At 44.8% G+C, this 144,179-nt stretch overlaps 2 protein-coding genes and 1 pseudogene across 5 annotated transcripts; 1 reads left to right on the top strand and 2 right to left on the bottom strand.

Annotated features, from left to right (window-relative positions):
- The first annotated feature begins 9,673 nt into the window (after nucleotides 1–9,673).
- LOC130355516 (extracellular superoxide dismutase [Cu-Zn]-like) lies at nucleotides 9,674–19,969 on the top strand. Its single transcript, XM_056555744.1, has 2 exons — nucleotides 9,674–9,829; nucleotides 17,760–19,969. Exon 2 carries the CDS (start codon nucleotides 17,766–17,768, stop codon nucleotides 18,504–18,506), a length of 741 nt encoding a protein of 246 aa, XP_056411719.1. The 5' UTR covers nucleotides 9,674–9,829; nucleotides 17,760–17,765; the 3' UTR covers nucleotides 18,507–19,969.
- A 2,870-nt stretch (nucleotides 19,970–22,839) lies between these two features.
- On the bottom strand, nucleotides 22,840–117,758 carry CCDC149 (coiled-coil domain containing 149). 4 transcript variants are annotated; one of them, XM_056555754.1, is made up of 13 exons: nucleotides 117,620–117,758; nucleotides 91,856–92,017; nucleotides 81,580–81,618; nucleotides 78,420–78,527; nucleotides 76,317–76,433; nucleotides 66,348–66,520; nucleotides 58,497–58,569; nucleotides 56,067–56,154; nucleotides 52,005–52,149; nucleotides 49,166–49,242; nucleotides 47,450–47,482; nucleotides 26,255–26,365; nucleotides 22,840–25,706 (listed from the first exon to the last, which is right to left on the bottom strand). In XM_056555754.1, exons 1-13 carry the CDS (start codon nucleotides 117,722–117,724, stop codon nucleotides 25,177–25,179), a joined length of 1,761 nt encoding a protein of 586 aa, XP_056411729.1. In that variant the 5' UTR covers nucleotides 117,725–117,758; the 3' UTR covers nucleotides 22,840–25,176. The 4 variants fall into 4 exon arrangements, with proteins under 4 accessions (XP_056411729.1, XP_056411748.1, XP_056411739.1 ...); XM_056555773.1 differs by lacking the exon at nucleotides 117,620–117,758 and adding an exon at nucleotides 96,670–96,826; XM_056555764.1 differs by lacking the exon at nucleotides 47,450–47,482.
- Nucleotides 66,954–67,052, bottom strand: LOC130345411 (U6 spliceosomal RNA; annotated as a pseudogene).
- Nucleotides 117,759–144,179: the final 26,421 nt, after the last annotated feature.

Genomic DNA, 144,179 nt, shown 5'->3' on the forward strand with positions numbered 1-144,179 from the left:
TTATATTTAGTGGGTACAGTGTATAGCAGTATTATATTTAGGGTACAGTGTGTGGCAGTATTATATTTAGTGGGTACAGTGTATAGAAGTATTATATTCAGGGTACAGTGTGGGGCAGGATTTTATTTAGGGTACAGTGTATAGCAGTATTATATTTAGTGGGTACAGTGTATAGCAGTATTATATTTAGGGTACAGTGTGTGGCAGTATTATATTTAGTGGGTACAGTGTATATAAGTATTATATTCAGGGTACAGTGTATGGCAGTATTATATTCAGGGTACAGTGTGTGGCAGTATTATATTCAGGGTACAGTGTGTGGCAGTATTATATTCAAGTTACAGTGTCTGGCAGTATTATATTCAGGGTACAGTGTGGGGCAGTATTATATTCAGGGTACAGTGTGGGGCAGTATTATATTCAGGGTACAGTGTGGGGGCAGTATTATATTCAGGGTACAGTGTGTGGCAGGATTATATTTAGTGGGTACAGTGTATGGCAGTATTATATTTAGGGTACAGTGTATGGTAGTATTATATTTTGTGGGTACTGTGTATAGCAGTATTATATTTAGGGTACAGTGTGGGGCAGTATTATATTCAGGCTACAGTGTGGGGCAGTATTATATTCAGGGTACAGTGTGGGGCAGTATTATATTCAGGGTACAGTGTGTGGCAGGATTATATTTAGTGGGTACAGTGTATGGCAGTATTATATTCAGGGTACAGTGTGGGGCAGTATTTTATTTAGGGTACACTTTCTGGCAAGGTTATAATGATTACTGTTAGAGATGAGCGAACTTACAGTAAATTCGATTCGTCACAAACTTCTCGGCTCGGCAGTTGATGTCTTTTCCTGCATAAATTAGTTCAGCTTTCAGGTGCTCCGGTGGGCTGGAAAAGGTGGATACAGTCCTAGGAGACTCTTTCCTAGGAATGTATTCACCTTTTCCAGCCCACCGGAGCACCTGAAGGCTGAACTAATTTACGCAGGATAAGTCATCAACTGCCGAGCCGAGAAGTTCGTGACAAATCGAATTTACTGTAAGTTCGCTCATCTTTAATTACTGTCTTCATGCAGAGGATGAGGATCTGCTGACAGTGAGGAGCCAATGATGTCTGGATGTCAGACTCTGCAGAGAAGTTGGAGCTGGAGGAAAACCTGGTCTCTGGACCAGATGAAGAAGAAAAGATAACAGAGAAGACGTCACTCAGGTCACTGATATCATTGTGTGTTCTCCTGACTGTCCCATCAGATCTGTAGTCACTTGTAAGTTCTGCAGTGATGATGGGTAAAACTGTGTCCAATCTGTGTCTCTCCAGCTGTTGCAAAACTACACCTCCCATTGCCAATAGGCTCTCCAGACATGATGGGAGTTTTAGCTTTGCAACAGCTGGAGAACCACTTCAACCAAGGTGATCGGTGGGGGGCTCAGCTGTCGAACCCCCACCAAAAAAATGGGCTGCTTATTATAAAATGCCCGGGCCCTGGGGGGGGGTCATTTTTTGCATCAGGGCCCTGTAGTTTCTAGCACGGCCGCTGCTCATTGATACAGCATTGGGGGCAACGGATAACAGCAGAAAGGAGCGTACAACATCTATATAGTGGCAAATTGTGCCCCGGCCCATATAATTGTTGTAGGCCCCTCTTTGCTAATAGTTCCCCCCCCCCCCCCCCATATAGTTGTAGACCTCTCTGAGAGGGGCCCAGGCCTACCACAACTATGTGGGCAACTATTAACAGAGGGGCCTATGCAAATTATATGGAGCCCCCTATATAGTTTGGGTAGGCCCCTCTGTTAATAGTTGCTTCCATATAGTTTGGGTAGGCCCCTCTGTTAATAGTTGCTTCCATATAGTTTGGGTAGGCCCCTCTGTTAATAGTTGCTTCCATATAGTTTGGGTAGGCCCCTCTATAGTTGCTTCCATATAGTTTGGGTAGGCCACTCTGTTAAAAGTTGCTTCCATATAGTTTGGGTAGGCCCCTCTGTTAAAGGAGTAGTCTGGTGAAAAATAACTTATCCCCTATCCAAGGATAAGTTATAGATCGCAGGGGGGTCCAAGCGCTGGGATACCCCCCCCCCCCCCGTGATCTCCTGCACAGGCCCCGGCGGTTTACTGGAAGCTGACGTCTGTACCCCGCAGTAGGCTGCGGCCGGCACACTCCCTCCATGTATCTCTACATGGAACGGGGGTGGGGGGGTTGGCGCAGCTGATGGCAGCCCTGATTTCAGGGGCTGTGGTGGGAAAATTGAGTACAAATGTTTCCCTACATTTTGCTTTTTTTTACACATGCTCTGATCTGTGGGGTTTTCCTCAGCTAAAATCCACCACATTTTCTGTGGAAACCTTATGCCCCTTTCTGTGATCACGCCCCCTTTACCCCGATGGCTACGCCCTTCTTCGGGTTTTCTCAGTAAAATGGAGAGCTGGTTGGGTTTTTTCATTTCTTGCACAATGACACAGAATCTGGCGCACAACCCGACAATCTGGCGCACAAGTTTACAATATTAAATCAGGGCCAATGACTCTAACCACAAAGTCAAGACAACACAGTAGTGTCTTAGGGACAACTCTGTGAATGTCCTTCAGTGGCCAAGCCACAGCCCTGACTTGAATTTAATTAAACTTGGAAATGGCTTACACTGACGGTCCCAATCCAACCTGAGGGAGCTCGAGAGGCTCTTCAGAGAAGAATGGCAAAAAAATCCCCAAATCCCGGTGTGCAATCCCTGTGGCATTGTCCTCAAGAAGATTGGAGGCTGTAATTGCTTCCATAGGTGCTTCAACTAAGTTCTAAGTATAAGGTCGGAATACTTATGTTACTGCAATATTTTAGTTTTTCTATTTTAATAAATTAGCAAATATTTCTTACAATTCTGTCTTTACACCCTGTTCCAAATTATTATGCAAATGATATTTAAGTGTTACAAAGATTAAATATTTTGTGGCATTGTGTTTCAGGGCTCTTTTGATCACTGAAAACAATCTCGGACACCTGTGATAATTAGATTGCCCGCTGAGCCCAATTTAAGGAAAAACTACTAAAGGTGGGTGTTCCACATTATTAAGCAGAGCACCATTTTCAAGCAATATGGGGAAGAAAAGGGATTTTCTCTGCTGCCGAAAAGAGTGAAATAGTTCAATGCCTTGGACGAGGTATGAAAACATTAGATATTTCACGAAAACGTAAGCGTGACATCACACTATTAAGAGATTTGTGGCTGATTAAGAACACAGATGGGTTGAGGAAGACACATTGAGGAAGATTTCTGCCAGATCCATGCATTGGATCAAGAGAGCAGCTGATGAAATACCATTACATAGCAGCAAACAGATATTTGAAGCTGCTGGTGCCTCTGGAGACCCACGGGCATCAAGGTGTAGAGTCCTCTAGAGTCTTGCAACTGTGCATAAACCATCAGCACTGTGCATAGACCTATTCAGCCACCACTAACCAATGCTCACAAGCAGAAATGGCTGCATTGGGCAGAAAAATACATGAAGACTAATATTCAAACAGTCCTGTTCACTGATGAGTGCCGTGCAACCCTGGATGGTCCAGATGGATGGAGTAGTGGATGGTTGGTGGATGGCCACCCTGTTCCAACAAGGCTGCGACGTCAGCAAGGCGGTGGTGGAGTCATGTTTTGGGATAGAATCATGGGAAGAGAGCCGGTCGGACCCTTTAGGGTCCCCGAAGGTGTTAAGATGACCTCTGCAAAGTATGTGGAGTTTCTAACTGACTACTTTCTTTCCTGGTACAGAAGGAAGAACTATGCTTTCCGCAAAAAAATCATCTTCATGCATGACAATGCCCCATCCAATGCTGCAAAGAATACCTCTGCATCAATGGCTGCTATGGGGTTAAAAGGAGAGAAAGTTGTGATGTGGCCTCCATCCCCCCCTGACTTCAAGCCAATTGAAAACCTTTGGAGCATCCTCAAGTAAAAGCATCCTCAAGGGTGGGAGGCAGTTTACATCCAAACAGCAGCTCTGGGAGGCTATTCTGACATCTTGCAAACAAATTCAAGCAGAAACTGTCCCAAAACTCACAAGTTCAGTGGATGCAAGACTTGCGAAGCTGCTATCAAATAAGGGGTTAATATGGAGTTAAAATTTTGTTAAAAGTTTGATTTAAATAGCTTTTGATTTCAGTAAATATGCTGCAAACACAACAAATGACAATTTTCAGTTCTTTAAAACCTATAAAGTGTTTTGAAACTTATTGTGAATAATAATTTAGAACAGTGTATTGTAAGTTTTTAATGTTTAAAGGAAAACTGGCACTAAACTCCCCCCGCACTAACCAGAGGTACTGGCTGGTAGTGTGGGGGACGCTGATCAATATGCTGCCTACCATTCCTGCATCCGTCCAGCCGTCCTCCCCTCATCTTCACTATTCCTGATATGCAAATGATCTTCTAACTGGCATGGGCGGGGTAACATGCCTCCATCTGGCACTGTGACATCAGTGCCGCTTGTCCGCAGCACTGCCTGGCTTATGAATATTCCTCGACCTTCCTCCGCCCCCTCTCCTCCCCGCTCTGTACAGGACTCCACTGCGCTGAGGCTGCTTCCGGGTGTACACAGGAAGCGGCATATGTGCAGTGGAGTCCTGTACAGAGCGGGGAGGAGAGGGAGAGGCGGAGGGAGGGGAGGAATATTCATATGCCGGGCGGTGCAGCAGATGGAGGCATGTAACCCCGCCTGTGCCAGTTAGAAGATCATTTGCAAGGAATAGTAAAGATAACGGGCGGACAGCTGGACAGATCCGGGCCTGGTAGGCAGCATATTGATCAGCGTTCCCTGCACTACCAGCCAGTACCTCTGGTTAGCGTAGGAGGAGTTTAGTGACAGTTTTCCTTTAAAAAAAATACTGTTATCATTAGGAGGTTTGTTCAATAAAATTTTAATTGTACTCTTCATAGTTGATAACATGAGAATTAGGCTGACTGTTATTGACATCAATTATTTAGGTAAATAAGAAAAATATAATTTGCATAATAATTTGGAATAGGGTGTACTTTCTCAAATTGGGGGGGGGGGGGGGTATTGAGTGGGGTGTTGAATAATGGGTGGGAAACATTTTATTTTTATTTTATCTAAGCACAAGGCCCCATTATAACAAAATGTAAAAAAAAAAAATGGTCTGAAAAATTTCCAAATGCACTGTGTATTAAAGGGGTTGTCCAGCAAAAAATGATCCCCCATCCACAGTACAGTACAGCACAGCACTCGGGCGTCCCATACAAATAAATAGATCCCATGTTGTCTACATCTAAAGCAGACACTCTCTCTGGGAGCTGGGCCCCCATTATGGAAATCACAGGGGGTCCCGGCAGTTGACCCCCCCCCCCCCCCCCCCCACACACACACACAATCAGATACTTATGCTCTATCCTGTGGATGGGAATAAGATAATTTTTTGAGGACAATCCCTTTAAAGCACAAAAACAGAATGTAGTCTAAACAGTGCACCAGGATTTGTGTGTACTTTAGCTAAAACTATCAACGGGACTCTAAACAGCCAGCACAGAGTCAATTGTGGCCGTGACACCAATGTTAAGGGTGAACTGAGGTCTCTTTTGAAGTTTCCAGGAATTAAGAGCTATTTCAAATGGTGTGATCAAAACACAGTTTTTGCTCTTAATAATCACAGCAAGAAACACAGCTGGAACACACTGTGTAAAAAAAGACCTAAGGCAACTGCACTATAATAGGATAGGGATCGACCGATATTGATTTTTTAGAACCGATACCGATAACCTGTGAACTTTCAGGCCGATAGCCGATAACTTATACCGATATTCGGTGCATTTTATTTCCCCCCAAATATCCTTGGTAAAAAAATGAGGGTGCGTGTGTGTGTGTATACCCTGATAAACTATTTCTGGCCCCGCAGAAGCCGGTGCAGATCAATGATTTAATGCGGACTCTTTAAATCAATGAACTGCAGCGGCTTTTGCGGGGCCAGAGGCCGCCGCCGCCCGATTCTCTCCCCCTGCCTGTCCTGGGGTCCTGATTCCAACTACCGCCGCTGCCAGAGACCGCCACCCACTTCTCTTCCCCTGCCTGTCCTGGGGTCCTGAGTACAACCACCACCGCTGCCAGAGACCGCCGCCGCCGGTGCATCATTGCCTCCCCCATCCCCGGTTTTATAATTACCTGTTCCCAGAGTCCATGCTACTTCTGGCTCCGGCGGCGTCCTGAGCTGTCACTGTGCGCCGGGCCACTGATGGGGACGTCACGTTGAGGACGTAACTCATCATTGCGCAGCGCACAGCAACAGCGCAGGATGCCGCAGGAGCCAGAAGTAGCGCGGACCCGGGGATCAGGTAATTATAAAACCGGGGATGGGGGAGGCAATGGGGAACCAGCGGCGGCTGTCTCTGGCAGCATCTGTGGTTGGACTCAGGACCCAGGACAGACAGGGGGAGAGAACCATGTGGCGGCGGCGGTCTCTGGCAGCGGCAGTGGTTGGACTCAGGACCCAAGACAGACAGGGGGAGAGAACCGGGTGGCGGCGGTGGTTGGACTCAGTACCCCAGGACAGGCAGGGGGAGATAAGCGGCGGCAGCGGTCTCTAGCCCCATAAAAGCCGCTGTAGTTCATTGATTTAAAGCACACATATTATCGGCATTATCGGCAAGGTAATTGCCGATACCGATAACTTAGAAAATTGTGAATATCGGCCGATAATAACGGCCAAACCGATAATCGGTCGATCCCGATTTGGAATGTACACTTAATAACAATTCCTCAATGCGTATTTACCTCACAGCCCAATATTTTTTTAACATATATGTAATTTTTGTAATAAAGAATTTTACTATTTACTATTTAAAGGGTATAGTAAAAAGCATTGATATGTAAAATCTATTTACACCCAAAACAACGATGTCCGACACCATGCAGCAGGTAAGTTGTGGGTGTGGTTGGATGACATTGAAGTTTTCTTGCTTTATTTTACCAAATTAAATGGGCATTCTCATTTAAACAAATTTTTGCTATTGTACTCCTTATACTCATTATGATAAAAAAAAATCTTTCTAATGGACTTTGTTTAAAAAATAAAGTTTTCTATGTTTTATTTGTGTTTAAAAAAGCTGCCAGTAGGTGTCTCTCTACTTGTTCAGAGCACATTTCTCCCCATCTTTTGCAGACTTTGGACTCCTGGTGGCCTGGCAGAAGTCCAAAATCAGGAAATGCTCAGGGGGGGGGGGTGTAACCTTCAGAGCAATCAGAGCTCACCTCACACTCTGAAAATACAGAGGTAGAGAACTAACAAATAATAAAAATAAAGGCAGGGGGTGGTTTATTATGGTGGGGCAGTGAAATTGGAGGATTATAAAATGTAACAAGATCGAGAGAGGTACTCTTTAACACTTATCAGAACCATTGAGACTTGCAAAAACATAGTATAAATAGATGTCAATGCAGAGGACTGCAGTGTTCTTCAGAGAAGCGAGCTCCTTCGCTCTTAGCATCTTGTATCTATCTTGCCCAAACACTTTCTCTCTTTCTCAAACGTAGTAAAAGGCAGGTTTGATGTGTAGTTTAGGAAACCTGTTTTCATATACTCTAATAGGGAGTTCTGAGTTAACAGAGGGGTCATCTTTTCTCTTGGACGCAGAAAATAACTACAAGAAGTATCCCTCTCTGGAGGACCTGCCCAGTTCTGCATTACAACAACCTACTGATTTAAGCCTTTTTCAGTCAACAGCTTGTTGTAATGCATAACTGGACTGGTCCTCCAGAGACAGAGATTGCACTGTAATTCTGCATGTCTCCTGTAGTGGTGCTGCAGAGAAATTGGACACAGGCTAGGTTCACACTACGGAATCTCTGGCTGGATTCCGAGTGCAGTCAACTGAATCAGTTGGCGCTAGGACATTGGAGTCCCTATAGACAAAGCATTCTAAGCGGATTCTGCCTAAAGATTGGCCAAGATCGTTCTTTTGCCGGCAAAATTTAAGCGGTGAAAACTGCCAAGCTGAAGTTCCGTTGTGTGTAATATGCAGCGGGATCCAACTGACAGCAACGAGAATCTGCTGCACCAGAATTTCGTAGTGTAAACCTAGCCTTACTCCTAGAAGCCTCTACTAAATATAGATTTAAGAGCTCCTTTAATATGGTTTATGGGTTCTTATTACTATTGCCTCTTTGATTGTAGTTCTCTCATTTCTACAAATGTGGTAACACATTTTGCCACCATATTAGCTGCTACTTTTACAATAACTTCTCAACAGCAGACAAGAAACTTGCAGAAGCTACTACAAAATCACAATCCATATGATCTGTAGAATGGCCACCACAATGGAAAAGAAAATAACAATGCGGGAGATTTATCAATACCTGTGCAGAGGAAACGTTGCCCAGTTGCCCATAGCAACCAATCAAGGTCTCTGCAAAATGAAAGAAGTAATCTACTTGGTTGCTATGGGCAACTGGGCAATTTTTCCTCTGCGCAGGTATTGATAAATCTCCCCCAATATCCTTGTAGGTGACACAAGGGTTTCCCAACATAATCTATCACATACAATATCTTGTATACTGTATTTTTCACCGTATAAGACAAACTTTTTCTTCCCCAAAACTGGGGGGGAAAAGTTTGTGCGTCTTATACAGCAAATACACATTAAAACCCTGTCCTATCGTGGCGGTCCCTGTGGCCATCAACGTCCGGGACCCGCGGCTAATACAGGACATCACCGATCGCAGTGATGCCCTGTATTAACCCTTCAGATGCGGCGATCAAAGCTGACCGCCGGGTCTGAAGCGAAAGTGACACTAACCCGGCTGCTCAGTCGGGCTGTTCGGGACCGCCGCGGTGAAATCGCGGCATCCCAAACAGCTTACAGGACACCAGGAGGGACCTTACCTGCCTCCTTGGTGTCTGCTCCGTGCCGGGATCCCCTGCATGGCCGGCGCTCTCCTTCATCGTCATCATGTCGTCGCGCATGCCGTCCCGTCATCCAATAGGAGCAGTGTGCGTAGCGACGTGATGGCGGCGACGGATAGCGAAGATACCCCGCAGCAGAGACGTTCCGAAGCGATGGGGACACCCCGGGGAAGCGGCGACAGTGATGGAGGGCGACATCCAGGGCAGCGGTCATGGGTCTGGAGAGGCGGGGACACGTGAGTATTACCTCCTATACCAGTGGTCTTCAACCTGCAGACCTCCAGATGTTGCTAAACTACATCTCCTGGCATGCCCGGACAGCCGTTGGCTGTCCGGGCATGCCAGGAGTTGTAGTTTTGCAACATCTGGAGGTCCGCAGGTTGAAGGTTCAGAATCTTTTTTTTTCTAGATTTTCATCCTTTAAAATTGGGTGCGTCTTATATGGCAAAAAATACGGTACATACGATGAAGTATGGTGAGAACCCCCCTTTATAAACTTTTAAATGTTGATCATACTTCTTTTATGTGTTCTTTGATGGTCGAGGCTTTTAAACCATTCCTTTACTAGGTATTAATCACTTGTATCCGGATTTCCTCCCTTTCCTAGTACAAGCCCCTGCTAGATTCACAACATCACGTGCCTGTTAGGTAAGCCCTGGACATCACCCAAGCCATTGCTGCAGCACAGATTTGTTGTTTACGACTTACATAACCCAATGATAATGACTCACTTCCAAAAATCATGCCCATTGGAACGTAAACCCTAATGGACTAATACAACAGTCACAGTGACCACTCCCACAGCAGAGACTTACAAAACTTCAGCCCTTCCAAGACTCTGCACACAAGAAGCCTCTTGTCATCTTCACGTCTTTCCACACCAGCTCCAACGTCGCAGTCGACTAGCACTGCTATTGCTTAAAGGGTAAGTAAAGTCAAGAATAGCAAAAAATAGTCCAAGAATCACATGTAATAATATAAAAGAATTACATGTAATAATATAAAAGAATTAGATGCTGATGTAAAGACTCTATGGGCTGCTACTTTGCATGTACTTCTATGTATGTCAATGGATGTGATGAACTGTATGCATACATCAGGGTCTCTGCTTTCTGATGTCTCAGTTGGGGTCCGAATCAGTGCAGAAAGTATATAGCAAAGTAAAGTGCAAGGAATACTCATTTCAATAAACTTTACGTACAATAAACTGACAAGACCTTTATTATAGACTTTTATGGAGTGGATTCTATGTCCCTATGACAGCACTTTTGCTTGAATTTGGAAGATAGAATACGCTGCCCTTGATGTGTAGCAAGGGGCTGTCATCTTGTTATATTATTATTATGCTGCCGCTACTAGGGTTTTAGAATTTATCTACCTTTGCAGGTATTTTGTGTCATCTAGTATTAATAAAAGCAGACTTGGTCATGCGGTTACAGATGCCTACATTTGACAGATAGTTTTGTCTATTTGGCCATCTTTTTGTTACAATATACCATTTACTTTGTGTTTATCGGGGATTGTCACATTGAAGGCAAAATCTTATGATAAAAGTAGAATAAACCTGTGAAGAGGCTTGTATCTGTATTGAATAAATGGGCCTTCAGGGCTGGTGCAAGGATTTTTGTCACCCTTGGACTCAACCCATTGGCCACCCTTTGACACGCTCCCACCTTACTATTGGGTTGACACACTGTAACAAGCCCCCTCCTCATGTAATTAGCTTACTACTGGGGTGTCACACTGTAACAAACCCCCTCAGGTTGCTGGCTGAGTGAGTGATTTGGATGCTGGTTGTCTAACTTTCTTGTGGCAGGCAGAGCGGCACCCCCCCCCCTGCCCCCCATCAAGAGGGCGCTCTAGGTGGCTGCCTATTTTGCCTATAGGCAGAGCCGGCCCTGTGTGCCTTAGCATTACTAAAATATCCTACTGTAAATCTGTGTTAGTATTGTTCATCAGGATCTTCCTGGTTCCCGAATAGGGGAAAATAAAACATTACACAGACAGGATAGCAGGACAGAGGTAGGAGATATTATTTCAAAACAAGTCCTAAAGGGTCTATTGGGGTACATGGGCTTTCCTTTGCCTGGGGCAAATGACAAGGTGGTTTCCCTAGCCATTGATGCTCTGGCCAGGGCAGACTGGCTATTTGGGTCCTTGCCTGGTCCATAACACATACGGCATATACCCCCTTAGATACCCCTATGTGATGGGCTTTCAAACAGGTGCCATTAGGGGTTTTGACCAAGCATATGTATTCTATGTGATTCACAATTTAGATGTTTAGTACGTTAGTTTGGCCTCCAGATATCACTGACACACAAACGAACAACAAAGGCGACATTGACACCTAGATAGATAGATAGATATGAGATAGATAGATAGTTTTAATTGTACATTTTAGAAGAAAAAAGAGACAACAATAGCCATACAGCATTTAAATGAAAGACCTCATTGTGGTAAATATTTTCCAGTTGATCCATGTTCGCACAGTGTATTCTGAGGCTTAAAATATACTTGTTTTATGAGCAAAATGGGTCTCAAAGTTTCAAGCTGTAGGTTTTCATAGGCGTTTTACGGGCCTCCAATAGTTCAAAGGGGAAAACGTGCATAAAAGGCCAAAAAAAGGAGCATTGAGTTTAAGGGAAAGTTCACACTTTACTGTGGATTTTATGCTGCACATTAAATCAATATAAATAAATAGGTGAAATCCACTTGTATGTGTATGTGTGAATGTACCCTAAGGCTAGGGTGCTGCTCATTGTTTTAAAGGGGGTACTCCGCTGCTCAGCAGCTGGAACAAACTTGTACCGAGAGGGCGGGGCTATGACGTCACGAGCTCCCGATACCAGCTCCAGCTTTCGTAACAGTTTGAAGCAGCAGAGTACCCCTTTAAACTATTTAGCTACAGATGCAGTGCGGAGCAATACCATACACTGAGCTCTATACAATCTTGTAGACTGCAAAAGCCCAGCACAGTTCAGCCTCTTCACTCCAAACTAACACACCAGTATATGCCCACAGACTTTTAGACGGAAAGGCAAAATGCCTGTACTTTCACCTTGGCTCTTCTCTGTAAACACTGGGCACATGCTAGTGATGTCCGCGGAGGTGCACTGACCTGCGCTTCTCTCAAACTGTGCTCTGCATTTGCCCGCTTTGCCCTGCGCAGATTGTCACTAGAGGCAGGAGGGAGAGCACACGCGCAGAGCTCTACAGGCTGCCTCTAGTGACAATCTGCACTGAACAATGCGTGCAAGCAAAGTTTGAGGACATCAGGAGAAGAGAAGATAAATGAGAAATTTACAGGAATGGGCCATATGCTGAAAGATCAGACTTCTGTTGCCAATCTAATGTCTGTTGGCGTATACAGTAGACGGGTCTAAGGGGGTTAGTTTGGAGTGAAGGGGTCGAACTCTTCTGGGCTTTTGCAGCAAAGGGAAATGTCCCATGGGTTTTCTAAATATTTCTAAAGCTGGTATCTTTGCACTGGAGCAGTGCATTAGAATAAAAGTGGCATCTATGGATTCAGGGTAAAAAGCACTATTGTACATGCACACAGTGTGAACAAGTCCTGAAGCTGCAACAAAGAGCAATTTAGGCATAAGAGAAGGGAACACGTCAGGCGGCATTGCATTGACATCTACATTCACACTTTCACATCAAGTTATGTTTTTGAATGATCTTCCCAGGATGAGAAGGAGAATGGAGGTGACAACTGCACTGAATATATTTTGGTAAACTAGTTGTCACTTTTATAACTATAATAGATTGGGTGCCCAGCAGCACTATTGTAATACTGCCCCCTACAGACAAGTAAATGGAGGTGACCAGGTATGAGAATGCTTATATCTGACCGGCTTTGCCCTTTTAAATATGCCAAACACAAATCATACCGCCATAGCAAACTAGTGCAGCGTGTTCCCATTTTGTTTGTAAATCCTGTTCAGCCCTGAATGAATCCTGTTGAACTGATTTATTCTTGATCAAGATTTATGTTCAATTGTCTAAAGTTAGCCACAGCCTTGAGATAGGACACAGTACCTCTATGTTCTCTGTAGTAGGACTCTAAGCTGTATTGACAGGTCTGTTTCATAAGCATTGCGCATCAGGCCGTTCCTCTGTTATTCCTCCTGGAATGTTAGAATCAATGGAAGCTTTGATGTTACTGTTTATCTGGTTAATATGGTGTTTATCTGGTTCACACTGATGAGACCTCACTTGGAGTATTGTGCGCAGTACTGGAGGCCGTATCTCCAGAAGGATATAGATACTCTAGAGAGAGAGTTCAGAGAAGATACTAAACTAGTACATGGATTGCAATATAAAACTTACCAGGAAAGGTTATAGGATCTTAACATATATAGAAGAAAGAAGAGACAGAGGGGATATGATAGAGACTTTTATATACATAAAGGGAATCAACACGGTAAAGGAGGAGAGGAGATTTAAAAGAAGAAAAACTACCACAAGAGGACATAGTTTTAGAGGGGCAAAGGTTTATACAGTGATATCAGAAGTATTACATTACTGAGAGAGTAGTGGATGCATGGAATAGCCTTCCTGCAGAAGTGGTAGCTACAAATACAGTGAAGGAGATTAAGCATGCAGGGGATAGGCATAAGGGTCTATTCACACGACAGAATTTCTGCACATTCGCACCAATTCAGTTTCCGCATTCATTTGGGTGGTTTCTGGCTTGTGCGGACTTTGTGCGGAATTTGTGCGGAAATTCAGAAGTGTGAATGGCAGTGTGGAATCCCATAGAAATCCATTGGGCTTTCATTTGAGGTGGAATCCGCATGCGGAATCTGTACAGAATTCCACATACGAAAATTCTACCATGTGAATAAACCCTAAGAGTCTATTCACATTGCAGATTTTCCGCACCAATTCCGCTTCTGCATTCATTTGGGTGGTTTCTGGCTTTTGCAGATTTTGTGCAGAATTGGTGCAGAGTCTGTGCAGAAATTCCGCATGTGGAAATTCAGAAGTGTGAATGGGAGTGCGGAATCCCATAGAAGTCTATTGGGCTTTCATTTGAGGCGGAATTCCACAAGCGGAAATTCTGCCGTGTTAATAGACCCTTAGGCTAGGTTCACACTGTGGAATTTCTGGGCAGAATTTCTGCTGGAGATCAAGCCGGCGGCACTAGGACTACATTGCAGTCGCCATAGATGGCAATGCATATCTGAGCAGATTTCCCAAAATATCCACCCAGAAATGCAATCCAGTCTATGGGAGCAGCAATGCAGTCTGCTTGGTCCTAGTGCCGCCGGCTCGATCTCCAGCAGAAATTCTGCCCAAAAATTCTGCAGTGTGAACCCAGCCTTAAGGCTATCCTTCATATAAGATAGGGCAATGGACTATTCATAGTATTCAGAATACTGGGCCAACTAGATGGGCTGAATGGTTCTTATCTGCCGACACATTGTATGTTTCTATCTTATGTTTTTTATTTGTTCCTACACACACTGGGAGAGATTTATCAAAACCTGTATAGAGGAAAAGTTGAGCATAGAAACCAATCAAATTGCTTCTTTTATTTTTTGGAGACCTTTTTAAAAATGAAAGAAGCAATCTATTTGGATACTATGGTCAACTGGTCAACTTTTCCTCTACACAGGTTTTGAAAAATATCCCTCACCCCTATCCAGTCAGTGCCAGATTGTACAAGAAATGGTAAAGCTCCTTGTCAGTACCGTACATTGCCTGGTCTTCCTACCTAAACTTTGTGGCAGAGGGAAAGCAACAATTATGCTCTTATCCTCATATCCCAACCTAATATCTCAACCACATAGCCCGACCTTTAATCCCATCCTCATATACCATCCTCCGCACTAACTATTCGCTCTGCCGGACAGTCAGCAGGATGTTTAAAAGTCCTGGGCAATCTCTGTAACCCAAGATTAACACAATCAGTAGATGTACCAAAGTCCTAAAGACTTGTAGGGAACTTCAGAGAAAAAATCCCAGCCTCACATAAGGGAGTGGGTTAGGGTTAAAATAACTATTTCTTTAGTTAAATGGACACTGTCATTAAACATAATTTTTAATATTTGATTCCTTATGTCAAATAAATAACTTTTGTAATTGGCTTCCATTAAAAGAAAAAAAAAGAAAATAAACTTTTTTGTTAGTTTTTCTGCTGTATACTTCTGGCCACCAGGGGTCTCCCTTCTTGACCAGAACAAATTCTGTCTGGTCAAAATCTCAGATTTTGGGCTCCTGCTTGTAATGGCAGAAGACCAAACTCAGGAAGTGTTTCTCTGCACTGAGCTTGATTGACAGCTGCAAAGAGCCTCACTGAAAGCTACACAGACTAAAAGCTGCACAGACTGAAAGCTGCTGCAGAGCCTCACTGAAAGACTGAAAGCTGCTGCAGAGCTTGAGGTCTTCACAGCACTGCAACAATGTGAGGGCAGAAGTGGTCCCCCAGCAGGCTTCAGTGAGGTTATGCCGGCTGGGAAATGCCCACTTTCTCCTGCTGGGAGATTGCAAGAATGACGGTAAGATACAGAGCTTTTTAACGCTCTGAAATTTTTTTGAAGGGTGGGAGAAATGTTAGGAGTAGTTAGGGAACATAGACTGAGTTAGTTTAGAAAAGTTTTTTTGGTGACAGGTACTCTTTAACATATAAGAAGCATGTGAACCAACTAGCGCTTTCCAAATTAGTGCATCATGTCTACCTTTTGTTTGGTAAATCCTGCATTTACTCATGGTCTAAAGCAGTGTTTCTCAAGTAGTGTGCCTCCAGCCTTTGGCTGTCGGGGTCTACTGGCAGTTGTAGTTTTGCAACAGCTGGTCGCACACTGCTTGGGAAACATTGGTCGAAAACCATGAAATATAAGCCAGGGCGGGAATAATGTAACATACAGCTCCCCCTCTGGGGGACCACCAACATCTATACATTACACAAACACTTATTGATTTTTCTGGCGCCACATAAGGTGCCACTTCTTTTGAACTTTGTCTAACCTTGATCTTGTGTAGCCTGCACTAGACAGATGGATCCCTCACATAAATGCAGCATGGCCAGGCCTTAGGGAAAGCTGTTACCGTCTCCGAGTGTAACCCCGGTTATTACTTCATTATTGAACATCTCGCTGCTGAATCTTCCATCTTACGCTCCACTGGGCCAGAAACTATGATTCTATTCTCCAACAGAATTTCTGCTTCTTTTGATAATATAACTAGAGGTTATTGATATCCCTGTAGTTGAAGGGAAAAAAAGTAAAGTTTTCCAATATATCAAAACATTTTTCCATTACGGATATTTACCGTTTTTCCTTCATTACTTTAATGGGAAACCCTGGAATATCTGTGACTTGTAAATGTTTAATATGTTTACTTAGAGGCCATTGTAATGGATTGTAGTGGTTGTTTCTTCAAACCAGGGGTATACAACCTATGACGCACAGTGACCCTATAACTGTGACACCAATATGTCTTGTTTGGGTTCACACTGGCCCTGATTTAGGCTGGGTTCCCATTACGTTTTCCCCCATACGGGAGCGCATGTGGCAGGGGAGAGCTAAAAACTTGCGCTCCCGTATGCCTTTCTATGCGCTCCCGTATGTAATTCATTTCAATGAGCCGACCGCAGTGAAACGTTCGGTCCGGTCGGCACATTTTTGCCCCGTATGCGCTTTTACAACCGGACCTAAAACCGTGGTCGACCACTATTTTAGGTGCGGAGAAAAAGCGCATACGGGGCAAAAATGAGCCGACCGGACCGAACGTTTCACTGCGGTCGGCTCATTGAAAGGAATTACACACGGGAGCGCATAGAAAGGCATACGGGAGCGCAAGTTTTTAGCTCTCCCCTGCCACATGCGCTCCCGTATGGGGGAAAACGTAATTGGAACCCAACCTTACTAAGAGTGGAGTGTAGGTTTCTTTGTGGGTTTTAATTCCCTACAATATTTTTCCCACAGTATTTACTAAGGTTTCCCTACATTTTCCCCTTTCCCTACATTTTTTTTTTCACATGTTCTGATATGTGGGGTTTTTCTCAGCTCAAATCCACCACATTTTCTGTGGAAACCTTAGCAAATATGTTGGGTTTTTGTGAAAATGTCTGCAACATGCCCCTTTTCTGTGGCCACGCCCCCTTTTGGGTTCTCTCAGTAAAATGGAGAGTTAGTTAGGTTGTTTCTCAATTCTGGCGCAAATTCTGGTGCAGACAGAATTTCTTGCGCAATGCTTCCATCATACATGCTAAGCATGTCCGTAGGCTTCCATTGGCAGGGGTACGCCAAAAAATTGTTCTTTTAGCCTCCGTGAGGCTGGTATACATCAGCATACCACAAAAAAATAAAGGGCTATACTGGGTAGTAGACTGCGCTATTTCATCCAATGGGATTCTGTTAAAAATGGCATCCATCACAGGCATTTCTTGAATGGATACAGATCTAGTGCCTGTCAATTTATTTGTGGTGGTGAAACATCTTTGATAGCACAGTCCGCTGCGGCCCCCGCACTGTCCAGTTATCCAGACACCTTTTAGCAGAAAGGCATACATTATACTGTATATTACTATTTATTTTTTTTTAGCTGTAAAATGCCTGTAAAACTGGTTAAAAATTGGCAGATATTTTTTTTTTCTAATAATGTGTTTCATTGTTGTCCATGGAAAATTGGCCTTTAGAGCACCCATGAGAGGACAAAAATCATCTGCTATTTAAACAGACAATAAATTAAATCACAACATGTCCTTTTCATTGGCCAATTTTTGGGTAAAAAAAATTTTACCAAAAAATTAACCAATTTGTCAAAAACTGTGTGTGAACATGGCCTTATACTGATTTACAGAACTACGTCTCACCAAATGTGTTTTTTTTTCCCTCATACAGAAAACCATGTGTTGTGCACTTTACCCACATGTCATATTCTTCATCACTATTTGCTTTGGGATCAGAGTAGAGACAGAAGAAGCCTGCAAAGATAAAACCTTAACAGAAATGTCCCAAAAGGTAAACGACATATGGGTCACATTTCTCACTGGAATTCCCCTTGGAAACAATCCAAATAGAACTGTCTATTCCACATGTAACCTACAACCAAATCCAAAACTGAATGCAGATGAGCTAAAAATCACTGGCATGATTTTGTTTAAGCAAACCTATCCAAATGGAAAACTAGAAGCCATCTTTACCATACAAGGGTTTCCTATTGATGTGAATCAAACCTCACGAGCAATTCATATCCATGACTATGGTGACCTCAGCAATGGCTGTGACTCTACCGGTGGACATTTCAATCCCTATTCTGTAAATCACCCTCAGCATCCAGGAGATTTTGGCAACTTCCGTGTCCGTAATGGGAAGATCCAACAACACTTAGAAAATCTCGAAGCTACACTATTTGGCCCAGTTTCTGCATTGGGAAGATCAATTGTTGTCCACAAGTTGGCTGATGATCTTGGTAAAGGTGGCAACAAGGCCAGCTTGGAAAATGGGAATGCCGGCACACGTCTTGCTTGTTGCGTGATTGGTTCTACTACGAGCAGCAGCTGGAATAAATACCTTCGAGATAATGCAAACCAAAAGATTCAAAGGTTGTCGAGGCGTATTAGCAACGTGCAAAAAGTCAAAAACTGAACTCATACTTAAAGGCTATGGATATTCTTGAAAGCTTTTTTACTATTTACATTGACAACAAGAAAGGGTTAACCAGGTGTATAGCACTAGCTGTCTTTTTATAGCCACTGCTAACCGAACGACTTCGACGTGCTCATATGTGAAGTAAATGTAGACTTCAATAACAAATCTCATGAAAGAGAATGAATTTGAGAGGGAGAAAATTTGTCAATTTTTTTTTGTGGATCATTCAAGATTACACAGCAAGCGAACTTGGCAAGGACGCCGGGAAGGGACGTGAAAATGCAGAGATGTGACAGAGGATACAGCTTGTTTCATGTATAGTAATCCTTCTACAGACCTCAAAAGGCACTTCTTTGGACCACAAAGGCCGGATGAAGTGTAACAGTACGTGAAACAGGCTGTAGCCTCTGTCACACCCTTGCATTTTCACCATCCCTCCCAGCATCATAGCCAAGTTCGCTTGCTGTATAATCTTGAATGATCTACAATAAATGTTGACGAAAAAAGAAGAGCATTTCGTGAATGCTTCATTTCATTCTCTTTTATGAGATTTAGTTTTTACTATTTACATAAACAAGGGTGTAGTCCAGCTTGCTTGGATAGCATTGTCAGCCAAGCAACGGACCAAAATTGCAGCCACATAAGAACACAAGAGGATCCAACATAGAGATAATGTTAAAATCAACAGCATTTTTTAGAAAATCATTCTAAAAGCTATTCTGGCATAGCAGGAACCAGATAACTGTCGCGTTTCAGGTTAAGGCAGCCCTTAGTTCTAGGATAAACCCATATTGCTGGATGTTGTCTTTGTATCAGTTGGTTTAGTTTACCAATAACAAATACGGCACCCATATTGTTATTGCTTATTATGGTGCAAACAAATATGCTCTCCATAGGTTTTATCAAAAATTCTGCTTAGTTTCTCTTTTACAGCCTCTTTGTTTTGATGTATAGTTCTTTATGCTGTGTCCTGTCCATCAGAGAAGCAGTTTACTAGCAGGGTTTCAAGCCCTTATCAGTTCTGTTATGAATGATCATCTACGCAGATTTATGACCAAATCAAAGCAAAAATTAGCTCTGGTCATAAATAAGCTTAAAATTCAGGAGAGGAGAGTTGAGGAACTGGACAGAACAGATAACCCTCTGTCAAAACAAAGAGGTTGTAAAAGAGAAACTAAGCAGAACAATAAAGAACATGTTCTTTTGCTCCATAAGTACTACACAAATCATAAAAAAAGCATTCAAAAATGTCAATATCCTTTCATGCCAAATCTCTTATATAGCCCTACTCAGCTTTTAGAACGTGTTTCTGTTAGTATTCACATGTCTGTGTTTATAAATAGGATCAATGCACTAATTACTATTGAGCATTCTTTTGTATAGTTTTAAAACTGTGTATGTTCTAGTAAGCTAAAAGGGCAATGAATAAATAAATAAATAAAATATTCTATGAATCCTTATTGATCCAGTTTTGTCAGTGTTGTGATCCAACTGAAAAAAATGTTCTGTCGGAGGGAATGTCCATTTAGTTTATCCCACCTCCCCCTTCCAGCACTGGAACATACCAAATTTTTGCGCTGATGTCTGGAAGAAAGTGTGCTGCAACAGAAACCTTCCCCCAAAGACTTCAGTAAAGACAAGATAGGACCTGCAGTTGTATCCGAAGACATCAGCAGTCATCATCCCCATAGAACTACCGCTCTAGAGATTCAGCAGCTTTTTAAAATCTTGTTCTCTACCCCATTCAGCAGCTACTCTAGCCATTTGGTGCTCAATATGTTAATATAAGCCTAGGCTATCCCACCACTCAGTTCTCAACAGGCAGAGCATTCAGGTCAAGTGTCTTTTTGGAAGCAGAGGTGACCTCCCCCTTGACAGTCTATGGATTGACAAAAATCTACCCTTTAAGCCTGTTTTAGTCTTGAGGACATAGCCAATTTTAATTTCTATGTTTTAGTTTTTTCTATGACCCATAACTGTATGACCCATAACTCTAATGTGTCCATTTACAGCTCCATATGGGGGCTTGTTACTTGCAGGACCTATTGTACTAGTGCCTTATAGGTTGTTTTTTTCTAATATTAATACTTTAAAAAATGTAAGTTAAAAAAAAAATTAATATTCTGAAAAATCATCCTATTCCGGCCCCTATAACTATCTTCCCTTTTACGGGGGTAAACAAGGGCTAATTCTTTTGCACCATGAGCTGTAGTTTTTACAAAAAAAATTTTGGGGTAGATGGGACAATTTTTAAAAGTCCATCTAAAGCAGTGGTTCTCAACCTTTTCGACGACCGTACCCCCAAGGCCTGAAAGTATGTTCGCGGGTACCCCCTCACACGGAACTTGCGCGTGAGGGGTACCCGCGGACAAAAGGCGTGTTCTTACCTTTATACTAATGCATCCCCCCTCCGTCTTAATCCCCTTGTGCTATTATTCCCCATCCATCTTAATCCCCCTGTCCCACTATTCCCACCTCCCTCTGATCCCCTTTTGCCATTATTCCCCCTCCATTTTAATCCCCTTGTGCCACTATTATCCAATATGGCAAAAGGGGATTAAGAAGGAGGGGGAATAATGGCAAAAAGGGCTTAAAATGGAGGGGGAATAATAGCACAAGGGGATTAAGATGGAGGGGGGGGGGGATAATCAACCCCCCCATCCATCTTAATCTCTTGTGCCATTATTCCTCCCTCCCTCTGATCCTCTTGCACCATTTTCCCACCTCCATCTTAATACCCTTGAGCCATTATTCCCCCTCCATTTTAACCCCTTGTGCCACTATTATCCAATATGGCAAAAGGGGATTAAGAAGGAGGGGGAATAATGGCAAAAAGGGCTTAAAATGGAGGGGGAATAATGGCAAAAAGGGCTTAAAATGGAGGGGGAATAATAGCACAAGGGGATTAAGATGGAGGGGGGGGGGGATAATCAACCCCCCCATCCATCTTAATCTCTTGTGCCATTATTCCTCCCTCCCTCTGATCCTCTTGCACCATTTTCCCACCTCCATCTTAATCCCCTTGTGCCATTATTCCCCCTCCATTTTAATCCCCTTGCACCATTCCCCCTTCCTCTGATAATAATGGCACAAGGGGATTAAGATGGGGGGGGGGGATGGCAAAAGGGGGTCAGAGGGAGGGAGGAAAAATCACACTAGGGGATTAATATGGAGGAGGGGGAATAATGACACCACAAGGGGATTAATATGGAGGGGAGTTGATAATTATCCCCTCCCTCTGATCCCCTTTTGCCATATCGGATAATAATGGCATAAGGGGATTAAGTTGGAGGGGGAAAAATGTAAAAGGGGCATCAGAGGGAGGGGGGAATAATGGCACAAGGGGATTAAGATGGAGGAGGAATAATAGCACAAGGGGATTAAGATGGAGGGGGAGGTAATCAACCCCCCCTCCTCCATAATAATCCCCTTGTGTCATTATTCCCCCCTCCCTCTGATCCCTTTTTGCTATTTCCTCCCCTCCATATTAAACCCCTTGTGCCATTATTATCAGATATGGCAAAAGGGGATAATAGGAAGGGGGAATGGTGCAAGGGGGTTAAGATGGAGAGGGAGAGGTATAATGGCGGAGGGGGGGGGGGGAGTAATAAAGCACAAGGCATTACATTTTAATGCCTTGTGCTTTATTACTCCCCATCCCCCTCCGCCATTATCCCTCTCCCCCTCCATCTTAATGCCTTGTGCTCCGTCCCATACAGTCCCCCCTCCGTCCCATACAGTCCCTCCTCTGTCCCATACAGTTCCCCCGTCCGTCTCATACAGTCCCCCCTCAGTCCCATACAGTTGTTTACCTGGCGTCCTGTGGTCCCGTTGCCTGCTCCTTCACGGGATGTTCGACGTCTCCTGCGCTGTGCGGCAACTCCGCGCAACGTCAGAGGAGGCCACACGTCTCCCCGGCAACCACGCAGCTCACTTACAGTGCATGGCCGGTATTTGTCAGCACTTTCGCATACCCCCTGACAGCCCCTGGCGTACCCCTAGGGGTATGCGTACCCCAGATTGAGAACCCAGGATCTAAAGGACTCTGAGAAGCAATAATTTGATTGCTTATACTGATCAATGCAGGCTGAATAAGCAGCTCTCACCAGGTGATTGCAAGGTGCCAGTAGGTTACCAAGGGCAGGCATAAAAGGCAGAGATGTATGCCGATAAGACACCCGACAGGTTCTTTGGATTGCAGTATTTAAGGGGTTAAATGAGTGCTAATAGCTAAATAATTCTTCAGTCAAAGATCAAATAAATCACTCTTTTTAGAAACATCTCTGTTTTTTTCAGTCATTACCAAAAAAGACAACTGTATACAAAAATATCATAGCAAAACATATTCTTTATTTCTTCAGACCATTTCTTCAGCTTACAATTTCTTCATGGTAAAATAAAAATATCTCTAGGTTGTCATTCAAGTAAATAAAGAAAAACTGCTGTAAATCTGAAGTGCAGAATAGGTCACTATTTAATGTATAGCTACTGAAAAATAGAGTTCTCACTACCTACTTAATGTAGAAGACATGGGACACAAAGAACAGTAGACAACCATGAGCTGAAGAACACGCTATACATCCTGTGCACTGAACGTACGTTATATTAGTCTTTAGTATATCTAACATTTGTACAGTGGCTTATAAATAGTTATTTGTGCTGCTTAAATTCTATCGACAGGACGACACATATTGGAATGTTCTCATCATTGACTAAAATACTCTGAAGGATTAGGCAGGGAACATGAAACATGGCGGAAGAGATCAGCACACATCACTATGTGAGAAAATAAAAACAAATAGATCAACATAATAAATCTATAACATAACTTAACTAAATAATTTAATGAAATGTTCAGATCTTACTTAAAATGCATTGAAATCATGCTGCTTCATTCATACTTACTGAGAAATCAATGGGACAAAATGGATTTCGAGCAGATTCATTTGATGCCCTATTGAGGTCAGTATTATAAAAAAATAAAAAAATTAATTCTTTAAATGAATGGTAACCGTGATCAACAGCTTTGTATCACTCTTTGTCCATAAATACAAATTATTTGGTTTCAGGAAGAAATGTTTTTTTCATTGTGTAATGAAGTTATACAATTTTCTATAATCGTCTCTGTGTCAGTTCTTCATGGTATTCAAGATCAGACATTTAAAGCAGAACTCCGATCTTACTCTGGCAGCATGATATCTATTTACAATCTTCTGCAACTTCGTAGCTCGAGACTACAACGATCAGGATACGGATTTCTTAGACGTCCCATAGACTTGTATATGCCTTCAGCCTTCAGGCAAATCCGTATACAGATCTCTGTACCTTGGGTTGCAAAGTTGCACGAGATTTAAACAGATATCCTGCCGCCAGAGTGTGATCAGAGTTATGATAAAAAATAGTCCTGGTCATGTAAAACCCAAAAAGATGCTTCTGACCATAACCAGTCCTGCACCTCTATGAATCTGTACTATTCTATAGAAGATAACAATGAATGCCTGCAAGTGGAGGTCTTGAAATACATGAATAATTTAAACAAAACAAAAAAATAGCAAAATTATTTATCTTGAAATGAGAAAGTTTAATGGGGGGAATTTATGATTTCCCGTGCCACCACAGAGTGGCCAAATTGTTGGTTGAGTTTGTGCAGCACTTTTAGCACGAATAAAGGGGGAGGGGGTGTTGGGAAAGAAACGTGCAAAATTTTGCCGCTCATTGCGCTGGTGCGGGGAATGATAAATTGCCCCATGTAATTCCTCCTTTAAGGAGTATTTCCATCTAAAAAAAAAAAAACAAGATGATCAGTGGGGGTCCAAACACTAGGATGCCCACCAATCATAGATGAAATGTCCCCTGGAATAAATGGAGTGCACATCGCATGCGCAGCTAGCACTCGATTGATTCACTAGGAGACTTCTGAACATTGCCCAGTGGAAGGTGAATGGAGTGCTGGCAACATGCGTGATGTGCATTCCATTCTTTTTTGGGCACAATTTTCCTCTGTTATTATGATCATTAAAGGGGTACTCCGGCCCAAGACATCTAATCCCCTATCAAAAGGGGATAAGATATCTTGGGGCCGGAGTCCCCCTTTAAGGGTTTCAGCGATCAAACCACCAGCGATCAGCTTGTTAATCCCTATACTGTGGATAGGGGATCATTTCATGTGATAGGAATTGACAAAATACAACAATCTAATAATTTAGCAAAGCATCTCCCAACCTAAGCAGTTAAGAGCTCCTAATGTTTTGTACACTTGGTCCATCATCACTTCTTTGTATACATCAACTTGTCCACACACACTTACAATGGATGTATCCATCTCTACACCAGACAAGAAACAAATGTCCAAACACGAAACAATGAATAGCCAACAATGAAATGTTCAGACTTTCATTAGATTTGCATTCTTTTTGCTCACTGTACAACATCTCAAGACAGGCCCTTACACACAAACAATATGGGGGAGATTCAACAAAACCTGTGGAGAGGCAAAGTTGCCCAGTTGCCCATAACAACCAATCAGATCGCTTCTTTCATTCTTAACAAGGCCTGTGAAAAATGAAAGAAGCGATCTGATAGGTTGCTATGGGCAACTGGTCAACTTTGACTCTCCACAGGTTTTGATAAATCTCCCCCTATGAGTTTAATAACAAGGCATATTCAGTCACGATCCATGGTCATCTGACAGCTGAACACTTTCAGAATCGCACACGCTCTTTAAAGATTCATCCAGTTCAGGAGATGCAGACTGCTCATCCCTTCTGTCCAAGCCATTTTCAAGTGCAATGCTTTCTAAGCTATCGTCGACAGTTTCTTGAGTTTCGTCCAAGCTGGATGGTGATAACTGGTCTTCTTCCAGTTTTCTGGGAAGTTCTGGACTGGACGATGAAGTCTCCAAACTATCAAGAGGAGGTGGTTCTTCTACAAGAGGCGAATCACCTTCTGTGAAACTTTCTATGTGGTTTTCCTCCAACTCAACAGAGGCCAGTTCCTCAGCTAGGTCAATAATCTTCTCCCCAGCTTTGTCCAAATCATTTTTCTCTGAGCTCAGAAGAGGTATTAAAGGATGAAGATACATGTTCTGGTAAGTGTTACCAAGTGGATCTTGGGAGCTCTCCAGTAGCTGACTGGATTCCTTTTTGGATGGTATGCCAATATCACTAGAACATCTCTCCACATCGGGTTGTCTGTGTGCTACACAAAATAAAGAAACATTAGGTAAAGTAACAGCCATTAAAGGGGTATTCCAGCCAAATACATCTTATGCCCTATCCGAAGGATAGGGGATAAGATGTCTGATCGCAGGGGGCCCACCGTTGGGCCCCTCCGCAATCTCCGTGCAGCACCCGCATTCTATGCGGAGCTGCGTCTCCGGTCTCGGAAACCTCTTTGTTTCCGGGACTGGAGAAGTGAAGTCACGCCACGCCCCCTCCATTCATGTCTATGGGAGGGGGCATCAAGCCCCCTCCCATAGACATGAATGAAGGGGGCGTGGTATGACATCACAAGGGGGTGTGGACGTCGCATCTCCAGTCCCGGAAACAAAGAGGTAACCAGTAATATTTTCTCTAAGCCAGGGTTCTTATACAAAGTGCAGGCCCATGCGTAAGAAGCCACCTGGTACCAAGCATAAGAAGAGCAACTTGTCCACCAGAGTTAGAAGCGTGTAATGATTTATCTTAGCCATAATCTTACAACTGTAGGGTGACAGAAATCCCAATGTTATCACCACTCATCATTACCTTCATAGGTCAGAGGTTTGTGGCAAGGTATGTCAGTGAAGGTCATCATAGGCGACTTTGGTCTCTGGGTGGGCATTGTTGGGTCATGTAATGAGATAGTGTCCCGTCCACCTACATTCAGTAGAATAAAACTATACTTAGATAAGGCAACTTAGTTCCAAAATGACAACAATACAACTCATTTCCACATTTATATAAGGATGGGGTTTCATAATGGTATATGGCCAATCAGATGCAATGGTTTCCATGTGCCACAGATGGAAATGTGCTTCACTGTTGCAATGCTCACCATTAATATTGCAATTTTAAACCTGATCTTAACCTGCTGACATCTCAAATTACAGTCATGGCCGTAAATGTTGGCACCCCTGAAATTTTTCTAGAAAATGAAGTATTTCTCACAGAAAAGGATTTTAGTAACACATGTTTTGCTATACACATGTTTATTCCCTTTGTGTGTATTGGAACTAAACCAAAAAAGGGAGGAAAAAAAGCAAATTGGACATAATGTCACCAAACTCCAAAATGGGCTGGACAAAATTATTGGCACCCTTTCAAAATAAGATTGTTTCAAGCATGTGATGCTCCTTTAAACTCACATGGGGCAAGTAACAGGTGTGGGCAATATAAAAATCACACCTGAAAGCAGATAAAAAGGAGAGACGTCCACTTAGTTTTTGCATTGTGTGTCTGTGTGTGCCACACTAAGCATGGACAACAAAAAGAGGTGAAGAGAACTGTTTGAGAACTTGAGAACCAAAATTGTGGAAAAATATCAACAATCTCAAGGTTACAAGTCCATGTCCAGAAATCTAGATTTGCCATTGTTCACAGTGCGCAACATTATCAAAAAGTTTGCAACCCATGGTGCTGTAGCTAATCTCCCTGCGCGTGGACGGAATGGAAAAATTGATGAAAGGTGTCAACATAGGATAATCCGGATCGTGGATAAGCAGCTCCAAACAAGTTACTAAGATATTCAAGCTGTCCAGCAGGCTCAGGGAGCATCAGTGTCAACATTTAAATGAAATGAAACGCTATGGCAGGAGACCCAGGAGGACCCCACTGCTGACACAGAGACATAAAAAAGCAATAGTACATTTTGCCAAAATGAACCTGACTAAGAAAAAATGCTTCTGGGAAAACGTCTTGTGGACAGATAAGACCAAGATAGAGCTTTTTGGTAAAGCACATCATTCTACTGTTTACCGAAAAAGAAATGAGGCCTACAAAGAAAAGAACACAGTACCTACAGTGAAATATGGTGGAGGTTCAATGATGTTTTGGGATTGTTTTGCAGCCTCTGGCACTGGGTGCCCTGAATGTTTGCAAGGCATCATGAAATCTGAGGATTACTAATGGATTTTGGGTCGCACTGTACAGCCCAGTGTCAGAAAGCTGGATTTGCATCTGAGATCTTGGGTCTTCCAGCAGGACAATGACCCCAAACATACGTCAGAAAGCACTCAGAAATGGATGGCAACAAAGCGCTGGAGAGTTCTGAAGTGGCCAGCAATGAGTCCAGATCTAAATCCCATTGAACACCTGTGGAGAGATCTTAAAATTGCTGTAGGGTAAAGGCGCCTTCCAATAAGAGAGACCTGGAGCAGTTTGCAAAGGAAGAGTGGTCCAACATTCCGGCTGAGAGGTGTAAGAATCTTATTGATGGTTATAGGAAGCGACTGATTTCAGTAATTTTTTCCAAATAGTGTGCAACCAAATATTCAGTTAAGGGTGCCAATAATTTTGTCCAGCCCATTTTTGGAGTTTGGTGTGACATTATGTCCAATTTGCTTTTTTTCCTCCCTTTTTTGGTTTAGTTCCAATACACACAAAAGGGAATAAACATGTGTATAGCAAAACATGTGTTATTGCAATGCTTTTCTGTGAGAAATATATAATTTTCTAGAAAAATTTCAGGGGTGCCAACACTAACGGCCATGACTGTATACGTTATATCCCACAGGATATACTAGCTGGTGCGGGTAGATGAGAACAGAGGTCTGTAGTCACCCAAGTAAATGGAGCAGCAGCGCACATGCTTGGCCACCACTCCATTCACTGTTTATGAGACTTCTGAACATTGCTAAGGTCAGCGCTCGGCAACTTTTAGAAGTGTGACCCCCCCCCCCCCCCCCCCACCAGCTATTATTCCCTATCCTGTGAAAAATAAATAACATTTTCTTAAATTTTTTTATATGTGAAAAATGTACTTTGTGGCAACATTTCCAACAATATTATGTAACAACATGAATAATCTATATTTCTCTCTCTGTCTATGCCCCTTACATTGAGCATCACAACAGTGGACAGTAATGGCATGCTGGTTGACTAAGCTAACTCTTACACAGAAAAATAAATGGCTTGAAAATACAGCTAACCATGCACAATGTAGACTCAGCCCATATAACTCCAAGAGGGCTTGTTAATCCCAACTATTATACCACTGTACTTTAGAATGTACACACACACCTCAGCTGCTGCAGAACATATTTTTGTGGGGAGGTTCAAGTCAGTAAGCTATTAACATGACGTGGAAGGTCCTGCAGTAGCTGAGTTGTTTGTTACAGTGTGTCACCTAGCTGCTGTAGACCACCTATCTGCATGAAAAGTTAGATGGTAGAGGGTAAAATGTATAGGTTATTGAACAGTTTCTTGACTGTGATCATCTCTGCACGTTATTGAAAAATATATCAGTGCTATATAAAGGAAATAAAAAAAATGAATGAGATATTCTAGTAGAAACAAGTTCGTGCCTATCCACTGGATAAGAGAAAACTAATAAATCTATGGAGAACCAACTGCTGGGAACGGGGGGTCCTGTGTCTCCCTTTCGATCGAAGCAGCAGACGAGCAATGCATACTGCTGCCCCATTCAAACTCTATGGTGCTGCTGTAAATAGCCAAATGCTGTATGCTGCCACCTTTGGCAGTCCCATAAACTTCGCAAATTAGTTTCATGCTGCCCAAACCACAGACATAATTCGGGTACGTTCACACTACACGAGCGGAATTCCGCCGTGTGAACTTAACATTAGTGTGAATGGGTCTCCACGAGACCCGTTCACACTGCGAAATTTCAGCGGTGGACAATTCCGCAGCTGAAATTGTTTTGCGCAAAGAAAGAATATGTTCATTCTTTGTGCGGATTCCGCGAGCACTGCATATCCGTCAACGGTGACGGATCAGTATCCCGCGGCCCTAGCGCCGAAGTATTTTTGGTGGCTGCCGCCAGACAGAATCTCCGCCCGCTGGGTTCAGCAAGCGGAGATTCCGCAGTGTGAACGCACCCTTAACAGATGCAAGTCAAGGAACATTATGATTCATTCTGAAATGCTCAGCCATTTTTAGAGAAATCATGGCTTAAAGGGGTACTCCGGCGAAAAACATCTTATCCCCTATCCGAAGACAGTCACGCCCGGTCCCATAGACATGAATGGAGGGGGTGTCCCATGATGTCCCGAACACGGAAGCTCCAAGCATCCGTGTTCCGTCCGCCACCGTTGCAGGCTTGGAGACAGCGGGGGTCCCCAGCAGCGGGATCTCCGGGATCAAACATCTTATCTCCTATCCTTTGGATAGTGGATAAGATGTCTTTCACTGGAGTATCCCCTTAAGAAAACCATCGGGACCCAGCTTAGTAGTCACAGGGGTGGTCCCTGCTGTTGAGCCATACTTTGCCAGCCTTGAGTGACACACCTTTCCCTATTCACAGATAGATAGAGACATTTCCTTTATGATAAATCAGAGTGTCCTGTGACCCACACTCACTGTGCCTGTTTCATGCTTCCTGTGGTATGAGCAGCGTGAAACAGACGTGAAACGGCTGTACTCTATGCAAACAGGCGGCCTGTAATCTTGTATTTCTCACCTATTCAATGGATAAATAACAGAATTCCCCTTTAATAAAAAAAAAAAAAAAAAAAAAAATTATATATATATATATATATATATATATATATATATGTATATGTATAGAGGAACTCTGGAAAGAGAAGGGAAAACCTGCTGCAGTCTGCAAGAGAACTCATAAGTAAGATTTTCGCTCTAGCAAAACAACTGCAAAGGAAAATAAAGGCTACACATGAAAGAAAGGCAACCATGTAGTTGGAATGACCAAGCCCTCAATTCAATAGAGAATTTAAGATGAACTTCTAGAAAACTGTTCCTTCTATATAAATTTAAAAACATTTAAGAGATTGTAAAGACTAATATATCGCACCTAACATTGTTATTTTGTTTGCTTGTATTTTAAAATTAAATAAAAACGATAAAAATTTAATAAAAAATGTAATAACATTTTTAATTAATTAAAATTAAATAAAAAATCTACAGTGTTTTCCAACCAGGGTGCCTCCAGCTGTTGCAAAACAACAACTCCCAGCATGCCCGGACAGCCAAAGGCTGTCCGGGCATGCTGGGAGTTGTAGTTTTGCAACAGTTGGAAGAACACAGGTTGGGAAACACGAATCTATGGTGTTCATGTGTTCCGCACAAACTCTATGCTGTAACTGCTGCCAAAGGCGTCTTCACTAAATGGCGACTTGAATGGAAGAAGATACAAGTATTTTGCGTCTGATGGCTAGAATGACTGTCAGGGCTTTGTTTTCACTTTATAATATTTTTTTTTTGTGTCAAAATATCTCATTATATACGCTTAAAAAAATGACGGTGGTGGTGGGGTGAATTCTTTTCATAGGCCTGGTGTATAATACATACGCGTATAAATATATATATATAGTCGCCTTTGTGCCCTGCAGATGTCCTTTATCCCACTATCCCTTGTTTATAGAGCGTTTTTCGGAGTGTTTGACAGCAGAAAGTGAGGCGGTTTAATGATGGATGGTAAGGTTACTGAACATTAATGTAACACATTCTGTACTTGGAATTTTCTCGACATGAAGCCCAGTGGAGCCGTCTGCTTTTTCCAAAATGCCGACTTCATCTGTTACATTCTATTCTACCCATCTATTCTGACTCCTACTGTGATGGAACAAGCATTTTGCTAATAGGTTTTTGAAAAGGGAAAAAAAGAAATGGAATGTAATTACCAAAGACAATGAAAGTTACTCAACATGGCCGAGTCTCTTATCGGGAGCCAAGCAGTGTATTATATGTTGTAAAAAATTGGGGATGTAATATAAGGTTATCTACTAATTCCCTAAACACTCCTTATATATTAATAATAGTTTATTGTAACCCCTTAAAGAGTACCTGTCACTAAACTAAACTTTTAATATATTGTTCCTTGTGTAATTATAAGACACTTTGCTATTTACTTGCTGTCAAAATTCTCAACCTTTATATGTTTTTAATGTGGTCGAAAAAACAGCCACTAGGTGGCTCTGTTCTGTTCCCTGCACAAGTCAAACAGTTAGTTTGGTCCCCTCCCAGCCTGGCAGGAGACCAAACTCAGGAAGTGCATGCGGGGAATGGCGAACCACAGCTCTCGCAAGCTTCAGTGACATCGTGCCTGCTGGGGAATGCCAACTTACTCCTGCTGGGAGCTCACACAATGTGAGCAAGGGGAAAGGTATGATACACAGCTTTTTAAAGCTCATAAAAATTCAGACCGGAGATCTGCGGCGATTCCGTTCCCTGCCGCTCGCCGGGCGGGGATCGGACCGGGATGTCTGCTGAAATCATTCAGCAGGCATTCCGGCACATCCACATCCCCATATCAGCGATCAGTAAATACAAACCGGCTATCTGTAGCGATTCATACGTGACCCGATGATCCGGAAAAGAAAGGAGAGTGACCAGTGGTGTAATATACACCAGCAATCACTCTCTGTACTGTACTGGGAGGTGGCAGTGTTGCCCCCCCCCCCCCAGGACAGCTGTGATTGGGCGGTCGTAGTGACCGCACCAATCACGGCAGTATGGGGATTGGGGGGGTGGGTGAAGGAGCATGTTGCTCCATTCTGCCCACCACACTTCTGTGAGCTGGTGAGCGGGACGGTGCCCCGTTCTGCCATCTAACCCCCCCCCCCCCCCCCCCCCTCAGAAGAAAAAATTATTTTCGGCGATATTTGTGTGCCATCCGACACTTTCAGCAATTAGGGACAGATTTAGGCTAGGCACAGAGAGTTTTTAGGTGGTTAAAAAATAAAAGATATCCATTTTTTTTGCGGCGTAGTGTTACTGTAGGTGTCTGCGGGTCCGTAGCACCTTTAGCTGCGTGACCATTGCCCTACAGGGTTGCTGCGGTCTGCCCTCAGCATTTTTCTGGGGCACAGCCTTTTTGTTTTGCGGCGTACCATCTGCAGGTGTCTGCAGGTCTGCTGCACCTTTAGCTGCATGACCCCGGCCCTACTGGGTCGCTGCGGTTTGCCCCCAGCGTTTTTTTTGGGGGGGCGCAGACCTTTTTTTTTCCTTCTAATCGTGTGGCCGGGCCCTCTTCCGTGTAAAAGAGTTGCTCGCCACCTTTAGCTAAATCCCACCCACCGCAGATCAGTCCCGTAGTACTGATCAGCGTTGTTTTGCGTAGAAGGCGCTTTTCCTGGGATTAGCAGTAGCAGGCCTGTGCTGTGCAGCCTGCCCCACCGCTGTCAGTGATTTATCACTGATCAGCGTTTTGTTTTGGGGTTCAGGCATGTGCTTTTTTTTGGGTTTTAGCGTTTTGTTTTGTTTTTTTGGAAAAAAAAAAAGGTTTCTTTTTTTTATATTTTTTCTTTTAGGTGGCGGGTTAGGGCAGGAAGTAAAAGCACACACCACACGCAGCACATGCACCAATAAAGTCCCCCCCCCCCCCCCACATATATACACTCTTCACCCCCATTACAGTAGGGAAATGGCCCGCAGGGCGTTTTCAGGGGAGGAGGCATATGCCTTACTTGCCTCTGACTCTTAAAGTTCCAGAGGATGAGGAAGACCCCAACTTCCTTATTTCCTCGTCCTCCTCATGATCTCATGATGATGAGCCACCAAGCCGGCGGAGTCGCTGCCATGCGAGGCCGTAAACCTCCTCTGTTCCTGACCCTGTGCCCCATGCTAGTACGAGTCCCCCTGGCGCTCATACTAGTCAAACCCCCCAGCCACGTTTACTGGTGTACCGTACCGGTGAACTTGTCCGGACCACGAGCCCTTGATTCCTGAGTTTGTTGGCGACTCAGGAATCAAGATTGACATTGTCGGGTTCACTGAAATGGACTAACTTAGTTTTTGTCAATCTGATGGTTGACCAGAGGAACCGTATGCCAAACAGTTCATCGCTGCAAACCCAGGCTCATTTCCAGCTAGACCCAATGGATGGTACGCTGTCAATGCAGCCGAAATGAGGACCTTCTGGGGCCTCGTGCTGCATATGGGCCTAGTTAAAAAACCCCAGTGTCAGGCAGTACTGGAGTGGGGACGTCCTCTACCAGACCCTGCTCTACAGTATGGCCATGACACGTCCCTGGTTCGAGGCCATTCGGAAATGTTTGCATTATGCTGATAATGCGGCATGTCCCCCCAAACTGATCCTGCGTATGACCGCCTGTATAAAATCATGCCGGTCATCAACCACTTCAGGGCCAAATTTTGGGAGGCCTATGTCCCTGGGCGGGAGGTCACTATTGATGAGTTTCTCATCAGCTTTAAGGGGAGATTCAGCTTCCGGCAATACATCCCAACCAAGTGGGCGAGGTATGACGTGAAGATGTATAAACTTTGCGAAAGTACCTCAGGGTACACTTGCAAGTTTATGGTGTATGAGAGACAAGATTCCTGTATTTAACCTCCAGAATGTCCTCCCACTCTGGGTGTTAGCGGGAAAATTGTTTGGGGCCTTTTGCATCCATTGCTATATAAGGGTTACCACCTTTACATGGATAACTTTTACACTAGTATCCCTCTCTTTACATCCCTCGCCGCCAGATCCACGGTCGCTTGTGCAAAAATGCTAAATGCAATTGAAAATTGCTGCTATACTTTGAAGCCCTCTAATGTCTTCAAAAAGTAAACACATGTCTACTTTATGATGCCAACATAAAGTAAACATATTTTATATGTGAATCAATATATCATTTATTTGGAATATCCATTGTCCTTACAAGCAGAGTTTCAAAGACAACAGAGAGCACTGTGGTCACACAGAAAGGAAATTCAAAAAGAAAAGAACTTTCTGTGGAGAATACAGAAGCTTATAAGTACTAGATCAGTGGTCCTTAACCTTGTTGGAGGTAGTGAACCCCACCAGTTTTATATGCGCATTCACCGAACCCCTCTTAATTGTACAAATAAAATATGATTTTTTCAAATTCAAAACATAGGAGGTATATATTTAAGTATATATTTATACATAGGTGCACAAAATGAACAAAACCATTAAGAACAAAACCATGAAAACATGATTTTCACACAAAAACATTAGGCCGGCAGTAAAGTCCCACCACATTAGGTGCAATATAGTCCCCCACATTAGGCTGGCAGTATGTTCCCCCACATTAGGTGCAATATAGTCCCCCATATTAGGCTGGCAGTATGTTCCCCCACATTAGGTGCAATATAGTCCCCCACATTAGGCCGGCAGTATGTTCCCCCACATTAGGTGCAATATAGTCCCCCCACATTAGGTGCAAAATAGTCCCCCACATTAAGCTGGCAGTATGTTCCCCCACATTAGGTGCAATATACTCCCCCACATTAAGTTGGCAGTATGTTCCCCCAGATTAGGTGCAATATAGTCCCCCACATTAGGCCGGCAGTATGTTCCCCCACATTAGGTGCAATATAGTCCCCCCACATTAGGTGCAAAATAGTCCCCCACATTAAGCTGGCAGTATGCTCCCCCACATTAGGTGCAATATAGTCCCCCACATTAAGCTGGCAGTATGTTCCCCCAGATTAGGTGAAATATAGTCCCCCACATTAGGCTGGCAGTATGTTCCCCCACATTAGGTGCAATATAGTCCCCCACATTAGGCTGGCAGTATGTTCCCCCACATTAGGTGCAATATAGTCCCCCACATTAGGCTGGCAGTATGTTCCCCCACATTAGGTGCAATATAGTCCCCCACATTAGGCCGGCAGTATGTTTCCCCACATTAGGTGCAATATAGTCCCCCCACATTAGGTGCAAAATAGTCCCCCACATTAAGCTGGCAGTATGTTCCCCCACATTAGGTGCAATATAGTCCCCCACATTAAGCTGGCAGTATGTTCCCCCACATTAGGTGCAATATAGTCCCCCACATTAAGCTGGCAGTATGTTCGCCCAGATTAGGTGCAATATAGTTCCCCACATTAGGCTGGCAGTATGTTCCCCCACATTAGGTGCAATATAGTCCCCCACATTAGGCCGGCAGTATGTTCCCCCACATTAGGTCCAATATAGTCCCCCACATTAAGCTGGCAGTATGTTCCCCCACATTAGGTGCAATATAGTCCCCCCACATTAGGTGCAATATAGTCCCCCCACATTAAGCTGGCAGTATGTTCCCCCACATTAGGTGCAATATAGTCCACCACATTAGTCTGGCAGTATGTTCCCCCACATTAGGTGCAATATAGTCCCCCACATTAGGCTGGCAGTATGTTCCTCCACATTAGCTGCAACATAGTCCCCCACATTAAGCTGGCAGTATGTTCCCCCACATTAGGTTGGTAGTATAGTTCCCCCACATTAGGCCGGCAGTATGTTCCCCCGCATTAGGTTGGCAGTATAGTTCCCCCACAATAGGTGCAATATAGTCCCCCACATTAGGCCGGTAGTAAAGTCCCACCACATTAGGTGCAATATAGTCCCCCACATTAGGCTGACAGTATGTTCCCCCACATTAGGTGCAATATAGTCCCCCACATTAGGCCGGCAGTATGTTCCCCCACATTAGGTCCAATATAGTCCCCCACATTAAGCTGGCAGTATGTTCCCCCACATTAGGTGCAATATATTCCCCCCACATTAGGTGCAATATAGTCCCCCCAAATTAGGTGCAATATAGTCCCCCCACATTAAGCTGGCAGTATGTTCCCCCACATTAGGTGCAATATAGTCCCCCACATTAGTCTGGCAGTATGTTCCCCCACATTAGGTGCAATATAGTACACCACATTAGGCTGGCAGTATGTTCCCCCACATTAGGTGCAATATAGTCCCCCACATTAGGCCGGCAGTATGTTCCCCCACATTAGGTGCAATATAGTCCCCCACATTAGGCCGGCAGTATGTTCCCCCACATTAGGTGCAATATAGTCCCCACATTAGGCTGGCAGTATGTTCCCCCACATTAGGTGCAATATAGTCCCCCACATTAAGCTGGCAGTATGTTCCCCCACATTAGGTGCAATATAGTCCCCCACATTAGGCCGGCAGTATGTTCCCCCACATTAGGTGCAATATAGTCCCCCACATTAAGCTGGCAGTATGTTCCCCCACATTAGGTGCAATATAGTCCCCCACATTAAGCTGGCAGTATGTTCCCCCACATTAGGTGCAATATAGTCCCCCACATTACGTTGCCAGTATAGTCTCCCACATAACGTTTGCAGTATAGTTCCCCCACATTACGTTTGCAGTATAGTTCCCCCACAGACATACAGCCTCCAGCCATACAGTATGGCTGGAGGCTGTATGCCTGTGTACTGCGCCCCACTTCAGTGTTCCGATCACCGCTCCTCGGGTCCGGCCAAAGCAGGACCGGAGGATTACTGGTCGGAATACCGAAGCTGACACGCCGCTTGTAAACACTTACCAACTGCCAGCGCGCGTCCTTCTTGCTTCTTCTCCGCGCTCCGTTGCCATGGGCGCACGCATGGGACGTGACGTCCCTGCGTGAGCTAGCTCCCGGTGATCCCCGCGTTTTTAAAGTTAACGCGGGGCCGCAGGGACTTAACAGAGGCATCCCTGTGTTCCGAAAGCATCTTTCGGAACACAGGGATGTCCCGAGGGAAAAACACCCGGCGGGCCTCCCCGCCGAACACCGGAGACTGTCTCACCGAACCCCTAGGGTTTGATCGAACCCAGGTTAAGAACCACTGTACTAGATGAATGAAGAATTTTTCATAGAAGGGATTTACAAATCTGTTTAACTTTTTGTCATCAGTTGATTTAAAAAAAAATGTTCTCCAGTGGAGTACCCCTTTAAGGTGAAAATGGGCTGAGTCCTTAAGGGTTTAAGGACACAGGAAATTTTTATTTTTGCGTTTTTTTTCCTTTTAACCCCTTAAGGACCAAGCGTTTTTTCTGTTTTTGCACTTTCGTTTTTTCCTTCTTACCTTTTAAAAATCAGAACCCTTTCAAGTTTGCACCTAAAAATCAATATGAGGGCTTTTTTTTGCACCACTAATTCTACTTTGTAATGACGTCAGTCATTTTACCCAAAAATCTACGACGAAACGGAAAAAAAAAATTATTGTGCAACAAAATTTAAGAAAAAAACAGCATTTTGTTAATTTTGGGGGCTTCCGTTTCTACGCAGTACATTTTTCGGTAAAAATGACACTTTATCTTTATTCTGTAGGTCCACATGATTAAATTGATACCCTACTTACATATATACTCGAGTATAAGCAGAGTTTTTCAGTACGATTTTTCATGCTGAAAATGCCCCCCCTCGGCTTATACTCGAGGGAACTCTCCGCCTGTCAATCCCTTCATCAGTGGTCTTCAACCTGCGGACCTCCAGATGTTGCAAAACTACAACACCCAGCAAGTCCGGGCATGCTGGGTGTTGTAGTTTTGAAACCTCTGGAGGTCCGCAGGTTGAAGACCACTGCGGCCTTTGTCATCATCCAGCCCCCCCCCCCCCCTTTTGTTTTGTACTCACCTCCCCTCGGAAGTTAGGGTGAGCTGGTCCAGGCCATCTATGCTGCAGAGACCGTCCGGTGGGGATGGTTAGTCGTTGCGGGCTGTCCATTTTCACCGGGGGGGGGCTCTTCTGCGCGCTTCAGGCCCAGCCCGGAGTAGTGACGTTGCCTTGACGGCGCCGCACAGGGACGTTCATGCGCAACGTCCCTGTGTGTCGTTGTCAAGGCAACGCACTAGTCCTGGGCCGGGCCCGAAGCGCCGAGAAGAGGCCCCCCCCCCGGTGAAAATGGACAACCCGCAACGACTAACCATCCCCACCGGACAGTCCCTGCAGCATAGATGGCCCAGACCAGCTCACCCTAACTTCCTGCCGAAGGGAGGTGAGTACAAAACAAAGGGGGGGGGGCTGGATGATGATGATGAAGGCCGCAGTGGTCTTCAACCTGCGGACCTCAAGAGGTTTCAAAACTACAACACCCAGCATGCCTGGACAGCTGTCCGGGCATGCTGGGAGTTGTAGTTTTGCAACATCTGGAGGTCCGCATGTTGAAGACCACTGATGAAGGGATTGACAGGCGATGATGATGAAGGTGGGGAATCATGATATGGGGGGATGATGTATTTCCCACCCTAGGTTTATAGTCGAGTCAATAACTTTTCCTGTTTTTTTTGGGGTAAAATTAGGGGCCTCGGCTTATATTCGGGTCGGCTTATACTCGACTATATATGGTATATACCGTATATACTCGAGTATAAGCCAAGTTTTTCAGCACGATTTTTCGTGCTGAAAACACCCCCCTCGGCTTATACTTGAGTGAACTCTCCGCCCTCAGTGGTCTTCAACCTGCGGACCACCAGATGTTTCAAAACTACAACTCCCAGCATGCCCGGACAGCCATCGACTGTCCAGGCATGCTGGGAGTTGTAGTTTTGAAACATCTGGAGGTTTGCCGGTTGAAGACCACTGCCCAGGCCTTCGTCATCATCATCCATCATCCCCCCTTTAGTTTTGTACTCACCTCCGCTCAGCGGGACGTTCGGGTGAGCTGGTCCGGGCCATCTGTGCTGCAGGACCGTCCGGTGGGGAGGGATAGTCGTTCCGGACTGTCCATCTTCACCGGGTGGGCCTCTTCTCCGCGCTTCGCGCCCGGAATAATGACGTTGCCTTGATGACAGGGGGATGATGACAGGGTAATGATGACGGGGGGATGATGACAGGGTAATGATGAAGGGAGGGATGATGACAGGGTAATGATGAAGGGGGGGGATGATGACAGGTGATGATGATGAAGGGGGGATGATGACAGGTGATGATGATGAGGGTGTTAATGACGGGGGTCTGGATGATGACAGGGGGGATGATGTATTTCCCACCCTAGGCTTATAGTCGAGTCAATAACTTTTCCTGAGTTTTTGGGGTGAAATTAGGGGCCTCGGCTTATATTCGGGTCGGCTTATACTCGAGTATATACGGTATGTTTGATTTTGTTGAACTTCTGGAAAAAATCATAACTACATGAACGAAAATTAATACATTTAAAATAGTCATCTTCTGATCCCTATAAATTCTCACGTACGGGGCTGTATGACAGGGCTCATATTTTGCTTCGTGATCTGAAGTTTTTATTGGTTTCCATTTATGTCTTTTATTGTTTTTTATTAATTTTTTTATGGTATAAAAAGTGACCAAAAATACGCTATTTTACACTTTGGAATTTTTTGGGCGCGTACGCCATTGACCGTGCGGTTTAATTAACAATATATTTTTATAGTTTGGACATTTAAGCATGCGGCGATACCACATATGTTTATTTTTATGCTTATATATTTTTGTTTATTTTTACATATTTTTTATATGGTATTTGGGAAAAGGGGGGCGATTTAAACTTTTAATAAGGAAGGGGTTAATGTGTGTGTTTTTAAACTTTTTTTTCCCTTAGGGGACTTTTAAAAGGAATCATTTGATTCCTCATACAGATCAATGTGGTTCCACAAAACCACATTGATCTGTGTGCTCTGCACTCGATTGATAAAGCCTGGCCCTGGCTTTATCATTCTCAGCGCAGGAGCCGCCGTGGAAGGAGAGGTAAGCCCTCAGGCTACCTCAGCAGTGGATCGACCCCCCCCCCCCCGATCATGCAACCCCACTGGACCACCAGGGACAGGATAAAGGCACCTTTAGATGCCGAATGTCAGCTATTAACACCGGGCCCCAGCTACAGGAATCAGCTGGGGGCCGTCCGGTATTATGTGGACTCGAGTCGGGAGCCCGCGACATACCCAGTGTAATGACCCCCAAGGTCTCCCGATCTGACCCCCTTAGACTTTTATCTTTGGGGTCATCTGAAGGCAATTGTCTATGCTGTGAAGATACGAGATGTACAGCACCTGAAACTACGGATACTGGAAGCCTGTGCTAGCATTTCTCCTGCGGTGTTGCTATCAGTGTGTGAAGAGTGGGAGAAGAGGGTTGCATTGACAATCCAACACAATGGGCAGCACATTGAACACATTTTATAAGTGGTCAGAAATTTGTAAATAACTCATGAAAGAATAAAGTTACGGTAAAACCAAGCACATCATTGTTTTTCTTGTGAAATTCCCAAGAAGTTTGATGTGTCACATGACCCTCTTCCTATTGAAAAAACTAAAGTTGGATTCAAAATGGCCGACTTCAAAATGGCCAACTTCAAAATGGCCGCCATGGTCACCACCCCTCTTGAACAGTTTCCCCCCTCACATATACTAATGTGCCTCAAACAGGAAGTTAATATCCCCAACCATTTCCATTTTATTAAGGTGTATCCATATAAATGGCCCACCCTATAGTATCTATAACTTGTAATATTATATCTTTCCAGAAAAATATCCAGGCCCCCCTTGAACTTGTTTATTGATTCAGACATCACAACATCATATGGCAGAGAGTTCCATAGTCTTACTGCTCTTACAGTAAAGAATCCTTGACTGTGATGATGGAGAAACTGTCTTTGCCATAGACATAGAGGATGCCCCCTTGTCAGGTTGCCGGCCTAGTTATAAAAAGATCACTAGAGCACACACGATGCCCAGCTGTGGATAGGGGGATAACTTTTGATATCAGGAATAACCCTTTAGTATAGGAATGGGTAAAGGAGTTGTCAACAGTACTGTGAAATGCAGAAAAAGCAATTATAGCCATAAATGTAACCCATGCCGGAGAATGATAGTGGACGTATTCCCAGCAAGCACAGACACATTTTAAAGGTATAAAAATTGTGGATTGATCTCTAAAACCCCATCTACTCAATAAGAGAGGGTCCCAGAAATTAATGTCTTGATTTTAATGTCATGTCTTTCATTGGGAGTTAAGTAAGTAAGTAAATTAACTGGTGCATGAACATGGCAGATACCATGAATATCTGGTTAATGCAGCCAATAACCCAGTGATAAAATAACTGGTTAAAAGCCCATTACAAACTTCTAATAGTCAGTGTAAAAATGTAGGCTGTGGAGTAGCGCAATGAACCCTAAGTAGGACAAAATACAGATACATCTACGCGAGTCTGCCAAAAATCTGCAACTCTGGAAAAGTTAACTTCTATAATAATTTCTGGCATTCTGGTGCTGTATTTTCCCTTAAGAAAAATGAGAAAGTCCCATATTTCTTCATCAACCGGATTGCAGGAAAAGTTTATTTTTCAGATATCAGTAAAATATACAAGAAATTGGGCCATTAAGAGCAGATGGGTAAACATGGCTGTACAGCACAGGAAAATAAAATAAAAAAACTAATTCTATAAGCTAACACAATGCAAATATGACCCCTCAAATATGAAAGAGAAGTAATATAGACAATTCATCATATGATCACAAATGTGGAACAGTCCTACATGCCCCTCTATATAGCTTAATGTTGCAGATTTGGGAGGTAGGAATCCCGGCATGGGTTTCCTAAACCTTCCCGTGGATGACGACTTCAGCGCTGAAGCGCTACACTGGCGGGGTTAAACAGCAGTCGGAGAGGGTGCAGAGATATAGTGATAACTTTTTTAATAAAAAGTATTGGTGCTCCGTTTGACAGATGTTTCAGAGTGGCTCCCTCCTTCCTCAGGTCCGCATGCGGACCTGAGGAAGGAGGGAGCCCCTCCAAAACGCGTTGTCCGACTGAGCACCAATACTTTTTATGACTATAATAAAAAGTTATCACTATATCTCTGCACCCTCTCCGACTGCTGTTTAACCCTGCCGGTGTAGCGCTTCAGCGCTGAAGTCGTCATCCACGGGAAGGTTTAGGAAACCCGTGCCAGGATTCCTACCTCCCACATCTGCAACATTATCCTACCCACCGTCTCCGACGGGACCGATGGCCAGCTGCTTCCAGGCGTACCTGCTAAAAGACGCCTGCTCAAAGCTTTCATCAGTGTTGCGCCTAAAACTAGCCCAACACTTAAAGGTGAGTAGGCTCTTGCTCTTGGTACTATACATCCGTTATCCACGGATAACCGGCACTATATTAGCACCATATCTGTCTTTTTTTTCTTCCCCTACATATACCTCTATATAGCTTGACACAGCAGATCTCTTCTGACAGTAAACATACACTAGGAATTTTATTGCAAAAATCCTCCAGAGGATAGGATAAATGTTGGGGGTCCAACTGCCAGGACCCCATCAATCCCTGGTGCTCCTTGTGAATGGAGTGGCCGTGTGTTTGCATTCCCGATACCCTATTCACATCTATAGGACTGGCAGAGATTGAGTGGCAAACAGTCATGCAAGTGCACCACCATTCCAAAGTGGGAACCCCATTCTTCTGATCAGTGGGGGGTCTGACCAGTCACACATTTATCACCTATATTGTGGCTAGGCTTCTAAGATGCAAACCCATTACTTTCTACAATGTATAGCACAGTAATTTGGTTGATAAAGTCATCCCCAGGCCCATTTGGTCCCAGGTATTATTGTACATGAGCTTACGTAATGTGACAAGAAAAATCTTTTAGATTTCCATCTTATGGCATGAACAAAAAAAAAACAAGAGAAGATGATGGCATAATGGTGAAGGAACATGCCATGGTGAAGTACCTTAAAGGGGTACTCCGGTGGAAAACAGTTTTTTTTTTCAAGTCAACTGGTGCCAGAAAGTTAAACAGATTTGTAAATTAATTATTTTAAAAAATCTTAATCCTTCCAGTACTTAGAAGCTACAGAGGAAGTTAATTTTCTTTTTTTTAATTTATTTTCCATCTGAGCACAGTGCTCTCTGCTGACACCTCTGTTCGTATCAGGAACTGTCCGGAGCAGGAGAGGTTTGCTATGGGGATTTGCTTATACTCTGGACAGTTCCTGACATGGATGAGGTGTTAGCAGAGAGCACTGTGGTCAGACAGAAAATAATTCCAGAAAGAAATACAATTTCCTCTGGAGCATACAGCAGCTGATAAGTACTGGAAGGATTAAGATTTTTAAAAAGAAGTAATTTACAAATCTTTTAAACTTTCTGGCATCAGTTGATTTGAAGTGTACCTGACGTCAACAAAATATTTTTGTATAATGTAGATAATACCAATATATGTATATTTGTAATATAGTTTCCCATCAGAGTACCCCTTTAAGCTGGGGTCACATGCATGTTATACTATACAGCATAGCTCACTAATGACATTAAGTCTATAGATCACCACTGGATGTATTCACACCAAGTCAACATTGCATCCTACAGGGAAAAAAAATGTTTGTGCAAAACTGTGCTCGACCCCGTCGATCTGACATCTTATCCCCTATCCTTTGGATAGGGGATAAGATGTCTACGGGCGGAATACCCCTTTAAAGAGAATCTGTCAGCTGCAATTCACGTTCCAAACTGCTGACACCGTTAGATAGATGTTAGGACAAGGAGACACATGGTACCTTTCATATATCTGTCTGTGCTTCCAAAAAATAGAAAGTTGGAATTATTACTTACCGATAAATTGTTTATTCATTCGTTCATCATGACAGCACCACCATTATGACATTGTCCCCTGTAGCTCTAATAGGAACAGGAAACACAGGGAGGTTAAATAGGCCCCTCCCCATCCACCGCTCAGTGGTTTTAAATTAACTAGTGCATAATAAAAATACGTTTATAATACTTATCCACATTGAAAGGTGGGAATTAAAGGGTGCTGCAATGATGAACTCATGAAAAACGAATTATCGGCAAGTAATAATTCCAACTTTTCATTTCATCATCATAACAGCACCACCATGAGACATACCAGATAAACAGGTGACTTTAGGGGGGGGGGGGGGACCATAACTTGCAGCACCTTCCGGCCGAACGAGAGATCTTGGGAAGAGGTTACATTCAACTTATAATGGTTGAAGAAGGTGTGCGGAGATGACCATGTTGCCTCTCTGCAAATCTGTGCGATGGAGGCTGAGGCTTTTTTGGCCCAGGAGACAGCTAGAGCCCTGGTAGAATGGGCATGAAGGCCTTCAGGGACTTGCTTACCGGATTTATATGCCTCCTGGATAGCGATCTTCAGCCACCTAAAAATTGAATTTTTTGCAGCTCTTTTGCCCTTATTGGGCCCATGAAATTGAATGAAAAGATTAAAATCTATTCTCCAGGATTTTGTAGTCTCCAAGTAGTGAATAACACATCTTCTGACATCTAGGTTATGTAAGACTTCTCCCTTCTGATTTTTTAGATTATTGCAGAATGAGGGCAATATAAAATCTTGAGACCTGTGAAAATTAGTGACAACCTTTGGAAGAAAAGCTGGATTAAGTTTGAAAATAATCCTATCGTCCAGGATGATATAATGGTATCAAAGTAGCATCCCAAAGCTTCTGTCTGAACTTTTAAGGTACTGATAGAAAGACCTTTTTCGAACACTTCTTGGAGAAAGGCTAGTATTCTAGGGATTTCTGGGGGTTCAGAATGTCCGGAGTGGGGGGGGGGGGGGGGGGCGGGGTGAAGGACTGCACCATGAAATACATTTCTTCCAGTATCTTAAATATATAGTAGAAGTAGAACCTTTTTTTTTTACTTTTCAACAGTGTACTAACCACTTTACTAGAAAGTCCCTTATTTAGTAGGATCTGCCATTCAAGAGTCATGCTGTTGACTGTAGGGTTTCTAGGTCTTGATAACAGAGGTCCCTGTGTAAAAAGATTCTTCACCTGAGGAAGCCGGATCAGATCTGTTACAGAGAGGAGATTTAGGAGACTGAACCTCTCTTGGGCCACCAAGGTGCTAAGTAAATGACAAGAACTTTCTCCAATTCAATCTTTTGGAGCACTTTCAGGATGAGAGGAAATGCATAAGCAATACAGAAGTCCCAAACTTGTACTCTACTGCAAGAGGTTTCTCCCTCGGATTGAGAGAGAAGAAGTTATGGACGTTGCAATTTTTTTTTGCTGGCACAGAGATCTATTTCTGGATTCCCCCAAACTCTCACCAGTGACTGAAAGACTTGAGAATTTAGTTTCCATTCCCTGGATCCACTTGGTTCCGGCTTAGAAAGTCTACTGATTTTCTACACCCCTCAGGTGTACGGCTGTAAGGGAAAGAACATTTTTCTCTGCCCATATGAACATTTTTGAGGAGAGATCTCTTAGAGGGGAATATTTCGTACCCCCTTGATGGTTGAGAAAGGCCACTGTGGTTATATTGTCCGAATATACCTTCACATGATGGTTTTTTAAGAGATGTTCTGAAGCTCTTAATGCCATTAAAACTGCCTTCAATTCCCGAAAGTTTGAGGAGTGACATTGGGTTTTCTGGGACCATGAACCTTGAAGATGAAGGTGCTCCACATGAGCATCCAAACCCCAAAGACTCACGTCTGTTGTCATCATAACAGCAGGAGAGATGATCCAATAAATTCCCATTGAGAGATTCTTTTTCTTCAGCCACCATGCTAATGAGGCTTTTACCTGATGTAGTATCTGTAATCTCTTCTCTAGGGACAGTTGGGGTCTGTCCCACACTTTCAAGATTAGGGTTTGAAGGGGTCTCAAATGGTTTTGAGCCCAAGGTACTGCTGGTATACAGGATATCATTGATCCCAAGACTGACATGGCTGTTCTTATGGGACAAGAATTTCTCCTTATCAGATATTTTATTTTCAGCTGGAGGGACAGAATCTTGTCTTCTGGACTTCTGCCAGTTTATGATCCAGCAGAGGTTTTGAAGACAAGACAAAGTCAGAAGAAGGTGCTGATGAAGCAATTCTTTTGACTGGGCAATAATCAGTAAGTCGTCCAAGTAAGGCATTATTAAAATTCATTTTTGTCTCAGGTGAGCAACCACCTTTACCATTACTTTTGTAAATATCCTCGGGTGGAGGATATTCTGAAAGGGAGGGCCTACAATTGAAAATGAAGGGTAGAGTGATTGTATTGAATTGCAAAACATGAGATATTTTTGGTGAGAGGGATGAATTGGTGCTTCCCTGGCGTTCCGGTGGGCACCTCCATCTTGGGGGAGGGACTTCCGGTCCCCAGCCAATGCCAGAGCATGCTCGCGTCCGTGCGCAAGTGACGTCACACACGTGTGCCGCAACATCAGACACTTGCACCCCCGCAGCATGGAGCCCGAAACAGCCATGGAGATCTGAGACCGGGAGGCAGCAACCCTAAGGAGGCACGACCCGTTGCAGCACAGGGGGTGGGAGACGCAACCATGACCGAAACCCCCTGCCTGGCAGCCCTGTGCGGAGCAGAAACCAGCCCACCAGAGGTAAGAACCTCACCTCTCAGTGTATGCTCCTAGGAACAGAAAACACTGAGCGGTGGATGGGGAGGGGCCTATTTAACCTCTCTGTGTTTCCTGTTCCCATTAGAGCTACAGGGGACAATCTCATGGTAGTGCTGTCATGATGATTAAATGAAAAAATGGTTTTATTCTTTGGAGCTTAGTGTCAAAGAGGTGTTCTCAAGCACTTGGGGTGCTGTCGAATGGAAGGCCTCCTCAATCCCCCTACATCCCTCATTCTTGCCTGAGTGTCAGCTGGAATCCGAGCTCTGTTTCCAGACCTTCCACCTGCACTGTGCATGTAAATTGAGATTTGGAATCAGGGCTAGTCTTCCAGCTGACTGTCAATCAAGCAGGGACTAGGATGGCCTCAGGGAACACCTCTTTGAAACTTGGCACCAAAAGCATTTTTTTATGTTAAGGAAGCACGGACAGATATATGAAAGGTAACAGGTCTCCTTTCCTTAACAGATATCTAACAGTGTCATCAGCTTGGAATATGAATTGCAGCAAAGATATTCCCTTTAAGGGCTTCAGAAGCTTTCAGAAACAAAGACTGAATAAAACAAACCTCTATGATGCCTTCCCGCCACCTGTATACGCCCGTATAGACATTGGGAACAGTCAGACACTATCAAACATGTATTTCCAGCTTAATAATAATACCAGTTTCTACTAAGGTAAGTAAGAAAACAGTTGATATGATAGGTAGTATATACAAAAAGATTGAACCTACGCCCAAATCCCACAGACACATTGTAGCTGAGGCCTTAGCGAAGCAGAAAAGGGAGGAAAAAAAGAATTATAAGTAACACAGGATACAAACAATAGTCATAGTCAACAACATCTAATACAAAGTTATGAATGTTCCGCACAAGAATCTATAGAATGGCTCCCACAGGAATTATCATCCAGATTTTCTGGAAATAGGCAGAATTAGGCCATGTTTACATATGAAATAGGTGAGAAAACCACGACGTATACCACAAAGGGCTATGAACATAGTCAAAGGCAGTGTTTCCCAACCAGGGTGCCTCCAGCTGTTGCAAAACTACAACTCCCAGCAGGCCCGGACAGACAAAGGCGGCTTGGGTATGCTGGGAGTTGTAGTTTTGCAACAGCTGGAGGCACGCTGGTTGGGAAACACTGGCCTAAGTCCACAACCCCTGTGTGGATAGTAAGCGTTGGTTGTTGCTCAACCTTCCAAAAAGTGTTTTAACTGAGAAACACCCTGATAGAAAAGCATGAATCAAAAGACTGAAGTATTTTAGTCAGAAATGCTCTATAAATTGCCGTCATTTGCATAATGAACAGAAATTCGGTTTAACATTTCAGCTCCACATTTTGTTAACATTTGTTATATTTCTTTGTTTCATATCTTTATCACCCATTTCACCTATCTTTCACCATGGTTACTTTGTGTTGTGCAGTAAAAGATGATGTCACCCGGATACTGTCAACAAGTTTAGTCCCTGTTGCACCATTTAGGCAACGCTTGTGGCCTTGAATAGACCACCAACAATACAGTTGGTGCCGCTGTTATCGCTTAGGGAAGTGGCCCGAGACATTATATGGAGCCCATTGAAATGCTCTAGGTAATGGCTCTTGGTTCTGGCATTTAGTTCCAAATGCTGGGGGCGGGCTGCGGGGTCATGATGTCACACCACGCCCCTTCAATACAAGTCTATGGGAGGGGAGGTAGCGGCTGCCATGCCCCCTTCGATAGACTTGCATTGAGGGGGTGTGACGGGACGTCATGAAGGGGCGTGGCTGTGACTTCACGACCACCGCAGCCCGTACCCAGTGTTTGGAACTAATTGTTCCGGACGCTGGGGCAGTGGAGTACCCCTTTAAATATATTGACAGATGGGTGTTACCAATAGGGGAGTGTCAAAGTGATTTCAAGCACTCATTGGACAGCGAAGCCCCTGAGGGGCGGGGCAATGGCAGGGAAAGCACTACAATCATGAATACAATGTATTCTATCATTGTTTCTATTAGCCATGTACAAAAAATGTTGTGACATTTTGGCCTGTAGCAGTAATAGTCAGCTTACAGATCCGCTTTAAGAGTAAAAAGATGAGAAAAATTTCACAAACTGTACCAAATCATGTTTGACATTTATCCCTAGAGGGCACTGCTATTTTCTGACATTCTCAGCTTGAAGACCGCTGTGTGAGATTATATATATATTATATATATATATATATATATATATATATATATATATAGTGTACATGATTCCATGTAAGAAAGAGAAATATATAACAGTTAGTTTCATTGCCCAAGTAATCTTTGACATGAGCCCTGTAACAGAGATATATATATATATATATGTATATATATATATATATGTATATATATATATATATATATATATATATATATGTATATATATATATATATATATATATATATATATATATATATATATGTATGAAAAACAACTTACCTGGAAGACTCCATAATCCCGACACCTCCAGCGTCCGAAGTTTCTTCTCTAACTCTGCCACTCTGTTACCTAGAATCCTGGAGGAGACATAGAAGATAAGTCACCACAAGTAAACATGATATTTTATAATAGAAGATGAGATACATGATTCAAGTTTGGAAGCAGTATAAAGGGCAGTGGGATAGAACCTGATGGGAGGCCACAGGCAGAACTACCAACTCCATGGTCATTTTCTGTTTACCAATCCAAATAGCAACCACTTTACATTGCGATCAATGGAAAGGAGGCACAGATGGGACCCCCCCTTTCATGGACAATATAGGGGTTATTCTAAGAGTTAAATTTATTCCTTATGCACAGGATAGGGGATAAGTAGCTGATTGGTGGAAGTCCGACTACTGGGACTGTTGGGGAGGGGGGACTCAATAAACCTCAAGTAAATGAAGAGACAATGCACATGCTCAGCAGTCAGTCCATTCACAGTCTTCTGGACCTCCGATCATACACAGAGGCGTACCTAGTTATATTGGCCCCCTGCCCCAAAAAAGCCCAAAATTGCTGTGTTTTTCTGACATCACATTCCAAAAAAGCTATTAAAAAGTTACATATACACAAAAGTGGTACCATTAAAAACTACAGATCACTGCGCAAACAATGAGCCCTTATACAGAAATAGAAAACTATGTCATCATGGGGATCATTTTAATCATATTGACCAACAGAATAAAGAAAACATGTCACTTTTACCGTAAAGTGTACAGCGTGAAAACAAAACCTTCCAAAATTAGCAAAATTGTTTTCTTTTCAATTTCCCCACACAAATAGTATTTTTTTGAGTAATGACTTTTAGAAGGAGAGAAAGAAAAAACTTGATAAATTCCCGACGACTGCAAAGTGAAAACTTAAAATTGCTTAGGTAGGGCTGATTGGTATTTTTTGCTTACCCACAAAATTCACCCAAAAAATTGCTTAGGCGCACGTGTAACTTTTGTAAGCAAAAAAACCCCTCTAAATCCCTTGATAAATCTCCCTCATATAGAGAGCGCAGAATACCTAATCCATTCAGGGTGACAATATCTTATCCATACGGGGAGGGCACTATAAGCATCTAATCCACACAGGGGGGGGGGGGGGGGCAAAATATCATTATGTGACCGCCCCCCATATAGATTAGATACTGACAGTACCCCCTGTATGGATTAGATACTGATGACTGCAGCATGTGGGGGTATCATCAGTATCCAATCCATACAGGGGGCACTGTCAGTATCTAATCCATACATGAGGGGGGGTCCAAAATATCAGAATGTGACCCCCCCCCCCCCCGTATAGATTAGATACTGAGAGTACCCCCTGTATGGATTAGATACTGATGACTGCAGCATGTGGGAGTATCATCAGTATCTAATCCATGCAGGGGGGCATTGTCAGCATCTAATCCAGGCAAAATATAATGTCATCAGGGGTACTTTACATAATGGAGGTCCGGTGCAGCAGCCGGAACAGGACTCCTCCTCAATTAGTGTCAGAGGGAGGGAGTTACGCCAGCTGACACGACACATAAGTGGAGTGAAGTCAGCGCGGTTCCCCTGCCGCAGGCAGCAATCAGATTAACCTTATAACCACTGCTGATTGGCGCCGCGGCCGATCCCGCTGCCACCACCAGTATTATCTGACTCCCACTGCAGCCACACTACTATATTATTTATTCGTTAGCGGCCTGATCTGTTTGGCAGCCTGCATCCCCCCTCCCCCCACCCCCCCAGGGGATTGCAGCCCCCTGAGGAAGGCGACAAAACAGCAGCTGTTTGGGTAGTGGTTCCTAGTTACTATGGGTGAGGATGTTTTTGGCACTTTATATGCATATGCACCTTAATGTTATGTAGTCCTGTAGCAGGTTGAGGTACCTGACTGACTTTCAGTAGTGGGCTCTGAAATTTTGGGGACACTAACAGACTAAAACTGCATTGATTAATTCTAATGCTGCATATGATATGTTGAACTCTCTTGGGATATTTGGATAATACTTATATAGAGTGCTCAGTGTTGTAATAGTATTAAACCTCACGCTCCAACTGTTTTTCATTGGTTGATCCTGTCTAAAGAGCTCCATCTTATATTTTAATCCTGCTTAATAAAATTGGATTTTAATTTATCTATTTAAGTGTAACTGGAAGTTAAACAGATTTGTAAATTACTTCTATTTAAAAATCTTAATCCTTCCAGTACTTAGCTGCTGTATACTCCATAGGAAGTTGTGTAGTTCTTTCCAGTCTGATCACAGTGCTCTCTGCTGACACCTCCAGAGACATGTCAGGAACTGCCCAGAGCAGGAGAGGTTTGCTATGTGGATTTTTTTTCCTACTCTGGACAGTTCCTGACATGGACAGAGGTGGCAACAGAGAGCACTGTGGTCAGAATTACTTAACTTCCTCTGAAGCATACAGCAGCTTATAAGTACTGGATGGCTTAAGATTTTTAAATAGAAGTAATGAACAAATCTGTATAACTTTCTGGCACCAGTTGATTTGAAAACACTTGTTTTCCTCCGGAGTACCCCTTTAAATTTAGTTTAAATGTCTTTTTTTGGACAAAATGTATAGATTCAATAGGGGAAATAAGTATTTTCTTATTATCCAAGTACTGATTCATTCAGGCCAAAGGAGCGAAAACTATTCTGAATCCTGCAGAGTGAAATCGTCTGAAGGAAAATTTTCTGAATGAATGTGTCTTGGCCATGAAATGAAACATCTTGGATGCTTTTCCGCTTTTCCTGTAAGTCTGAGCTGGAAGCAGCGGTGACCGTAAACAGGAGGTCGGGAGGGAACAGTACACATACTTGTTGGTTTGTCTTTGGTGCTGAATAACCATGTTTTTCTCGTGAATCGTTTCGAGCAGAGCTGTAGCCAGCGACTTGAGATCAGAGATGGACTGCGGAGTTGCAGGCAGACTGCAGCCGTGATCTTCAGACAACAGCTCCTGAACTGCACAAAACACAGAAACAGCTGGTAACGAATAATAACCTAAGACGTTAAAGCCATCCGGCAAATCAATGTCATCAAAGCAAAGCAGGGAAAATCTCCAACAACTATTGTGGAAATATGTCGCTAATGCTGCTGAGTGAACAAATGAAGTAATAGCCTATTATAAAACGCTTCTAGTCTCCGCGGTACAGTTACATATCTATTCATCTATCTATATGGAAATAGGGTTTGCAATTGTTTTCAATGCGGTAGGTCACAGTATAAGGAATCGGAATGGAACACAGATTTCATGCACTGTTTTACTTGGGCTCATGATCGCCCCCTACTGAGTAAAGCACTTTATAGGAGATGTTAAGAGAAGCAAATTAAAAACAAAAGTCACTCCCCAAGCCCAGGCATATGTTCCTCCTAGGTTGGATGCTGCCTAGTATATTGGTTCTGACATACAGTAGACCCAAATTTGGTCGCTGCAAATACAGTGAAGGAGTTTAAGCATGCATGGGATAAGCATAAGGCTATCCTTCATATGAGATAGAGGAAGGGACTATGATAGTATTCAGAATAAAGGCCAAATGGTTTATATCTGATGACACATTCTATGTTTCTAGAACTGCTCAGAAATACTATTGCTCGGCAGTATAAACAGTACCTGTCACATGACCATACATCAGTCAGTGTATATAGGAATAAAAATAAAAAAACAGGTTTGTATTAGTATTTTACAATAAAAAAAAAATTCAACAGGCTTACCCAGAAAAGCACGCAAATGCAAAAGGGAAATCATGACATTCATGTAGCAGGAAAATTGTCAAGATCCCTAGATACCAAGAACAACCCCCCTACCCGCCACCCAACAACATGAAACTCCCCAATCCACCCAAGCATAACCCCCCCTATAACATTGTGGCTAGTCTGTATAGGACAGAACCTGGCTCCAGTTCCTTCGGTCAGAATTACAACAAATCCATAACAACATCTGAAGTGCAGAATATAAATGGAAGAGGAAAATAGAGGCCCCCCCATCACTGACGGCAAAATAATGGTAAAGAGACTCCACAGAGGAGACTCCACTGATTTGCCCAGTTTATCTTCCCAATAGTGAGACAGGGAATTTTGAGCAGTCTACCTCCCCTTCTGTCTTAGGTGGCGATAAAGGTTAGAAAGGGAGTGGTAGGGAGAGGAAATAAAACTGTCAAAGGAGGTGTTCATCTCTTCCCTAGAGAAGTCAGTCAGTCGAGGTTTAAGAAAAGGCATCAGTTGGCAATACGAAAGGTATTGGTCCCCATCCAGTCCATACTGAGCGAGGCTCAGTCAAATGTAAGAGATGTCTCACTTGGGAAATCCCAACCTCCCACCAGCGGAGAAACAGTCTGTTGTCATTCCCTAAAGGAAACTCAGGGTGGGTCCATAAGGGCATGTGTTGAGAGAGGAGAATGGCAGTTGCATCAGTGGCCGGCATTGTTTCAAAGCCACTATGGTGTCCCTAAGCAAAACGCTCCAACGAACGTAGGCAGGCAGACCTACAAATTTGGTATGTAGGATTCCAGTTAGTGACCACGGTAAGACAATATGAGACTCCAAAGTGCTATTGGAATATCCCGACTCGTTGCGCAACCAATCTATACAATGCCTATAGAGGCAAGATAGGTTATAGTGACGGACATAGGCTTGCTGAGAGCTATGTGTGGTGAGGGTGTGATGAGGGCAGATGTTATTAACCCCTTCTATTCGTGACGCCAGGGCGTGGTTAAACTCTGCACCACCCGAGGTATGGCCGCTGGATCCTGGGCTAGGCAGGGGGCAATTAATTACTCCGACGCCAAGTTACGGAACAACAGCAGCTTTACTGAAGCAGACAGATGGAATAGTCTTTACAGCTCAGTTAGGCTCAAGGAGGTGACCAGTGACTTTAGAGACTTGCGGGCTCGCTGGGACTTGTAGTGGACTTGGATAGAATGCTGCAGACCCACGCTGAAATTAGACAGAGTTCACTGACTTGAATAGGACTGACTAGACTTCACCCCTTGTGTAGCTTACCAGGCTTTGACGTTTACCTGTGGGGCACTTGGTGATGGAAGCATGGCTGCATGACTAGGCCTTGGGTCTCCTCAGGACACTAGACACTCTCAGTTCCTGACTGTTCCTCAGCATGCTCTAAACCTGAAACTAACTAGCTCCTCCCCTGTATATATGGGGGAGACCTTGGAGGGGTCCTATAGGTCACCCACAAGTCATCTGGTCACTGACACCTTCCCTGGTTACAAGACTTGGTAACAACATTTAAAGACATATAACATTATACAGACAATTCAATAGATAACATAGGGTATAATTAACCATTTATGATACACAGATTAAGGGGGGACTCACGGGACACTGCAATAGAGTCCACCAGACAGGACAGCGCAGTCTTTTGTTCGCCCAAAGGAATTTGCAAAAGGCTGATTTAAGAAATTGGATATCAGACAGTTTTAGCAGGACTGGGATCGTCTGCATGGGGTACAGCAATTTCTAGAAGTTCAGTATCTTAATCAGATGACATTTGGCTGGTAAAGGAAGAGAGATCCAGCGCCTAAGCTAATCAGCAATCCTACGCAGCAAAGGGGTAAAGTTAAGAGAATAAAGGGAGGATAGAGTTCTCCCCACCCAAATGCCCAGATACGTAAATAAAGTTCTAGTGATAGCAATAGGCAGCGGGAAGGACTCCACAGAAAGGGGAGTAGCAGGGGAAACAAGGTCAAGGAGAACCCTCTTCACCCTGAAACACGAAACCTTTCCAAAGACCTGGGTCAGATCCCTTCTGGGGTTGGCTAAGAAGAGGAGCAGGTCATCTGCGAATAACACATGCGAGACCTCATGACCCCTAATCTTAATACCCTCCACATCCCTAGCTTCCAACAGTCATCTGGACAGTGGCTCAATTGCCAAATTAAAGAGGAGGGGGGACAGGGGCATCCCTGGCGAATGCCCTTTTGTGGGGAGAATGGGTCTGAGAGGAAGCCTGGGGTGTGGATGCGGGCCACAGGGGAAGAGTATAGGGCCTGGAGGTACTTCAAAAAGGGGCTCCCAAACCCCATAGCATGCAAGACTATATAGGATTTTATGTATTCTACGAGGGTAGGACAGGGAACTGCTCAACCAAAAAACACCAAAAGAAATTTAAGAAGAACTTACATACGGGGTACGCCAGAGGAAATTTTTTCTTTCAAATTTACTGGTGTCAGATTATAAATCTTAAAGGGGTACTCAAGCCCCCTCCCATAGACTTGCATTGAGGGGGCAAGGCGTGATGTCACGATCTTCCGTCCCCGTGGTCGGGAGGAATTAGCCTGAGATCCTCCAGCGCTTCCGGAAGCAGTTACAGGTGGGTGCTGCTTGCTATATTGCGGGGGTCCCTAGCGGCGGGACCCCGGCGATCCGACATCTTATTCCCTATCCTTTGGATAGGGGATAAGATGTCTAGGGGCGGAGTACCCCTTTAATCCTTCCTTTACTTATCAGCTACTGTATGCTCCAAAGGAAGTTGTGTAGTTCTTTTCATTCTGACCACAGTGCTCTCCATGTCCATGTCAGGAACTGTCCGGAGCAGCAAAGGTTCACTATGGAGATTTGCTCCTGCTCCGAACAGTTCCTGACATGGACAGAGGTGGCAGTAGAGAGCACTGTGGACAGAAGGGAAGAAACTACACAACTTCCTCTGGAGCATACAGCAGCTGATAAGTACTGGAAGGATTATGATTTTTAAATGGAAGTGATTTACAAATGAATATAACTTTCTGGCACCAGTGGATTTAAAAACATTTTATTTCCTCTGGAAATACCCCTTTAAGTAAAAAAAACCTTTACATATTGTAATAGATGCATATGTTCTGCATTAATTTAAAATGATGAGGGCAAGCATAAAAAAACAACAGTACCTTGCTTAGCAGAGAGCACTCCGGTCAGGGCACTGCTGTTGGACTTGCTATTTGCTGACTTTGAATTCTTCCTCTTCTCCAGGGCATTCTGAAATACAGGCACAGGGGCAGGTTATGAAGACGGAGCACAAAAGACATGGAGGGGATTGATCTGAATGGCTGTTAGAACATTGGGAGAAATTGGTCAATTGATTTTCACCAATGTTGGTGCACATAAAACTTGCACAAATATTTGCCACTTACTAGTATTAAAAAGTGTTCAGAAAAGTGGGCGAGGTTGCCAGCTGTTCAACATATTCATTCATTTTAAAGATGCAAATTGTAGCTCAAATCTACACTTTTCATTTTCTGACTTTAAAAGTTTTATTTTTGCCATTTTATAAGAACATAACAAAACCTCCAGGAAGCTACACAGATGGCGCCCAGGTTACTCAAAGGGCAGTACAATGACTGACAGAGGTAATCGAGAGAAATCAAACAGTAAATTATACAGGGAGGTAAAGCCATCTCGCTCCACAACAAACAGGAACAGGCCCAAACTGCGCAGCTCCCAGAGTAAAACAGCCCAAAAACCACAGACACACAACCACATATCTCCAAGAAGCCTACACCCACCTCCCACCATGAAATTACAGCAGGGGACCAGACTGTCTTATGCCGGGGACCCCATCCACACCGGAGGACCCCAAGGCATCCAGACTTTATCACATTTTTTGGGACTCATTTTCAGACATTAAAAGGGAACAGCCCATCAGTTTTATGCTGCCCAAACTGCTGCCCAATTCAGGGGTGTTGGCTCATACTTGTTTCTGCCGCCAATAAGCAAAGCACACTGCATACTGGTTTACCATTAATTTCCATGGAAGCTGTATAGATTCTAATGAAGTGAGCTACCACTGGTGGCATCTGCTGGTTCTGTATGCAGCTCTAATGTTTTTTTTTAACATTAAAGTTACAGGTGCACTAAGCCAAACCACTCTAGACCACCTAGAATATAGCAGGGATAATAGTACTAATCCAGTAACCTATGTAAAATGTAAACAGACTTCAAGAAAGTTGGCAGACAGAGTACAACCAGGGTCACATGGAAACCCATAGTAACACTGGTTTGCACCTGGAGGCCCACCATGTATTGTATTCTGAAATACATACAATTTTATGGGGCTTAAAGGGCTACTCCGCTCCTAGACATCTTATCCCCTTTCCAAAGGATAGGGAATAAGATGCCCGATTGCAGGGGGTCCATCCGCTGAGATCGGGCATTTCTGGCCTGGCACCCTAGCGTTCTGAACGTGTATGTTCGGACCACCTTGGTCATTACATTACACCATGCCTTCTCCATTCATGTCTATGGGAGGGGGCATGACAGCTGTTGTTGACCCCAACCCCCCCCCCCCCCCCCCCAAAAAAAAGTGTCTCCAAAGACCCTTTACAACACCCCTTAAATGGGCACTGTCAGATACGAAAACATTTTGTGAGGGTGAGCTAGAAATCCTCTCTGCTTTCTCCTGACTGATAGCACTCCTCTGTGCCCTCTTCTGTCTGATAGCACTCCTCTGTGCTCTCTCCTGTCTGATAGCACTCCTCTGTGCTCTCTCCTGTCTGACAGTACTCCTCTGTGCTCTCTCCTGTCTGATAGCACTCCTCTGTGCTCTCTCCTGTCTGATAGGACTCCTCTGTGCTCTCTCCTGTCTGATAGGACTCCTCTGTGCTCTCTCCTGTCTGATAGTACTATGTGCTCTCTCCTGTCTGATAGGACTCCTCTGTGCTCTCTCCTGTCTGATAATACTCCTCTGTGCTCTCTCCTGTCTGATAGTACTCCTCTGTGCTCTCCCCTGTCTGAGAGCACTCCTCTGTGCTCTCTCCTGTCTGATAGGACTCCTCTGTGCTCTCTCCTGTCCTGTCAGACCCATAGAGGAGTGCTAGCCCACCCTCTCTTACTGGACTTTGTCCATGTCTGTGCTTCAGCTTGGATAAAGTCATGATTTTTAAGCCATGATTTCTATAAAAATGAAATACATTTTCTTATGAAGTATATTAGAAAGGTTAATGTTTTGCCAAGATGTACAACATATAAACGTTTTTGTATCTGACATTTAATAACTTGACAACGTCGTAGATCCTAAGGGACAGTAGATCTCCACCTTACTAAAGTAGCGTACGGCAGATTTAGACACACTGTAAAATTGTCTTCATCACAAAACAAAAAACCATCCATGTTCCTTCATGATAACCCTGCTGAGCCAGTGCCTTTGGGTTTTATTCTTCATTGCCATCTAAAAGAGTGGATGTGTCATACTGTGACTTAAAACTATACAAAAGCAATAAATCAAGTGTGTGAAATCCAGACAATAGTTTTCGATCCTAACAAAGCTCTGAGGGACAGGTTTCATTTTTTAAATGCATTTTCAAGAAAAACCTTTCCTTTACCTTGTATTTGACAATGTTGCCTTTCTGCAGATTAACTTCTTCTTGCAGTTGTTTCAATCTCTCTTGTAAATACCTGGAGAAAAATAAGATCGAATCTCACTGAAAAGGTTTAGGGCAAGGGATGAGGAGCACAAGCACAAGAACGACAGAACAATAACAGCGTGCACCGAGGGCAAGAGATGGAGAATCAACCAGGAGGCCGCTCTGTAGACTTTAGATAATGAATAGGATACAATTCAGCAACAGCCAACGTTCATCTCAGTTGTCCTTATGTAGCCCTTAAAAAGACACACATCCACAATGCTTGTTTACTACAGAAACATGGGAACTTCAGCTGTCTTCACACAGCAAGGTCAGATCATGTCATGCGCCATCAAGAAACCTTCCCAATTTATTAAAAAAAATATTTTGTAAAAAGGCTTTCCTGATTTCTTATAGTAGCATCTAATTCAGTTGTTGACTCTTCCCACATTATTGCACTAAACAGACCGGGAACACTGCATTATGGTCCAAAAGGAAGACCTCATCCATGATCATGATGTTAAAAGGAGTATTCCAGGATTTTGAGGATTCTCTTCAGGCTTTGAGCCCATGATGCCTCCTTATAATACTGTGTAATATAGTTCTATTACCTCTGTGCGCCGCTTTGTCCTGATTCCATGCATTGGACCCACATCCTGAAGTGCTGTAGTGCAACCTGAGGACAAGAGGGCTGCTGTTTTGGGGAGAAAGCAGCTATGTTTTTCTAATACTGTATAACCCCTTTAAATGGACAGTCTTCAAAAGAGATATAACACAAACAAAAATTTATATATATAATTATTAGATTGTAGGGGGGTCCGACCGCTAGGACCTTCCCCAGGATCTCCTGTACAGTGCCCCGGCTCTCTGGAAACAGAGTGTGTGTGTCTGTGTGTGAATTTAAAGGGGTACTCCGCTGCTCAGCGTTTGGAACAAACTGTTCCGAACGCAGGAGCCGGGAGCTCGTGACATCATAGCCGCGCCCCCTCATGACATCACGACCCTGAGCAGCGGAGTACCCCTTTAAAAACTGTCTTGTGTGAGTTTAGACCAACTATTAGAAGATGTACTTAAAACCAGCTCAACACATAGACTGGCTAAGCAGGTACTTCCTGTATGTTTAAATTAAAGCAGGGAGTACTGATCAGTGCGTATCAGGGCAGGGTAAAATTAATTCTTTCTTATTTTTATGACAGCCTGAGGCACCTTTCACACTGACCTTGTGCCCCGATGGCAAACGTTCATAGGAACTTTTTTGTGTGCCTTAACGGACATTATATTTGATGAGGCACAACGGGAAACAACGGGTCCCGACAGATCCCATTTACTATTGTGGGGTCCGTCAGGGGTCGTTGTTTTTGTGACGGAAGTAGTGGGAGGAAAAAACGTTGCATTCTCCCCCGGGCTCCAAGACGGACGTCACACTGCCATGTCACAACGGCAGGGTGAAAGAAGCCTTAGCTTCCCTGGGGACCCCTGGGATCTCGTTGGCAGCACCCACCTCAACGGCTTCCGGCAACTCGGCCCCCGCGTGATGTCACGCTCCGCCCCTCTATGCAAGTCTATGGGAGGGGGCGTGGTGGCCACCACGCCCCCTCCCATAGGCTTGCATTGAGGGGGCGGAGTGTGACGTCACACGTGGGCGGAGCCGTGACATCACAATGCTCCGGCCCTGTGATCGACAGTAATCAGACCCGGAGCGAACACACTCTGGGGACTGATCTTAACGGGGTGCGGCATGCAAGATCACGGGGGTCCCCAGCGGCGGGACCCCCGCGATCACGCATCTTATCCCCTATCCTTTGGTACCCCTTTAAGAACAGTGTGAACAGTTAGTAATTTCCACATGCTTTAATCACAAAAGGACTGTACAAAAGGGACTGTGGACATGTGCAGGGACTTTGCTCTATATACCAACATATAAAATATTCCCAAACATCCACCTGTTACAATGTAATCCTATAGAACAGGCTACGTGTGCACACCTAGTTTTTTTTTTTTTTTTTATGTCCAGAGTAACTTTACACAATGACTATTGGAAAAACTTAGGCACAGGTCCAAAAGCCACTAATATGGTTGTCTGGCACGTAAAAAAGATCTCCATTCAGTTCATTAGCTTAGCCAATGAGTCAAAGGGCCAGTCTACTTCATATACTTCACTGACACACATGACAGGCACTAAAATGGGCGATCCATAAATTTTATATTTGCAAAACAATGAAGCTCTCCTTGTGGAATCAGACTACCCCTTTAACCTTCCTGATGAAAACTTTCCCTCGGCTCAGTGCTATTCTCATAGGAATTACCAGCCGCCCTGATGTAATATGTATGGATCCATAAGTTTCCACACATTGTGAAGTTCTTCTGCTTTCTACAGACCAACATTTGTTTCTGAAGATTCTTTCTCATTAAGTAAATGTTCTTTAGTTGATGCCGTGTGGGACTGTATTATCTGGAGTCCCTGAAGGTTAATTTACTACCATTAAATCAGCTCACTATTACCCAGCGCTTCAATCTCCCAACTGTTCCAGTGCATTCCGAAAGAACATAAAGTTATAATGATTTTAAAGTAAGAGATGAAACAAAAGTTTCCAGTCATTATTTAGAACCTTCTGTTGCATTCACAGCGACGGAGGAAAAGAAAAACAGAAACAATACTAACTGGAAATAATACTTCCGAAAGGCAGTCACCGGCAGACAAACCCTCTACAAACTGAAGCCCACTCAGCTTCACTTCTTAAAGGTGAGGTCCAGAGTAAAGTCATTCTACAGCGCTGGAGATGGGTGGCCTCCAAATGCATAGTTATATACAGTGGAGTGTGCTGCCCTAAAGCAATTCCCTCCCAGTACATGCTGGAGTTATGTGTTCAGGAGTGTACACTTTTCTGTGGGTGCTCTGCTTTACAGATCAGTACAGCCTATGTCATTCTACCCTTGTAAACCGCCTTGTGTGCGCTTTCTTTCCTATGTACAGCCTGTATGAGCTGCCCATTTTGGATGCTTTCCCTTTTCTTCACACTTGAATCTGATCAGTCATTTACAAGGGCCAGCCCTAGAAGGGTTTCGCTGGGTCCATCACAGGGGCAGAAAATTGCAAAAGGCCCCTTTAAAAAATCAGAGCATGGCCGGAGAGGTCAAGGTCTGCTGGGAGCCGATGTGCACCGGGCAGGCACGTACGTCTGCTCCAAGGCCCTGACGTGTCTCTGCCTCCGACACTGCTACATTCCGGGACTACAGCAGTGCACCGAAGCTGCTGCAGCCCCCGGCTCCTCACAGCAACCGAATCTCCGCTGCCCTTGACCCTCGGCACCTGCTGATCTCCTGTGGGTAAGGAGCCTGGGGGTGTAGTATGATATGTGTACGTATAATATATATACACCCATGTGTGTATATTATGTGTGTTAGATGCAGAGTCGGCCCTACAATGGGTCCCGCTGGGGTATTTTTCCTCCTTTTTTTGGTGGTAGTGATGAGGGGGCAGCATCGCAAGGTGGGGAAAGAAACAGAAATTCATATTGTAAGCCCACAGCCAAAAACAATCGTAATAGATTTTACACTGTGGCAACTTCTGACAAGGTAAAAAAAATACCTGAAATGAGAGTAGATAAGGTCCCATTTGTCTAAAGAATGTTATCACAGTCGATGCTCTGTTCTCCCCACTCATAGAAGTAGTCACACTTCTGTGTACAGTATTTGGCAGTACTGCATCCCCTTGAAAGACTTAATATCCCAGTATGCTGTGTCTGGCTATATTCTTCCTACCCTTGAGGCTCTCTACCATACCATCAGAAAAGTATGTATGCTGCTACTTTATTCTCTTCCCCGATTTCGTATTGCAAATGCGCCGAAATACTGTCTGAAATGACTTATGCAAATTATGCATCTCTTATAAATTAGTCACTGTTTTAGATTGTTTTAAAGGGGTAGTCCAGTGGTGAAAAACTTATCCCCTATCCTAAGGATAGGGGATAAGTTTGAGATCGCGGGGGTCCGACCGCTGGGGCCCCCTGCGATCTCTCTGTACGGGGCCCCGGCTCTCCGCCGAGATAGCGGGTGTCGACCCCCGCACGAGGCGGCGGCCGACACGCCCCCTCAATACATCTCTATGGCAGAGCCGGAGATTGCCGAAGGCAGCGCTTCGGCTCTGCCATAGAGTTGTATTGAGGGGGCGTGTCGGCCGCCGCCTCGTGCGGAGGTCGACACGCCCCCTTCCAGCGGGCTGTCGGGGCTCCGTACAGGAGATCGCGGGGGCCACAGGGGTCGGACCCCCGCGATCTGCAACTTATCCCCTATCCTTAGGATAGGGGATAAGTTGCTCACCACTGAATCACCACTGGACTACTCCTTTAAGTTGTATTTATGGACAACTCAGAATTCTGAATGTGATCTCTTACTGTTCCTCCAGACAAAAAAATATTTAACAATCCTGCTCTACAGCCCTACACATCAGGTGGTAAATTAAAAAACAACATAAAGAACAATATACACTGCCGCTGGTATCATGGACCCTGGTTCATGCTAGGCAGCACTTAAAGGGGTACTCCGATGGGAAACTATTATTATATATTTTTTTTTTATCAACTGGTGCTAGAAAGTTAAACAGATTTGTAAACTACTTCTATTAAAAGGTCTTAATCCTCCCAGTACTTATCAGCTGTTGTATGCTGAAGAGGAAGTTGTGAAGTTTTTTTCAGTCAGACCACAGTGCTCTCTGCTGACACCATTGTCCGTCTCAGGAACTGTCCAGAGTAGGAGCAAATCCCAATAGCAAACCTATTCTGTTCTGGACAGTTCCTGAGAGAGACAGAGGTGTCAGCAGAGAGCACTGTGGTCAGACAGAAAAGAACTACACAACTTCATCTGTAGTATACAGCAGCTGATAAGTACTGGAAGGATCTGTTTATCCACTAGCACCAGTTGATTTAAATATATATTTTTTTAAGGTACCCCTTTAAAGGAGTAGTCCAGTGGTGAACAACTTATCCCCTATCCTAAGAATATGGATAAGTTGCAGATCACGGGGGGTCTGACCACTGGGGCCCCCCGCAATCTCCTGTACGGGTTCCCGACAGCCCGCGGGAAGGGGGCGTGTCAACCTCCGCACGAAGCGGCGGCCGACATGCCCCCTCAATACAACTCTATGGCAGAGCCGGAGCGCTGCCTTTGGCAATCTCCGGCTCTGCCATAGCGATGCATTGAGGGGGCATGTCGGCCACCGCTTCGTGCAGTGGTCGACACCCGCTATCTGGCCGGAGAGCCTGGCCCCCGTACAGAGAGATCACAGGGGGCCCCTGCAGTCGTACCCCCCGCAATCTCAAACTTATCCCCTATCCTTAGTTGTTCACCACTGGAATACCCCTTTAATGACATACATTTCCCATCACAGGCCCACTCAGCCAATTAGTGGCATAGGCTGGAAACTTCTGTGGTCACTCATTGGCTAAGAAAGCTTCTCAAACCCTGAAGTGCTGCACAGTAGGGACTGAAGCTCCATGATATCAAGGGTGGCAGAAGAGCAAGATAGGTGTTTTTTTTTTTTTTTTTCATTTACCACCAATTTGAGCATAATTATATGAAAAAAAAACAATTGCTGCATGGATAACCACTGAACATCTTTCATACAATATACATTTACAGGTATTCCTACAACAGTGAAGCTGACCAAACATATTAGACATGTGTTGGCTTAACCTACCAACGTTAGCAGGTCACCTGACCTCTTATGTGTATGGGGTCCTCATAATTATGCCCTAAGGACAGATGTCGGTAAAGAGAAAGATTGGGTATGTTGGATTGGATTGTCTATTGGGGACTGCTTCAGTTGGTGCTGGCCGCACTTGGAATCTCTAGACGGGAATATTTCCAGCAAGTTTAGCATGCTAGTGTATAAGAGGTGTGACAACTTGGGGGTTACTCGCTCACAGGGATCGCCATCTCCAGGGTCTGAGATGTTGGAACACCACATATTGCAGTCCAAACACAGCAATGTTCGTTCTGAACTGGCCTCAGCCAGCTTTATTCTTCATCAACAACAGATATCAGTAACACTGTGAACATAACAAAAAACATAGGAATACTAGGCTGAGCTCTAATGTAGGACAGCGTCCATTACTGTAAACATCTCACCAAGACTTGGAACACCTGGCTCCCAAAGGCATGGCCAAGTCTATGTCTCCTTACCCTGGAAGCCATGAAAACGCTAAGGCCCCATTCACACAGCAGAATCCAGTGGTAAAATTCAGCAAAAAAATTCAGCTGCAACAGAGTCCCACTGTTTTCAAGGGATTCTGCAGCACTGTGAACATGGCAAAATTTCCACGCTGGGAACATCTGGTGAGGACATTTAAATATAGGCCTCTGCAGAAAATACTGACATGTCAATTCTTTCTATGGAATCCGCTCAGAAATGCATTGCCGTCTATGGAGACAACACATTTCTGAGCAGTCCTAGTACCAAATGACTAGTCAGCGCCCACTGCCCACGAAATGCCTGCACAAATTCTGCCATGTGAACAGGGCCCAATAGAGCTACAGCAGGTGGTTCCATTTTGAGTATAATCAGCTCTAGGGTGGAAGGGAATTAAGCTGGAGCAGAAGCTGCTCTTATCTCCCCAACTCCAGCTCTTATTTTGGGATTTTAGACCCAACCGTAACAGGAGAAATGCCTTTTTTTCTTCATTTCACTAGCACACCCATGCCACTTCAGCAGCCATACGGTCACAGGGGGATCAAGAGAGAAAGCTGTTGGCCAACAGCTATCTTATGTGTATGGCCAGCTTAAAGGAAGTATGTTCGCTTAATCTGCTGCTAAGAGCTGTGACACTGTTACATAGCTGGTAGAGAATAAAATCAAACTCACCTTTCAATCTTTAAAATAGCTTTTTTTTCATTTCTTAGCCAAGTGTCAAGGAATCGGAGCAGAGCTGCTCAAGTGCCACCACCTGGCAAACCTCTTCCCGGGCCTCACCTCCCAGCACCTCCTTGATTAATGTACAAACTCCGGCATGTTAGTGAAGGAGGGGGTGGGAGTTGAGGGCAAGAGAGAAGGTGTGCCAGGCTGTGGCACTTGAGCAGCACGGCCCTGCCTCCTTGACATTTGGCTGAGAATTAGAAAGGTGATTTTATAAATTTGGCAGCTACCTTCAACTCCAGAAAGGAACCATTTGCTTTTATACCTTAATAACTTTCCAGAGGTGTCGGCAGATCTTTGTAGCAAATACAGCTGACAGATTCCCCAAGTGAATAACAGGATATGTCATCCTTTAGTCCAACTTCAAAGACGCCCCCAACCCTCAAGGTGCCACAGTGCTGGCTGAATGCTGCAGCTCCTTCACCGATTCATCATGGACACCTATGTCTCTGGATACCTGTTGCAGTTCTGCAGCTTCCTGCACAGTGGGGGATGGGAGTGCCAGAGGTCAAACCCCCAGCGGTCATAACATTATGGCATATCCTAGCGTGATATGTCATAACATTACTACATAGAAATACCCATTCACTGCAGCTAACCTGCTAAAAGTAACAAACATATTGTAGAAAATAAAAAAATGAATGAGATGCTCAATTTAGAACTACATAATGATGTGATTCCAAAAACTAAGTAAAGAGGATAGAAAACAGAAACAGAAAAGTAATATGTGGTTTAACAGCCCCATTGCCTGTGACAACACTAACTCCCACTAAACATATGCTGGAATTAATGGAGCATATGGTCAGCCATATGACTGTGCATTTTATATTTTTGTCGCTGTCTCAACACTGTGAGAAACACGTATCTGTCTTTAGTACAGTCATTTGCTTTACAGTCCACGATCTCTGAAGAAGACCCACCTGTTCTCCATGCACAAAGCATCAATGTCTATGATTCTCTTCTCATGACCACCTAGGACATGGTTAAGTTCTTGGTTCAACCTCTCAGATTTATCTTGGAAAAATGATCGCTCCTGCTTCACGTCCTCTAGTTCATCCAGGGATGCTCGGAGGTCATGCTCAAGGCTTTCAATCTGCACACACAAAAAAAAAAAGAACAATATATATATATATATATATATATATATATATATATATATTCCCAAGCTGTTCTTATTTCCACAAGTCAGTCTTACTGTAGTTGTCAGGCTCTGAAATGGATTGAGGCTTTGAGAGAAAAGGACATGGCCTTTACTGTGAAATTACATTATGATCAGAGCCATAACTTGTCATAGGTTTGCCCTTTGAAATCCTGGGCAATACCTACATACGGTAGGAAAATAGAGACCTCATAGGAAATATAGAAGTTTTTTTTTTTTTTTTGTCATAAATATGTTCCAACACATTTAATACTTGGTACCACTGCAAAAACCTGTGAAATTAATTGTGTTGTCCTATAGGGGAGACAAAAGAAATTAATCTCAAGAAGTACATAACAACTATAATAGGTTTTGGAAACCTGAAGTCTAAAATATAAAAGGTTTTACTATTTTTTATGTCATCTTTGCTATGGTAATCTTCCTTGTATTGTCCCAATTTTAGTGTGCATGCTGCCAAAGTTAGCACACATTGTGTAATGCCTTATCTCCCCTGCGGAGGCACTGTGTTAAAATTGAATACTTTCTGCTGGATTCCCTCACAGATTAATCCCGGTTTACTAGCAGGACAACCTGCAATCTGCTCAATTTCATGGTACTCTGCTAACAAAAAGGGGTTAATGTAGAGCATTAGATACCCTCACCTGTTCTGTAGCGATATGAACAATAAATATCTTGTTATGAAAAGATATTTCAAATTACCATGGCAGATCAGACAAAGCACGCAACATGAGAAGATAATATTGAAAAGCTAATTCTGTTTATCAGTAAGATTTATTTCTAAGCTTTCCACCCACAAATGTTCTCCCAAACAGAACACTTATTCTGCAATTAGACTCTCGGCTTTTTTGACAAGGTAAATTAACTATCCATTAGAAAACAACAGAATGCTGACATCAAGTGGCCAAGTAGTCAACAAGAATAACAAATTCCTAGTTTGCTTCAAGAATAGTTTTTACAATGACAAAAGTTATCAAGACTTTTTTTTTATTAAAATACACATGCACAAACATACAGGTGTTGGTCAAAATAACTAGAACACTGGAATATCTTGAGCCCACCAGAACATATTCTTGGGGCCCACTCTTCAGCCCCGCACCTGAGACGGCATTGCTAGGACATCTTCACACAAGCAATAACTGCATTAAAGGGGTTCTCCGCTGGAAAACATTTTCTTTTGAATCAACTGGTGCCAGAAAGTTAAAGAGATTTGTAAATTACTTCTATTAAAAAATCCCAATCCTTCTAGTACTTTTTAGATCATGTATACTACAGAGGAAGTTCTTTTCTTTTTTAATTTCCTTTCTGTCTGACCACAGTTTGCTGTCTCCTACTCTGGACAATTCCTAAAATGGACAGAGGTGTCAGTAGAGAGCACTGTGGTCAGACAGAAAGGAAATTCAAAAAGAAAAGAACTTCCTTTGTAGTATATAGCAGCTGATAAGTACTGAAAGGATGAGGATTTTTTAATAGAAGTAATTTACAAATCTGTTTATTTTTCTGGCTCCAGTTGATTTAAAAGAAAATGTTTTCCAGTGGAGTACCCCTTTAATAACCCTGGCCAGTTACCGTGTCACAAACTACTCAGGTTTCACTTAACCCAAAAACAGGAGCCGAATGTTGGACTTAGGAAAAAAGTTTTCACTCCGACTACATCCCACTTCTTCTAAGAGTTGGTTAGGCTCAATAGAAGCCACCTGATAGACCTCTGTAAAAAGAAGGCTTGGTCTCTCAGGAAAGGGTTCCCAATGTACAGGGTGGGCTATTTATATGGATACACCTTAATAAAATGGGAATGGTTGGTGATATTAACTTCCTGTTTTTGGCACATTAGTATATGTGAGGGGGGAAACTTTTCAAGATGAGTGGTGACCATGGTGGCCATTTTGAAGTCGGCCATTTTGAATCCAACTTTTTTGTTTTTTCAATAGGAAGAGGGTCATGTGATACATCAAACTTATTGGGAATTTCACAAGAAAAACAATGATGTGCTTGGTTTTAACGTAACTTTATTCTTTCATGAGTTTTTTACAAGTTTCTGACCACTTATAAAATGTGTTCAATGTGCTGCCCATTGTGTTGGATTGTCAATGCAACCCTCTTCTCCCACTCTTCACATACTGATAGCAACAGCGTAGGAGAAATGCGTGCACAGGCTTCCAGTATCCGTTGTTTCAGGTGCTGCAGAATGGGCAAAACAAAAATTGGAAAGGGACCCTCAGTTTACACACAAGATTTTGTTCAGTGATGAGGCAAACTTTTAAGTGAATGGTGAAGTTAACAAACAAAACCACCGCTATTGGTCTGACACTAACCCACATTGGATAGATACCTCCAAGACTGTTGGAACACAAAAATTGATGGTATGGTGTGGTATGTGGGGTACAAAGATAGTGGGGCCATTCTTCATCAATGGAAACCTCAAGGCCACTGGATATGCGAAATCGCTACATGATGATGTGTTTCCCTCTTTATGCACTGAAGCTGGCACGTGCCCTGAGTTTTTTCAGCTAGATGTTGCACCACCACATTATGGGTGTCAGGCCCGAGCATTCCTAGATGAACAGTTTCCTGGAAAGTGGATTGGTCGTTGTGGGCCAGTAGAATGTCCCCCAAGGTCTCCCGATCTGACCCCCTTAGACTTTTATCTTTGGGGTCATCTGAAGGCAATTGTCTATGCTGTGAAGATACGAGATGTGCAGCACCTGAAACTACGGACACTGGAAGCCTGTGCTAGCATTTCTCCTGCGGTGTTGCTATCAGTGTGTGAAGAGTGGGAGAAGAGGGTTGCATTGATAATCCAACACAATGGGCAGAACATTGAACACATTTTATAAGGGGTCAGAAACTTGTAAAAAACTCATGAAAGAATAAAAAGTTACGTTCAAACCAAGCACATCATTGTTTTTCTTGTGAAATTCCCAATAAGTTTGATGTGTCCCATGACCCTCTTCCTATTGAAAAAACAAAAGTTGGATTCAAAATGGCCGACTTCAAAATGGCCGCCATGGTCACCACCCATCTTGAAAAGTCCCCCCCCTCACATATACTAATGTGCCACAAACAGGAAGTTAATATCACCAACCATTCCCATTTTATTAAGGTGTATCCATATTAATGGCCCACCCTGTGGAGTGACCAGACATCCCAAATTCCATTCAATCCCCAGAGGACACTGTATCTGAACATACTGTGTCCCCAGATCCAGGGTTGCTCCCCAGAAACAGTCTGTTTCAGCAGGGGCGTACTGGCCGGTTGATCACTTAGGTCCTGGTCCAAGTGCCGCCTCCACACCGTCAACTGTTGGAAATTTATGAAAGCAGTCTACTTAAATCAGATTACTTACATAAATGTTGCAAGTCCAGTCCATTTCCATGTTAGGGGCTCTGGCCACTGACTCCTTAGTGCAGCCTGCAAGCTGCCGCAGGGGCCATCTGCGAGCTGGTGTCTTATCAGTCACTTTACAAAAACTGACTAAACGCTACATCATGAAGTGCACATCCTGCACAAACCAGGCATCCGGATCTTTTCGGCAAACAGCATGCGGAAGGATCTGCCTATATAGATGTCTATATACTTTAAGAGCAGCAGTGACGCCCCTGACGTCACCGACATGTTCCTGCTCTGGCTAAATCCTGGTCCTCACATGGAGGTGTTCCACAGAACTTGCACAGCACTGGTAACTAGAGAATCCAGTGAGCCCCCTTACCTCAGATTTATAGAATTTCATTGTTGTGAAGGTAAGTGGGGAATTTCCAGCTCTGTATTACAGGAACAGTGCTTTAATACCTATAGACATATACTGTATTGTGCATGCTTGGGACCCCAAAAGCCCTGATAAACTGCAAACTGCCTCCCCTAATCCATATGTGCTATGCATATAGAGATAATTATTGGCTAGTACCGTTATTCCTGTCTTGAATCAGCTGAAGCTATACCCCCCAACATTGCTATGCACGTTAGATATTAAAATTCTTTATACTAATATTCCTACACATGAAGGGATAGCGGCTGTTGAGGAAGAATTGATGAAAGACTCTACACTTTGTAATTCCAAAATTGCTTTTATAGTGAATCTGCTGGAGATAGTCCTACAAAAAAATTATTTTAGATTTGGGAATGATTTTTATTTACAAACGCAGGGGACTTCGATAGGGTCCCCTGTCACAACAAGTGTAGCTAATATTTTCATGTATAAGTTTGAAGAAGCATTTGTGCATTCTTTTGCAGTATGTTCTTAAGTGGACTCGATACGTGGATGACGTTTTTGTATTATGGGCAGGTTCTTATGAACAGCTCAGTGAGTATGTACAATTACTGAATAGTTTTCACCTGCTTATCGAGTTCACTATAGAAGCACATCACCAGCAGATCCACTATTTAGATGTCGAAATATACAAGAACGGGACAAAATTGGAATCTACATTATATAAATAAGAAGCAGATAGAAATAATGTACTGCTGAGACAGAGTCAGCACGCACAACAAACATTCAATGGAATTCCGAAAGGACAATTTATAAGAGCAAGGCGAATATGTAGTAAAGATGAGGATTATGTGAAAAATAAAGAATTGCTAATGCAGTAATTTGTGGAACGTGGTTATGAAGAGAAAGTAATAAGGAGAGTAGGAGAGGAAGTCCAAAAAATACAGAGAGAAAAATTAAGACAAAAGGAAGGGAAAAATAAAAAAGGAAAAGTAGAGAGAAAGTTTTCTTTCATGTCTACATACGATTGCCATGCACAATTAATTAAGAGGACTGTAAATAAATACTGGGGACTGTTACGTGCTGACCCTAAATATGGAAAAAGGTTTGAAAAATCGCCAAGATTTATTTACAAGAAAGGTAAATCATTGGCCAATTTTTTGGTTCGTGCAGACAGGAAAGAAAAACGAAAAACCAAACAGTCATACGTGCAAAAAAGAAAGGAACATTCCCATGTTTGGGTTGTCAAAATTGTAACAGCATTATAAAAATTGATGTGATCTGTCACCCATTAAAAGGCTCTAAAATTCCTATAAAAGGCTGGTACAATTGCAACTCCAAGCATGTAGTTTACATGTTAAAATGTCCTTGTGGACAAGTTTACGTGGGGCAAACGATGAGAAATGTGAAATGCCGGATTAACAAACATCAGTGTGCAATCGGGAACATGAAAAGTAATGGAGGTAAAAGTCAGATAGAAACAGGGAATAAGGGAATAAATTTGGAGAAACAGGAGTAGCAAAGCATTTCTGTGAGTTTGGTCATCAAGTAAGTGAATTACGCTGGTTGGTAATAAAAGAGATAGAAGGTGACTAGGAAGAGAAAATTAAAAGAAAATTATTACAACGAGAAGTGTATTGGATAGAAACCCTTAATTTGCTGAGCCCAGATGGGCTCAACGAATTGTGCAATTTTTCACTTTTTCTGTAAGTCGTGATTAATATCTGACTAAATATTGCTGCAATGGAATTATTTTAATTATGAAGCATGCATGTGCCTATGTTTTAATACGAAATCTCTCATTTCAGAAATGAGCTCTCGCGAGAGATGAATGCTTTGTAATGGGTGCACGATAGGGTCACTTGAGAAAGGGGGCGTGTCCTCCGAAACGTCAGAAGTGTCCGGCAAACACTCACCTGTTTACCCCTGCATGAGAGGAAGGAGGATCAGCTCAGTTATGCCTGTGGAAGGGTGAAATTTTATCGGCTGCTGGATCCGGACTGTCGGACGTTTATTAGTGAGCACTGTGGGTGGAGATTTCTCCGATTATGTAACAAGAAGTTGAAACTACTAAAGCATTTTCTGAAAACGCATACATTCGTTAAGTGTGAATTACTTCTTATACTCAATACCCCCCTGCCCCCCTCAAACCCCCGCCATGTTGAGCAAAATTTAATGGTTCTGCCGCTCTCCTTTTGTAAAAAAAAAAATTATATGTCCCCAGATTTCATTTTAAAAGTGTGGTCACCTTATCCCAGTGTAGAACACAGGCTAGGTCAGGCCTTAGGGAGATGCAGCCTGGAGGGAAACCCAAGTCTTGTGAGACAGGCCAGGCAGATAGTGCTATAAAGCAATAGGCTCTAAACTAATAGTTCGGGACGCTGTCCTGTAATAGTTAGCGCTCAGCCGAGCAGGTTTTCTTTTTGTTGTATGCACATATGGATGCCAACAGTTTAAAACAAACATTGCTGTATATGGACTGCAATTTATGGTGTGCCAACAGACGGTGGAGATGGTGGTCGCCATGATTGAGTAAGTGAGCAAGTTTGCCACAACACAGTGAACCCTCAACTTACAATGGCCTCAACATACAATAGTTTCGACATACAATGGTCTTTTCTGGACCATTGTAACTTGAAACCAGACTCAACATACAATGTTACAGACAGTCCAGATCTGTGAAACATGTTAATGGCTGGAAGATCTGATCAATCAGAATGGATATTCACTGATAAAACCCCTTTATTAGCGCGTGCACTGTAGTACTGAAGTGCATGCACTGAATTCCTGTCTGGTAGCGCCCCCTACAGTACAGGGAGGTATTACAGGTTGAGTACTACTCTTAACCTATGTCACAGCTCTATTTTACTTTTTTAGGAAATTGCGTGTACTGTACAGGACCCTGAAGAAACTCCTGTCCTCTACATAGACCATTGTTTCCCAACCAGGGCGCCTCCAGCTGTTGCAAAACTACAACTCCCAGCATGCCTGGACAGCCGAAGGCTGTCCGGGTATGCTGGGAGTTGTAGTTTTGCAACAGCTGGAGGCGCCCTGGTTGGGAAACACTGACACAGACAGTGATTTACGGCTTCTTCAGAACCAATTACATGGTTTCCATAGAGTTATGGACTCAACATACAATGGTTTCAACATACAATGGTCGCCCTGGAACCAATTAATATTGTAACTTGAGGGAGCACTGTATGTATATATATATATATATATATATATATATATATATATATATATATATGAAAAATGAATTGTGAGTAAGTGAGCATGTTTGACACTATACTATATACCTCTAAATAGGCCATACAGTTACCAAATAACACCAGTATACGAGGAGGAATATTATCACCATACATACAGTGGGGCAAAAAATGATTTAGTCAGCCACTAGAGATGAGCGAAGTTAGTGATTCGATTCGTCACAAACTTCTTGGCTCAGCAGTTGCTAACCTGCATCAATTAGTTCAGCTTTCAGGTGCTTCGGTGGGCTGGAAAAGGTGGATACAGTCCTAGGAGGTTCTCTCTCATCAGCCACCAGTTGTGCAAGTTCTCTCACTTAAAAAGATTAGAGGCCTGTAATTTTCATCATAAGTATACCTCAGCTATGAGAGACATAATGAGAAAAAAAAAAACATAAAATCACATTCTCTGATTTTTAAAGAATTTTTTCGCAAATAATGGTGGAAAATAAGTATTTGGTCAACAACAAAAGTTTATCTCAATACTTTGTTATATACCCTTTGTTGGCAATGACAGAGGTCAAACATGTTCTGTAAGTCTTCACAAGGTTTTTTTTTTGTTTTTTTTTACACACTGTCGCTGGTATTTTGGCCCATTCCTCCATGCAGATCTCCTCTAGAGCAGTGATGTTTTCAGGCTGTCGCTGGGCCACACGGACTTTCAACTCCCTCCAAAGTTTTTCTATGGAGTTGAGATCTGGAGACTGGCTAGGCCATTTTAGGACCTTGAAATGCTTCTTACAAAGCCACTTCTTTATTGCCCGAGCGGTGTCTTTGTGATCTCACGATACATGGCCCCATTCATTCTTTCCTTTACACGGAAGAGTCTCCTTTGTCCAGGTAACGAGTGGAGGACAAAGGAGACTCTTAAAGAAGAAGTTACAATTGTGTGAGAGCCAGAAATCTTGCTTGTTTGTAGGTGACCAAATACTTATTTTCCACCATAATTTGCAAATGAATTCTTTAAACATCAGACAATGTGATTTTATGGATTTTGTTCCTCATTCTGTCTCTCATAGTTGGGGTATACCTATGATGAAAATGACAGGCCTCTCTCATCTTTTTAAGTGGGAGAACTTGCACAATAGGTGGCTGACTAAGTACTTTTTTGCCTCACTGTATTACCATGATACTGTTACTGATCAAATCCTGTATACCAAGACCAATAATATCAGTTTACAATGGGGGGGAAAACACCACCACACCATAACTACATTTACCACCACATATTCCTACCACACCGATATAAAATAAAATCCACTATACAAAGACCAATATTCTTCCCATATTAAGGTAGATGTACACAGGCTCTGCAGACCATATGACCAAGTGTTTGAATTGCAATTACATCTATAGAGGGAGCGAATCACAGGTGATTGCTTCTTTGATCAGTCACTCACTATTCCTATTTTTCTCCATCAGGCTCGGGGTATCATGAAGACTTCTCCTGGCCACAACATGTCTCTGCAGAATCTGACGAAATAACATTTAAGGCTTTTCCCTCCAGCAACATCCATGTCTGTATACTGCCAATCTTTGCCCACTTTGTGCCCCCATATACTGTAGTAGTTCGGCTCCATCTGTGTCCCCATATAGTGCTTAATGTCTCTCTGTGCCCCTATATAGTGGATAGGCTTCCTATGTGCCACTATATGGTGGTTAGGCTCCCTTTGTGGCACCATATAGTATAAGGCCCACTCTGTGCCCTCATATAGTATTAAGCCTACTCTGTGCCCCAATATAGAAGTTATGTCCCCTCTGTGCCACCAAATGCATGGTACAGTGATGCTGTCTGCACCGGAAGTCCCTGGCTGCCTGTTCTGAGTCACTTTTTAAACTGTGTGCGCATCTTACTCTTTAAACTGTGTGTCAGTCCTTACATAGTCCTAAGAGGATGATTGTTAATGCTCGCCTGTTAGGGGCATCTGTGACCTGAGTAACTGAGTTGAAGGGTATTTTGAGGACTTTTTGTTTCCTTGATCACATCTCAGTATGCAAAGACTGGCAAAACAGCTGCAGACAGAAGTAGCTGTGATCAAAAATCAAAGCTTGATGCAAGAGACAGCAGTGGTAGAGTAGTGGATGCATGGAATAGCCTTCCTGCAGAAGTGGTCGCTGCAAATACAGTGAAGGCGTTAAAACATGCATGGGATAAGCATAAGGCTATCCTCCATATAAGATAGGGCCAGGGACTATTGATAGGATTCAGATTATTGGGCAGACTAGATGGGCCAAATGGTTCTTATCTGCCGACACATTCTATGTTTCTATAAGAGAACATCAGCACACTGTTGCCAAAAAACACAAAAATGCTAGTACCCTTTTACCAATATATATTTTTTTAGTTTTTACAAATGTCTTGCCATCCTTTGCATACTGAGATTGGATCAAGTAAACCACAGACCTTAACACACCATCAACTAAGCTACTCGGGACACAGATGCCCCTACCAGGCGCACACATCATTCCGTCAGGTATGATATATCATACTCCTAAGTAATAAACAGGTTTTTGTAATATCATACATATAGTATGGCCTACTGATGTAACAAAAGCACAGATTCCTCTGAAAGGATGAACATATTTGAGTCTAGGATCCGGATAAGGAACGTCTGCTGCAGAACTTTTAGTGTGAATTATGCAGCAGAATCCCATTGGAAAACAAGAGGAGGATGCTGCACCATAATTTCAGAGCTTAATTCTGCTTGGAAAATACATAGTGTGAATGGACCCTTAATAAAAATGCAATATTTTCCATATTTCTTTATACATTTACCTGCTCTCTAGCTTTTTCCAGCTGCAGCACAAGGTCTTCACGTTCATGGGGTGCAAAATGGCGGACTCCAACCTCGTCATCTCCGAGTCTTTGCTTGGCAATTGTCATTCTCAAAAGCTGCAGAGAGACAGGAGCGCAAAATTACTGAAAAAATATTACATGTTATTTCTGTTCAGTCCTATTCATTTAGCTTGTGATGATGGCATATGTGGTCAGGTATATGTACAGGTCTAGCATTCATGTAGCATTCATGTGCATTACAGTAATAAGTATAATGATGATTGAAAATTCTATGACGTGCCGGTACTTGCAAGAAATAAGAGCCAACTGATCCCATAACTTCTGCCATCATGTATATATTAAAAAAGAGAGTCATAAAATGCCACCAAAAGTGGAAATCACATGACAGTAAGTAGATGCCACGCCCCCTCCCTTGAACTTGCATTGAGGGGGTGTGGTGTGACATCACGAAGGGGTGGGGCTATCACATCACAAGCTCCCGCCTCCGGCTCCAGTGTTCGGAACTGTTTGTTCTAAACGCTGAGCAACGGAGTAACCCTTTAAAGGCAATATTACATTACTGCAGTAGTTCAGGAGATTAGACAAAGTAGACTATTTTCCCACGTTTATTTGGGTGGTGGGTTTGACTAGTGTGCATCTTATTTATCAAGAAGGTGCAGCGGGATGATGAATTTTGTGGAGCTCTGCTGTGGCGGGGAAAGTTCTACCACATACACTTTTTCTAGACGCTTGTGAGTGAGGGAAGGAAACACTTTCCCGGGTCCTGAATTTGGCAGATTAAGTGTTTTAACTTACTTTCACAGAGCTGCCGGGACATTTTTACTTGCATTTTAGAAGGTACAATCAAATTTGATTGTGGTGTCTAAGGGGTTAAAACCGGGCATCACCGTGATCGGTGATATCTGGCATTAGAGATGAGTCCTGGTGGCAGATAGCCACCAGGACCACCCAGCTAGGACACCCTGAGCTCGTGTCATAGAAGGGGAATGGGACACTGTCGTCCACAAGGGGTTAAAGGTTGAATTGTGGAAGGTAGAAATTATTCTCACACCTATTGGTAGGCGGTGTAGCTTTGCGCCTAAAAAAAACTACCTTTGCACACAAAATAACGACTTTTGACAAAAGTCGCAAATGATAAATTGCTGCATGGTCAAAGAAAAAGTTCTACAGGTAGGAAAAAAAGAGTAAAACTGTCTATATCAAAAGACGTGTCGCTAAATATGCTGCTTGCGCCTGAACTGCGCCAAAACAGACAAAAAATGCTCTCAAAAGCAATGATAAATCTCCCCCTTAAATTTTACAATAGGTTTCTTTTTCAAGTGTATAATAAATGAATGTGTATTTTTAAATTCATATTTTTATTTTACTACCTTTCTCTTTTCTTTCATGCTTTCTTTTGGCTGCAAACTGTCTGCTCTGTTCTCTTTATTGGCCCACTTCCCATAGAATACATCCTGTAACATACTTATCTTTTTGCTGTATACTCTAGCTGGGAATTCAGCAAACTCCATCTCCCTCCCACTACATTTTCTTGACTATGACCCCGGCCACTACACCCACAGGAGCCTTTAATCTAGTGGCAGAGGGATATAGGTGGCTGAGTTCATAGCCAGAGTGTACAGCAGAAATAAGAAGTACATTATAGGATGTTCGTTAAACAGAAAGAGAGGCAATGAAGACAACAAAGCAGAAGAAAAGCATGGAAGACCAAAGAAAGGTAGTAAAATAACTTCAGAATCCCTATAGTGGGAGATGGAGTAAGTTTAGGGATTTTAGTGGGTCCACTATGGATTCTTATAAGGGGGTCAGTGGTATGACAGCTATCCTTCAAATAAACTCATTCTTGAGTGAAAATCAAGTTACTCACTATATCACCAGACTGGACTTCTCATCCTAACAATAAAGCACATATGGTAGAAATATCATCTTTGTGCCCTAATCTCCATTCAGTAGATAAGACAATACACAGTTTTGTAGAAAGAGGCTTAGCTCTTATTAGTGAGACATTGAACAGACAGCTTCAGATACAACACATCCGCAGCACAAGCTGTACCCCACAGACAGCACATAATAATCCATCACCTTGTTGTCTCCCTGGACTTCTCCCAGTCGCTGCTGCAGTTCTTTCATCTCGACTTCCAGCTTTTTGCTTCTTTCCCGAGCTTCCCCCAGCAGCTGCGCCAGGTTTGCCTACAAAAGTGCAAAAGTTAATCTTCCGTCCAGTGCCAAAACAGAGAATCAATGACTTCTACTCATACAAAGAAAACAAAAAGTTTGGGAAAGAAGGATGACAACCAATATGGCCTTCATCCTAAAGTATGTATACATAGGATACCTTGTTTAGCTAAAAACTATCTTGCCCAACCTACCCATAAATCGTGCATGATTGCTATTTTTATTTCATTGAGGAGCAAGACAAGTTGCTGCCGGATAGCTCTGACAGCGGCTTTTTCTACAAGCAGAACTAATGATTCAACATACATACGTTTTATAGTTCTTCCGACATCTTACATCAGTGATAAGTCAAGAGGAGGCCCAGGTACATGATATAGAACATTGTTGGAATCTTCCAGTATTTAAAGGGGTACTCCTGCATTTATAAATGTTATCTATTAATTATTATGTGTCTGATCACAGGGAGTCTGACCTCTGGGACCCTCCTCGATCTCCAAACAGGGCCCCAAATCCCCAAATGGCATGGATCGTGGGGTCAGCATGCGCTCTATGCATTCTCTATGAGAGTGCCAGAGATACACGAGTACTATACTATATCTCCGGTGCTCCTATAAAGAATGCATGTAAAGCTTGGGGATTTGGCGCCCGGTTATGGAGATCGCAGGGGTCACAATGGTTGGACCCCACCATTATCACACATATCCCCTAACCTGTGGATAGGGGATCCGTTTTTTTAAAGCAGGAGAACCCCTTTAAGCAATGTATATGGGCAGCGAACCTCAGTGAGAGTATGTTTACACTGGACTAAAACGCTGCATATTTTCTGTACATTTGTTTTGAATGTGATGCAGATATGTTGCAGATTTGCTACAGATTTTCCTAATTAATTCCAATAGGGAAGTCAAATTCTGCAACATTCTGCACCAAGTCTATAAGCAACGTCGAACTCTGCAGCATTAAAGTCTCGTGTGAACATACCCTTGGAGCACTGTGGTCAGACAGAAAATAAATTAAAAAAGAAAAGAACTACCAGTGGAGCATACAGCAGCTGATAAGTACTGGAAGGATTAAGATTTTTAAAGGGTTTCTACCGTGCTGACAACTTATCCCCTATCTAAAGGATAGGGGATAAGTTGCCTGATTGCGCGGGGTCCCACCGCCAGGGACTCCCGCGATCTTGCACGCAGCACCCCGCTCTCATCAGGCCCTGGAGCAAACATCGCTCCGGGTCTGATGACTGCCGATCACAGGCCGGAGTATCGTGACGTCACGGCTCCGCCCCCTGTGACGTCACGCTCCGCCCCTCAATGTAAGTCTATGGCAGGGGGCGAGACAGCTGTCTCGCCCCCTGCCATCGACTTGCATTGAGGGGCGGAGCTGTGACGTCACGATCACCGGCCCCGTCATCAGACCCAGAGCGGATGTTCGCTCCGGGCCTGATGAGAGCGGGGTGCTGTGTGCGAGATCGCGGGGGATCACCCCCCGCGCGATCAGGCAACTTATCCCCTATCCTTTAGATAGGGGATAAGTTGTCAGCACGGTAGTACCCCTTTAAATAGAAGTAATTTACAAATCTGTTTAACGTTCTGGCACCAGTTTATTTAAAAAAAATAGTTTTTCACCTGAGTACCCCTTTAAGCTCCACACCTGCCACATGTTATTTTAGTCCTGTCCAGTTGCACGGATGCCTAAGGATAGAGATAGAGGTCCGGCACCAAATTAGAATATAATAAAAGTTCACCTTTATTGTTACATAGCACTGATAAAAGCCATTCACAGTGTTCAGAAACAACAGAGATGCTTTAAACTAGCCATTCTCAAGCATAGATTATCATTAAGAATGGATAGTTTGAAACGCGTTAACGTTTTCTGGACACTGAATGGCTTGTATCAGAGGTGTACACCAATAAAGGTGAAGATTTATAAAATCCAGAGGTCAAGTCCTGGGAAAAAGTGTGGGAACTAACCCAAGATTTCCACTCAAGGGCTGGTCCTGCAGGACTCCTGCTAATAGGAACTGTGTTCCTGCTTTGGAAAAAATGCAGGAACTCAGTTACCATGCATTCCTGCAGGCCTTGAGCCGTGATTATATCTTTATATGGTGCTGGACCTCTATACAAGCTAACACCCTTAGCATATACGCTGTGGATTTTACAAAAACAAACCCTCAAGTAAAATCTGCAGTGTGTAATTTTTTAAATAAAAAAATGTATTATTCTTTCTATCATTGGACACAGAATAAAATCCAAAGTGAAATCCTCAGTATAAACTCCACAACACTGGGATTTTATACAGAAAAACTTGATTACCTACTGCAGATCTTACCTGCCAAATTTCTTGTCCCAAATCCATACAGTATACGCTAAGTGTGAATAAACACTTAAAGGGGTTATCCAGGAATAGAAAAACACAGCTACCTTTCTTTCCAAAACATCTCCACGTCTGTCTCCAGGTTGGGTGTGGTTTTACAACTTGGCTCCATTCACTTCAATGGAACTGAGCTGCAGAACCACACCCAACCTGGAGACAGGCGGGGAGCAGTTTTTGAAAGAAAGTAGCTGTGTCTTTCTATTCCTGGATAACCCCTTTAAAGGGGTACTCTGCCCCTAGACATCTTATCCCCTATCCAAAGGGTAGGGGATAAGATGTCTGATCACGGGGGTCCCACCGATGGGACCCCCCGCGATCTCCCTGCTACACCCGGCGTTCGTTTAGAGCGTTGGGTGCAGCGCCAGAGGATAGTGATGTCATGGCCACGCCCCCTCAATGCAAGTCTATGGGAGGGGGCGTGACGGCCGTCACGCTCCCTCCCATAAACTTGCTTTGAGGGGGCTTGGCTGTGACATCACTAGCAGGGCGTGGCCGTGACATCACTAGCCTACGCCCTACATCCCCACGGCGGGCCCCCCCGCAATCAGACATCTTATCCCCTACCCTTTGGATAAGATTAAGCTAGAAATACACTTTAGTCTTTTTTCGATATACTTGCATCCCAAGTGTGCGTGTGGTCTAAATGTAGAGAGGAAAAAAGCTGCCCCTATGACTGGCAGCTGATATAAATGGGTACCTGCTTTCTCTTCTCAGGTGGCAGTGATGGGTCTCCATCCTGTAAGCAATAAAACAAGGACAGTTAGAATTATTTAGCAGGGTTAGGAAAGAAAACACACACCAAACACACAACCAATTTAACGCTAATTTCTTAAAACCTCTTAGGCAAACAAGTTCTAATTTTTTGTATATCCTAGGAAGAGAAGAGAAGTTCATGGTAAAACTCCAGCAGGGCTTGACACATTTGTTTGAATCTAGGAGCCAGTCAAAAACAAGTTAGAAGCCAGGATATTTTTAAACAACCAAAGCTATTTTCAAATTTTAGAGATGTTGTTGCTTTTTACAATTTCCCCAGTTATACTTTTCACACCTAGTACAACACTAACCAACTTATCCCAAGTAATGAAAATAAACACCTCAGTGGTGAGAGACATCATAACTACAGCATGGGCATGCAGGGGTTGACGGCAGAAAAACATATTAAAATATAGTCAATTTAAAAATCTATAAACTTAAATTGCAACTAAATTGAAAAAAATATATTTGAGCTTTTTAGTGTTCACTGCTCACGTTAAATAATGTGATATCTTTATAGGCTGGGTTGTTATGGACGTGGCGATACCAAATATGTATGTGTTCATATTTAGGGTTTTTATATATTTATATTACACTGCACTACAAATCTGTACTGCAGTGTATTATGCCTGTTAGTGTTACACTGACAGGCAGAGCCTGATCGGCTTAAGTCGCCATGGCTACCATCCGCACTCTGTGATTGTGATGTGGGGTACATATGGAGGACAGATGGAACCCCCTCCCTGTCACCCAGCTAGATGCTATGGTCACATTGACAGCAGCATCTAAAGTGTTAACTGCAAGGATCGGAGCACAGCTCTTCTAACAGTTGCGGTTGCCTGCTATGTGAAGATGGAGCTGGCCCCTACCGCCGATGACACTGGCAGCGCTCCTTCACTTGTAAAATCTTGCAGTGTCCCATGAAATCCCGATGCAAAAGGTGCGGCAGGAGCTGACAAAATTAAATTCTCAGTCGCCATGGCTACCTAGCGCCTGGGATTTGTCAAGCCATAAACGACAGAATGCCAGACAAATGGTATCAGCTAAAATGAGTATATATCTCAACAATACCAAAAAACCCTCCACTAGTCTTAGAGCTAAACACAACCTGGTTAGCATTATTGGGGCACGTTTAAACAATGGACTTTTCCATCTACAAAAATCTAGGGAAAAATCTAAGTTGTACCTTCAGATTTATAAGGGAAATTTTCACATTCATTCCATGAAACAGAGTTTTCAACAGGCTCATCCTATTCCTGGCTCAATTTCTGTGTGAAACCCAGGCTGACTTCATGTAAAACCACAGCACTAGGTGACAGATCACTTTTTTTTCGCAGAGATTTTTAAATTTAGGGGCAGAAGGATCTACACCCTCTGGACTACCAATATGGATTCCCATTAAGGATAATCTAAAGGGAAAGCAGAGGCACTCCAATGTGAAAAGTACCACCATACAACGGTAAGGGAAATTATTAAAACCGCTTACCGTACGGGGTTGGCTAGCCACATACACAACAATGGATCGGGTATGTATTGGTAAAGAAATCCAGTCTGCCTTCTTCCTGCAAGTGAGCGGAGGAATCAAGGAACTTCAAACAGTGGAAGGAATCAGGAATTCAAACGGCGCCGACCATGAACAGGACATCAGCGGTGATAGAGGTAAGTACTTTTACTAAGCGACATGCAACACATTTCGCTGTGCCTGCACAGTGAAACGCGTTGCATGTCGGTTAATAAAAGTACTTACCTCTATCACTGCTAATGTATTGTTCTTGGCTCGGTGCTGTTTGAGTTCCTGATTTTTTTCCCGTTTGAAGTTCCTTGATTAAAGATAATGGAATACTTTTGGGGGCAGAATTAACATGGATTTCGGAACCAACTTCTCTAATGTGAATGGAGCACTAAGACTGGCTTCACAGTGGTCATATTTGTAGCAACCCTAGGGTAGTAAGTCTGACATCAATAGTGGGAAATTAATGGAAACCCTACTAAAGGATAGGATTGTGGAACATCTAAAATCCCATGGATTGCAAGATGAAAAACAACATGGATTTACTTCATGGAGATCATGTCAAACAAATCTTATTAATTTTTTTGACTGGGTGACTAAAATAATAGATGGCGGAGGGGCAGTAGACATCGCATATCTAGATTTTAGTAAGGCTTTTGACACTGTCCCACATAGAAGACTTATCAAACTGCAGTCATTGAGCTTGGACTCCCATATTGTTGAGTGGATTAGGCAGTGGCTGAATGACAGACAACAGAGGGTTGTAGTCAATGGAGAATATTCAGAGCAAGGTCTTGTTACCAGTGGGATACCTCAGGGATCTGTACTGGGACCAATTTTGTTTAATATCTTCATTAGTGATATTGCAAAAGGTCCTGATGGTAAGGTACCGTATATACTCGAGTATAAGCCGAGTTTTTCAGCACGATTTTTCGTGCTGAAAACACCCCCCTCGGCTTATACTCGAGTGAACGCCCCCGCCCGCAGTGGTCTTCAACCTGCGGACCTCCAGAGGTTTCAAAACTACAACTCCCAGCAAGCCCGGGCAGCCATCGGCTGTCCGGGCTTGCTGGGAGTTGTAGTTTTGAAACCTCCGGAGGTCCGCAGGTTGAAGACCACTGCGGCCTTCAACATCATCCAGCCCCCTCTCACCCCCTTTAGTTCTGAGTACTCACCTCCGCTCGGCGCTGGTCCGGTCCTGCAGGGCTGTCCGGTGAGGAGGTGGTCCGGTGGGATACTGGTTCCGGGCTGCTATCTTCACCGGGGAGGCCTCTTCTAAGCGCTTCGGGCCCGGCCTCAGAATAGTCACGTTGCCGTGACAACGACGCATAGGTGCGTTCATTGCCAACGTACTTCTGCGTCATTGTCAAGGCAACGCCTCTATTCCGGGCCGGAAGCGCGGAGAAGAGGCGCCCCCGGTGAAGATAGCAGCCCGGACCACCTCCCCACCGGACCACCTCCTCACCGGACAGCCCTGCAGGACCGGACCAGCGCCGAGCGGAGGTGAGTACTCAGAACTAAAGGGGGGTGAGAGGGGGCTGGATGATGTTGAAGGCCGCAGTGGTCTTCAACCTGCGGACCTCCGGAGGTTTCAAAACTACAACTCCCAGCAAGCCCGGACAGCCGATGGCTGCCCGGGCTTGCTGGGAGTTGTAGTTTTGAAACCTCTGGAGGTCCGCAGGTTGAAGACCACTGAGGGCGAATGATGAGAAGAGGATGATGAAGGGGGGTTGTGGGGATGATGAAGGGGGGTGGGGATGATGAAGGGGGGGTTGTGGGGATGATAAGGGGATGATGAAGGGGGGATGATAAGGGGATGATGAAGGGGGGATGTGTGGGATGATAAGGGGATGATGAAGGGGGGATGTGCGGGATGATAAGGGGATGATGAAGGGGGGATGTGTGGGATGATAAGGGGATGATGAAGGGGGGATGTGTGGGATGATAAGAGGATGATGAAGGGGGGATGTGTGGGATGATAAGGGGATGATGAAGGGGGGATGTGTGGGATGATAAGGGGATGATGAAGGGGGGATGTGTGGGATGATAAGGGGATGATGAAGGGGGGATGTGTGGGATGATAAGGGGATGATGAAGGGGGGATGTGTGGGATGATAAGGGGATGATGAAGGGGGGATGTGTGGGATGATAAGAGGATGATGAAGGGGGGATGTGTGGGATGATAAGGGGATGATGAAGGGGGGATGTGTGGGATGATAAGGGGATGATGAAGGGGGGATGTGTGGGATGATGATAAGGGGATGATGAAGGGGGGATGTGTGGGATGATGACAAGGGGATGATGATGAGGATGTTAATGACGGGGGTCTGGATGATGACAGGTGGGGATGAGGTATTTCCCACCCTAGGCTTATACTCGAGTCAATAACTTTTCCTGGGATTTTGGGTTGAAATTAGGGGTCTCGGCTTATACTCTGGTCGGCTTATACTCGAGTATATACGGTATGTCTTTTTGTTGATGACACAAAAATATGTAACAGGGTTGATCTTTCTGGAGGTATCCGCCAAATGGAAAAGAATTTAGGCAAATTTAATTTAAGTGCAAGATAATGCACCTGGGGCCTAAAAACCCTCGGGCAGAATATAGAATATTTGGCACAGTCCTGATCTCAGTATCTGAGGAAAGGGATTTAGGAGTAATTATTTCAGAAGATTTAAAGGTAGGAAGACAATGTAATAGATCAGCAGGAAACACTAGCAGAATGCTTGGATGTATAGGGAGAGGTATAAGCAGTAGAAAGAGAAGTGCTCATGCCGCTGCACATAACACTGGTGAGACCTCAATTGGAGTATTGTGCGCAGTACTGGAGGCCGTATCTTCAGAAGGATATAGATACTCTAGAGAGAGTTCAGAGAAGAGCTACTAAACTAGTACATGGATTGCAGGATAAAACTTACCAGGAGAGGATAAAGGACCTTAACATGTAAGAAGAAAGAAGAGACAGAGGGGATATGATACATAAAGAAAATCAACACGGTAAAGGAGGAGACAATATTTAAAAGAAGAAAAACTACCAAAAGAGGACATAGTTTTATATTAGAGGTGGAAGGTGTATTGAGTAATATCAGGAAGTATTACTTTACTGAGAGAGTAGTGGATGCATGGAATAGCCTTCCTGCAGAAGTGGTCGCTGCAAATACGGTGAAGGAGTTTAAGCATGCATGGGATAAGCATAAGGCTATCCTTCATATAAGATATGGATAAGCATAAGGCTATCCTCCATATAAGATAGGACCAGGGACTATTGATAGGATTCAGATTATTGGGCAGACTAGATGGGCCAAATGGTTCTTATCTGCCGACATATTCTATGTTTCTATGTTACGCCATACACTATATTACTCTATACGCATCTTTTTTTTTTTTTTTAAATCAACTGGTGCGAGAAAGTTAAACAGATTTGTATATTACTTTTATTAAAAAATCTTAATCCTTCTAGTACTTATTAGCTGCTGAATAATACAGAGGAAATTATTTTCTCCTTGGAACACAGAGCTCTCTGCTGACACCACGAGCAGAGTGCTCTCTGCTGACTTCTCTGTCCATTTTAAAGAACTGTCCAGAGTAGGAGAAAATCCCCATATGCTGCTCTGGACAGTTCCTAAAATGGAAAGAGATGTCAGCAGAGAGCACTGTGCTCGTGATGTCAGCAGAGAGCCCTGTGTTCCAAAAAGTACTGGAAGGACTAAGATTTTTTAATAGAAGTAATTTACAAATCTGTTTAACTTTCTGGCACCAGTTGATTAAAAAAATTTTTTTTCCACCGGAGTACCCCTTTAACTCTATTGTTCATGAATCTGAAAAAACAGACTCCAGCTCCACAAGTGACCCTTGGCCGCACATTCCTGTGAGCCTTTAGTTTCACCATGGTCAGCTGCAATCATGTTTACACAGGGTGATGTGCGGCTAACTAACAATTATTTTAAGACCTACATAAATGATACGAGCCTAATGTATATGACAAGCAGGTGACTTAAGGCCAAGGTCTCCTGTCTTGTGTCCAAACGGCGCTGTTATATTTAGTCATGTATTTACCCCGTAGCAGTGATTATAAAGAGCATCACTTCTCCTAGATAGTTAATAGAGGACTTGGCACGTTAAAGGTATCAAATCCAGACCACCCGTGACCAGGCATGCCACATCTCCTCCCGTGTTAAGAAGGGGAACTGCACTGCTCCTACAACAATTATTAAGATTACTGAGATATTTTTGTAGTGATCAATAATTCTGATGGGCCGACTTCTGAATTCTATAGATTGCAATCAAATGTGTTAATGGACGCCATCCTTCCCCTACACACACTCTATTGCTCCTCAGCCTAACCCCCCACCACTTTCTATTGAGGCCGTTTCCTCAGCGGGGCAATTATCTCCCCACCCCCCCATCTAGATTACACAAATTGTGATCTGGAGACTGAACTTGAAAATCAGAAAGCTATTGTGTTCTGCTCTGCGATATCCAAGGGTAAAAGAGAAGGAAGCCGGCAGGACGACAGCTGCTAATGACATGACGTCAGCTCTAACCATAGGTTTGTTCCAGCCGGGAGAAATGGACACTAACTCTTTATATAGGATTATTAAACTACAACACTAGGATAAAATTCTGCAGAGAGAGGTCCGGTGTCCCAAGTATTTATTTACTGGCCAACTTACCTTTGCTGGGGAAGATAATATCATAAGCTAACAATAACAATGGTACAATATACAGGTCAATGTTACACAAACTTTCTAGTGCTGCTTTTCAAAAGTACCCGTCCCCTCATAGATGTCCCCTACTATTCCATATTTGTTCAATCTAAAAGGGGTTATCCCAAAATAAAAGTTATATCCATTAGATGGATATTGAATAGTGGATTACTATCTGATCACTGGGTATACAACCAGGTCAAATGTCAACCGAGTGATTGGGGGAGGGGAGGGCAACACACATGCTCAGCCACCTCTCCTTTCACTTTCTATGGGACTTAGGAATAGAGCCAAATAAAGCAATGTTCAGGAATTCCATCAAGAATGAATGGGTCAGCAGTCAAGCAGACATGCTGCCACTCCATTCACTCGTGAGATATTTGACCTCCATTCTTGTGATCGGTGAGGGTCCCAGAAGTCAAATCCCCACTAATCAGTTAATAATCCCTTACCTTGTGGATAGGGAATAACTTTTACTCTTTGAATACTCTTTTAAAGGGGGTACTCCGGGGGAAAACTTATTTTTTTTTTTTTAAATGAATGTGGAGAAGTCCCCGTCAGGAATGGGAATCGGCAGATTTGCGAGTGGTCGCTCCGAAGGTCCGGGCGGTGCTCGTAGCAGACTAACAGCAGCAGAGGTAATCACACAGGTGAGAGAAAGAACGTCTGCGGCACACGTCATAGGATCCAACACAACTTTATTGTCAGCTGATGCAGAGCACAGGCAACAAAAAGCTTCTTCACAGCCTTTATTCAACTGGTGCCATAAAGTTAAACAGATTAGTAAATTACTTCTATTTAAAAATCGTAATCCTTCCAGTACTAATCAGCTGATATATCCTCCACAGGAAGTTATTTTCTTTTTGAATTTCCTTTCTGTCTGACCACAGTGCTCACTGCTGACAACTCTGTCCATGTCAGGAACTGTCCAGAGCAGGAGAGGTTTGCTATGGGGATTTGCTTCTACTCTGGAAAGTTCCTAAAATGAACAGAGGTGTCAGCAGAGAGCACTGTGGTCAGACAGAAAAGAAATTTAAAAAGAAATCAACTTACTCTGTATTATACAGCAGCAGCTGATAAGTACTGGAAGGATTAAGATTTTTAAATAAAAGGTAATTTACAAATCGGTTTAACTTTATGGCACCAGTTAATAAAAAAAAAAAAAAAAAATAGTTTGCCACTGGAATACCCCTTTAAAGGAATGGTCACTTTTTGCAAGTTTATAGTAAATGGTACTGTTTATTAAAAGGAGGGACTTACTAATATTGTAGGCTCCATGCCCTGTCCCTGTGTGCGGGCTATCCCGTCCATAAGATGGCTGTTTATGGAAGAGCATGTGACATACACGTTACTCGTGCTATGATGGTACATAAATATTTCTGAAATGCCATTTAATGCTGGGTATGATAGAAAGGTATCAAAACACACAGTGCACTGCCGCTTGTATGGAGCTTCGTAGCCAGAGACTGATCAGAGTGCCCATAATAACTCCCGACCTCTACCAAAATTGCCAAAATAAAACGAGCTCATAAGTATCAGAACTGTATCAAGGGTCAAGGGAAGAAGTTGGCCTCCGAATCTCAATCCAATGTAGTGAGATGTGCTGAAAAACAAGTTAGATCCATAGAAACCGGACCTCACAACTTCCTGGATAAAAGAGGTTATCTAGGAATAGTAAAACAGAGTTAATTTCTTCTAAAAACAGCATCACACCTATCCTGAGGTTGTGTGTGATATTACCACTTCAATGCAGCATAAATGAGCTGCAATACCAGATACCCCAGGACTGCAAAGGTCTTGTAGGGTCATGCCTTGAGGGGTAAGAGTACAATGGGTATCTACACAATATTATGTAGTGTTGTGTGTAAAAAAAATAAAAATAAAAAAATTTTTTGAAATAAAATGTAAAATTTGAAAAGAAAATATACTTAATAGTAAAACCACTTTGAGATGACTAAACAAATATGCAATGAAAATGTTCTATTATATAGATAGTATTTAGTGGATCTAAACATCTCTCACATGAGATAAGCAGATGATCTTTTGGACAAATTTGGGCCATAAGCAGACCTCTAGGCTGCCTTATTAGAAGTTTGGGAATGACATAATAAATGTTTTTGTTACTGATGATTGAGTTGTTGTAGAGAATAGAAATCAGTACTAAATGTGTTGTTTTCCTGGTGAATGCGTTTAGACAGGGCAGATGTCAGAGTATTTAAGCCTATCATCAAACACTGCTATTATGGTGTAGTGAACACTGAAGAAAACAATTCAATGTCAAAGAACAACGTTGTGTATGTATTGTATATAAAAAAAAAATAAAAAAAATAACCTACCTTACCTTAAAAGGAGCACTCCACTGCTCAGCGTTTGGAACAAACTGTTCCGAACACTGGAGTCGGTGCCGGGAGCTGAAGATGTCATAGACCCCTCATGACGTCACGCCACGCCCCCTCAATGCAAGTCTGTGGGAGGGGGCGTGACGGCCGTCACGCCCCCTCCCACAGACTTGCATTGAGGGGGCGGGGTGTGACATCGTGAGGGGGCGGGGCTATGATGTCTCAAGCTCCGGCTCCAGCATTCGGAACAGTTTGTGCAGTGGAGTACTCCTTTAATAAACTTACCTTCAGCGCTCCCACAGTACCTCCAGTGTCCCACTATGGTCCCGGCACGGATGGTATTTCTGAAACTACAGCGTGACCACCTTCTAAGGAAGCACCTGGGCCCAGTGTGTCAAACTGCAGTTAAGAGAATGGCTGGCCGCAATGATGTCCACCTCAGCCAGCAATTGGTTAAGCCGCGGGATGACTGGGTCTGGGTGCTTTCGTAGATGACAGTAGAGCTGCAGCTTCCGGAAGCCGATCACTGCGGGGGACCGGAGCAAGACACTGGAGGCATTGCGCTGGAGGTAAGTAGATGTTCATTTTTTTATATTCCACACAATGGTCATAATTAGAAAAAAAAAAAACTCCCTTTGAAGTTCTCCTTTAAAGGGGTACTCCGGTGGAAAACATTTTTTTTTTTTAATCACCTGGGGCCAGAAAGTTAAACAGATTTGTAAATGACTTCTGTTAAAAAAATCTTTACCCTTCCAGAACTTTTTAGCAGCTGTATGCTACAGAGGAAGTTCATTTCTTTTTGAATTTCTTTTTTGTCTTGTCCACACTGCTCTCTGCTGACACCGGATGCCCGTATCAAAAACTGTCCAGAGCAGGAGAAAATCCCCATAGCAAACCTATGCTGCTCTGGACAGTGCCTGACACGGACAGAGGTGTCAGCAGAGAGCACTGTGGACAAGACAAAAAAAAAAAAGAAATTCAAAAAGAAAAGAATTTCCTCTGTAGAATACAGCTGCTAAAAAGTACTGGAAGGGTAAAGATTTTTTTATAGAAGTCATTTACAAATCTGTTTGACTGTACCCCTTTAACATGGGATTTTCTTCAGTGTTGACTACAGCATAGTAGAGGTGTTTGGTGATGTTACACAAGGAACGTGTCTGTTAAAAAGCATCTGTTACATAAAATAGACAGGTGAAGCTGCACACACAGTACAGTAGGGATTTACAAGCCTACTTCATCTTTGTAGATAGGGTGCAGTCTATCCCAAAAAAAACCTTTAGTAAACCCTCTGAAAGTCGCTCTGAGTGGTCCAGGAGGCAGAGTCCACAACACCTACCCTACTCAATCACGCCCGCAACCATTATTGATTGACAATATGCATGCACAGTCAATGAGAAGTCTCAGTGAGAGCGCGTGACATTGTGTAACCAGCTCTATTGGGCTATGTTCACACGGCAGTATTTCTGGACGGGATTCTGCATGAATTTATAGTCAATTCACTTCAATGGAATTGCTGCCGTGGAAATTCTGCAGCAGGTAATAAATTCATGCTGAATTTTCAAGCAGAATTCAGTGCAGAATTTAGCAGAAATTTGCGCAGAAATTCTGCCGTGTGAAACCAGCCTTACATAAATGCGTACACTGACACAGCTGTATGGTACATACTATTAACTCCCGATACTTCCTCTTCAGCGCCTGGTGCCGCTCCCGGAGCTGGTTTGCCATCAGCTTATATTGGTCCCTTTCTTGCTGACATGTGTCCAGCTCTTTGGATAGGATCAGTAAAGCTTCTTTCTTGCTTTCGAGCTTCCTCTTGCATACAAGGAACTGGTAAAAACAAAAAACAAAAACTTTATATCAAGGTTCCTGCAGCCTATAGAAGCGCTAGAGGCCATCGGCCTACACTGGGGTCTGTAGGGTTGCCCGAGATGGCTGTTATTATCACTGGAATCTTTCTCTGCTCTTGGTGTTATTGTTCCTGTAATGTATGATGGAATCTGCAGTAAAGCCTCAGAAGCCGATGTGAACAGATGCACACAGCAGCAGAAATCCCACAAAAGTCAATGGGAGTGTCCCCCTTAAAGGAGCACTCCGGTGCGCCAGCGTTCTATACATTTTGTTCACAATGCTCAGAGCCGGAGGCCGTGATCGTGACATCACGATCACGCCCCCTCATAATGTCACGCCACACCCCCTCCATTTAGGTCTATGGCTGGGGGGAGGTGTCTGTCGACACGCACCCTCCCGTAGACATGAATGGAGGGGGGGGGGTGGCGTGACATCACGACCACTGCCGCAGGAACTATGCGTTTGTTTAGAACACCAGGTGCTGCGGGAGATCGCGGGGGCCCCAGCGATCAGACATCTTATCCCCTATCCTTTGCAGCGGAGTACCCCTTTAAAGCTATGTTTACAGCAGCGTTGGGCAAATTTATTATGAAATGTCAATTACCTTACGGAGGTCATTGTTAACGGATATGAAAACTATGTTAACGGAAGTCAACGATTTATTATATTAAAATATTTTTGTTAAAATTTTATATAAAATAACGGACCGATAACATCCTTTATGTCCGTTAAAACATCTGTTTTTTTAACCATTTCCATTCTGGGTTTTTTTTTCTGAGCATGCTCAGTAGGAATGAAGGATGTAAAATTAACGGAGGCAAATGGAGATTTTATAACGGAAATGAAAAATGGTGATGTGAACCCAGCCTGAGTAATTTGAGGCAGATTCCTCACAGATTTCCATGTGAATTCTGCCTCAAAATCCACCTAGTATCCAAGCTCTCTTGATTTCAATGGGAAATCTGACAAGGATTTAATTTTCACTTCAAAAATTGACATACATTTCTTTCATGGGGATTCCGTCTGGAATTTTGTCCTTGCACTTTCTGGCAAGGAATTAAAGAGGGTTTTGACGAGGAAATTTTTAAAAAGGATGTTTCCTCTTTGGGAGCATTTTCTTGTTCATTTAGTGTGAACATATCCTTAGGGCCCTTTCACACAGCAAAAATTTCTAGTGAAATCCAGCTTAAATGGGCACTGTCACACCCAAAAACCTTTTATATGTTGTGACCGATGTTGAGACCATTTGTAATATGATTGGTTAAATATTTTGAATATTTAATAAAGAAAACGGCTCCTGAAAATCCCACCACTAGGGGTCCCCATACCTACTGGGACACTAACCATTCCATGAGTCATGGACAAGAGATAACACATTGACAAGGCTGCATTAGCAGACACACCAATCACCTCCCACCACCTCAAGGGAGAGACACGCCTCCTCCAACCACACATCAATCACCTCCTACCACCACAAGGGAGAGTAATGCCTCCTCCCACCACACACCAATCACCTCCCACCACCACAAGCGAGAGTAATGCCTCTTCCCACCACACACCAATCACCTCCCACCACCACAAGCGAGAGTAATGCCTCTTCCCACCACACACCAATCACCTCCCACCACCACAAGGGAGAGACACATGCCTCCTCCCACCACACACCAATCCCCTCCCACCACCACAAGGGAGTGACACATGCCTCCTCCCACCACACACCAATCACCTCCCACCACCACAGTGGAGAGACACATGCCTCCTCCCACCACACACCAATCACCTCCCATCACCACAGTGGAGAGACACATGCCTCCTCCCACCACACACCAATCACCTCCCACCACCACAAGGGAGAGACACATGCCTCCTCCCACCACACACCAATCACCTCCCTCCACCACAAGGGAGGGACACATGCCTCCTCCCACCACACACCAATCACCTCCCTCCACCACAAGGGAGAGACACATGCCTCCTCCCACCACACACCAATCACCTCCCTCCACCACAAGGGAGAGACACATGCCTCCTCCCACCACACACCAATCACCTCCCACCACCACAAGGGAGAGACACATGCCTCCTCCCACCACACACCAATCACCTCCCACCACCACAAGGGAGAGACACGCCCCTCCCACCACACACCAATCACCTCCCACCACCACAAGGGAGTGACACATGCCTCCTCCCACCACACACCAATCACCTCCCACCACCACAAGGGAGAGACACGCCCCTCCCACCACACACCAATCACCTCCCACCACCACAAGGGAGAGACACGCCCCTCCCACCACACACCAATCACCTCCCACCACCACAAGGGAGAGACACACCCCTCCCACCACACACCAATCACCTCCCTCCACCACAAGCGAGGGACACGCCCCTTCACCTGAGAAGATTTCTAACACAATGAGCTAATGAAAAGATTAAATATAGGTGATAGAGGCAGAAAAATTAGATATACATGGTCAGGATTAGGTACTGAGTAACAATTTTTTTTTTTTTTTTTTATTGTGGGATCTGACCGGTATGCTTAAAGGGGTATTCTGGGGATAACCAACTTTTAACTATCCTGCCCATTATGAATAATTATGCTAGTTCTACATGTACTTGCTATACGGCTCTGCCGTGGATCGTATTCTTTATATGGTCCCCCCAGGTCTAGCGTTTCCTTTCAGGTCCTGATGACGTTCGTCACACAATCCTTTGCGGCTCGAGGTGGCAGCTGGTATACGGGGCTTGGCTATTTCTTGTATTACCTCACAAGCCAGCCCCCTGATGACGTTTGTGGTCCATCTGTACGTCCTGACGTGCCGACGTTCCCTGCGCAGATTGCCGAGATCACGGGACGGCACATACAGATGGACCGCAAATGTCATCAGGGGGCTGGCTTGTGAGGTAATACAAGAAATAGCCAAACCCCCGTATACCAGCTGCCACCTCGAGCCGCAAAGGATTGTGTGACGAACGTCATCAGGACCTGAAAGGAAACGCTAGACCTGCGGGGATCATATAAAGAAGAATAAGAAGACGATCCACGGCAGAGCGGTATAGCAAGTAAATGTAAAACTAGCATAATTATTCATAATGGGCAGGATAGTAAAAAGTTAGTTAACCCCGGAATACCCCTTTAACAATTCTGCTAGGAAATTCTGTATTCAGCAGCGGCCGCCCAGATCAGTCAGCACTAGGACTTGCGCAGTCTCCATTGACAGCAATGTATTTCCAAGCCGATTCTGCTAAAAGAATTGACACGTTCGTTCTTTTCTTGCAAAATCAGGATTGCTGAATTTCCTGCAACGGGAAACCTGCAGCGTGAATGCGACAGGGAAAATGTTAACTTCATATAGAAGAATTTCCAAGCTGAATTATTCCGCCACGTGGAAATTCCGTCATGCGAAAGAGCACTTAGGCGGAACTTTTGCAGAATGTCTGCCCGGTAGGCACTAGGACTGCTTGTAAATGCGTTGTGTCCGTAGATTGAAATGCGTTTTCAAGAGGATCGTGCAATTGTGTCAGAGGCCAGAACTTGGACTTCCGCAGCAAATGTTTTCGCCACGTGCATGGTGCAGCAGAATCCCACTGAAAACAATAGGACTCCGCTGCAACTACATTTTTCAGCGCAATTTTTCCACCGGATTCCGCTTGGAAATTGTGCTTTAGGTCCCATGCACGTGAAGAAATTTCTACTCGATATCAATACAATGCAGTCCACGCAAATGGCATGCTGGGAGCTGTAGTTTTGCAACATCTGGAGGTCCAGAGTTTGGAGACCACTGCTTTAGACCAGTGTTCCCTAACCAATGTGGCTCTAGTTGTTCCAAAACTACAACTCCCAGCATGCCCGGACAGCCATTGGCTGTCCGGGCATGCTGGGAGTTGTAGTTTTGCAACAGCTGGAGGCACGCGGGTTGGAAAACACTGCTTTAGACAACAGACATCTACAGCTACAATGCAATATGTGTAAATAGTTTTTGTTGGTATAAAGGTATATATATATATATATATATATATATATATATATATATATATATATATCGTAATGTGAACAGGGCCATACATATATATATATATATATATATATATATATATATATATATATATAGTGCCTCCGTATACTATGGCAATGTATATGCTGTGGTATGCTCATGCTACATTTACATCAACTTGGAGGTGACAGTCGCAGTCACGTATGACTTTTGGGGAAAAAAAAGTGAGGGAACTCACCCAAGATTTCCACTCAAGGGCTGGTCCTGCAAGACTCCTGCTAATGGGAAAGGTGTTACTGCTGTGGAAAAAAAGTGCAGGAACTCAGTTCCCACACGGTCCTGCATTGTCCTACCCAGTGCAGATCTATAGGTTTCTATATGTACAGCCATAGGGATCAGCCTGGGCCTAAGGTTTGTATGACAGGGATCCCCAACACATTTGCAATCTGATCCAAACTACAACCTTTATCTTCGGATGTCAGGATATGATGGGGGTTGTAGTTTTGCAAAAATTGGGAGCCCACTGGTTGGGGTGTATGATCCCCCCTCCCCCCTGCACTCCTTCACCAGTTCTGATGTGTATACATATATACAGTATGAAGGTGCACGGAGGAGAGCAGGCACAACGCTCACCTCCCAGTCCCGGCCATCATCCATGTCTCCCCCGCCTCCGCTCCTCATCATTCCGCTCCTGATCCCCGCAATCCCCTAGAATCCCAGCCTCAGCTACCGGGGATGACGCATGCGCAGTGCGCCTCCTGCAGACGTTCGCTGTCAGGGTTGGAGCTGCAGTCAGCCAATCAGTGAGCGGAGACGGGGCTATTCCCGGTCAGGGAGGATTCCCTCATCTGCCAGTGACGTCACCAGCACGGAGCTCGGGATCCTATAGCCATACGTCATCAATAATGTATTATCGCCCTATAATGTACAGACAGCACGTGTGCACACATCTGCTGCTGGAATATCTTATACACTTACACATTTACTGCCCCCACAATAGTCACTGCAGTTATTAATATATAGCCCACCCCTATTGATCCACCATTGCTGGGTAAGAAGAAGAACTCAGTATTCATTAACCGCCTAATGACAGACAGTTTTTATTGTTTATTTTTCCTATTTTGTTTGTTTTATGTATATATACATATATCAATATATATATATCAATATATATATATATATATATATATATATATATATATATATATATATATTGATATAATATATATTAATCTAAAAAAAAATACAATGCCACCATTGTCTTAGGGGTTTTGTCTTTTCTTTTGTTCTTGGTTTTCCTGCATGGTTTTTCATGTTGCATTTTGAATTAATTTTATTTAAAATGAACTGGAAAAAAATAAAATAATAATATAGAGAGAGAGAGAGAGAGAGAACAAAAAAGAAGGTTGCAGCGGCACTCTTGGTAAAAAAAATGGAGGCTCTTTTTGATCAAAACGTGTCCCCCCTCCACCACGCGGCGGTGGCCTCATTTCCGAATGGGACCCTAAGGCTAGGTTCACACTTTGGAATTTCTGCCAGAGATAGAGATGGCGGCACTAGGACCGCACAGACTACATTGCCGTCCCCATAGATGGCAATGCATTTTTGAGCAGATCTCCCAAAAGGTCCACCCAGAAATGTATTCCAGTCTATGGGGGCAGCAATGTAGTCTGCTCGGTCCTAGCGCCACCAGCTCAATCTCCGGCAGAAATTCTGCCCAGAAATTCTGCAGTGTGAACCCAGCCTAACACTCATTTCACTCACCTCTGCTGGGCATATGGCCTCGGACTGGGTGACATGCTGGATCCACTATCAATTTAAAAAACCTCCTGTGAACAGGGAGGGGTGTACGGCTACAGAGGGTGCCACTCCCCCTATATTGCACAGCAAAAACAAAAAGAAAAATAGCCAGCACAACTACCTAATACACGGGTGCACGCTGCTGTGGCAAATAAAAAGTATACAAAAAAGAAGGTTGCAGCAGCACTCTTGGTCAAAAAAATTGAGGCTCTTAGCGCACTTTTTGATCAAAACGTGTCCCCATCCATCACACCGAGGTGGCCTCATTTCGGATTGGAACCTAACCATATGCCCAGCAGAGGTGAGTGAAATGAGTGTTAGGATCCCATCCGAAATGAGGCCACCTCGGTGTGATGGATGGGGACACGTTTTGATCAAAAAGTGTGCTAAGAGCCTCAATTTTTTTGACCAAGAGTGCTGCTGCAACCTTCTTTTTTGTATAGTCTGTATTTGCCACAGCAGCGTGCACCCGTGTATTGGGTAGTTGTGCTGGCTATGTTTCTTTTTGTCTTTGATATATATATATATATATATATATATATATATATATATATAGATATAGATATATATATATAAAATTTTATTTTTTTACTATTTATTTTATATACACATGTTATAAAAAAATACATATATTTTTGGGGTGAAAAAAAAAACACAATTCCGTCAATGTTTTGTGAGTTTCATTTTTATGTTGTTCTCTATACAGAATTAGGCTAAGTTTCTACTTCTACTTCAATTTTTTTTTTTTTCTTTTAATGCCATGAAAAATGCCAATTCTGCTGCATGGCGTTTTTTCGGCTAAAAAACGCTGCGGCCAGATGTTAGCTGTAAATCAATGAGAAATTGCAAAATTCTTTTTCCATTTGGCGTTTTTCAGTTTGGCGTTTTTTTTTTAATCCTTTTGGCGTTTTTTCACTTTTTTTTTTGCGTTTTTCAGCTCCTTGGCGGTTTACCAAAATCGCAGCATGTTGAGCCACTGGTGATTTTTTAGTCAAAACCGTGGCGTTTTTCTCCCATAGAAGTCTATGGGAGTGAAAAAACGCCAAGAAAAACGATATGTGGGCTTTAACTTTGGCGTTTTTGCAGGCGGTTTTTATTCTTTTTTGGACTTTAGCAATCCAAAAAAGTGATGGAGATACCTTTTTTTAATAAAATTTCATAGGGTACCATTAAAAAAAAAAAAAAGATACAGTAGTTATGGAAAAAATTGTATCTAACGAAATGTATCTTTTTTATAACAAAATTTTTATTAATTTTTAAAACAGGGATTATTTTTACACTTTTTTAGGTAGTACTACTACTCCCAGCATGGAACACACTGTTCCATGATGGGAGTAGTAGTACCTGTACTAATAGACAGATCGCCTGTTGCGATCCTTCTTTATAATGTCTAGATGCGGCTGAGTGCTCTTCTATGTTCCCATGCACTGCCGTGTATATACACCTATTCATATTTCCCGCAGAGAGCTGTGATTGGCCAGATGGTTCCAGCCAATCACAACTCTCTTTGGGAAATATGAATAGGTTTATATATACGTCAGGGCAAGGGACCATAGAAGAGCGGCCGGCCGCATCTATACATTATACAGGAAGATCCGCTGTGATCTTTCCTTAAATGCAAGTACTACTACTCCCAACATGGAGCACACTCTGCTCAATGCTGGGAGCTCTAGTACCTGCATTAATAGACAGATCACAGCAGGTGTCAGAAGTTACACTCGCTGCGATCTGTCTATTAATGCAGGTACTACAGCTCCCAGCATGGAGCAGAGTGTGCTCCATGTTCGGAGTAGTAGTACCTGCAGGTAAGAACAGATCACAGCGGGTATCACTACTGACACCCGATGCGATCGTCCTTTCTATTGCAGAGATGTGGAGCGGCTCTATACAACGCTCGCATCTCTGCACTATACTCCGGCCTGTGATGTGAATAGAACATCACTCATTCATATTTCCCTCTGAGAGCTGTGATTGGCTGCCGCCATCCAGCCAATCCCCACTCTGAGCGGAAAATATGAATGAGTGATGTTCTATTCACATCACTGGCCGGAGTGCAGAGCAGAGATGTGGGCGCTGTATTATGGACGATTGCATCGGGCGATATGTCTATTAGTACAGGTACTACTACTCCCATCATGGAACAGTCTGTTCCATGCTGGGAGTAGTACTAGCTAAAAAATTTTAAAAAATTGAGAAAAAAAAGTGAAACACACACACTTTATAAAAAAAATGATAAAAATTTAGTTATAAAAAATATAACTTTTGTTAAATACATATTTTTTCCATCACTACTGCATTCTTTTTTTTCTTTGGTACCCAACTAATTTTGGGTACCAAAAAAAAAAAACTGCCAAGGTGCAATTTCCACACAAATGAAAAAAAAACGCCAGAAAAAACAGCAGAAAAAACGCCAGATGCAGGAACTTGCACTGGTGTTTTTTCAGGCGTTTATTTTAACCCTAAAAACACAGGACAAAAAACCAAGTGGAAACTTAGCCTCAATACATGTTGACTTTGTTTTGCAGGCCAGTACAAATAACATATACAGATATAGCAATTTGACACAGTTTTTGTTGTGTTTTACTTTTTAAATAAATAAATATATATTTGAAAATAGCTTTTTATCACTCTATTCCAGTGTTTCCCAACCAGAGTACCCTGGTTGGGTAACACTGCCCTATTCTGTAACTGTAGTTTGTATTGTTACCATTTTAGGATACATACATTTTTTTTTTTTTATCATTTTGTATTACTTTTTATATCACTGGGATGAGCAAAAGGAGGAATACTTGCAAAGTATGTTTTTAAGGGCTAAATAACACAATATTTTAAGATATTAGACATTTCCAGGTGTGGCAGTACCAATTATTTTTATTTATAGTTTTCTGTTTAGAATATATATATATATATATATATATATATATATATTATCTAAAAAAAACAAATTATTAAAGTTGTTTTTTTTTTTTACTTTTTTTGTTCATCCAACCAGGGAACATGTGATTGCTTCTATAATCCAATGGAATACTTCTGTATTGTGCAGCAATAGCATCCTGTGTGGCAGCGATCAGGTAACAGAGCATTCTCCCTCTATCTAACCCAGTGTTTCCCAACAAGGGTGCCTCCTGCTGTTGCAGAACTGGATGAAACACGATGCTGGGAGTAGAAGTTTTGGAACAGCTGGAGGCATCCATGTTGCGGAACACTGATCTATTCGCTGAGATACTGTGGCTTCAATTGCTGCTAGTGTAGACTGGGTTTAGCCTTAGACATTATCCAGTAATCTGTCCCATATATAGGGTTGTTAGGGATGTGTCTGATGTCTGACTTTCCAGTAACAACCAGCAGTTTGTAGTGCAATAAAAATCCACATTATTGCCGCACCGTATAATAAAAGCAGCAAAACAAAAAAAAAGCACATGTAATTACATGCAGTAGTAAAAAAAAATCCTATTTACAAGATGCATGCACACATATTAGCACATAGTGTGGAAATTTAAATCCACAATTATGTATTTCAGGTTTATTATGGTTTTCTTGTGATTTTCTCCACATGTAAAGTTTAACTGTTAGTACATGTATTTTCTTTATAAGGGTGCCATGGCCAATAACCTCTGGAATTGAAGCTAAGCTCAATAAAGTAAATGGGGCTAAGCTGCAATACCACGTACAGCCCGTGGACAGGGGTGGCACTGTTTTTGGGAATCACTATTTCTTCTTTACATGCAATGCAAAGTGTGAAAGCCCATGGATGGTCCCCTGTAGAAAGGGTCAGCTCTATTTAAAGGGGTTCTCCGCCCCTAGACATAAGATGTCTGATCGCGGCTGCCCGCCACTGGGGACCCCCGCAATCTCGGCTGTGGCAACCCAGGCATCCGGTGAGTGGAGCGAACTTCGCTCCGTGCCGGATGACTGGCGATGCAGGGCGGAGACTCGTGACGTCACGGCCATGCCCCCTCAATGTAAGTCTATCGGAAGTCAGCCGTCACGCCCCCTCCCATAGACTTGCATTGAGGGGAGTGGACGTGATGTCACGAGCGGGGTCCTGACATTCGTTTAAAGTGTTGTTTTGATCATATGGTGGTTAGGGGACTACAATGGTAATGAGAGGTGTGGGTGGAGGGTGTTATGGGGGTCATAAGAGGTGCAAGGGTGATAAGAGGTGCAGGGGGGTGTTATGGGGGTCATAAGAGGTGCAGGGGGGTTATGGGGGGTCATAAGAGGTGCAGGGGGGTTATGGGGGTGATAAGAGGTGCAGGGGGGTTATGGGGGTTATAAGAGGTGCAGGGGTGTTATGGGGTGATAAGAGGTGCAGGGGGGGTGTTATGGGGGTGATAAGAGGTGCAGGGGGGTTATGGGGGTGATAAGAGGTTCAGGGGGTGTTATGAGGGTAATAAGAGCTGCAGGGGTGTTATGAGGTTCATAAGAGCTGCAGGTGTGTTATGGGGGTGATAAGAGGTGCAGGGGGGTTGTGGGGGTGAGAAGAGGTGTGGGGGGTTTATGGAAGTGATAAGAGGTGCAGGGAGGTTATGGGGATGATGAGAGGTGCTGGGGGGGGGGGTGATGAGAGGCGCCATGGGGGGGTTGGGGGGGGTGATGAGGAGAGGTGCAGGGGGGTTATGGAGGTGATGAGAGGTGCAGGGGGGGGTCACCCCCATAACCCCCCTGGTTATAGTAGTGATGAGGAGAGGTGCGGGGGGTGGGGTTATAGTAGTGATGAGGAGAGGTGCTGGGAGGGTTATAGTAGTGAGGAGAGGTTTGGCGGTGGTTATGGGGGTGATGAGGACACAGAGGATAAGAGGGGGTGTATATGTATATGTGATGTGTATGCATGTGTGGTAGTATTATATTCAGTGGATACAGTGTGGAGCAGCATTATATTTAGGGTACAGTGTGTGGCAGGATTATATTTAGTGGGTTTAGTGTATAGCAGTATTATATTCAGTAGATACAGTGTGGGTCAGCATTATATTCAGGGTACAGTGTGTGGCAGGATTATATTTAGTGGGTACAGTATATGACAGTATTATATTCCGTGGATACAGTGTGGGGTAGTATTATATTCAGTGGGTACAGTGTATAGCAGCATTATATTCAGGGTACAGTGTGTGGCAGGATTATTGTGGTAGCCCTTGGGGGGTGTATGGTAGTGGTGGTAAGGTATCGGTATATGAGGGGTTAATGTTAACCCTATAGTTCATGACGCCAGGCTGAGGGCTGGTATGCTGAATCAATGTTCCGGCCTATCGCCGCCCTCCCCAGTAACGATAGGTGCATGAAATGACTGAAGGTCCACAAGAAGATTTAACTTGAACTTGAACAACTTTACTTAAGTGCTTGCAGTATCCAAGGCACAGAAACAGTCTCATATAAACAGTCTTTAGCTTGCTTAGTGACTGACAGTTGTTGCGGACCTTGATATTTAACCCCTTCAGGACGGAGCCCATTTTGGCCTTAAGGACCGGAGCATTTTTTGCACATCTGACCACTGTCACTTTAAACATTAATAACTCTGGAATGCTTTTAGTTATCATTCTGATTCCGAGATTGTTTTTTCGTGACATATTCTACTTTAACATAGTGGTAAATTTTTGTCGATACTTGCATCCTTTCTTGGTGAAAAATCCGTAAATTTGATGAAAAATTTGAAAATGTTGCATTTTTCTAACTTTGAAGCTCTCTGCCTGTAAGGAAAATGGATATTACGAATACATTTTTTTTTGGTTCACATATACAATATGTCTACTTTATGTTTGCATCATAAAATTGACGTGTTATTACTTTTGGAAGACACCAGAGGGCTTCAACGGTCAGCAGCAATTTTCCGATTTTTCACAAAATTTTCAAACTCAGTATTTTTCAGGGACCAGTTCAGGTTTGAAGTGGATTTGAAGGGCCTTTATATTAGAAATACCCCATAAATGACCCCATTATAAAAACTACACCCCCCAAAGTATTCAAAATGACATTCAGTCAGCGTTTTAACCCTTTAGGTGTTTCACAGGAATAGCAGCAAAGTGAAGGAGAAAATTCACAATCTTCATTTTTTACACTCACATGTTCTTGTAGACCCAATTTTTTAATTTTTACAAGGGGTAAAAGGACAAAATGTTTACTTGTTTTTGTAGCCTGATTTCTCTCGAGTAAGCACCTACCTCATATGTCTATGTAAAGTGTTCGGCGGGCGCAGTAGAGGGCTCAGAAGTGAAGGAGCGACAAGGGGATTTTGGAGAGTACGTTTTTCTGAAATGGTTTTTGGGGGGCATGTTACCTTTAGGAAGCCCTTATGGTGCCAGAACAGCAAAAAAAAAACACATGGCATACCATTTTGGAAACTAGACCCCTCGGGGAATGTAACATGGGATAAAGTGAACCTTAATACCCCACAGGTGTTTCACGACTTTTGCAAATGTAAAAAAAAAAATTTAAATTTTACCTAAAATGCTTGTTTTCCCCAAAATTTTTTATTTTTAAAAAGGGTAATAGCAGAAAATACCCCTAAAAATTTGAAGCCCAATTTCTCCCGATTCAGAAAACACCCCATATGGGGGGGAAAAGTGCTCTGCTGGCGCACTACAGGTCTCGGAAGAGAAGGAGTCACATTTGGCTTTTTGAAAGCAAATTTTGCTCTGGGGGCATGCCGCATTTAGGAAGCCCCTATGGTGCCAGGACAGCAAAAAAAAACCCACATGGCATACCATTTTGGAAACTAGACCCCTCGGGGAACGTAACAAGGGGTTAAGTGAACCTTTATACCCCACAGGTGTTTCACGACTTTTGCATATGTAAAAAAAAATTTTTTTTTTACCTAAAATGCTTGTTTTCCCAAAAATTTTACATTTTTTAAAAGGGTAAAAGCAGAAAATACCCCCCAAAATTTGTAACACAATTTCTCCCGAGTACGGCGATACCCCATATGTGACCCTAAACTGTTGCCTTGAAATACGACAGGGCTCCAAAGTGAGAGCGCCATGCGCATTTGAGGCCTAAATTAGGGATTGCATAGGGGTGGACATAGGGGAATTCTACGCCAGTGATTCCCAAACAGGGTGCCTCCAGCTGTTGCAAAACTCCCAGCATGCCTGGACAGTCAACGGCTGTCCGACAATACTGGGAGTTGTTTTGCAACAGCTGGAGGCTCCGTTCTGGAAACAGTGGCGTACCAGACGTTTTTCATTTTTATTGGGGAGGGGGGTTGTATAGGGGTATGTGTATATGTAGTGTTTTTTACTTTTTATTTTATTGTGTGTTAGTGTAGTGTAGTGTTTTTAGGGTACAGTCGCACGGGCGGGGGGTTCACAGTAGTTTCTCGCTGGCAATTTGAGCTGCAGCAGAAAGTTTGCGGCAGCTCAAATTTGCAGCCAGATACTTACTGTAATCCTCCGCCCATGTGAGTGTACCCTGTACGTTCACATTGGGGCGGGGGGGACGGACATCCAGCTGTTGCATAACTACAACTCCCAGCATGCCCGTTGGCTGTCGGTGACTGCTGAGAGTTGTAGTTTTGCAACAGCTGAAGGCACACTGGTTGTGAAACTCAGAGTTTTTTTTTTTACCTAACTCAGTGTTTCACAACCAGTGTGCCTCCAGCTGTTGCAAAACTACAACTCCCAGCATGTACGGTGCATGGTGTACGGTGACTGCTGAGAGTTGTAGTTTGCAACAGCTGGAGGCACACCGGTCATGAAACACTGAGTTAGGTAAAAAAAAACTCTGAGTTTCACAACCAGTGTGCCTTCAGCTGTTGCAAAACTACAACTCTCAGCAGTCACCGACAGCCAACGGGCATGCTGGGAGTTGTAGTTATGCAACCAGCAGATGCACCACTACAACTCCCAGCATGCACTTTAGCTGTTTGTGCAAGCTGGGAGTTGTAGTTATACAACAGCTGAAGGTACACTTTTCCATAGAAAGAATGTGCCTCCAGCTGTTGCAAAACCATAAGTCCCAGCATGCCCATAAGGGAATGCTGGGAGTTGTGGTGGTCTGCCTCCTGCTGTTGCATAACTACAGCTCCCAGCATGCCCTTTTTGCAGCAGGAGGCTGTCACTCACCTCCAACGATCCAGACGCTGCAGGTCAGTCCCGCCGCCGCAGCTGCTCCTGGGGCCCCGATCCCAACAGGGGCGCCGGGGATCGGGGTCCCCAGCACCCGGGGTGCACGTCCCGCACCCGCTCACGTCCTCTAGAAGAGGGGCGGAGCGGGTGCGGGAGTGACACCCGCAGCAGGCGCCCTGATTGGTCGGCCGGTAATCCGGCCGACGAATCAGGGCGATCGTGAGGTGGCACCAGTGCCACCTCACCCCTGCAGGCTCTGGCTGTTCGGGGCCGTCAGAGACGGCCCCGAACAGCCAGTAATTCTGGGTCATCGGGTCACTGGAGACCCGATTGACCCGGAATCGCCGCAGATCGCTGGACTGAATTGTCCAGCGATCTGCGGCGATCGCCGACATGGGGGGGCATAATGACCCCCCTGGGCGATATGCCGGGATGCCTGCTGAACGATTTCAGCAGGCATCCGGCTCCGGTCCCCAACCGGCTAGTGGTGGGGGCCGGAATTCCCACGGGCGTATGGATACGCCCTCGGTCCTTAAGGACTCGGGATGCAGGGCGTATCCATACGCCCTATGTCCTGAAGAGGTTAAACAATCTCTGAATTTAGGGTAGATATTTGCAGATCCGTCCAGATTTAGGGGTATTATTAGGTCCGGTGATGCTGCAGAGTGTCTGGGAACTGATACACTCTATATTTAGATTTGTTCAGCCGTTGCCGCAAGGCTCGGGCCTAACTCACTGCGTTAGTTGCTGTACAGGACTTGCCCAGGAACAAGAGAGAGAGAAGATGGCCACCGCTCCCTTATATGGGCAGGGGGAGGGGCGAATCTGATGGTCCGAACATCTGCCATTCACCATTACAAAGAGTAATGGGATTGCTTACGTCACAGGGCCTCCAAAGGTCCTTAAGCTTAATACCATAGATTTCACCTAGTAACGTGACCCGCAGGTCATTAACCATTTATTTACAGCTATATCATTATATTTACATTAACCTTATATAAACCACTGGTCTATTAGTAGAAATAGAGGCGACAAGGGGTTAATTACATTACAGGGATCCCTACGTCCTAGGGACTCTGGCTATGGGGACCCACACATACATAGGTACTGTATACGATGCGGTACCAGGACACCACAAACCCCCTTACTAAAGATAAGTCGGCCTTGACGTCTGTTCCCTGAGACAGAGGGACTAGGACTAGAACAGGATGCTATAGAACAGGATGATCTGTACTTTTGCTATACATCCTAAGTAGACTAAACACATTTACATTCTTTTGATACCTTTCCTAGTATCTGGATTAGGCAATTAGAAACCTATCTAGACATTTTAATGCCATTTAGAGATTTAATGCTATCTAGACATTTGGTGCTATCTAGACATTTAAAGAAGCTATCTATACTTTAGTTTCTAGCTTCCTATACAACTTTATAAAACTTATTATACATTTTGAAGCTTACTAGACAATAAGGCAGCTATCTGACATGTAGTTGCTAGCTCCTAAAACGCTTTACTAGCTCTCTATATATTTTGATGAGGCTAATTTGAACATTAGCACATACTTCTATACATAAGGCTAACCAGACATTAGTACACCTCTCTATACAGTTAGCTTCAAGCTGACTAGACATTTGTATTATTTCGCACATTTTATTTGCCAACAATAAGTTACCTGTTAGTTAGTACAGTGGTCCCTCAACATATGATATTAATTGGTTCCAGGAGAACCATCATATGTTGAAACCATCATATGTCGAGTACATATGTCTATGTAAAAATGGTAATTGGTTCTGGGGCCTCGAAACCATTGTATGTTGAATACATATCTCTATGGGAAACTGCTAATTGGTTCTGGGATGACCATTGTATGTGGAGTGTATGGGGAGTGTTTAACAAACCAGGGTGCCTCCAGCTGTTGCACAACTACAACTCCCAGCATGCATGTACAGCCATTGACTGTCTGGGCATGCTGGGAGTTATAGTTTTGCAACAACTGGAGGCACACTGATAGGGAAACATTGATGTATGGGGTGTATTGTGTGTATATGTATTGTATGTGATGTGTGACATCGCATACAGTACTGTACAGTTCTTTAAATACCTTCAGGGGGGACAGAATGTCCTCCATTACGATCCTGCCGACTACAGCTCTATAGGAAAGGAAGGGGAGGGCAGCCAGCAGCTCATTGGATGCCTGCAGCAAGATGCTGCAGGCTATTGGCTATGGCTGCACTGGGGGGGGGGGGGGGGGGCTTACACAGAGCTCACAGTGGAAGCCTGCATGAGTTAGTAGGACAGCATGTGAGTAACAGGAGGCAGAACGGGGCACACGGGGCACATTAAACAACTATCTGTCAGTTGCTGAAGTTGTCAGCGCTGTCAGATAGCTGTTTGTACGATGGACCCGACACACAGCAGCATCATATGTCGATGCTGCCTTCAACATACGATGGGCTCTGAGAGGCCATCATATGTTGAAATGATCATATGTCGGGGCCATCATAAGTCGGGGGGTCACTGTACACGAAAGGTATACTGGCTAGCCGGAAGCTAGGTCACAGTAAGGGTGGCTGCTAGGGTCTATCGGATACACCCTACTTACCCCTAGAGCACTACCAAAACAACCTACTAGGTTATTCTTAGAATTACGTGTTCATTTTCTGTATTAGCAAGAGCACCTATTGGCCAGGCAGAGCATCTCACACACGCAATGAAAGGAGAAAAGAAGTGTACCTAACAGTGGCAGGAATTGTGTATCAATATGGTACAATTCCTTAAGTGTTTTCTTTAGTGAGATATTTATTTTGATTTATGTACTAGAGAAATTTTGAGGTAGTACATTAAGTGAGTAATCTAGAGTACTGAAAGGTGATTGGCAGATCATTGAAGTGGGTTATCAAAGGTACTATGTGTGCAGGTACTAAATGTGAGTCCTGGTACCTTATGTGTAGTTTGCCCTGTGTAGTCCTTTGAGACCGCAGCAACACCACCTCCGAGTCATCAGGAGTTCCTTCACTTGAGGACTCTTCAAGAACTTCAGTCCCCGAGGGACCAGCTGGAGGGCTGGAAACGGAAGCAACATCTTCGGTTTAACGGAGGGGTTCTCTTAAGACAGATGGAGTAGTGGCTTCAATGTCCGGAGCAGTCGCTGGAGCAGGATTGATATTGGGTGTAGCAACCAATGGTGGTTTACAGGGGGCAATAGCTATGGGCAACTGACTGGGTGGTGCAACCAGCGTCAGCTGACTGGATGGAGCTGGGAACGGTATGCCCCAATACATGGTGGGCTGCTGAGATGGGAACAAAGGAACGTCCATAGTGGGATGAATTCCCTCTCCCGGCACATATTCTCTCACTGGTCTGGGTGGAGGTGGAGTAGAAGTAGCAGGAGATTCAGAAGGAGTAGGAGGAGATGGGCCAAGCATATCTTCTTTCAGGCACACTTTTATCCTTTTCCGGTGACCCACCTGTGGCTCGAACCCGTCTTTTTGTATCTCGTACACGTCCGTTTCGGGATAAGGAACCGCAGTAATGGTGTATGGCTCCGTTTCCCACAGGGAGTCAAATTTATGGGTTCTAGGAAATTTTCTGAGCCACACTTTATCTCCAAGCTGCAAGGGCTGAGCCGAAGCATGTCAATTATAGTCTTTCTGTTGGCGCTCATGAACTTCACCCATTTTCTTCTCAACGATGTCCTTGGCTTCCTCAATTCTTCATTGATGCTCTGACTCCCAACCTTGAGAAGCCTGAGGAGAATTGTTGAAAGGTGCCTGTAGCCCAAAGGTTCGATCCTTTGGCAATTGGCCGAGTCGGCCCATCATCAAGAAAAAGGGCGTATACCCCGTAGAGCAGTAAACAGTGTTGTTGTAGATTTCCAGGAGTTCTGGCAGCAGCTGAGGCCACTCTTCGTGCTTCGAGACAGAGGCGGCTCTGAACATCTGGATGAACACTTGATTGATCCTCTCACAGAGTCCATTCCCTTGGGGCTGGTAGGCCGTTGTTCGAAGCTTCTTGCAATCATGCAACCGGCAAAGTTCTTGGAACAACTGGGCTTCAAAGGTGCTTCCCCGATCCGTGAGGACCGATTCGGGACACCCCAACGGTTGGATCCAATGCTGATAGAAGAGTTGAGCAGCAGTCTTGGCGGTAAGATCCTTGACGGGGACCACAACCACCCACTTAGAGTAATGATCCACCATTGTTAGAGCATGACAATAGCCAGATCGAGTGGGGGCCAGCTTCACATGGTCCAAGGCAACAATTTGATTCGGTCTCTCTGTACAGATGGGATGCAAAGGGGCTCTTGCGTCCATCCGGGAGTTCTTTATCACGTTGCACACGGAGCACGCGGCACACCATTTCTCGATGTCTCCCCACATCCCAATCCAGTAAAATTTCCTTCTGATGGTCACTCCTGGGGACCACGATCTGGTGTATGCGGTCTCCGGAGACTGGGTCCAGGGAATTTCGGTAGACCAACCCCTTGTGCAGAAACAAGCGATTTCTCTGCTGCCACAGCCGCTTCAATTCAAAGTCTCCATGGGCCTTGCGCACCCGAGTAGGCCCTTTCTTGTGGAGGTAATAGTCGAGGAGGTCCCCGATAACCCTGCTCTCATCATGAAGTGTCTTCCAGGTAGACAGATCTTCAGAGACTTTGGGAGATTCAGGTCCGTCACCCGCCTTGGCAGTTAGAGCATTCTGGCTCACGAACCTTCGGTAGAAGGGAGGCATGTCTACATCTTCCCACACATCTTCAGCAGGAGGCGCTTCTCCAGGGGCCATGCAAGAAAGTACATCCGTACATCCATCATTAACATTGGTTTTTCCGCTGCGGTACTTGATGTTGAAATCATAGTTGGCCAACCGAGAGGCCCAACGCTGTTCAAGAGCTCTCAACTTAGCAGTGTTCAAATGGGCCAAGGGGTTGTTATCAGTGTAGACCGTGAAGGGAGTAGCAGCCAGATAGTCTTTAAACTTCTCAGTAATAGCCCAAACCAGGGCCAGGAGTTCCAGCTTGAAGGAGCTATAGTTAGCGTCATTCTTCTCAGCACCTCGAAGATGCCGTCTGGCATAGGCAATCACCCTCTCCTTACCATCTTGCACTTGAGATAAGACCGCCCCCAGACCTTCAAAGCTAGCGTCTGTGTATAAACGGAACGGCAGGCTGTAGTCAGGATACGCCAGTATGGGGGGTTCCGTGAGGAGATACTTCAGGGCTCGAAAGGCATCCTCTTGTTCTTCAGCCCACTGGATGGGAAGTCTTCCATTATAATTATCCCGGGCAGTACCTCTCAGTAATTCGGTCAAGGGTCCAATAATTTGAGCAAAATGAGGGATGAAATGCCGGTAATATCCAGCAAACCCCAGGAAACTTCGGACGTCTCGCACCGTCCTGGGTGTAGGCCACTCTTTCACAGCACTCTCTTTGTCTGGATCAGGCTGGACTCCTTGAGCACTGACGACATGTCCTAAGTAGTGCACTTGAGGCTTTAGCAAGTGACATTTGGAAGGTTTTACCTTGAGTCCATGTCGGATAAGAACTTGGAAAACTTCTTTCAGGTAATCCAGGTGTTCCTGATATGTTCGAGAGTAGACTATGACGTCATCTAGATACAACAAAACACTCTGGAAGTTAAGGTGCCCTAAGCATCGCTCCATTAGGCGTTGGAAAGTGGCTGGTGCATTGCACAGTCCAAAGGGCATACTTTTGAACTCAAAGAGACCCATGGGGGTCACAAATGCGGTCTTCTCTCTGTCCTCTTCTGCCATTGGCACCTGCCAGTAGCCGCTCGTCAAATCCAGTGTGGAAAAGTATGCGGCAGACCCCAACGCAGTCAAGGATTCCTCAATGCGTTGGAGAGGATAGGCATCCTTATGAGTTATGTTGTTTAGTTTCCGGTAATCCACGCAAAAGCGGATGGTGCCATCTTTCTTTTTCACCAGGACCAAAGGTGCAGCCCATGGACTCTGGCTTTCTTGGATGACGTCGGCTTCTTTCATTTCCACCAGCATTTTCTTTATGGTCTGATACATCCCAGGAGCCACAGGGCGATGTCTCTCTTTAATGGGTGGATTGTCTCCGGTGAGAATCCTATGTTTGATCATGGTGGTCCTGCCAAAGTCTGTGGGAAATTTGCTGAAAGCTTTTTAATGTTTCCTAGCCACCTGGATGACTCCTTCCACCTGTTCCTTGGGGGTATCTTCCTCCCCTATCTGTAGTTGGTTCCACCAAGGTTCCACCTGTGACTTTGAGACTACATTTCGGACGTCTAGATGGTGTAAAGTAGCCACTGCGGTGTACTTGGGTAGTTGGACAGCAACTTGAGAGAGATTGATAAGTCTCACCGGGACCTTCCCATTCTGTACGGTTACCAGGCTTCTAGCAGCTCGCACCAAGGGACAATCTTCCAGCAGAAGGGGCTCCAAGAGCGCTTGGTAATCTTGATTTTTCCCCCCGGGTCAGGCACGGCACCAAATACCTGTCTCTGTCTGAGGCTGTAGACTAACGGCTCAGATATCTTGAATCCTTACCCGACAGATTTCTCCATGATGATTTACGAACTTCTGTTCTGCTTGGAGGATTTTGAGGTGGTGTTGGGCAGCTCGCCGGCCTGGGGGTGACAAGTGAGGGAGAGATGCATGCAGTGCACAGACTATATCATCAAAACAGTGCCTCATAATATTCATGCCTAAAATGAAATCGGCTGCTCCCTCATCTCTAACATTTGTGACAATCACCCCTTGTCTTCCTAAAACATGTTTTCCCACCTGCACCGTGGGCTCCCAGTAACCATGCCTGGGTACTGGTTTCCCGTTCCCTGCAATTACTCTGAAGTCCGCTTCCTGAGGGTCACACAACCTTTCTGGGCCCCAGTACTTATAGAAAACCCCCTGTGGAATAGTGGATACCTGAGACCCCATATCTATTAGAGCTTGTAACTGGACACCTTCAATCATCACCTGTACATAAGGACAAGCAGCTACATACATAGACAGTCCTTTCTTGTCGCTGGTTGATTCTGGACCTTCAACCTCTACTCCTGGGGTGCGGTCCTCGACCCCAGGGGATGCTCGTTTAAAGCCCTGCATTGACTCTTCCAGTGTCCATTCTTGTTACAATAACTACAGACGGGTCTCTGGCTCCCAGGAGGTCTCACAGGAGGAATACTAGGTGGAGTGACAGGGCGAGGATCAGGCTTCTTAGGTGGTGGTGTTGCAGATCTGGAAGGACTTGGCCGTACTGCCATTTCTTTAAAGGCCTTGGCTAACTGTTCAATGTCCTGTTTAATGTCTTGTAAGTCAGCTGTCCAAGGACTAGAAGAAGGTGTTGGTGGGGCAGATTGAGAAGGGACAGGCGGCTGGGGCGCGGGTCCCGGAGATTCAGCAGCGGGACACTAATCTCCTCTGTCTGAGGTCCCGACTCTATTACTTTAACCGCGAGTCTCTTAAAAGCTGGGAAAGCCATGTCAAGATTTTGCACAGCCAGCATCCTAAGTTGGGCCTTGTCCCATTTATTTAGCGCCCCTTCTATAAAACGGTCCATCAGTACTTGATTGCCCTGATCGGGCGTGATGCCGTCAGACTTCTGTACCACCTCTAAAGCGCTCTGCAAAGCCACTGCATATGCTTGGAGGGTTTCACCTGGTTTCCGGCGTCGTTCATAGAGTCGGAGGCGTACCTCCGAGGAGGAGTGAGATTCAAACACTTGAGAAAGTCCTTAAAAAATCTGTCCCACTGTGGCCTTATCAGCCACTGGCCAGGTGCGAAGTTCTTCCGAGGCAGGTCCCTGGAGATGTCCCAGAAGCAGTTGTACCTGTTGATGAGGGGGAAGTGCATAAAATGCAAAGAGGCTGTAGAATATTTCTTTAAAGTCTCTTAATGTAAAAGGGTCACCATTGTAGGTGGGAAGCACAAGATTCCCCAAGAAGACAGGTGCAGCAACTGGGGCTCCCAACACATAGGGAGAAACTGAAGGTGGACTAATTGGGTCCTGTTCCGCCTGTGCTGGAGGTCTCGCTGGCATCACAGGCAGAGCACGTCCTTGGGAGGTCGAGAGCGTTGGCGAAGGCGGCAACATTCTTCTGGCTTGGGGTGGAGACCCCACTGGTGGAGCCACCGGAGCATCGCCCCCTTGCTGTTCAGGTGGGGACTGTGGGACTGCAGGTTCTGACATTTTCGTATTTGGTACGCTGGCTCTTTAAATAAATCTTGGATTCCTAGGTCCCAAAGAAATACGTAGTTGTTCTTTAATCTGGAAGTTGAGAGCGTTTCAAGTTTCAAATTTGAGAGCGGTGACCTGAAACTCAACAGCCTTTAATTGAAATTTGAGTGCGTTGATCAGCAGCCAAAGCGACTCTATACAGGACTTCAATTCAGCAATCTGATGTCTCAGAGTCCTGTACTGTTCCGGTTCCTCGCAGCTTCCAGCCCGCTGTCGCACTCTGTGCCTCTTCCCGCGCTGATCTGTCTTTCTTTGTTGGTTTCTGGCACTAGGCTCTGACAAAACGGCCGCTGCGGCACCGAGAGCTTCGGTGGTCGGGGTCTCTGGATCACGTGCGCCGGGATGTCCCGCGCTAACTTGTGGCTCCGCTGTACTGTTCGCCTCCCCCCTTACTTTACATGCGCACTTCCTCCACACAGCACCGTGTGCGCAACCCCTTACTCCGGAGTATAAATCACAGTACATTAATAAAGTTTACTTCTTGGGGGGAGTACACTTTCACTAGTGGCAATAGTAGGCACACACCCGAATCCTGTTCGTGCAACGCCAAAAAGGCTTTGTGGTAGCCCTTGGTGGGTGTATGGTAGTGGTGGTATGGTATCGGTATATGAGGGGTTAATGTTAACCCTATAGTTCGTGATGCCAGGCTGAGGGCTGGTATGCTGAAACAATGTTCCGGCCTATCGCCGCCCTTCCCAGTAACGATAGGTGCGTGAAATGACTGAAGGTCAACAAGAAGATTTAACTTGAACTTGAACAACTTTACTTAAGTGCTTGCAGTATCCAAGGCACAGTAACAGTCTAATATAAACAGTCTTTAGCTTGCTTAGTGACTGACAGTTGTTGCGGACCTTGATATTTAAACAGTCTCTGAATTTAGGGTAGATATTTGCAGATCCGTCCGGATTTAGGGGTATTATTAGGCCCGGTGATGCTCCAGAGTGTCTGGGAACTGATACACTCTATATTTAGAATTGTTCAGCCGTTGCCGCAAGGCTCGGGCCTAACTCACTGCGTTAGTTGCTGTACAGGTCTTGCTTGCTTGCTTGCCCAGGAACAAGAGAGATAGAAGATGGCCGCTGCTCCCTTATATGGGCAGGGGGCGGGTGAATCTGATTGGTCCGAACATCTGCCATTCACCATTACAAAGAGTAATGGGATTGCTTACGTCACAGGGCCTCCAAAGGTCCTTAAGCTTAATACCATAGAGTTCACCTAGTCACATGACCCGCAGGTCCTGCAACGCTATGGCACAGGTAATTAGCCATTTATTTACAGCTATATCATTATATTTACATTACCCTTATATAAACCACTTGTCTATTAGTAGAAATAGAGGCGACAGGGGGTTAATTACATTACAGGGATCCCTACGTCCTAGGGACTCTGGCTATGGGGACCCACACATACATAGGTACCGTATACGATGCGGTACCGGGACACCACATTATAATTAGTGGGTACAGTGTATTGCAGTATTATATTGAGGGGGGGGTGTGGGGCAGTATTTTTATTTAGGGTACAGTGTATAGCAGTATTATGTTCAGGGTACATTGTGTGGCAGGATTATATTTAGTGGGTACAGTGTATAGCAGTATTATATTCAGGGTACAGTGTGAGGCAGGATTATATTTAGGGTTCACTTTCTGGCAAGGTTATAATGATTACTGTCTTCTTGCAGAGGATGGGGATCTGCTGACAAAGTGAGGAGCCAATGATGTCTGGATGTCAGACTCTGCAGAGAAGATGGAGCTGGAGGAAGACCTGGTCTCTGGACAGATGAAGAAGAAAAGATAACAGAGAAGATATCACTCAAGTCAGAAGACGTCACTCAGGTCATTGATATCATTGTGTATTCTCCTGACTGTCCCATCAGAGCTGTAGTCACTTGTAAGTTCTGCAGTGATGATGGGTAAAACTGTGTCCAATCTGTGTCTCTCCAGCTGTTACAAAACTACAACTCCCATTGCCAGAGGCTCTCCAGACATGATGGGAGTTTTAGCTTTCCAACAGCTGGAGAGCCACTTCAACCGAGGTGATCGGTGGGGGGCTCAGCAGTCGGGCCCCCACCAAAAAAATGGCCCGGGGGGGGGGGGGAGGCAGGGGGTATGGGTAGGGAGCCCCAAGGTAATTTTTTACATTGGGGCCCTGTGGTTTCTAGCTACACCTATGGGGGCAACTATTAACAGAGGGGCCTACCACAACTATGGGGGCAACTATTAACAGAGGGGCCTACCCAAACAAAATGGAGCCCCCTATATAGTTTGGTTAGGCCCCTCTGTTAATAGTTGCTTCCATATAGTTTGGGTAGGCCCCTTTGTTAAAGGAGTAGTCTGGTAAAAAAAAAAAAAAAACTTATCCCCTATCCAAGGAATTGGGATAAGTTATCGATCGCAGGGGGGGTGCAAGTGCTGGGACCCCCCTTGCGGGGGACTGGCAGTTTGCTGTAAGCTGACGTCTGTACCCCCCAGGAAGCCACGGCCAGCACACCCCTTCCATGTATCTCTATGGGGTACATGGAGGGGCGTGTCGGCCGGCGCTCCGTGCGGGGTACGGCATGCCCCCCTTCCAGCCGTGCAGGAGATAGCAGGGGGCCCAATGCTTGAGGGGGGGGGGGTTGTGCTGTGTGAGAGGCCCCGAAATTTCTGATGGCAGCCCTAAATGCATTTAGATAAGACCATCATCGCTTTTGCATTATTCAACCCTGACAGGAAGTTGTGTTGTTCTTTCATTGCCAGTGGGGTGTTGTCTCTGGGCAGAATTTCTGGGCACTAGGACCGAGCAGACTGCATTGCTGCCCCCATAGACTGCAATGCATTTCTGGGTGGACCTTTTGGGAGATCTGCTCAGAAATCCATTGCCATTTATGGGGACGGCAATGTAGTCCGCGTGGTCCTAGTGCTGCCAGCTCGATCTCCGGCAGAAATTCCACAGTGTGAACCTAGCCTTAGTAATAGTACTACAGTATATGCTGCTAGTCCCAGTATAATACACTGTTCACTGCTTTAGTAATAGTGCGGCACTATAGCAGATAACACCAACATACAGTGACCAAACAACAGCTCCAGATACAAAGTAATCTAATAACACTACTGTATAGTGCAGTGTTTTCCAAATAGTGTGCCTCCAGCTGTTTGCAAACTACAACTTACAGCATGGCCGGACAGCCTTTGGCTGTCCGGCCATGCTGTAAGTTGTAGTTTTGCAACAGCTGGAGGCACGCTTTTTGGAAAACACCGGTATAGAGCTACTCAATTCCTGTTTAGATTATTAGAACCTTTTAATGACCAGCCATCAGTTACACCCCCTTTTGCAGGATCAGCTGATCCCTTCTATAGGACTTCAATGGGATTACTAAATCCAGCTCTGATCAGGATGCACAAACATTACAGACACTTTCAGCTCTGCTACATCTTATTTTTTGCCCACATATTATAGCCAAAAACATCCACATTTGGAAGAGTATATAGCTGTTACATATGCTGGTTACACGTGGGCACTCACCTCGCTGACCAACCCTTGCCAATCACTCTCTGTTTGCTTATTATTCATGATTGGCAGTGCTGCGGTGCATCCAGGCGTAAGCTTCTGCATCGCTCTTAGGCCCATACAGTAAGGCAGTCATCCATAAGCTGCAGCTTCCTGCGCCTGATCCACATTGCCTGCACTGTTTGTTCTACGTCAGCCTTAACAAACCCTGCGAGGGAGGGGTGTGCACCAGCCATATGTGACAAACCTGTTACACCACTTGTTATCAGCATGTGTCCTGTATGTCTGAAATGGTAGACAGTAAGCTGCATATGATTCCTGCCTTAGCATTTCCTCTAAAATTTTACAAAAGAAAACACATAAAGGGTTTAAAGGGGTACTCCGGTGGAAAACTTTTTTTTTTTTTTTTATCAACTGGTGCCAGAAAGTTAAACAGATTTGTAACAGATTCCTCTACTGAGGAAAGGGTCATATATAAAGTACCCTGAAACGCGTCTAGAGAAAGAAATATTTACCGCATGACCACCGCAATCCACAAACCGCCATCACTTACCTCCGACACAACTCCATCATCTGCTGATTCTACACCTGGCTGTAATTCATCCGCCATTCCACCAGACGCCGAGAGATCTTCCACGAGGCTTTCCTTTCCTTGTTTCCGGAGCAAGATCCATCTATCTCCGAGTACATCTCCACCTCCGGAGCCACTCCGTGACCGGTGACTTCTCTTCGGCCTGCGGCAACCGGGCCCGTCACCGCAAGCGCATGCCAGCGCTGGACACAGCCTCCACTACATCTGCCATCGAGCCTGCAATTACTCAGTGACCGGTGACCTTTTTGGCCTGTGGCATCTGGGCCCGTCACCGTATGCGCACGCTAGCGCTGGACACAGCCCTCACATATCCATATCTCGGACGTCCAGCCAAAACTACCCTTAGGAGTTGGTAACTATATCACTTTGTGAACTGTTCTAAATCACATGAGAACGGAGTGTACCGCACAAAAGTACACTATGTCGGTTTGCAATATATTGGGATAGCGGTAGAACGTAATTCACATGCTATATTTTAAAAAATTTTAATATATGCTTTGTATTCAAATATCATACCTCCCCACAAGGGCCCTGTGGTAGGAGGCATTTATGTATTAGATTTGCATTATTTATTTTATGTCTTATTTGTAATATTTTTTATATTAAATTTGTACATCATTTAAAGTGAAGCACAGTCCGATTTATTTATTTTTTCTGTAATTCCATCATCATGTACCATTTTATGGTATTAGTCTAGAGGCATTTGGTACCCCCCCTTTTTTTCCTTATATATTATTTTGTACTAGTATTTTTTTGGTGTAAATACTTTCCATTTAGCCTCGATTAATTTATATTGTGAGCTGCACATACCCCAATTTTTTTTAGATTTGTAAATTACTTCTATTAAAAAATCTTAATCTTTCTAGTATTTATTAGCTGCTGAATACTACAGAGAAAGTTCTTTTCTTTTTGGAACACAGAGCTCTCTGCTGAATCACCGAGCACAGTGCTCTCTGCTGACATCTCTGTCCCTTTTAAGAACTGTCCAGAGTAGGAGAAAATTTGCATAGCAAAAATATGCTGCTCTGGACAGTTCCTAAAACGGACAGAGATGTCAGCAGAGAGCACTGTGCTCGTGATGTCAACAGAGAGCAGTGTTCCAAAAAGAAAACAATTTCCTCTTGTCACGATTCGGCTTACGGGTTGTGGATCCGCTGTGTCAGCGAGGGATTGGCGTGGACCGTGCTAGTGGACCGGTTCTAAGAGGCTACTGGTTTTCACCAGAGCCCGCCGCAAAGCGGGATGGTCTTGCTGCGGCAGTAGCAACCAGGTCGTATCCACTAGCAACGGCTCAACCTCGCTGACTGCTGAGAAGGCGTGGGACAGAAGGACTAGGCAGAGGCAAGGTCAGACGTAGCAGAAGGTCGGGGGCAGGCGGCAAGGTTCGTAGTCAGGATGGATAGCAGAAGTTCAGGTAACACAGGCTTTGGACACACTAAACGCTTTCACTGGCACAAGGCAACAAGATCCGGCAGGGGAGTGCAGGGGCAGTGATCAGATATAGTCTGGGAGCAGGTGGGAGCCAATTAAGCTAATTGGGCCAGGCACCAATCATTGGTGCACTGGCCCTTTAAGTCTCAGAGAGCTGGCGCGCGCGCGCCCTAGAGAGCGGAGCCGCGCGCGCCAGCACAAGACAGCAGGGGACAGGGATGGGTAAGTGACCTGGGATGCGATTCGCGAGCGGGCGCGTCCCGCTGTGCGAATCGCATCCCCGACGGCCATGTCAGTGCAGCGCTCCCGGTCAGCGGGACTGACCGGGGCGCTGCAGGGAGAAAGACGCCGTGAGCGCTCCGGGGAGGAGCGGGGACCCGGAGCGCTAGGCGTAACACCTCTGTTGTATTCAGCAGCTAATAAGTACTGGAAGGATTAAGATTTTTTAATAGAAGTATTTTACAAATCTGTTTAACTTTCTGGCACCAGTTGATTTGGAAAAAAAAAAGTTTTCTACCGGAGTATCCCTTTAATTCGGCTTCTTTTGTCAGGTTTTGGGATTTTTTTTTTTTTATGGCAATACAGTACTGCAGGTGGAGACTAACCATCTTACCCATAATTCTGAAAATTGCCTGAGCCTTCTCCGAATGGTCTTTACCTTTTTGGGGGGGATTTTTTTAAATCACTAGGTAATCACTAGGGGCCCAGTGGCATACCATTGCTATTTCAATGCATTCATTGTATCAAATATAAATTTTGCCCTCTTAGGGTGCATGAACACCACGTTTTTGCAATACAGTTCCTGTATCAGGTTTTTGATGAAAAACGGATTCCTCAAAACCTGACCAAACTGTATCAAAAAGTGTTTACAAATTTTAACCCATATACAGTTGAAAACCGTATACTGTTTGAAAAATGATGTCCGGTTGCATCCGTTTTTTAAGAAAAAAAGTATACGTTTTTAACTTTTCACTCCATTTTGAATAAAGTTTCACTTGTTTGATTGAAATTCCAAGAAAAAAAACTGTGCAAAGTCAAAAACCGTATGGGGAAAACCTGATGGAACCGTACGCACATACAGTTCTGTACGGTTACCATTGACTCCCATGTTAAAAAAAAAAACTGTATACAGTTTAATACAGATTTTCACCCGGACCAAGAAACGTGGTAGACTACAGTTTTGGATATGGGTAAAAAACTGGACAAAACTGTATGAGATGCAAAACGGACTAAGGCTGGGTTCACACTACGTTTTCTCCCATACGGGAGCGCATACGGCAGGGGGGAGCTAAAATCTCGCGCTCCCGTATGTCACCGTATGCGCTCCCGTATGCCATTCATTTCAATGAGCCGACCGGAGTGAAACGTTCGGTCCGGTCGGCTCATTTTTGCGCCGTATGCGCTTTTACAACCGGACCTAAAACTGTGGTCAACCACGGTTTTAGGTCCGGTTGTAAAAGCGCATACGGCGCAAAAATGAGCCGACCGGACCGAACGTTTCACTCCGGTCGGCTCATTGAAATGAATGACATACGGGAGCGCATACGGTGACATACGGGAGCGCGAGATTTTAGCTCCCCCCTGCCGTATGCGCTCCCGTATGGGACAAAACGTAGTGTGAACCCAGCCTAAACTGGATGATGCGTTTGACATACAGTTTTCAATGTTAAGTCAATGCATACAGTTTTAGATACAGTTCCATACGGTTTTTAACTTGAAACTGTATACGGGAACTGTATAACAAAAATGTGGTGTGCATGCACCTAAGGCCCCTTTCACATTACCATTAGTGCACGGCAGTGTGACGGCCGCTGGGAGAGCCGGGCAGAATAACGGGAGAAAAATTACAGCATGAGGCGTCTTTTTTTCCTGCTATTCATAACGGCACCTGGCGTCCCCCATATTACTAAATAGGAGCCGCCGCAACCCGTATTTTGCCGTTGCTCCCCGCTATGAGAACGGCCATTAAAAACAGGGAAAAAAATTTACTTTGACGGCCGTTCTCGATAGGGAGCAATGTCAGTGTGAAAGTAGCCTAAGATCTTTATTTTCTATTTTTATTTAGATTTCATTCTTTTTTACACCAACACTACACAAGCACTGCAGACCATATACATGCTTACAGTTACATCAAGGGAATTACATCACTTTTACTTTTCTTCTCCATTTGTCCTGGGTATCTGGAAGACTTCTACCGGCCAAAACTTGTCACCGCAGAATCTTCAAGACACAATTACAGCTCCTCCCTCAGCATCATCCTCACCTCTATACAAACTTCCCATCAATATTGCTTCACATATTAACCCCTTAAGGACGCAGCCCTTTTTCACCTTAAGGACTGAGCCCTTTTTCGCAATTCTGACTACCGTCACTTTACGAATTAATAACGCGAAAACGCTTTAACCGAATCTTCTGATTCTGAGATTGTTTTTTCGTGACATATTCTGCTTTATTTTGGTGGTAAATTTTTGGCGTTAATTGCATCCTTTTTTGGTGAAAAATCCCCAAATTTCATGAAAATTTTGAAAATTTTGCATTTTTCTAACTTTGAAGCTCTCTAATTGTAAGGAAAATGGATATTCCAAATACATTTTATTTTTCTTCACAAATACAATATGTCCACTTTATGTTGGCATCATAAAATGGACATACTTTTGCTTTTTGAAAAAATTAGAGGGCTTCAAAGTAGAGCAGCAATTTTCAAAAATGTCATGAAAATTGCTAAATCTGAAGGGACAGATGTTACAGAACTACAACTCCCAGCATGCCTGGGCAGTCAAGGCATGCTGAGAGTTGTAGTTTGGCAACAACTGGAGGGCTACTGTTTGGGCACCACTATAACAGTGGTCTCCAAACTGTGACCCTTCAGATGTTGCAAAAACACAACACCCAGCATGCCCAGACAGCCTTTGGCTGTCTGGGCATGCTGGGAGTTGCAGTTTGGCCCCCCTAGTGGTTGCCACAGTAAAGATCACATTACTTTCACTTTCAATTCCCCCCCCCCCCCCCACTGTCGATTCCCTACCTGATCAGGATCCTGCAGGCTCCAGCGAAGATCCCAGGTCCCCAGGCATCTTCTCCTGCAGGTACGGCCTCCATCTTCTTCCCAGAGCCCCTCGACATCCAGGGGCGGGCAGAACGGGGGGTTGCCATGGCAACCCCCTGTCCTGCGCTGCCATTGGTCAGAACTCCGTTCTGAGTAATGGCAGGGGATAGGAGTTGATTGCAGCTTTGCGACCTCACTCCTATCCTTTAGGTTGATGCTGACAGCTCCGATCAGCCCTATTTTCCGGGTGATCGGGTCACCAGAGACCCGATCAGCCCGGAATTGGAGAAAATCGCATGTCTGAATTGACATGCGATTTTCTCCGATCGCCGACATGGGGGGGTCTCAGGACCCCCCTGGGCAATGTGCCAGGGTGCCTGCTGAATGATTTCAGCAGGCATCCGGCTCCGGTCCCCAACCGGCTAGCGGTGGGGACCGGATTTCCCACGGGCGTATGGATGTGCCCTCGGTCCTTAAGGACTCGGAATGCAGGGCGTATCCATACGCCCTGTGTCCTGAAGAGGTTAATAGTGCCCTCATATAGCAGTTAGGTCCCTCTCTGCCCCTACATAGTAGCTAAGCCCCCACAGTGCACTATGTAGTATTAGGCCATTATATAGTAGTGAGGCCATCTCTGTGCACCCATATAGTATTTAGAACCCATTTGTGTCCACAAATGGCAGTTAGGCCCCCACTGTAATCCCATATGGCAGTCAGGCACCCTTTATGTCGCACCCCCACACCACACATTGGCTAGGTAGATCTCCCCCCCCCTCTTAGATTAGATAGGTAAATAGGCAGACAACCCCCCCCACCCCCCCTCTCCCCCATTGGCTACATAGCTCTTCTCCTCCTCTTGGATTAGATAGATAAATAGGTAGGTAGGCAGCCCACCCGATGCACACATACACACATTGGCTAGTTAGATTCCCCTCTCTGCCCCTAAGATTAGATAGGTAAATAGGCAGACAGATAGGCAGGCAGGCTGCGGGCCTAAAGCATGTATAGGACATAATAATTAGAAGATAACAATGTAGATGCATTTTTTATCCTCCACCCCCTTTCCCAGGATAGAGACAAAAATCTTTTACTTTAATGATAAATTTACGGGGAAAAAAGAGACATAAATTAGATTGAAATTACTTTATTTGTATCAATGTACAAGTCCCTAACATCATAGCACTGAAAACATATTAAAGTACCAAAAGATATACACTACATACATTCTTAACAGGAGTCTATCAATTTTATTACATTTAAAAAAAAAATTGCAGTTCCTTTACATTAGTGCATCTTTACATCCTTGAAAACTGTAGCCATTGCCAAATTATACTGAGATCTCCTATAAAAATGGGATGATATTTTTTGCATAGTGTATTTAGTTCCATGTTACATGTATAACTATGAGAAGGATATCACATGTATGTTATATTTTAAATACAGTAAATGTGTCCAAATCTGAACCTGACAGTTTGGCTGTTGATGGCCTGGGAAACATGGACACAGTCCTAAGAGACCTAAGACTGTCATCCTGGACTTTTCCAGACAACGAAAGTTTGGTGTCCTGGTACAGGACCTTGTCCTGTCCCTGTCTTAAGTCCCCTCAGTTAGAGTCCCTCCATTCCACAGGGCTCTCCTGCAGGGCTTGCCCCTTGTTTGCCTCGTTTAAATGTGTTCCTGTATATTGTACAATATGTATATAGAGATATATAAATGTATAGGACCTTCCCGGGTCATGTAATAATGTCATGTGATGTACCCAGAATTCTCTGGGTTCAGAACCTACAGGCTTTGCAGCCAATGGGATTAGCCCAGCCCCCTGCAGTCACTAAATTCACTCTCTTGGTTCCTGCTCTTAGTTCCGGACTATCAATCAGCACAATCAGCATATCTCAATTCATCTCAATTAGGCCAAAGCCTAAAGATCCAGCAGCCACTAAAACCATGAGTTATAAACCTTTATCTACAAATTTCTTGTGACTACTATTCAACTCAAATCCTATAATTAGTAGCACAGTGGCCTGCTTAAGGCCCGTTCACACTCCCGAATTCCCGCGGAATTTCCGGGCGGAATTCCGCGGTATGAACTTTAACATTAATGTGAACGGGTTTCCGCGTGACCCGTTCACACTGCGGAATTTCCGCCGCTGAAAGTGTTCCGCGCAAAGAAAGAACATGTTCATTCTTTCCGCGGATTCCGCGAGCACTGCATAGCCGTCAATGGTGACGGCTCAGTGCCCCGCGGCCCTAGCGCCGAAGTACTGTCGGCGGTGGCCGCCAGGCGGAAGCTCCGCTCGCGGAATTCATCCGCGAGAATTCCGACGTGTGAGCGCACCATTAAGCTCAAGACTATTAGTCCCAGCAAAGCCTGTGAGGAACCTGCATCCCGGTTACCTCAAGAGAAACTGTTTAATTGTAAAGACTGTTGGCATAAGAAGTTCACTAAAAGATCCAGTTATTTCATAAAATCTGCTGTGGACATTCCGTTTATTATCCTGCCATTTATGGACCGCTTGTTGGCAGGGCCCTCTGTACAAAACAACCGCACCCTGGCGTCACGACAAACCAAGGGTTAATACCACCAGACCCTGAAGCATCATTGCAACACTCCCTATATCACTACCCTTCTGGCTTACCACAAAAGCACTTTGTAAGTGGTACTAATTCATGCAGCCTAAAATAACCAACCGCTAGGCATGGGTTCTGCCACATTTACTGTAAGTCAAAGCATGTAGATGTACTGTACCTTTTGTCCATGCCCATGTTGTCGCACAAATTTCTGTAGATAATTGTGACCCTACTGCTACTGTACATGACACCTAAACATAGCCACCCTACTGAATACTGAACCATCGCCACCTTACTGGGCAACTTAAACGGAATATGTCATCAGAAATTCTTTTATTTCTATATTTTAATTCAGGGTTTTATGTTAACCATATTTAAAAAAAAAAATGGTAAGTACATTTTCCATTTTTCATTCTATATTTTAAAATAATCCTAAAATCTTGCAATTTACATTTTGGCCACTAGGGCTAGAATTTAGCAGAAACTTTCTGTTTTACACAGTAATGCTTTTCTTTTCAAGAGTACAGTAAAAGGTGACACCAGTAGAGAGATAACATTGGATTCTATAGAGTGATCTCTCAAAATGTCTTCAATTCATCTGAATGGAACAGGTCCTGTCTATTGCTGTCTATGGACCATGGGTCCTACTGGAATATCACTAAATGCTGTTATAAACAGCTCAGGAAAGATAGCAGCTCTCATAATAGTGTACAAACAATTTAATTAAAAAAGATAACAATCGGAAAATAGAAAGATACTTGAAAAAAGAACATGTTTCAGTATCTCTCTAATCAGGAAAAAAAAACTTGCCAACACATTCCCTTTAATCCCTTAAGGACCCAGCCAATTTTCACTGTGGGACACGGACATTTTTTGCACATCTGACCACTGTCACTTTAAACATTAATAACTCTGGGATGCTTTTACCTTTCATTCTGATTCCGAGATTGTTTTTTCGTGACATATTCTACTTTATGTTAGTCGTAAAATTTTGTCGATACTTGCATAATTTCTTGGTGAAAAATTCCAAAATTTGATGAAAAAATTGAAAATTTTGCACTTTTTTTTTTAACTTTGAAGCTCTCTGCTTATAAGGAAAATGAATATCCAAAATAAATTATATATTGATTCACATATACAATATGTCTTCTTTATGTTTCAATCATAAAGTTGACATGTTTTTACTTTTGGAAGACATCAGTGGGCTTCAAAGTATAGCAGCAATTTTCCAATTTTTCACAACATTTTCAAAATCGAAATTTTTCAGGGACCAGTTCTGATTTGAAGTGGATTTGAAGGGCCTTCTTATTAGAAATACCCCACAAATGACCCCATTAAAAAAACTGCACCCCTCAAAGTATTCAAAATGACATTCAAAAGGTTTGTTTACCCTTGAGGTGTTTCACAGGAATAGCAGCAAATTGAAGGAGAAAATTCAAAATCTTCATTTTTATACACTGGCATGTTCTTTTAGACCCAGTTATTGAATTTTTACAAGGGGTAAAAGGAGAGAAATCTTCCTAAAATGTGTAACCCAATTTCTCTCGAGTAAGAAAATACCTCATATGTGTATGTCAAGTGTTCGGCGGGCGCAGTAGAGGGCTCAGAAGGCAAGGAGCGACAATGGGATTTTGGAGAGTGAGTTTTTCTGAAATGGTTTTTAAGGGGCATGTCACATTTAGGAAGCCCCTATGGTGCCAGAACAGCAAAAAAAACAACAACATGGCATACTATTTTGGAAACTACACCCCTTAAGGCACATAAAAAGGGGTCCAGTGAGCCTAAACACCACACAGGTGTTTGACGACTTTTCGTTAAAGTTGGACGTGAAAATTATTTTATTTTTTTTCCACTAAAATGCTAGTTTTCCCTCAAATTTAAATTTTTTACAAGGGATAATAGGACAAAATTACCCCCCAAATTTGTACCCCATCTCTTCTGAGTATGGAAATACCCCATGTTATGACGTAAAATGCTTTGCGGGCAAACTACAATGCTCAGAAGAGAAGGAGTCACATTTAGCTTTTGAAAAGCAAAATTTACTGAAATGGTTTTTGGGGGGCATGTCCCATTTAGGAAACCACTATGGTTCCAGACACATGGTATACTATTTTGGAGACTACACCCCTCAAGGCACGTAACAAGGGGTCCAGTGAGCCTTAACACCCCACAGGTGTTTGACGACTTTTCGTGAAATTTGGATGTGTAAATGATTTTTTTTTTTTTCACTAAAATGCTGGTTTTCCCTCAAATTTAATTTTTTTTACAAGGGGTAATAGGACAAAATGCCCCCCCAAAAATTTGAAACCCCATATCTTCTGAGTATGGAAATACCCCATGTGTGGACGTCAAGTGCACTGCTGGAGCACTACAATGCTCAGAAGAGAAGGAGTGCCATTGAGCTTTTGGGAAAAAAAATTGTTTGGAATGGAAGTCAGGGGCCATGTGCGTTTACAAAGCCCCCCGTGGTGCCAGAACAGTGGACCCCCACATGTGACCCTATTTTGCAAACTGCACCCCTCACAGAATTTAATAAGGGGTGCAGTGAGTAATTACACCCCACTGGCGTTTGACAGATCTTTGGAACAGTGGGCTGTGCAAATGAAAAATTAAATTTTTAATTTTCATGGACCACTGTTCCAAAAATCTGCCAGACACCTGTGGGGCGTAAATGCTCACTACCCTTTATTACATTATGTAAGGGGTGTAGTTTCCAAAATGGGGTCACATATCGGTATTTATTATTTTGCGTTTATGTCAGAACCGCTGTAAAATGGGCCACCCCTGTGCAAATCACCAATTTAGGCCTCAAATGTACATAGTGCGCTCTCACTTCTGATCCTTGTTGTGCGCCCACAGAGCATTTTACGCCCACATCTGGGGTATTTCCATACTCAGGAGAAATTGCGTTACAAATTTTGGGGGTCTTTTTTTCCTTTTAACGCTTGTGAAAATAAAAAGTATGGGGCAACACCAGCATGTTAGTGTAAAATGTTTTATTTTTTTACACTAACAAGCTGGTGTAGCCCCCAACTTTTCCTTTTCATAAGGGGTAAAAGGTGAAAAAGCCCCCAAAAATTTGTAGTGCAATTTCTCCTGAGTACGGAGATACCCCATATGTGGCCCTAAACTGTTTCCTTGAAATACAACAGGGCTCCGAAGTGAGAGCTCCATGCGCATTTGAGGGCTAAATTAGGGGTTGCATAGGGGTGGACTTAGGGGTATTCTACGCCAGTGATTCCCGAACAGGGTGCCTCCAGCTGTTGCTGCTAAATTCCCAGCATGCCTGGACAGTCAGTGGCTGTCCGGAAATGCTGGGAGTTGTTGTTTTGCAACAGCTGGAGGCTCCGTTTTGGAAACACTGCCATACAATAAGTTTTTCATTTTTATTGGGGGGGGGGGGGGGACAGTGTAAGGGGGTGTATATGTAGTGTTTTACCCTTTATTATGTGTTAGTGTAGTGTAGTGTTTTTAGGGTACTTTCGGACTGTCGGGTTACGGTGAGTTTCCTGCTTGGAGTTTGCGCTGCAGCGAAAAAATTGCCGCAGCCCAAACTTGAAGCACGAAGCCTACTGTAAACCTGCCCGTGTGGGGGGGCAAACCTCCAGCTGTTTCAAAACTACAACTCCCAGCATGTACTGACAGACCATGCATGCTGGGAGTTGTACTTTTGCAAAAGCTGGAGACACACTGGTTGGAAAACCTTCAGTTAAGTTCTGTTACCTAACTCAGTATTTTCCAACCAGACTGCCTCCAGCTGTTGCAAAACTACAACTCCCAGCATGCACTGATCGCCAAAGGGCATGCTGGGAGATGTAGTTATGCAATAGCTGGAGGTATGCAACTACAACTCCCAGCATGCCGAGACAACTGTTTGGTGTCTGTGCATGCTGGGATTTGCAGTTTTGCAACATCTGGAGGGCTTCAGTTTTAGACAACACTGCAAAGTGATCTCCAAATTGTGGTCCTCCAGCTGTTGCAAAACTACAAATTCCAGCATGCCCAGACAGCAAACAGTTGTTTGGGCATGCCAGGAGTTGTAGTTTTGCAAGATCTGGAGGGCTACAGTTTAGGGACCACTATATAGTGGTCTCAAATTGTAGCCCTCCAGCTGTTGCAAAACTACAACTCCCAGCATGCCCAGACAGCTGTCTGGGCATGCTGGGAGTTGTAGTTTTGCAATATCTGGAGGGCTACAGTTAGAGACCACTGTATAATGGTCTCAAACTGTACCCTCCAGATGTTGCTAGGCAACTCACCGGCTTTCGTCGGATCCAGCCGCATGTCATTGCCGACCGCCGCTCTCTGTCGCCCGCAGCCTCCGTCGCCCACCCGGATCGGTAAGTGGATCTTCGGCGCCGGTCTCCTTTCGTTCCTCGTTCTGCCCCGCCTATTGTGTGTGGGCAGGACGGGGAAAACGAAAGTTAACCCCCCGCCCCCGATCTGCTATTGGTGGTCGCGTCTAGACCACCAATAGCAGGGATAGGAGAGGTGGCACCCGTGCCACCTCCCTCCTATGCCTTCAGGGGGATCATGGGTGTCTTAGACAACCGCGATCCCCCTTATATTCCGGGTCACCGGGTCACTTTAGACCCGTAATGACCCGGATTTGCGCAAATCGCAAGTGTGAACTCACTTGCGATTTGCCGCGTTCGCCGACATTGGGGGGTCTGATGACCCCCCTGGGCGTTTTCACAGGATGCCTGCTGAATGATTTCAGCAGGCATCCAGGTCCGATCCCCGCCCAGTGCGCGGCGGGGGCCGGAATTCTCCATGACGTACGCGTACGTCATGGGTCCTTAAGTACCAGGGTGTCATGACGTCATGACCAGGGGTACTCCCGTGGAAAACTTTTATTTATTTTTTTTAAATCAACTGGTGCCAGAAAGTTAAACAGATCTGTAAATTAAGCCACTAGAAGGGAAGAGAGCACACCGTGCAGCTAAACATGCAGATATACAATACCGCTGGTGCACACTGGCAGCCTCCGGACCCAATAAATAACGACGCAGCACCTGCGGGGTGCACACACTAGACGAAGCACCAAACAATACAATACAAAGAGGCAGCGTGCACTCACCGCGGCCAAACAGCTGCAGGCCCGAGGTCCGGGACCACCACGGCACAGACAGAGACGGCAAGGGGAGCTCAGAGGCTACGCCGGCTGTTTCGGACGTAGGAACGTCCTTCTTCCGGCCTCCAAGAAGGCCGGAAGAAGGATGTTCCTACGTCCGAAACAGCCGGTGTAGCCTCTGAGCGCCCCTTGCCGTCTCTGTCTGTGCAGTGGTGGTCCCGGACCTCGGGCCTGCAGCTGTTTGCCCGCGGTGAGTGCACGCTGCCTCTTTGTATTGTAAGATCTGTAAATTACTTCTATTAAAAAATCTTAATCCTTCCAGTACTTATTAGGGGCTATATACAACAAAGGAAATGCTTTTCTTCTTTGGATTTCTCTTCTGTCATGACCACAGTGCTCTCTGCTGACATCTGCTGTCCATTCCTAAAATGGAAAGCAGAGGTCAGCAGAGAGCACTGTTTTCGTGGCAGAAGAGAAATGCAAAAAAGAAAAGAATTTCCTCTGTAGTATATAGCCCCTAAAAAGTACTGGAAGGATTAAGATGTTTTAATAGAAGTAATTTACAAATCTGTTTAACTTTCTGGCAACAGTTGATTTAAAAATAAATAAACGTTTTCCACGGGAGTACCCCTTTAACATTATCTATGTGTAATACATAAACGATACCATATACTGTGTGTAAGGATCCGGACTGGAAGCAGGAAGCAGGTACAGGAGGTGGATCCTCTGTACCAGAGAGGCGATGGCGTGGGCCGTACCGCAGGATCGGTTCTAAGGCGTTACTGGTTTTCACCAGAGTCCGCCGCAAAGCAGAATGGATTTGTTGCGGCGGTAACTCCCAGGTCGTATCCTCCAGTAGCGACTCAACCTCTCTTGCAGCTGAGACTGGCATGGTACAGAAGGGTCAGGCAGAGGCGAAGTCAGACGTAGCAAAAGGTCAGGGCAGACAGCAAAGGTTCTCAAGCGGTAGTCGTTAGCAACGGGATCGGCAACAGGCAGGGATTACACAATAAACGCTTTCTCTAGGGCACTAGGGCAACAAAGATCTGGAAAGGGCAGGAAGGGGCAGGGTACATTTATAGGAACTGCTTTATTATTGGATTGGACCAGGCACCAATCAATGGTGCACTGGCCCTTTAAATTTTACACAGCCGGCGCGCGCGCGCCCTATACTGCAGGGACGCGCGCACCGGGGACCACATGTCAGGGGAGAAGTTGAGACAGCCGGTAAGTGAAGATGGGACGTGCGCGGGGACATCCCGCAGCGCGGACCGCGTCCCCGTCGGAGTCAGAACAGAAGTGTCCCCGGTCAGTGCGTCTGACCAGGGCAGTCTGCGGGGGCAAACGCAGTGAGCGCTCCGGTGCAGGAGCAGGGACCGGGGCGCTCAGTGTTACAGTACCCCCTTTGGTCTCCCCCTTCTCTTGGTATCCTGAAACCTGAGGATGAGATTGCGGTCCAAGATGTTTTCCTCAGGCTCCCATGATCTCTCCTCAGGACCGCATCCCTCCCAGTCGACTAGAAAAAATCTTCTCCCCCTGACCAACTTAGAGGCCAAAATCTCCCAAACGGAGAAGACATCCGAGGTACCGGATACAGGTGTGGGAGGAAGATTCTTGGGGGAGAAGCAATTGAACACTGCAGGCTTGAGGAGGGAGACATGAAAACAGTTAGGGATTCTAAGAGAGGAAGGGAGGTCGAGCTGGTAGCACACTGGGTTGATCCTCTTCTTGACTCTGTAGGGTCCCAAGTAGCGAGGACCTAGCTTATAACTAGGGACCCTGAAGTGGATGTACCTCGAGGAAAGCCAAACCCTGTCCCCGGGAACCAGGACAGGAGGAGACCAACGCTTCTTGTCCGCTTGGGCCTTCATGCAGGAAGAAGCCTGTTGTAGTGAGAGGTGTGTTTCGCGCCAGATGGAAGCAAAATCCTGCACAAGGTCATCCACTGCAGGTACTCCGGAGGTGGAGGACAATGGCAGAGGTGGCAGAGGATGACGGCCGTAAACCACGAAGAAGGGAGACTTGTTGGTGGCAGAAGAGTCCTTGTGGTTATAGGAGAACTCCGCCCATGGGAGGAGGTCAACCCAGTCATCATGGCGGGAGGAGACGAAGTGACGAAGATAATCGCCCAAAATTTGATTTATTCGCTCCACTTGGCCATTGGTTTGGGGAGATTATGACGAGGAGAAATCCAACTTGATTTTAAGCTGTCCACAGAGGGCCCTCCAGAATATGGACACAAATTGTACCCCTCTGTCGGAGACAATATGCGAGGGTAGACCATGCAAACGGAAGATGTGCCATAAGAAATGCCTAGCCAACTGTGGCGCAGATGGTAAGGCTGGCAATGGGATAAAGTGCGCCATCTTAGAAAAGCGGTCCATGACGACCCGAATTACCGTTTTGCCGTGAGATGGTGGCAAATCCGTAGCGATGTGGGACCATGGGGACTCCGGTACAGGGAGAGGCTGGAGAAAACCGGCGGGTCTCTGGCGAGGGGTCTTGTCTCTAGCGCATACAGAACAGGCCTGCACAAATTCAGAGATGTCCTTTTCAAAGCATGGCCACTGTTACGCCGAGCGCTCCGGGTCCCCGCTCCTCCCCGGAGCGCTCGCAGCGTTCTCTCATTCGCAGCGCCCCGCTCAGACCTGCTGACCGGGTGCGCTGCGATATTACTCCCAGCCGGGATGCGATTCGCGATGCGGGACGCGCCCGCTCGCGATGCGCATCTCGGCTCCCGTACCTGACCCGTTCCCCGTCTGTGTTGTCCCGGCGCGCGCGGCCCCGCTCCTTAGGGCGCGCGCGTCGGGTCTCTGCCATTTAAAGGGCCGCTGCGCCACTGATTGGCGCAGCAGCCCTAATCAGTATTCTCACCTGTGCACTCCCTATTTATACCTCACTTCCCCTGCACTCCCTCGCCGGATCTTGTTGCCATTGTGCCAGTGAAAGCGTTTCCTTGTGTGTTCCTAGCCTGTGTTCCAGACCTCCTGCCGTTGCCCCTGACTACGATCCTTGCTGCCTGCCCTGACCTTCTGCTACGTCCGACCTTGCTCTTGTCTACTCCCTTGTACCGCGCCTATCTTCAGCAGTCAGAGAGGTTGAGCCGTTGCTGGTGGATACGACCTGGTTGCTACCACCGCTGCAAGACCATCCCGCTTTGCGGCGGGCTCTGGTGAATACCAGTAGCAACTTAGAATCGGTCCACCAGCACGGTCCACACCAATCCCTCTCTGGCACAGAGGATCCACCTCCAGCCAGCCGAATCGTGTCAGTAGATCCGGCCATGGATCCCGCTGAAGTCCCACTGCCAGTTGTCGCCGACCTCACCACGGTGGTCGCCCAGCAGTCGCAACAGATAGCGCAACAAGGCCACCAGCTGTCTCAACTGACCGTGATGCTACAGCAGCTGCTACCACAACTCCAGCAACAATCTCCTCCGCCAGCTCCTGCACCTCCTCCGCAGCGAGTGGCCGCTTCCGGCCTACGATTATCCTTGCCGGATAAATTTGATGGGGACTCTAAGTTTTGCCGTGGCTTTCTTTCGCAATGTTCCCTGCACTTGGAGATGATGTCGGACCAGTTTCCTACTGAAAGGTCTAAGGTGGCTTTCGTAGTCAGCCTTCTGTCTGGGAAAGCTCTGTCATGGGCCACACCGCTCTGGGACCGCAATGACCCCGTCACTGCCTCTGTACATTCCTTCTTCACGGAGATTCAAAGTGTCTTTGAGGAACCTGCCCGAGCATCTTCTGCTGAGACTGCCATGCTGAACCTGGTCCAGGGTAATTCTTCTGTTGGCGAGTATGCCATCCAATTCCGTACTCTTGCCTCCGAATTATCCTGGAATAATGAGGCCCTCTGCGCGACCTTTAAAAAAGGCCTATCCAGCAACATTAAAGATGTGCTGGCCGCACGAGAAATTCCTGCTAACCTGCATGAACTTATTCATCTGGCCACCCGCATTGACATGCGTTTTTCCGAAAGGCGTCAGGAGCTCCGCCAGGATATGGACTTTGTTCGCACGAGGCGTTTTCTCTCCCCGGCTCCTCTCTCCTCTGGTCCTCTGCAATCCGTTCCTGTGCCTCCCGCCGTGGAGGCTATGCAAGTTGACCGGTCTCGCTTGACACCTCAAGAGAGGACACGACGCCGCATGGAGAATCTGTGCCTGTACTGTGCCGGTACCGAACACTTCTTGAAGGATTGTCCTATCCGTCCTCCCCGCCTGGAAAGACGTACGCTGACTCCGCACAAAGGTGAGACAGTTCTTGATGTCAACTCTGCTTCTCCACGCCTTACTGTGCCTGTGCGGATATCTTCTTCTACCTTCTCCTTCTCTACTATGGCCTTCTTGGATTCCGGATCTGCAGGAAATTTTATTTTGGCCTCTCTCATCAACAGGTTCAACATCCCGGTGACCAGTCTCGCCAGACCCCTCTACATCAATTCTGTTAACAATGAAAGACTGGACTGTACCGTGCGTTACCGCACGGAACCTCTCCTAATGTGCATCGGACCTCATCACGAAAAAATTGAATTTTTGGTCCTCTCCAACTGCACTTCCGAAATTCTTCTTGGATTACCGTGGCTTCAACGCCATTCCCCAACCCTTGATTGGTCCACAGGAGAAATCAAGAATTGGGGTACTTCTTGTCTCAAGGACTGTCTTAAACCGGTTCCCAGTACTCCCTGCCGTGACCCTGTGGTTCCCCCTGTAACCGGTCTTCCTAAGGCTTATATGGACTATGCTGACGTGTTCTGCAAAAAGCAAGCTGAGACTTCACCTCCTCACAGGCCTTATGACTGTCCTATTGACCTCCTCCCGGGTACTACTCTACCCCGGGGCAGAATCTATCCTCTGTCTGCTCCAGAGACTCTTGCCATGTCAGAGTACATCCAGGAAAATTTTAAAAAGGGGTTTATCCGCAAATCCTCCTCTCCTGCCGGAGCTGGATTTTTTTTTGTGTCCAAAAAAGATGGCTCCCTACGTCCTTGCATTGATTACCGCGAACTTAATAAAATCAAGGTAAAGAACCGCTACCCCCTACCTCTTATCTTGGAACTCTTTGATCGCCTACAAGGTGATCACATCTTTACCAAACTGGACTTAAGGGGTGCTTATAATCTCATCCGCATCAGGGAGGGGGACGAATGGAAGACTTCATTTAACACCAGAGATGGACACTTTGAGTATCTGGTCATGCCCTTTGGCCTGTGCAACGCCCCTGCCGTCTTCCAAGACTTTGTTAATGAAATTTTTCGTGATCTCTTATATTCCTGTGTTGTGGTTTATCTGGACGATATTCTGATTTTTTCTGCCAACTTAGAAGAACACCGCCAGCATGTCCGCATGGTTGTTCAGAGACTTCGAGACAATCAACTTTATGCCAAAATGGAGAAATGTCTCTTTGAATGTCAATCTCTTCTTTTCCTAGGATACTTGGTTTCTGGCCAGGGACTACAAATGGACCCAGATAAGCTAGCTGCTGTATTAGATTGGCCACGCCCCTCCGGACTCCGTGCTATCCAACGTTTTTTGGGGTTCGCCAATTATTACAGACAATTTATTCCACACTTTTCCACTATTGTGGCTCCTATCGTGGCTTTAACCAAGAAAAATGCCAATCCCAAGTCCTGGTCTCCCCAAGCGGAAGACGCATTTAAACATCTCAAGTCTGCCTTTTCTTCTGCTCCCGTGCTCTCCAGACCTGACCCATCTAAACCCTTTCTATTGGAGGTAGATGCCTCCTCAGTGGGAGCTGGAGCTGTCCTTCTACAAAAAAATTCTTCCGGGCATGCTGTTACTTGTGTTTTTTTTTCTAGGACCTTCTCTCCGGCGGAGAGAAACTACTCCATCGGGGATCGAGAACTACTGGCCATTAAATTGGCGCTTGAGGAATGAAGGCATCTGCTGGAGGGATCAAAATTTCCAGTTATCATATACACTGATCACAAGAATCTCTCCTATCTCCAGTCTGCCCAACGGCTGAACCCTCGCCAGGCCAGGTGGTCGTTGTTCTTTGCCCGTTTTAACTTTGAAATTCATTTTCGCCCTGCCGACAAGAACATTAGGGCCGATGCCCTCTCTCGTTCCTCGGATGCCTCTGAAGTAGAGCTCTCTCCGCAACACATCATTCCTCCTGACTGTCTGATCTCCACTTCTCCAGCCTCCATCAGGCAAACTCCTCCAGGGAAGACCTTCGTTTCTCCACGCCAACGTCTCGGGATTCTCAAATGGGGACACTCCTCCCACCTCGCAGGCCATGCGGGCATCAAAAAATCCTTGCAACTCATCTCTCGTTTTTATTGGTGGCCGACTCTGGAGACGGATGTTGTTGATTTTGTGCGGGCCTGTACTGTCTGTGCCCGGGATAAGACTCCTCGCCAGAAGCCTGCTGGTCTCCTTCATCCTCTGCCTGTCCCCGAACAGCCTTGGTCACTGATTGGTATGGACTTTATCACAGACTTACCCCCATCCCGTGGCAACACAGTTGTTTGGGTGGTCGTTGATCGATTTTCCAAGATGGCACATTTTATTCCTCTTCCTGGTCTTCCTTCAGCGCCTCAGTTGGCAAAACAATTTTTTGTACACATTTTTCGTCTTCACGGTTTGCCCACGCAGATCGTCTCGGATAGAGGCGTCCAATTCGTGTCTAAATTCTGGAGGGCCCTCTGTAAACAGCTCAAGATTAAACTAAACTTCTCTTCTTCTTATCATCCCCAATCCAATGGGCAAGTAGAAAGAATTAATCAGGTCCTGGGTGACTATTTACGGCATTTTGTTTCCTCCCGCCAGGATGACTGGGCTGATCTTCTACCATGGGCCAAATTCTCATACAACTTCAGAGTCTCCGAGTCTTCTGCTAAGTCCCCATTTTTCGTGATGTACGGCCGTCACCCTCTTCCCCCCCTCCCTACCCCCTTGCCCTCTGGTTTGCCCGCTGTGGATGAAGTGACTCGTGATCTTTCCACCATATGGAAAGAGACCCAAAATTCTCTTTTACAGGCTTCATCCCGGATGAAAAGATTTGCCGATAAGAAAAGAAGAACTCCCCCCCATTTTTGCTCCCGGAGACAAGGTATGGCTCTCCGCTAAATATGTCCGCTTTCGTGTCCCCAGTTACAAACTGGGACCACGCTATCTTGGTCCTTTCAAAGTCGTGTGCCAGATTAACCCTGTCTCTTACAAACTCCTTCTTCCTCCTTCTCTTCGTATTCCCAATGCCTTCCATGTCTCTCTCCTTAAACCACTCATCATTAACCGCTTCTCTCCCAAACTTGTTTCTCCCACTCCTGTTTCCGGTTCTTCTGACGTCTTCTCCGTGAAGGAGATTCTGGCCTCCAAGACGGTCAGAGGAAAAAATTTTTTTTGGGTGGATTGGGAGGGCTGTGGCCCAGAAGAGAGAGCCTGGGAACCTGAGGACAACATCCTGGACAAAAGTCTTATCCTCAGGTTCTCAGGTTCCAAAAAGAGGGGGAGACCCAAGGGGGGGGGGGGGTACTGTTACGCCGAGCGCTCCGGGTCCCCGCTCCTCCCCGGAGCGCTCGCAGCGTTCTCTCATTCGCAGCGCCCCGCTCAGACCTGCTGACCGGGTGCGCTGCGATATTACTCCCAGCCGGGATGCGATTCGCGATGCGGGACGCGCCCGCTCGCGATGCGCATCTCGGCTCCCGTACCTGACCCGTTCCCCGTCTGTGTTGTCCCGGCGCGCGCGGCCCCGCTCCTTAGGGCGCGCGCGCGCCGGGTCTCTGCCATTTAAAGGGCCGCTGCGCCACTGATTGGCGCAGCAGGCCTAATCATTATTCTCACCTGTGCACTCCCTATTTATACCTCACTTCCCCTGCACTCCCTCGCCGGATCTTGTTGCCATTGTGCCAGTGAAAGCGTTTCCTTGTGTGTTCCTAGCCTGTGTTACAGACCTCCTGCCGTTGCCCCTGACTACGATCCTTGCTGCCTGCCCTGACCTTCTGCTACGTCCGACCTTGCTCTTGTCTACTCCCTTGTACCGCGCCTATCTTCAGCAGTCAGAGAGGTTGAGCCGTTGCTGGTGGATACGACCTGGTTGCTACCGCCGCTGCAAGACCATCCCGCTTTGCGGCGGGCTCTGGTGAATACCAGTAACAACTTAGAACCGGTCCACCAGCACGGTCCACGCCAATCCCTCTCTGGCACAGAGGATCCACCTCCAGCCAGCCGAATCGTGTCAGCCACCAATATCTTCTGGAGATCAGTTGTACCGTTTTCCGGACACGAGGATGTCCTGCGAGTAAAGAAGAATGCCCCCACTTAAGAACTTTCAGGCGTTGACGGGGAGAAACAAAGGTCTTCCCTGGAGGAAGATTACGCAAGTCAACAGGAGCCACGGTGACCAAACGTTCCAGAGGTACAATGTGCTGTGGCTTGACTTCATCTCCTGGGACATCAGAAGAGCGGGAAAGAGCATCGGGTCTGATGTTCTTAATCGCTGGACGAAAGTGGATCAGGAAATTTAATGTGGCAAAAAATAGAGACCAGCGAGCTTGGCGGGGGTTTAGTCTCTGAGCAGACTGCAGGTATAATAGGTTTTCATGATCTGTATAGATGTTCACGGGGTGTACAGATCCTTCGAGTAAGTGTCTCCACTCCTCCAGAGCCAACTTGATGGCGAGTAGTTCTCTATCTCCTATGGAATAATTTCTCTCTGCGGGAGAGAAAATCTTCGAGAAAAACCCACAGGTAACCAACTTGCCTTTCAGAGACTTTTGCGTGAGCACGGCACCAGCACCCACGGAGGAGGCGTCTACCTCCAAGTAGAAAGGTTTAGTAGGATCAGGCCTGGACCGGACTGGAGCGGAGGCAAAGGCAGACTTGAGAGTGCAGAAGGCCTCCTCGGCCTGAGGAGGCCAAGACTTCGGATTGGCCCCCTTCTTGGTCAAGGCCACGATAGGTGCCACAAGGGTAGAGTAATGCGGGATGAACTGTCTGTAGTAGTTAGCGAATCCGAGAAATTGCTGTATGGCCTTAAGGCCAGAGGGACGAGGCCAGTCCAAGACTGCAGAAAGCTTGGCAGGGTCCATTTGCAGTCCTTTGGCGGAAATTATGTAGCCCAGGAAGGGAAGACTGGTGCGGTCAAACAGGCACTTTTCGAATTTAGCATAGAGGTTCTTCCTAAGACGGGAGAGTACAAGGCGGACATGCGCACGGTGTTGATCCAAATTTGAAGAGGAAATGAGGATATCATCCAGGTAAACTACCACACAGGTATAGAGCAGGTCTCTAAAGATGTCGTTAACGAACTCTTGGAAGACGGCTGGAGTGTTGCAGAGTCCAAAGGGCATGACTAAATACTCAAAATGACCATCTCGAGTATTAAAAGCTGTCTTCCACTCATCACCCTCTTGAATCCGAATGAGATTGTAGGCCCCCCTGAGATCTAGCTTGGTAAAGTACTTGGCGCCTTGAAAACGGTCAAAGAGTTCTGCAATCAGGGGAAAAGGGTAACGGTTCTTAATAGTGATGTTGTTGAGTCCCCGATAGTCAATGCACAGCCGAAGAGTACCGTCCTTCTTAGAGACGAAAAAGAAACCTGCTCCGGCAGATGATGAGGATTTCCTGATAAACCCTCTCTGCAAATTCTCTCGGATGTACTCCGACATGGCGAGAGTCTCTGGAGGAGAAAGAGGGAAGATCCTTCTTCTAGGTGGTAAGGTACCTGGCTGCAAGTCTATGGGGCAGTCATACGGCCTGTGTGGAGGCAACACCTCCGCTTGTCTCTTGCAAAAAAACGTCCGCAAAATCAACATATGGTTCAGGCAGGCCAGGAGGAGGAGAGACTATGGGTTCAGACTTGGCTTGAATCGGCTTAAGGCATCTGCCAAAACAAGAAGAACCCCAACTTCGGACCTCTCTGGAGGTCCAATCCAGAACAGGACAGTGGCGCTGGAGCCAGGGCAGTCCCAAAAGGAGTTCAGAGGTGCAGTGGGGTAACACAAAGAACTCCAATTTCTCAGAATGCAGGACTCGATATCCATCTGGAGGGGTTCCGTATGGAACTGCACAGTGCCTTTGAGTCTCTCTCCGTTGACTGTGGAGATGAAGAAGGACTTCTGCAAATGAACCACAGGGATGCTGAACTTGTTTACCAGCGAGGCGTCTATGAAGTTACCGGCAGAGCCGGAATCCAGAAAAGCGGTGGCAGCAAAGGATGTCCTGGCGGGTACCGAAATCCGCACGGATACAGTAATACGTGGAGAGGAGGTATTCACACCTAGCAACGCCTCTCCAACGCTGACTAGGTGTGCGCGTTTCCCTGGCGCGGTGGACGCAGAGGACAATCTTTTAGGAAGTGCTCAGCACTAGCACAGTACAAACAGAGGTTCTCGTTTCTGCGACGATTCCTTTCTTGAGTGGTCAGGCGAGACCGATCCACCTGCATGGCTTCCTCAGCTGGAGGCCTTGTTGAGGGTTGCGGTGGATGCTGGAAGATAGGAGCCAAACGAGAAAAGCTTCTGGGACGAGCACTTCCTTTTTCCTGAAGAAGTTCCTCTCGTCTCTCAACAAAACGCAGATCAATCCTGGTGGCCAAGTGGATGAGGTCACACAGGTTGGAAGGTACTTCTCGTGCAGCCAGAACATCCTTTATAGCGCCGGACAAGCCTTTCTTGAACGTAGCACCGAGCACCTCATTATTCCAGGAGAGTTCCGAAGCCAGGGTACGGAAACGGATGGCGTAATCGCCCACAGATGAACTCCCCTGAGACAAGTTCAGTAAAGCAGTCTCAGCAGAGGAAGCCCAGGCTGGCTCCTCAAAAGACACTCCGGAATTCCTGGAAGAAACTCAGGACACTTGCAGTGGCTGGATCGTTGCGGTCCCAAAGTGGTGTAGCCCAGGCCAGAGCCTTCCCAGAAAGCAGGCTAATAACAAACGCCACCTTGGCTCGCTCAGAGGGGAACTGGTCGGCCAACATCTCAAGATGAAGAGAGCATTGAGATAGGAATCCACGGCACAACTTGGGATCACATTCGTATTTGGCCAGCATGGACAAACGGACTCTGGAACAGGAGGCGGCCGCTGGCTGTGGTGGTGAAGCAGGTGCAGGCGGAGGTGGCGGTTGCTGCAGAGCTGGTAGAAGTTGCTGGAACATGCGGTCAACTGTGCCAGCTGTTGACCTTGCTGGGCGATCTGCTGCGACTGCTGAGCCACAATCGTAGTAAGGTCAGCGACACAAGGCAAAGGCACCACAGCGGGATCCCTGGCCGGATTTTACTGTAAGGATCCGGACTGGTAGCAGGAAGCAGGTACAGGAGGTGGATACTCTGTGCCAGAGAGGCGATGGCGTGGGCCGTACCGGAGGATCGGTTCTAAGGCGTTACTGGTTATCACCAGAGCCCGACGCAAAGCGGGATGGACTTGCTGCGGCGGTAACTCCCAGGTCGTATTCTCCGGTAGCGACTCAACCTCTCTGGCAGCTTAGACTGGCGTGGTACAGAAGGGTCAGGCAGAGGTGAAGTCAGACGTAGCAAAAGGTCAGGGCAGGCAGCAAAGGTTCTCAGGTGGTAGTCATTAGCAACGGGATTGGCAACAGGCAGGGATTACACAATAAGCACTTTCACTAGGGCAACAAAGATCCGGCAAGGGCAGGAAGGGGCAGGATACATTTATAGGAACTGCTTTATTATTGGATTGGACCAGGCACCAATCAATGGTGCACTGGCCCTTAAAATTTTACACAGCCGGTGCGCGCGCCCTATAGTGCAGGGACACGCGCGCCGGGGACCACATGTCAGGGAAGAAGTTGAAACAGCCGGAGCGGGCGCAGGTAAGTGAAGATGGGATGCGCGCGGCGACATCCCGCAGCGCGGACCGCGTCCCCGCCGGAGACAGAACAGAAGTGTCCCTGGTCAGTGCGTTTGATCGGGGCACTCTGTGAGCGCTCCGGTCCAGGAGCAGGGACCGGGGCGCTCAGTGTTACACTGTACAACTAAATAATGCCGCCTCACAGAACATCTAATCAAGTGTTCAGTACACCTCAACACATATGAAATGTTGCTATACTGTACAAATAAAAATTACTGCTATAACATTCACCTAAAAACTGAAAATGATGATGTCTATAAATAATACCAACATACAGTTTCCAATTAATAATGCTTGATACTGCTAAAACAATACATATACATGAAATCCAAGCAATAGTATCCTTTAGTGCTCCAATAATACTTGTGATATATATGCACATACTGATATTTATGCACATACTGTATACAAAATAAGTATGTCCACAAGCACACTCACTAGATTCATGAGTTTGCACGTGGGTGCACGAGTCATCCGAGTTGGAGATGGGACCACTAGGGTACAGTATTATATGTCACTACATGTATGAAGCACAAACTGTTTCTTCCCACAACTTGGCTGAGGTTAAATGGAATGTGTCACTTAGATATTCCAGATACTGAATTTTTTTTTTCCGATCTGTTTTTATTTTCTGATGGCAATTTTTTTTTTATCTTTCTGAAAATCATTATGGGGGCTGCCCTCTTTCTTGAGCTATTTTAAAAAAATAAACAACATTCAGATGAATTGAAGACACAACTGGGTATTCTCTCTGACATTTTCATAGGTCATTCAATAGGGTGGGGGATGCTGATCTTTGCTGTGAATGGTGGTGGATCCAGAGTTATCTCTCTACTGGTGTCACTTTTCACTGTACTCCTGTCTTAGTTTTAGGCCTAGTGTAAGCTGCAAGATTTCAGGATTATTATAAAATATAGATAGTTAAATAGAAAGTATGTGATGTCAGATGCATTTATACCTGTTATCAAATATTGACATGCATCTGAGCACAGGCTATCCTTTATGGAAAATAGCAGACAACTTTTTATAAAAGCAATGGTAACTAGAAGCTCCGTCCTCATGAATGAGAAATATTTCTATTAGTAAAATTGGTGCCGGACCTTTGAAGTGTCAAAAATATAAAAAATCCATGTTTCTTGTATACTTGCATTAATAATTGGGTCCCATGAGTCCTATTGTCCCTCACTTGCAACTACACATGTAGTATTATAGGGCAAGTACTGTATTTAAATGAATGGTTGAACATGCAATACATGGATAGGTCAAGTCAGCCAGAGCCTCTAGCCTCTTACATTTACACTCTGCACATCTGATCAGTATTTAGCATGTTTACCTTTAAGACTGATAGAGGGTTGAACACTGATTAGTAGGGTAGCTACCTCCAGTAGGTTGCACTGTAAAGCAAGGTCGTTTAGAGCTACTTTGCAAACTTTTTTTCCCCATGAAGCATTGCACAACTTGCAAGACTCCATATGCCAATTTGGTGCCCACCTCAAGGGCACTCAAGGTCAAATAGGACACACAGGCAGGGTTTGTCTTTTTATAGATCATAAAAAATTAACAATTCTGTGATATACATGCTGTCCAAAAAGGATCCATACTTATAAAGTAGGCCTCCACTTGGACACACATGCTCAGTCACTATCTTCATGGCAAGGTCTCTCTGCATACTCATCCTCTGGAGAGGAGTTTTTGGTGAAACCAATAGAAACACCTTTCTCTTCTTCTTGTATGTACTGTTCTTCAAACTGGGACCATGATTAATTTTTTGAAGGCATGCTCAGGGCTGGTTCTGCCTATAGGCAAAATAGGCAGCCGCCTAGAGCACCCTCTTGATGGGAGCGCCACTCTGCCCGCTGCAACAAAGTTAGTAGCCAGCCAGCATCCAAAGCACCCAACCAGCCAGCGCCCCCCCCCCCCCCGTGCCATAATATTCTGCATTCCTACTTTGCCACCTCCAAGGCCAGACAGGTGCACGCCTCCAATACATCAGCCCCATGAGGAGGAGGTTTGCTAAAGTGTGTCACTGTCAC

The sequence above is a fragment of the Hyla sarda genome, chromosome 1, assembly GCF_029499605.1.
Source record: "Hyla sarda isolate aHylSar1 chromosome 1, aHylSar1.hap1, whole genome shotgun sequence".
In the NCBI taxonomy this organism is placed as follows: Eukaryota; Metazoa; Chordata; class Amphibia; order Anura; family Hylidae; genus Hyla; species Hyla sarda.

Bases quoted from the DNA above. Each gene is read 5' to 3' on its own strand.
- LOC130355516 (XM_056555744.1), top strand. From the start codon at position 17,766: ATGTGTTGTGCACTTTACCCACATGTCATATTCTTCATCACTATTTGC.
- CCDC149 (XM_056555754.1), bottom strand. From the start codon at position 117,724: ATGGGCCTAAGAGCGATGCAGAAGCTTACGCCTGGATGCACCGCAGCA. The intron at 56,155-58,496 runs GTAAAGGAAAGG...CCTGTATTTCAG, and splicing joins GCAACATTGTCAAATACAAG to AATGCCCTGGAGAAGAGGAA. The intron at 52,150-56,066 runs GTACTGTTGTTT...TGTTTTGTGCAG, and splicing joins AGTGCTCTCTGCTAAGCAAG to TTCAGGAGCTGTTGTCTGAA.